Source organism: Diospyros lotus, chromosome 14 (assembly GCF_014633365.1).
Source record: "Diospyros lotus cultivar Yz01 chromosome 14, ASM1463336v1, whole genome shotgun sequence".
NCBI classification, from domain to species: Eukaryota; Viridiplantae; Streptophyta; class Magnoliopsida; order Ericales; family Ebenaceae; genus Diospyros; species Diospyros lotus.
Genome location: NC_068351.1, coordinates 31,161,305 through 31,305,483, shown reverse-complemented (window position 1 = coordinate 31,305,483; position 144,179 = coordinate 31,161,305). Strand labels below are relative to the sequence as shown.

General features: G+C 35.3%; 6 protein-coding genes across 7 annotated transcripts; 1 reads left to right on the top strand and 5 right to left on the bottom strand.

Moving 5' to 3' along the window:
* Window positions 1-15,670: 15,670 nt before the first annotated feature.
* LOC127790186 (uncharacterized) lies at window positions 15,671-23,229 on the bottom strand. Its single transcript, XM_052319486.1, has 3 exons — window positions 22,951-23,229; window positions 22,152-22,362; window positions 15,671-19,943 (listed from the first exon to the last, which is right to left on the bottom strand). The coding sequence occupies exons 1-3, from the start codon at window positions 23,128-23,130 to the stop codon at window positions 15,814-15,816; spliced, it is 4,521 nt and encodes a 1,506-aa protein (XP_052175446.1). The 5' UTR covers window positions 23,131-23,229; the 3' UTR covers window positions 15,671-15,813.
* Window positions 23,230-32,894: 9,665 nt separating this feature from the next.
* Window positions 32,895-39,427, bottom strand: LOC127790189 (uncharacterized). The gene is made up of 4 exons (XM_052319489.1): window positions 39,251-39,427; window positions 38,919-39,129; window positions 37,505-38,040; window positions 32,895-37,420 (listed from the first exon to the last, which is right to left on the bottom strand). Exons 1-4 carry the CDS (start codon window positions 39,416-39,418, stop codon window positions 33,209-33,211), a joined length of 5,127 nt encoding a protein of 1,708 aa, XP_052175449.1. The 5' UTR covers window positions 39,419-39,427; the 3' UTR covers window positions 32,895-33,208.
* A 6,310-nt stretch (window positions 39,428-45,737) lies between these two features.
* LOC127790185 (uncharacterized) lies at window positions 45,738-99,432 on the bottom strand. 2 transcript variants are annotated; one of them, XR_008020735.1, is made up of 4 exons: window positions 98,833-99,432; window positions 98,510-98,720; window positions 83,877-88,743; window positions 45,738-45,937 (listed from the first exon to the last, which is right to left on the bottom strand). XR_008020735.1 is itself a non-coding variant. In XM_052319485.1 (3 exons), exons 1-3 carry the CDS (start codon window positions 98,992-98,994, stop codon window positions 83,987-83,989), a joined length of 5,130 nt encoding a protein of 1,709 aa, XP_052175445.1. In that variant the 5' UTR covers window positions 98,995-99,432; the 3' UTR covers window positions 83,676-83,986. The 2 variants fall into 2 exon arrangements, 1 of the variants encoding a protein (XP_052175445.1); XM_052319485.1 differs by lacking the exon at window positions 45,738-45,937 and having other exon boundaries at window positions 83,676-88,743.
* LOC127791006 (uncharacterized) lies at window positions 46,050-64,957 on the bottom strand. Its single transcript, XM_052320742.1, is given in 9 exon segments — window positions 46,050-46,809; window positions 52,938-53,583; window positions 54,382-55,191; window positions 55,194-55,763; window positions 55,766-56,219; window positions 60,827-61,726; window positions 61,811-62,346; window positions 64,389-64,599; window positions 64,717-64,957. Coding segments are annotated over 9 exon segments (5,061 nt in total). The 5' UTR covers window positions 64,891-64,957.
* Window positions 99,433-117,689: 18,257 nt separating the features above from the next.
* On the top strand, window positions 117,690-128,830 carry LOC127790188 (pyruvate dehydrogenase E1 component subunit beta-1, mitochondrial). The gene is made up of 14 exons (XM_052319488.1): window positions 117,690-117,917; window positions 118,011-118,076; window positions 118,670-118,750; window positions 118,835-118,861; window positions 118,974-119,036; window positions 119,179-119,265; window positions 120,800-120,925; window positions 124,200-124,333; window positions 124,413-124,485; window positions 124,587-124,652; window positions 125,626-125,664; window positions 125,788-125,912; window positions 126,034-126,148; window positions 128,508-128,830. Exons 1-14 carry the CDS (start codon window positions 117,879-117,881, stop codon window positions 128,574-128,576), a joined length of 1,110 nt encoding a protein of 369 aa, XP_052175448.1. The 5' UTR covers window positions 117,690-117,878; the 3' UTR covers window positions 128,577-128,830.
* Window positions 128,831-129,288: 458 nt separating this feature from the next.
* Window positions 129,289-140,472, bottom strand: LOC127790187 (probable serine/threonine-protein kinase At1g54610). The gene is made up of 7 exons (XM_052319487.1): window positions 139,870-140,472; window positions 139,410-139,694; window positions 136,754-137,071; window positions 133,041-133,268; window positions 130,289-130,389; window positions 130,085-130,208; window positions 129,289-129,923 (listed from the first exon to the last, which is right to left on the bottom strand). The coding sequence occupies exons 1-7, from the start codon at window positions 140,164-140,166 to the stop codon at window positions 129,561-129,563; spliced, it is 1,716 nt and encodes a 571-aa protein (XP_052175447.1). The 5' UTR covers window positions 140,167-140,472; the 3' UTR covers window positions 129,289-129,560.
* Between the last annotated feature and the right edge of the window lie 3,707 nt (window positions 140,473-144,179).

Here is a 144,179-nt window from a genome sequence, read left to right as displayed (position 1 = left end):
CACCCTTGCGTTTCCCTATTATCACTGCCTGTCCTGTTTCCCATTCCTTAACACAAAAATCAACATTAGAAAATTCACAATTAACAGGAAATTGTTTAGTTAACTGGCTTACTGACAGTAAATTTTTTTTTAAGTTAGGAACCAATAGAACATCATTGAGAGGTAAGGCAGACGCCTTTTGTTTTATACACGAATCACCAATTGCAAGAATTGGCATGGAAGACCCATCTCCAATTAACACGGAGTCAGCACCTAAGTATTTACGAAGGTTAGTTAGCATACCTGGCTTACCTGTCATATGGTTAGAAGCCCCAGTGTCTGTTGTCCATTCGGTGTCAGCAATGGTGGTGTCCAAAGTGAGTGCTGCAAGTGCTTGTGGGATCTCATTTTGTTGAGCGGGTTTCTTTGGCACCCACCAGCATATCTTAGCAACATGGCCCAATATCCCACAATATTGGCATTGTTGGTCATGGTATTTGTCCCTCTCTGCAGGTGTCATGCGACGCTCACCAGGTGGTGGAGGTCGACGTTGGGAGTTTGCTGAAGAAGAGTCCCTTTGCTGTTGAGCCTGGAATCCACGACCATTGGAGGTGAATTTTTGTGAAGGTGCGTGATAGCCTGAAGATTTTGGTTGTGGGCGTTGCTGCTGCTGTCCATAAAAAGCCATTTGATGAGTGAGGGAAGAAGCTGGGATGTCTGTGTGGTTAGAGAACCAGTTACGCCTTTGATCAAAGTTTTGGAGTTGGGAGACCAACTCAGAGTATGATGGCCTAGGGGGCTTCAACATGGTTGTTGTGAATGTTTCATAATGAGGACCAAGGCTAGTAAGAAGATAGAAGACTTTTTCTTGATCTGGTACGGGCTTTCCAATGGCTGATAAATTATCACAGAGACCTTTGAAGGTGCGAATATGTTCTGTGATTGTTGTGTTGTCTTCCTTTCGAAGATAGGTCACTTGTTGTCGAAGTGTGAACTCACGTTCTTGTGAGTTTTGTGCATATGCATTTTTGAGAGCCTCCCAAACAGTATAAGCTGTGTCGAGACCGACAACGAGTCCGAGAGTTTCCTCAGAGAGTGTTCCAATGATCCACCCTCGAAGGAGACGATCTGACTTTCGCCATGCAATAAAAGCATCTGTTAATTGTAGTGGAGAGGTTTCTGCATTTATGTATTTGGTTGGAGCGGGATCTTCATTTGTGAGATGCTCGACCATTTCTTGACTCTCGGCAAGAGCCAATGCTTGCTCACGCCACAAGGGGTAATTGTTTGGGGTGAGTCGGAGGGTGATGAAGTTGCCAACATTGAGTGACAAGGTAGTCATGGTGAAAGAAAGAACTGAGCAGAAGATAAGATGGAAGTTGAAGAAAACAAAAAATGCAAAAAAAAAATACAAGAGCTGTGATAGGTTGCGCCTAGTGTTCACAATGGCTCTGATACCATAAAGAAAAAAACTGAACCAATTGAGTATTTGTTCTGAAAGAAGAAAATAAAATTCAAAGTTTATTCAATGGCATCATGAACACTTAGGCAATATGAGTACAGTATTTAAATTAAAAATTACAATGATTCAGTTGTAAATCAAATAAAGAGAAATCCCATGAAATCTGGTTCTGGATTGAGTCATTTGACAACCTGTTTATTCGGAATTTGCTGAATTGCCTTGCATTAACCTTCCAGATTTATCTTAATAATTTATCTTGATTGGATTGTCATCTTGGTTTGAACATGTTTCCGTTAGAGCTCCAAGATCACTCAACTTTTCTCCACTAATTAAGGCTAGATTGTGAGAGTCTTCACCATTTTTTCTGCAAGGATCTCGGTTACCCTTATTTCTCCATTGACTCTCACAATTGTTGGTAGTGTCAAGCTGTGACAGGTTGCTAATAGATAAAAGGAATTATTACTCCTTGCTGTAACAATTTTGATAGAGTATTGGGTTTGTTACTCCATGCTCTAACATCCTATTGCTCTCTTAGTATATGAATACTTGGAAAAATAGCTGGTTTGGATTCAAGGAAGTCATTAACTATCTTCCAATTTTTGGCCTAAAATCTTAGGGGTGTAGAGATTATTTCAATGCCAAAATGTCCTTGATTTACCGTTTGATGGTAACTCTAAGTGGATACAAGAAATTCAATGAAATCTTTTAATGGGGTATATCTTTTCCCATTTTTAAAGAATGTTCATCAAGGATGATGGAATTGATAAAACCTCCCTTGAATAATTCTAAGAAGATTTCAGAGCTGATTGATTTGGAGATTAAAATCTGACAATGACTGGTTATGCCATCCCAAATTTGATTGTTTTCAGAAAAACTCTCGGCTAACATTTTTGTCCAAGGTTTGCTATTAATGGAATTAAATAGCTATGACCAACGATTGTACCTCCAAAAGAATAAGAGTATTGTTTTTTCTACAAAAATGTTGTATCTAATCTCAACATTGGGAACAAACAAAGTGAGATCGATCTCTTCATTGTAGATTGTTTCTGAGAGTTCAAGAAAAGATTCTCTCTTAGAAACCAAGTTCTGGGCTTTGATAAGCTTATTGAGTCTATGAAATTCAGATTCAACTTCACGAACAAGGTTAGGTTAACCAATACCTTGTCTAATGTGGTTGAAGACTTTGGTAATGATACCTAGTTGTTCTGTGGTCATGGGACTTTGGGCTGAAGGCTTCCATGGTTTGATCTTTTTAGGGCCAGGGCTTTGGTTTGACTCTTTCTCTCGATCAATAGGTTTTTGTGGGTGTAAGCTCACTAGGTAGGCTTTTTCTATTTTTAGTGAGTGTTGGGCTTGGAACTCATCGATAATAGTAAAAGGCTTGGCCTCAAAAGGTTTGGGTTTTAGGCCTCTATTGGCTTTGTCCTGAGTAGTGGACTTCAGACTGTTGTTAACAAAACCAGTAGGGTTTAGCCAATTTTTACCTCCTTGAGGTTTGGCCATTTTAGCTTTTCCTTTGTTGTTTCCAACTAGTGGAATTAGCTTGCTTGATGTTGCTATTACATCTTTATAACTGTTTGGTAGGAAATAACCACCTAAAGCCTTTGGGCTTTTCTTAGGCTCATTAGGCTTGATTTTAGGCTCACTAGACTTTTTTGGTATAGAGTTGAAATCCATACCTTTACTTCGCTTGGCTTCTAGAATTTGAATTTCTAGCATAACCATTTGCCTTTTCATTTCAAGGAGTCGAATCTCCTCATCAAAGAACTTATTCTTGGATGTTGATGCCATTGGAAATATTAACCTACATCAAGAAACAAACTGTGACTGTCTTGTTGGTTTTCCCAACTTTTGACATTAGATTGTTGTGGCATAATATCCATTTGTGCACATGTGTTTGTGCACTTTTGCTGTGTCTCTGAGAAGGCTAAGTTCTTTGTTAAGAGATTTGTAACACCTAGTAATCCTGGTGTTAAGAGAATGAGAAAAGAAGTGAGAAAGTTTCAAAAATTTCCTTGAGAAGGTGTTAGATCCTTGAGAATATTGGTGCCCTATGAGAGGGGCATTTTGGTAATTTGGATAGGGAAGTCCAATAAAGGGTATTTGGTAAATTTGAAATAATTCCTAGGTGGAATTAAGCAAGGAAGTGAATTAATTTTTCATTTTTGTATTTATGTGGAGATAAATGGGATTAATAATTCACAAAGGGAATTTTAGTAATTCGAAGGGAAATTCCATAAAGGAATTAAATAATGGAAAATAGGAAAAATGATAAATATTCAATTATTTGAGGAAATAATTAATTTTTCCTAAAATAGTGAATTAATATGGTGATGCCACATGGATGGCCTAGATGGAAACTTGGAAGCCAAGGTTATATAGTGTCTAGGGATGACACTTGGCAAAGCCTTGTTCAAGTAAAATGGGGAGATTTAAATAAATGCAAAAGATTTGAAAATTAGTCTTTCAAGCATTTAATGAGAGGCATAATGGTGTTGGATTAAAAGAAAATCCAAAAAGAAATTAAATTAGTCATGCATTAATGGTGGAAAATAGTTTCATTAATTTAAATGGGAAAGAATTGGATAATTCAAGAGATCCAATGGGTGAGATTTATTCTTGAAAAGAGTAGGAATCCAATTGTGGGGATTTAAAGAGAAGAAATGGCATGCATTTCCAAATATTAAAGAAATGAATGGTTGAGATTAAATTTTTTAAAAGCACATGGATTGTGCTTTCCTTGGAAGGTTGAAATCTTCTCTTGGAAAGTAAGTAAAAATCTAATGGATGAGATTAAAACCTCCAAAGCACATGGATTGTGCTTGTAATGGAAGGCTAGGATGCATTCTCCAACTTAAGTAAAATCCTAGGGCTAGGATTTATTCTTGCCATGGAAATAAAATAAATGGATAAAAGGGGAATTTTGGCTATATAAAGGGAGGTGGAGAAAAGGGCTAAGTTTTTTGGCCAAGTGCTTAGAGGAAGAAAGGAAAGAATGGAGAAGAAAAGAAGAAGGAAGTGAAAGAAAAAAAGGTAAGATTTGATTTGTATCTTAGCCATGAAGGCTAGATTTTTCTCTCTTTTTTCTTCTCTTGAAATATGGGTTTATTTGTGTGCAAGGATCTCTTGGGTAGAAGGGATTGAATGAAGCAAAGAAGGCTTAAAAGATTCAAAGAATACTAAGGTAAGGGATAGCCCCAAGGGTGGTGGCTTTGCAAGTTGTAAGTATGCATTTAAACTTTAAATGTGTGCATTGGCATGTTGTTTGTGTTCAAGGACCTATGGCCATGAGGTTGTGTGGGGTAAGGTAGTTTAAAGCCTCAAACCAAGGTGGTTGTGAGGATATGGAAGCCTTAACCATGTTGCATACATGCATTTGGCATCACATATTATGTTTTTGTTCATACTTATGTTCATTGCACCCTTACTGAACTTTGTGGATCATGAGGTTTTATCCTCTCCTTGTAGATTATTCTTATGCCAAGACAAAAAGAAAAAGTTGCAAGGTTGTGGTTGGAAGCTCATGGTATATTATTTTTTTTGTTGTAAATTTATGGCTTATAGAAGCCTTAGCATGTGGTTATTTAAATTTGTGGGTTTATGGTTAGGGAAGCCTATTTGTTGTATGTGCTTCATGTGATGTAATTGAATGTTTGGTAATGGCTTGTAAAGGCCTAAGACCATAGATGTAATTTTATTTTGGAATAAAGCATAGGTGTTAAAGAAAATGATTTTGTTGGAAAAGTGGATATTTTGGTGTATATGTGAGGTGTGAAAAATATGGAAATTTTGGGTTAGGAGGCCCAAGAAAAAAAAAAAAAAGAAAAAACAAAGGAGTGAAGGCAGCAGTAGCAGCAGTCGAGGCCCGCGTGTGGCCCGCATGGGGCCACGGCAGGCTTGCGGAGCACGTGGGCGCGCACAGGCGTGCCGCCAAGCACAGGCACGCGCTAAGGGCGCAGGCGCGTGGGCGTACAACCGTGCAGCTAGCACACCGCAAGGCCCCGGGCATGCCAATAGGCCCCTCTAGCCAATTTTTTTTAAAATATTTGAAAATTTTGGGGGATTTGGGGCATTTCCTAATTAATTTTGGGCCCCGAAAGAAATTTCAAAATAAAGGGATTTTTCCGGCATTTTTTTTAGATAAATGCTGAATTTTTGAAAAATGGAAATTTTGAGTTTTTCCTTTAATTTTGATAAATCAATGGGTTAATTGAAATGGTGAAATTTATGGAGCCCGGTGAAATTCTTGGATGGAAAAAGAATTAAGATAAATAAGAAAATGGCGTTTGGGCATCTTAATGAGATTTTTTTTTAGCTAAGTGCGGTGTGGTTAAAGCCCAATTATGCTAGTGAATCCTAGGGTTGTGGGAAGGGAAGGATGAAGCCTAGTTCCCACCTAGGGCGTTTCATGTTAAAACATAGTCCGCCCTTCACGTCAAGCCGGGTAGGTAGGCAATTCGGGTAATTGTTCACGAGTGGCACCCGTAAGTGGAAACGGGGCGTCACAAGATCTGCAATAAAATTGTTAGTACCTATAATATGCTTTATGAACGTGTAATCTTCCTTTTTGAAGATGTCTAACTTATCTAGATTTGCTTAGCTGATCTTTTCCCGTCTAAGACTTTCTTTGATAGAAAGCCTATTATAGCTGCACTATCTATTTGTAATGTGAATTTTTCAATTAAGAAAATTCTATGCTCTCAACTCTTTGTCAAATGTAGTCCATCTAAGTTTCACTTCTGACCATGTTCTACTTGTGAATCTTGCTACACGAAGTTGCTTTTCATGATTCCCATTTGGAAGTAATTCTTAAAACTGTAGGACTCCTGCCCACACAGTATCGCTTGCATCTGTTGTAACATACAACTTTGCTCATATTTTTGGAAATTCCATTTGAGGTATACCTTGACACAATTTTTTGATAGTTCTTACTATCTGAGTGTCAATGGGTGTCCATTCCCAATCTACATTTTTCCTAAGCTTCTTTTGCAAAGGAAGTTTGATCTGCCTAATTGTTGGCACATAATGGCTAGCTGCATAATTTATAAGACCTAAGATTTTTTTATTTCTAGTCTTTTGCCAATTTGTTCGGGGAATTCCTGAACTTTTGTGAGGACATGTGATTGAAGAATTATTTTCCCTTATTCTATTTCACATCCTAAGAACTCAATTTTTTTTTTATTAAGTTATACTTTCTTTTTACAGATAATTATTCCATTATCTCTAAGCGTAATTGCAATAGATCTAAGGTGATCTAAACGCTCATCTTGTGTTTCACTATAGACTATGATGTCATCAATGTACACTTGGCAGTACTCAAAATGTTTTCCTAATACCATGTCCATCTTTCTTTGAAGGACAGAAAGGCTAATTGATAGTCTGAATGGCATGACTAACCACTCATAACTACCTTGAGGGGTACTAAAGGTTGTGTTGAGAAATCTGTGAACTAAACACACAACCACACGGCCAAGACCAAGAAAAAGTACCAAGATCCACAAGTCGAAACAGAAAATAAAGAACAACCACAACACACACAGAGAACACCGCGTATACGTGTTCGGATTTGAAAGAATCCTACTCGCGGCAGAGGCTCTGCCTCTAGTCAATCCACTAATATATACAATGAGATTACAGAGATTACAAGCAATAAAAATGAAGAAACCACTTACAGTATCTACAATCAGGGAAAAATCAAGTACAAAAGCTTCACAGAAATAAGCTATTCACAGCACTCACTCTCACCATTCTCTCACCATCACAGCACTTTGTTTCAAGATGGAAGAGAAGATACAAAGCTAGGGTTTCTTTCTTCACGATTGCTTTCTCCGTTGCGTTCTGTTTTCTTCTAGCACATTGGAAATTACGGACTGTTCAGCTGCCCTATTTGCCTTATATACACGTACAACTCAATATGGTAGACTTGGGCTTGGGCTCAATTTGCTTATAAGATACCAATGGCCCATGGCCAATATAATATTATATTACATAACCCAAATCCATATTACCATGATATAGAATGCCAAATGCACATGTAGATGAAATGGAACCCCATTGTAAAATACAACAATTATTTAACATCAAAATATAACACCATATGCCACATGACAATTACATGAATTTATTTATTAAACATATAACATATCAATATATTTTGAATCACAAATATTAACAGGTTGTTAATGGAATACTATTTTCTTCCATTTTAACCTGATGAAACCCTGATTTACAGTCAAAATTGTATAGTATTTGTTGTTCCTAAGTCTAAGGAATAGCTCATCTTTGTTAGGGATTATGTAAGCATCCTTAACTATATAGTCCTTAACCTTTTGATAGTTAATAACCATTCTTTCCTTTCCCCTCTTGATCTCATTATGGTTTCTGACCATAAATGTTGGGCTAAACCAAGGGCTATGGCTTGACCTGATAAGTTTTAAGCTTAACAGTTCTTTAAGTTGTTTATCGAATTCTTTGATATTGACTGAAGAAGCTGATATTGGTGTAAGTCTGATTGAGGGATCTAACTTAAGCTCTTTGAGTTGTTCTATAGAAAGAAGTTTTAGCTCACATTTTGGGTGATCTTCTTTATATGGAGCTAGTGGATTATCACTGAATGTTGATTTTAAGATTAGTTCTATTTCTAGAAGTCTTTCTTGAATCTTGTTTTTTGTTTATGGAGAAATATTATCAATTATCTGACTATGTTTACAGTTTGTTGCAACTGCTCGTATATTGATCATTTCCTAGAGATTTTGGAAGGGTTTCCAAGGGATCTCTAAAGATGGAGATGATCTATTTGGAAGCTTGACGTTATTGTCACCTAGAATGATGCTTTCAGGAGTGATTACTAATGGATGAATAGATGTTTGTTATATCTAGAAAATTTTCCCAATGATGATATCATGTTTCATGAGATCATGCATCCAAAAATCATATTGATAGTCTTTGCTACCTAGTTTGAAGTTTACATTTTGTGCAAACTTACTGGTTGTGCTGGTGCTTTCGTCTGCATACCTAAGGGTTTTAGGTGGACCATTTATCCAGTACTTGAGTGGAAATACATTTTCTTTTACTAAGAGTAATGTACATCCTGTGTCATTGAGACAGTGAATACGATTGTTATCCATTGAAGTAAAATGTTGCAGTTATGAATTGAGAACTGTTGGATTATACAATTGAAATTTCTTCTTCAATTTCGTTAGAGTTATCATGAATTGATCCTTGGAAATTTGTTTGATAACTAGATTGATCTGGAGATTGAATAGATTATGTTTCTATTTCTTCTTCAAATCTTTGAGATTCTGATTGCTCTGTTGAGTATATGAGAGTAATGGGTTGATGTTAAGAAAGTATTTATTATATCTTCCTCTTCATCTGTGAATTCTTCATTCTTTTGTTCTAGAGTGGGTTCTAAAACTAATGAAGGTTGGACCAAGGGTTGAACATAAGTTACCCTAGTTTTATTCCTTTTGGTTTTTGCTTTAAGATTTTCCTTTAGCTCTGCTAATTCAATTTTTAATTTTAGAGCTTCCATTTTAGCTTTTAAAACTTCTATTGAATCTGCTTTAACGTCTTTTTTTTAGGCTCAGTATTTATTAGCCTATCCTAAAGTTTTATGTGTCCACAAATCCTTGCATGATTTAACATTTCTTGAGGACTTAAACTCTTAAGCCAAGAAAAGCCAAAGACTTGAGGGTCTTGACATGCTTTGAGATCTGTCAGTTTTTGCAGAACTCTTGGGTCTGTTTCTATTGGGTCATCTCGATATCTAATCCGATGATCCATCAAAAGTGTAACTACTCATACTATCAGTATCACTTTGAGAGTCTTTGCTAGATTCTAGCTCATATAAACTAATTTGAGATTCATTATCAGATATCTCATATTCATCAAAGATTAGAAGATTTAATTCTTAAATTTCTCTAAGTTTGTCCTTAGTAGATTTCTAAGGACATTTTTTGATGTAATGGCCTATTTGTTGACAGCCAAAACACTTAACTTTGGAAGGATTCTTTTTTTTTTTTTGTAAGATTTTTTCCTTTTGGGTTTGAAGAAAAGTGTTTTAGGATTTCTCCTATGTTTTCTTCTATATTTTGATTTTCTAAAAGATTTAAATCTTTTGGATTTTCTTCTTCTAGGAATGTTTTGTGTATTGCATCTTAATTTTAGTGTTGGTATTTCTACCTTACTACACATTGCTCTGGTGTTTTCTTTTGATTGCTTGTGCATCCTGTATTCTAAATAGTGTTGCTCTAGCTTATTCCTAATTGCTTTGATTCTTAATCCTAAAGAATTTGCGCTTGCTTCATTGTATTCTCTTGTCATTACCTCTTCCCATGGTGAATGTAATTTGGCAAAGAATAACCTAAGAAGTTCTCTGTTTTCAAGATCTCCATACATCCAGAATAATCTACTGAATGCAAAAGTGTACCCATCAAAATAGGATAGCTTGCATATTTCAAGCTTTTGAAACATTGTCCAAACTTTTCATTTTCACTCATTTTTCTCTTGATCTTGGTCTATTATACTAGTGATCTCTTTCCTAATGATTGCTCCTATTAAAAGACCTTTTCCTTCTTTTGCATTAAATGTTGCTTGGAAAACTTGATATTTGGTAGTTCGCCTAAATGCATCCCACACAATCTTTGCATTTCCCATTAAGGTGTTCTAAAGACAATTAAGTTTTCTCTCATTATCCCAATCATTGAAATACATGCCTATTGCAATGTCCATTGAAATTCCCCATGCAAAAATTTCTACAGTTGCTGTGGTCAAATTTTTTTTTTTTTTTAAAGAGATATGTATAGATAGAAAAAATGTTTGTACAGAATACAAACCAGAGCATACTCCAATGTACAATATCATAGAAGTGAAACACACACTCATGATCCACATAAGACTAGATCTAAACAACATAATAAAAACAAATGAGCTACATGAAATAGAATATACTAAACAGCTCCAGATTAAGTCAGCTCAAGGGCCATAGGCACTCTAAACCACGTTTCCTAGATCAATGTGAAGACCAGGATCAAGCAACAAACATAAAGGCAGCCACGAACAAAGCCACCAAACTGACAATGTGTATAGAGTGACAAACTAAGACCATAGGAATGAACAAGTGTCACCAAGTAGCCCCAAGACACATACTAGGACAAACAGGGGTTCTGCCTACTCCAAGTTACTAAGTATGTCAACGTACCATTTGACTATGGAGGCGCACAGGGGTTCCAACCACTCCAAGTTACTAAGTAGACGACCACCTAAGCAGGCAAGATCAAGAGGTAGCAAAGCCACTCTACATGACATCATGTACAAAGTAAGATCTAGGATCGAAAGATAGCATTAGCTTTGGTCACCAGAGTATCCCAAATCTAGGGACCTCGCTGACACACCCGAGCTATCCAACATCGTCAAATCATATCCAGCATTAGGGCCATCTATCGTTTGACTGTGGAGACACACAAGGGTTCTGCCTACTCCAAGTTACTAAGTAGAATAGTTTACCTAAGCTAGGAGTGTTGGACGGTAGGAAGTTGCTAGAAATGCCACAATGCACAGCTTTGTAGAGAATGGGGAAAAGAGATGGTGACCAACTATACCCTCACAACACACTATATCTGATGGGCGAGCTAATCCGCAAACCACTCGGTACCTCACACCACAAGAAATAGACCATCGCCTGCAAGACCAATCGGTTAGAAACATGCCAAGGATTTTTACCTTTTCACTGAGTTGCTGCCCACAGAACCCCCATCTCCCATTGATGCAAGGGCCATGCAAACTTCTTTGAATGCTGAAAGAAGGATAGCACCTACCTAGAATAAGAACACTCAAAGAATAAATGATTGTGTCGCTCATAATCTACCCTGCAAAGAAAGCATATATTGGAAAAAGGAAGAAACAGGTTAACACAGTCAAGGGTATATAATCGTTCCCTAACTATTAACCATAGAATAAACAAATGTGCAGGGACTCCATACCCAAACCAAACCAACTGATGCCATGGGACCCGGTCCCGTTGTTCTAACAAACCATGTAAGACCGACCTAACATAGAAGGTACCATCTGGGGTTGGGGTCTAAACCAGCACATCATTACTCCCAACCCTAGGGGGCTCGATATCCGATGTTGGATAAGCTCCAGGGAGGGAGATGCCCAGTCCGATGACCACACCCACCTACCATCAATAATGATGTTAGAGACACGAGTTGTAATCAAGATACCCAGCCACAGGGAAAGCTGATAGGAGAAACGATCAACAAGGATCCCAAGAGGTTGCCACTAATTATCATACCACAAAAATACTCGGTTGTCGTCCCCTACCTTCCACCCAAACTTATCTTTAACCACGCGTCAGATAGATAAGAGCTTCTTCCAGTACCAAGGGCAGGAATGAGATAATGGAGCATCTATTGGCACTTGTTCTTGATTCGAAACATGTGAGCCCACATAGACTCGCTCTCACCTGACAAAAATCTCCAAATTAACTTGGTCAACATTACCTAATTCCACAAATAAAGAGGTTTTAATCCAAGACCTCCATACTCCCTAGGACAGCACACAACATGCTACGCGACCTTAGCCTTATGGGAATCCTTGACTGACCCACTCCAAAGGAAATTCCTGATGATACTCTCTAACTCCTTAATCACTCACTTAGGCAACAAGAAGACATATGCCCAAAACAAGTAAATCGTAGCAAGGACCAAATTAGCCAGCTAAAGCCTACCCCCAATGGGGTTTGGTACAAGTCAAGCGATTTGTATTGAATCCATCATCACGTTGTCGATACACGTGTGGTGAATCAATCCATAACATATAGACCTTGATACTTGTAGAGACTTGTTTAGAGCCTTCTAAAAGATCTAAAGTTTGTTTAATATACACGGTTAACACTTAATCAATGTTTTCATCTGCTGCTGAAAACAAATAATCAAGTATAGTATTGTGTATACTACACCTGTGTAAAGGTTGCTAGACTATAATCCAAGGATTGATTTAGCTTGATCTAGAATTTTTTCATCTCTAACTGTCATTTTGATTGGTATGTCTATACCTACATTTTCTAACCATTTGACTAGGATTTGAATGGCGACGGTGTGGAAATAACCTGAGCTTTTCCTGAATTCATCTGATACATCTTCTTTTGTTATAGCATTAATAACTATTGGACCATTAGATGTATAGTCTTTTGTCTTGGCCAAGCATATTCTCTTAGTCTTGTGACTGTTGATTTTATTGGTTTCATATAAAACCTTTTTTGGTAATTATCTTAAAGAGTAATTACTAGCACTATCAACTTCTTCAAAAGTGATTTTGTCATACAGTTGATATGAGTTATGTTTGTTTCTTTCCTTCATGGTAAGCTTTCCTAAGGCTTGCTTGAGTTTATTACTCATGCTGTTCTTTTAGATTTATCTTTGATTGGCTCATGAAGCCAAGAAAGATGTGTTGGTGCTCTAGTCCATCCAAATTCTGATTGGGACTTCTTAACACCTTCAGGAAGCTGAATGTTCTTGATTTCGCTTTTGATGTCTTTCAATTCCTTTTGAACTGAATTATCTGAAGCTTTCATCTTACTAAACTGTTCAGTCAAAGTATCTATATATCTCTGATGTTTGACTTGTTTCAGTTTTGGACTCGATAGATTTTAAGCGTTTGCTTAAGTCTTCTATCTGTCTGTCTATTTTAGCTATTGATATTGAAACATTTATTAATGTTGCATTCATTTGAACAATCATATATGGATTTGTTCTAATCTCTCTATGGCACTAATTTAGGTATGAGATTGTCTTTCGTCTGCAATAGTAATGCCTTCGGGATATCCTTCGGCCATTCTTTTTGCAGAAGATTTAATAAAGTCCATTTAAGAAAGTCTTTCAATGACTGTTCCAAGGATTTTTAATTTTTGACTGAATTTCTTTGAAAGAAGTCTCACTATGGGAACCCCCCCTATGTGCTCCGCCTAAAAGTTGTAGATCAACTCTATGTGGTGTTTAGCATAGACGCCAAATCTTCATTTCATAACACTTGGCTAGGTCGTGTTAAAATTATAAAGGTCCCTCAATATTGCCTTGATAAATCTTCATTTCATCCCCCACTTGTTTCACGCCAAATCTTCATTTCATGCATTGATAAATCATCAATGCATTAATGATGATTTATCATTAATGCATTAATTTTATATTTTTTCCCCATTATAATACATTTTACCTCTCACTAAATCAATGGTAGACTTACCCCTTAACATTTTTAGATTTGTAAGCTAGCATCGACTTTAGCAGTAAGGATTATGATAGGTGATTCTAATTATATTTACCCTAAACACACTCCGTGTTAGAACACGTTCACCATACTTTATTGAACTTATGTATGAGAAAATTTATATTCTTTTCTTTTGTGGTCTAATTAATTTTGGTAATGTAATTAGATGATGACTTCAGTGAACACTTAAATTCTAAAATGATAGTTATAGTAATTTTTATAATAAACTCGAAATGTTTAAAATAATAAATGGTAAATAGTTCATTATAAGGCTTACTATTCCCTGTTAGCGTCTATGGCTTCCTAGGGAGTAGCGTCGATCGCAGCCTCCGAAATTGGGACATAACACAATATATGATCAGGTGTCGAGATTAAATTTGATATATATATAAACAATATATATATTATTCTATTCTATTTTGTTATTTACACAAACACCCATTTTATTAAAATACTAAAACCCTAAATTTTCAAAACTACCTTTATTTATTAGATTAGATATTATATTAAATTTAAAATTTAAACAAACAACTAATTGCATTTTGAAATTTAAACTACTATGGTAATCACATATTTAGCTTATGTAATATTTCATTAAAATTATAAATTTTATTTTGTTAATAAATTACACAAATAAATAAGTAAAATTTTCAGATTTTGATGATTTTTTAAAAAAATAAGTTTGTATAAGTATGTATAAATGTGATTGTTTCACAATTTTGATGAATTTAAACCACAAGTTATAACGAGTATTGTAAAAACAAGACAAAATAATTTATAGTGATTCGATGATCCATACACCTACTCAATTCTTCTAATGTCTAATCACTTGGGGTTCCACTATATCAAAATACCAAAGTTTTCACCCTAACTCGTCATGAAAACTAGTTACACACCTAGATTTCTTTGAAGATTTAGGCATCCAATCAATTCACACAAATAAGTAAATCAGATACAAGTTTTGTCCACACTTGGACATAAATAAATCAAAACTTTAAAACCAACAATACAAGGCAATAAAATAGAATGTACAAAGGACCTCAATTCAATGGAGAGGCTTGGATTTGTCTTTGAGAAGCTTTCTTCACCATTTACCTTGTAGCTCGTAATGATTTGGCAACGAAACGTTGAGTCTTGGGTTGCTTGAATTGATTTGAGAGTGAGCTTGAGAGAATTTTTTATTGCAAAAGAGTCTTCATATCTTGTCATTTTGTCCTTCTGATATGTATATAGGTAACTTTGAGAGACTTGAAAGGGTTTAAAAATCTAACCATTGGACCAAGACAATCAATTATCCTTACCCATAGTCAATTGTCAGTTGAACTGTAGTTGTCTTTCATCCAAGCAAGAGTCGCCTATTCAAAAGAGTCTCTCGATTAGGTAGATTCTACATAACAAGCTCTTTGCTAGGTTAATTGTGCATTTACTAGAATCGATTGGGACATCAGAAGTCGACTAACCGAAGATCGAAGTCAACTACTCTTGGTCTAAATTTACAAAAAAAAAAAACTTACCTCTTTTATATCCTTGATTTGTTTGAAAATAATTTTTATGAAAAATAACATTTTTGATAACAAGGATAATACGAAAAGATATTATAACTTAAATAAAATAATTAAGAGATTCAATTAATACACTTTTTCAAAATATTATTTTTGTTAATAATCAAAACTTGATTAAGAATCAAATGGAGCAAGTTGGCTTCACATTTTCTCCTTTTTTTATGATGACAAAAATATGTGTTTTGAGAAAAAAATATTTCAATCAATTTAACTCCCCCCCTAACTTTGCACAAAAGGCTATCTCTTTCAAAAATACTTGAGCATAATAGATAAAACAATTTGACAAAATTTGAAGAAAAATTAAAGGACCAAAAACTAATAGCAACACTGTCTTACAACCCTCGATTTTTTCTCTCATATTTCTCTCCTTTTTGTCATGATAAAAAATAACACTATTAGTGAAGAGAATAATACGTATATATACACAATACAAAACATGTGATATCCAAACATAATCGACTAACATAAATCTAAATACATGAGCATCATGTAGAATATATACGCATGAGGCACAAAAAAGAGTACTGAATCACAAAATAAAACCTAGGCATCTGTAGGTGATGATGGTGAGACCCAAGCGGGAGTGTCGTCTGGCTGATCAGGTCTCTGAGGCAGACGGCCATCGATGACCCGGAATAGGTCATGCATCATGCCACGAATACTCCGCACGTGATCCTGCATCTCGACACGAAGTGCTGAGAGGTCTGCTACCACTGAAGCCTGACCGTTCCACTTATACTGCATCCTCTCAACTGTAGCGTCATTAATAGTATGGAAGCGGGTTCCTTCATCAAACTCTTCATCTTCTAAGTTTACAAATGAAGGATAGGATCCAACTCCAAAAGCACTTGAGAAAAAAGGAAGTAACTCCTTTCCATAATGCTTCTCCAACACATTCAATTGCTTATCAAACAGCCCATCCTTGTCCTCCAGGACGCATTCTTGGGGTGCTGCCCATTCACCATCATCACTTCCCCTTGGGATCCAAATTTTCCTTTCATATCCAGTTTCTGGGTTCCAGTTGCAGTCTTGCAAGTAACTATATATTCGAACAATGGTACTGAACTTGGAACAGAAATGCAGGTGATTGGCAAGCAATGGTCCCCCATTTACTACATCAATAGTCACTCCAATTGCGTTGAGCTCTTTGGCATAGGATGTAATGTTGGAGCCATAAAATTCTTCATCAATGAAAGGTCCATCCTCCCGTTGCAATGACTTCCAAACAGAATTATAAAGCAAACACTTACCAGGTGGCCTATAATCAAAAGAGGTTTTCAACCATTTTTGAGATACTTTCGTCAGAAAAGAATCAGGTAAAGGGCCATTGTTCTGTGTCCGTAAAATGCGAATACATTCAAGTAATGAGTAAGCATTTGAAGGAGTTATGCAGCTGGGATCAAATGGTAACTTAAGGCCGGTAGCCACAAACCCGCATCCATCCTTGAAGGCAACTTTAACTCCCATACTTTCCAACTCCTCCTCATATTCATAGATGCCCTTGCCATACCAATTGTCAGCGTCATCAATGAAAGGAAGCAGAGATATGCAAGATATAGATTCCCAATCAGGCCCAAACAAAATGCACTCTCCCGGGACTCTAAAATCACCGAGGCGAGTTCGCAACCATTTAACCTCAAGGATACATCTCATCAAATCATCACAGAATTCAAAAGATGTACCCGTGAACTTTCTGTAACAGGCCAGCAAAGAGAAAGCACGTTCCTTTCCAATAGTGGAGAGCTCTCCTTGCTGCCTGAACTCACGAGCAAACACCTTTTTTGCCTGCTCAAAATCCACTACCACCCCCAGTTTCATTAACTCATTTTTATATGAGAAGATGCTGCTCCCATAAAAATTTTCATCGATTAGAGCAAAGCTGTTGAAAATCTGAAGGAGACAGCCCCATTCGGGACTGATAAGATGAGACCCAACTGGAGCCATGTAGCCCATGTTTGTCTTCAAAAATTTATTACCTTTAAAGACTTTAATTAATTTATCAGGTGATCCTAGATGGCGCATGCAGTTCAAAATGAAAAGACCAGACTCAGCCGTTCGAACATTGATGCCTGTTGCAGGTTTCAGACATTCAGCAACAAGCTGGTAATTCTCACTCCATCCAACTACGACGCCCAGCAACTGAAGTTCGGTTTTAAACTGAAGGATTTCCTCCCCATAGTAATCTTTATCAATAAATGGGATGGCACTCATCTGTGATGCAGTTTCCCATTCCTGATCAAACAAAACAGATCCAAGAGGGGATCTGTCGCCAAGTGAAGTTCGTATCCATTTCCCTTCTCGGATACTTTGGATGAAGTTCTGAGCAGGCAGCAATCTCTCCCTCAGAAACTTCATGAACTTCAATATCGAAAAAACATTCCCTCTTGTTAGAGAGGAGGAGGCAGCCGAAGACATGAGATGCTTACCGATAAATTGGCAAGCCTCTCCATAATCAAACATCACTCCTATTTTTCCAAGCTCCACTTTATATTTGCTTATTTCATAACCATAGAAATTCTGATCAATTATTGGGATATCAACTAGAACATTTTCATTCTGCAGAAGATTGCCCCACGATGAGTTTGGTAGGAATGACTGAGATGGAGGCCGGTAGCCTGGACAACTACCCAAAGAAACCCTCATCCAGCTTCCCTCCTTTATGCATTTCAAGAACTTTTTTGGCATGGTAACCCCTTTCTTCATCAAGTTCCGAATCCAACCCAACAGCAAGAACGTATCATCTTTGGTTAGAGGAGCAGACATTGTCGGAATTACTGCTTTGGGTGGAGACACATCAGGGACATCAGAAGCCCCAATGTGACTTCTGAGAAAAGGAATAAGCCGTTCCTCAGGGGTGAAAACACCTGCATGTATGACAGGTCGCCGATAGTCTTCTGCTAGCTCAAGAAAGCCTTTAGCTCTCCACAGATTAGATCCCATCAGATGAACCCATTTGCTTCCACTAGCAGGAACAAGAACTTGATTCGTTCGTTTGGTTACCTGCCCATAGTTATCCACAAGTGGCATATTGCAACACAATCGCCCAACATCTCTCTCAGACAAGTAGTTCATTGAAAACGAGTGATATAAGAAATGAACAAAAGTAACAGCGCGCTTCCTATCACCCCTAAGCAAATCAACAAGAAGGGCAGCATAGTTGTACACACTTACAGTCTGAACCTTCACCTCATTTGAAAGCCACTCCAACAATATCTGCTTCTTAGACCATTGTTGCTGTTGTATAGCTTCTTGTGCAGATTTAGGAATAAAAAATGGGCCTGCTGAACATCCAAGTTCTCTGTTCCAATCGATCAACCATGGTACAAGATGAGGCTCACAAGCAAGAACCTTCCCCGCAAACCTCTGTGAGACATTTATACTAAACAAAGAGACATCACCATTATAACTCACATACTTCAGAAGCGGAGTGTCCTTGATGTTAGTATTCTGAAAATTTGACCTCCAATTCTTGGCTACAAATATTAGTAGCTCTAAATACACCTTCTCTGAGACTCCTGGTATGAGATTAGAACTGCCGATGCACTTAACATACCATTCATCCTCCATGGGTTTCACTCCCAAGAAGTTCAACACTTGATCATACTTCTCTCTGTCAAATGAAGAACTTAGCAAATATCTCCCATGGGATGAGATATTGTCCAAGCTCACCCCATCCTTCCTTGCCTTGTTCAGTATATTCCAGAAAGCAGGCATTACCACACCCACTTCAATAGGCTTCCGAAATAACTTCTGCTCCATGTATGACTCACAGGGAACTATGTCTTCATTAACCAGTTTGGCTTTAATACTTTCCCTCACAGCATTCAGCGCAGGGTAAGGAGGGATGTTGATGGGTAAGAACTCGAACACATGAGCCAGAGTAGATGCAGGGGATCCTTTCATGGTTTTCACCATGGAAATGAATGCATTGATGAAAGCACTGGGCACATATTCGAGAATACCTTGGTTCCATTTATTATCCAAAAGGATTGTTTCCCTCGAAGATGCTAGTAGAAAATCTGCTTGAATTATGAAAGGAAAATTTGTAACCATCTCAGTTGGGAGAAAGGCATACACCCCAGGAGATTTAGTCCCACTGTTGAGACGCTGTCCATTTGGAAACGCCAATGTGATCACATACTCTTCCACTTCCATCCGTCTTTCTACTCTATATTCCCGCCTGACTGGAAACTTCTGCCTCCACATGTAATAGTTGCATTCTTTCTCCAAATTGTCATCATTTTTATCAGCTGAAAGATGTAGCACATATGTCTCAGCATCAATATTCTTCTTTGCAGTAAAATCAGTCTCACTTGAAATGGATATTGCGCTCACTGTATTGTGGCTAGGATCCTCCTTGCATTCCTTGACTGAAAGCCTCTTTATTTTTGAAAGGAACAACAGAACTTCAGGATGGATTTTCGAGAGTTGCTGCTTTACAGGGCTAACCTTGTCAGGCTTCAGAGGCAAGACAATTGTTGTGGTTGGAAGGTCAGAGTCAGAGCCATATATTTGTTTTATGGTGGAAAGTGTTGGGTTGTCATCAACCCATTCTGGGACAATGTATCCAATTTTGCAATGTGGGCAAGGCTCTTTATTAAACCGTATCTGATAACCATTGCTGAATATGTAAGGCTGTGTTGTGATGAGGAATACACTCTTGAACCCAATTCCTGAAATGTTAGTAGGTAACTTGTCAGCAGCAAAGTGAAGATACCAAAAAGAAAAATAAATAGCCCTAAAAAGAAAGAATAGTCCAGTATAAGGATTCATTTGGTTCACATAAACTCAATGAGATAAAAGTATCCAATTAACCACAATTTGCTGTAAAAAAAGAAATGGAAGACAAATGAATTTATGAGACACTTGAGTGAAAAAAAAGAAAATGCTAAATGTCATTTCTCACTGTGCTTTTTTGGACATACTAATTCAAAAGAAAATGCTAAATGTCAGTTCTCTCTCTTAGAGCAGCATGATTCCTGCATACATTTATAGACATAGGTCTCCTAACCTCATATAAAAGGGGAATTAAAATGCACGAGGCTCTCTGTTTTGCAAGGATCCGGGAATGTCGTTTCTGTATGCAAGCTTATATTTGCTTTGCGAAGCCGTTTCCACTTGAACTCATAACCTTCTAGGCAAACTTACTGTTCCTATCAAGGCTCACCCTCTTTTCCTTACCACGTATAGATTGGCAAATTAGATAACAAAGTACTGGGGCTTTAATCCATGCTGCTCAACGACACATAAATAAATATAGAGAACTCACCTTGCTTAATTAATAACATCCATGGAAAAAATCTAAGAATTGCATGAAAGTTTAACCAGTGGTGAGAGGTGAACCCGGCTTGCTCAAACTGAATATGGAAATAAACAAATTTTTAGGGACTGACCACATAGTTGTCAAAGGGGCAACTAGTTGTCAAAGGCGCAAGGTGCACTAAAACGCAAAGGTGCTTGGGGCCTAGGCACAAGCCTTTGGAATGTGAGGCAAATATTTATTTGTATAAAATTATTTATACATTACAATGTTCATACCAATAGAGAGTTAACCGCAAAGTCAATATTAATAAATAACTAACACTATATTACTATAAAAACACCCAATATTATTTCAACCACCATAATAAGTTGATAACAACTATTAGTATATTAGCATTTCAAGAAAGTAAAAGAAGTCTAAAACATCAAATAAATTAAAACCAAAAGATAGAAGAAAGAAAAACATAAAATTGCTTTCTTGTTACATAAAAAATCATTGAAATCCAATAAAAAAGAAAAAAAAAATCAGTGGGAAAAAAAAAAAGAAAATCAGTGAATCCAGAATGTGAAGAGCGAAAAAGTGAAAAAAATAAATAAAAATAAAAAATAAAGAAAAAATACCAGGCAGAATATAAAGAAAAAATAACAAATAAAGAAGAAGACTGGTGTGCATAAAAGGTGCGCATATGTGCCTCAGGCTGAGGCACGCACCGTAGCTATTGTTATTACTTTAATAATAGAGGAACTCACTAAGCACATCCAAGAAGGGAGACGTTAGTGTAAGTTACATGTAAATGATATTATTTTTATTGGTGAAATTTAAGAAGACATATCAATGGCACCAAGTAGGATTAAGGCTTGTGATTGTTATTGATGTTATGTGGGATATAATACATGAATACTAAGCTTGAGTTTGACAGAAATCATAGAATTCAAAGATTTCAAGCTATGTCGAGTTGAAAATCAAATATATGGAGTATAAAGCTTAGTACAATTTTAAAATCAAATATACAGAATATAAGCTTTGTTAAAACAAAAATGAAATCAAATATTCAAAAGGATGAGATTATTAAAGATGTTAATCACAAATCAAAGTAAGATGACTAAAGTAGAAACATGCTTGCAACATTTTTGCAATCGTTTAGTCCCTTTTTAGACGGGTTCTGCTTGATGGTAATGAAACCAAATAAGTTGTATGGAATGAAATATTAAGCAATTAAGTACTAGTATGTGTGAAGTGTGAATGTAATTGAGTTTGAATGTTATGACAAACAATGCGGTGAAACCAAAACAAGACAGATTAGAATCAAAATTATTTATAATAAGATTACAATGGTCTTTGCATAGGGTTTTTACTTTCGAAATTGTATGATCAGTACTATTTGGCATAGGGTTTTTGCTTTTAAAATTACAGCTATTTGTTCGAGGAATAAATGATTAAATAACAGACAATATGATCAAAATTGTATTTAGCAAGTTGCAGGAAATAAGAAATACAGCGATCGTTCGGCATCACAGAAACCAAACAAAAGCTCACTCTGATATGAACTTCGTTTTCTCATGGATAATTAACGAAAATTAAGAGAATTAATGTCGTTAGGTTAAGCAAATCAAGATACCTTTCTCGCCAATGTAGCCTCGTTTTCGCTGGCCTTTCTTAGTGGAGCATCCAATGCTGCAAATGGACTCTACGTTTTCAGCGGAAAACCCCTTCTCGTTGTTGAAGACCAGCAAGGTCGCCGGAGCTCCGGTCGCCGTAATGTCCTGCGAAGTTATCACGAATTCAAGTGACGGTTTTACCCCCTCCAAGTACTCGTTGTCCTCCGCATTCTGGTACAAATAATACACCAATATCAAATCAAATAGACCCCCCTAATTTGTGTTAATTTCACCTCAGACCCCCAGAAATATCTCATATTCACGCTGGCCCCCATTAATTAACAAAAAAGAATTAAAATATCTACTAAAAATATTTTATAAATACCCATTTCATGACATCTTAAACCCCAAAAAATACTAAATCATTTTATTAAATATTAAATATTCAACAATAAAAATTAAAAATCCCATTGCAATTTGTCAAAAGACAAAATACATATTTTAGTTATTTACTTACACATTTTTTTATTTAAATATTTAAATTTTTTATTATTTTAATTCCTCTCTTAAAATTATGTAATTTTGATTCAATAGTATCTCTAAATTTTATATTATTTTAATTATATTTTAAAATTATTTTTAATAAAATTATAGAGACATGTAATTAATTTAAAATTATATAATTAAAATAATAATAAAAATTAATATTTAAATAAAAAAAGTGCAAATAAGGAGACTAAAATATGCATACCGCCGGCTGCAAATGAACAGTTGTCTGGTTGCATGGTGCATATACAAATATATATATATATATATAACCTGGATGAGCTCCATGAGGAAGTGGACGTCCTTGGTGTAGAGCTCAGCGGCGAGATAGTTGATGGCTTGATGCAGACACAGACCAAGATACAGATTGGCGAGGTCGGGTTCGTCCCCCCCGATCTTGAACGTCTTCCTTCTGATCTCCTCTATGTGCTCTCTGGGACTGGGTGTCGCCATTTCCCGTTCGGGTCGATCCGATCACCCGCTGCAGTTCAGAGTCCGGTCCGATCAGCACAGCACAGCAGCAGGTTCAGGTTCAGGTTCAGGTTGGCTTGCTCTTTCTTGCCTTGCGTTCCAACTTCAAACTGCACTCTGGCTGGCTATTTGTACTCTTGTCCATGCGTACGGAGATGTCCATCTCTATGTAACTTTTGCCTTCAAAAAAAAAAAGTTATATGCAGACACATTTGAGTGACCTTTTTTGACTGTATATAATAGACACATAATTTTAATATTTTGTAATGATATTTTATATATTTATGTTAATATAATACATAATATATAACATCAATACAGAGTGATAGCGATTATCAATGATATAATCGTTGCCAACGACTCACCGATGAGAATTCTTTCTTCTATTAGAAGACATTAATTTTCTTTTTTTGAAGTCACTTTCTCCTTAATTTTTCAAAAAATTCTTCGCAAAGTCAATGAAATTCTTTTCTCTTTGCCCACTAAAATTTTTTATACATGTGAACTTATGTTATGTATATATATATTTTTATGGAATCTTTAAAATATTAAGCAATGATCATAAATAATAATATTTATTTATTTTATTTAATGTATCTGTAACGTGATAATTGTTTTTTGACAGAGTGGGATTAAATTTTTAAAGAAACTAAATTATAATAGGATTAAAAATCTAATAATTATTATAAAATAAAATACAAACACTTGTCTGACCTGCCAAGACTTGAGAGTGGAAAAAGAGAAAGGAAAGAGAGTGGAAAGCAAAAAAGGAAGGCAAAGGTGGGGGGCAAAGACCAAAGAACCGTCGCTCAAGTCCATTTACCCTTTCCAATTCCCTTTACACGTGGCAAAAACTGGTGCGTCCGTACATTGCTGCATCATCCGATTACTTCTTCGCTGGGTTTCATTTGCTCGGAAGTTATAAGTACGGAAGAACAAGATTCAATCCAATAAATAAATCAAATTAAATCGGTCAAAATTATCAATTTCTTTTTTAGTTCAAGTGGCAAGTTAGTTGAGTTTGATTTTTAAATTTGATGATTTTAATTATTTTAATTCAGTTTAATTTTTATATTAAAATAATTAAATTAATTAAAATATTAAGAAAAAGTCGTTTTTGACCCTGCCCTTCAGCTTTTTTTATTTTTTTGGTTCATTTAATTTTTTTTATTTTTTACATTTTTTTGATTTATCAAGCTTGAACATCTATTCTGCCGATAATGTCAAAAATAAAGTTATTTTTTACTCTTTCCTTCAGCTTTTTTTTATTTTTTTGGTTGATTTGATTTTTTTTATTTTTTACTATTTTTTGATTATTGAGTTTGAACATCTATTCATTCAGTCGATAATATCAAAAACGAAATCATTTTTAGTCTTCCCTTTAGTTTTTTTTATTTCTTTGATTTGTTCGATTGATTCGATTTTTTTTATTTTTTATAATTTTTTAATTTATTAAGTTTGAGCATTTATTTTATCGGTTCAATTCGATTTTTGATATAAGTTTGATTTATTTGAATTGAGCAATAACATACTGACGAAATTGCTCATCCCTAAACAGTAAATATAAAATAAGAAATTATGCCCACCCTATAAAGTTTGACTAAAAGACACCAATATTTCCCATTTTATTAAAAATGACATAAGTTTCTCCATAAATTGTGTAAATTAATTATGTGCCTCCTAATTTTCTATTCTCTTTCTCTCCTCTTCCTCTATGTTTTAATTATTATAAAAATTATATCTTTTAATACAAAAATATTACAAAGAACAAAGATGTATATTTTTAAATATAAATATAATCTTAAACTTAAACTAAATATGTGTGTATGTATCTATGTATTTATATTGTAGTGAAAGTTTTAATAAAATAACACAACACAATTATGACATCTATTATTATCCAAAATATATACAACTCACACTTTTGTTTTTTGATTGTTCATATTCTAAGTGCATGCTATCTTTTTTTCGACGTATGAAGAAATTTGGATGGTCTTGGCAACGATGGAAAACAGAAGTCTTATGGGTCGTATGGCTCGATGGAAAGGAAAGAACTCATTGCAAGTTGATAACCGTTTGGTTTTGTAGGTGACGGTTTACTTTCTATGGCGTAAGCGGAACAGTCAATGTTGGCGGGGAACCGAATGATCAATGGATCAACTGGCATACCAAGTACAGTGTGTTGTGTGGGCACAGTTGGTCACCATTCTCTTTCCCCTATCTCTCAAGAGTCGTGCTTTGCAACTTTTCTAGCGGCTTCCAGCTAACCAATCTACTTTGCTTAGGTGAGCTAATCTACTTAGTAACTTGGAGCGAGCAGAGCCCCCTGTGCATCTCCATAGTCAAATAATAGATGACCTTGTTGGTTCTATAGGGTATGGCCACTCAAGATGGGGGTTGAATTGAGTGATTAAAATTTTTAATAATATTAAAAAGAATTCTTTGATTAATGATTTTATTAAAAAATATATTTAACAAATATGTATGAGTAGTATTTGAGATTAATACATTATGTAAGCCACAAGATATATCAACAATAAATAAAATGAGACAATGCATAATTTATAATGGTTCGGTATCTCTACACACACTTAATCCACTCTTTTAAGATTTAACCACCCTTAGGGTTCCACTAAACCAATCTCACCAAAGTTTTCTTACTAACTCACATTGAAAACTAGATACTCTCTTAGTTTACTACGAGTTCTAAGAAACCACTAACACCAAAGTTTTTTCGCTATCTTACATTGAAAACTAGATTCACCTAGATTTTAACGATTCTAAAAAATCTATACAATCCACAACAATAATTTAAATGATTACAAGTAATTGTCCACACTTGGACACAAATAAATAAGGAATTAAAAACAAATTGTACAAGGCAAATGAAATATAAATCAATTAAATAAATTTATAATCTCAAATTGAAAAGTTAGGATTTGTCATAAAAGACTTGAAGAACTTTTATCCTCTTGTCTTATAACTTTTCGATGGATGTGCAATGATACTTTGAGAGTCTCAGATAGCTTAAGTTTTTGCTTGAGAGCATTAGAGAGCTTTTGGGTGCTTTGGATATACAATATGTTCAATGAATTATCTTTAAAATAAGCCCAGGGTATTTATAGGTGTAATACCCCAGGAAATCCTTAAGGGTAAAAATGGTATTTTATGAAGGACATGAATGAAATTTTTGAAAAAATGAGACCATAGGGTACACTAGCACAATCTTAAGCGATTGAATTAGACGAAGGGAGTACCCCGGCTCCTAGAAAGCTAAGAAAAATAGAATAGTACCGACAAGTGGTTCAAGTTATGATTTTAGATGATAAAAAAAAAATGGACCGGGAACACTTTTCGGTACAACTGTCGACTGAGCTGAGAAAACCAAATCGATGTAGGGAGCATCCAAAAATTCAACGGAGTGTCTTAAGGACTTAGATTTTGTATATGAAACAACCCTTGAGTGATTGCAGGTTGAAACAAAAAGATTTAGTGTCAAAACGACCAGCCAGGCCAAAGTGTAATTTTTTAATTTTGCTTGAGAAAGGCCAAAACAATGGATTTTTGGGAATTCAAGGGTGAAATGAGGATTACTAAATTTGTGGGCAGTAGTGGTATAGTTGGATAGTGCAAGGGTGTTATGGAAAGGGCAGAAGTGACAATTGAAGAAGTCATGGGGGGTTGAAGTGCAATTATGGAAAGTTGATGGTGTGAACGCAATGAGGAATTCGGCCGCCACAAATCTGACCGCACGTGGAGTCTATCTCCGACGATGGGACGGCCGAGGTAGGTTTGGGAGAGGTGGTATACGGCGCAAAGAGGCTTGGAGGCCAAGCCATGGCCGCTAATTGGTCGAAATTTGGCTGGATTTTGCTATAAAAGGGGCAAGGGTTCGGTCAAATTTTAGAACACAAATTGGCTGCGATGTTGAATGTTTTTGAGGGATTTGATAAGGGGTTTTGATCCTTGCATTGAGGAGAAGAGTTCTGGAGTTTTGGGGAAGGTTTTCGTTGGGTTTAAAGGCCATTTGAAGCTCGGCAGGAGACGGGTGGCGGACCGCCTAAGGCCATCTGCAACTGCCATTATGGAGGCTTTTTCGATGTCCTTTCGACCTAAAACCGATGCCATTGAGATCGATTCATCAAGGGCTTCAAGGGGGTACAGTTGTTTTGGCCATCAGAGTCGTCGTCAATGGCTGAAAAATTGAGGAAGAATGTGGCGTGTGAGCTACACGCACCACACCCCACGCAAAGCCATGTGCTAGGTGCGTGAAGGCGTGTGAGCAAGGGTATTTCGATAATTTTTTCTCCAGTATTTTTCTTAAATTATTTTATGAATTATCATGTGAAAAAATTGAGAAAAATGTTTGAGGAAATATTTATTTTGGAATTATCGAGGTGAAAATTGAGAGAAAATTATGAAAAATTTGAGGAAAAATAGTTTTTGATGCTCTTTAATTAAATATGGTGTTGAGGGAGTATCGTGACTCAAAGTTGAGTATAATTTGGGTGTTTATGTTTTGGCATGCAATCGAGGCAATGCACGAGGATCGAGGCAATCTGAATTCGTTCGATATGAGTGTTCGCCCACAAAACTTGACTTATTGTGAGTTGTTCACTACTAAAACTTGGTGTTTAATCTATTTAAACGTGTTGTGGTTTCATACAAAATGGTTTTGATGCATGTAAACGGTAACCGATGACGGTTGATTTTAAGAGGGTGGTTCGTGCCTAAACGTTTTGTACTTGTGTATTACATTTTATAAAATGTTGTTTATATGATACTTTGAATTGTGAAATATGGCATTGTCTTGCGTTTTGTGTGTTCGTATGGAATGTCAACCTAAGATATTGTCTGGATAGTGTATCCATAATTCTCCAAGGGCGTGACGAAATAATAGGGGTATCTTGTGCTGGTGTGCATGCTAGGATAGCTACCTTAGTTTCCGTGCTAGGCCGTTTGGTCAGGGAAGTTGCACTAGGATGACTAAGTGGTCCATATTGTGTTGTTCGTATGGAATGTCAACCTAAAATGTTGTCTGGATAGTGTAACCATAATTTTTCAAGAGCATGACTGAATAATAAAGGTATCTTGTGCCAGTGAGTATGATAGGATAGCCGCGTTGGTTTTCGTGCCAGGACATTTGGTCAGGAAAGTTGCACTAGGATGATTAAGTGGTCCATGTGAAATTTTGGAGTTGGGATTGTGTGGTGGTTCCAGGATTCTTAGAGTGGGAACGTAATCTCCGACGTAAATGTGGTGAGTCGGGTTTCTGCATTGATGTGACCCTCTTGGGTCGGGAGTTGATAACGATTGTTCTCAAGATGTTGGAAAGATATGTTGACTTGCCCCTCTTAAGCTAGAATCGCGTCGTGTCGATGTGTCAGTATGGTGGCTTTTAGAGAGATTACTATTTTCCTGTAGTGGGGTTAAGCACTTGGGATTCTCTTAGGTTAAGCCTTACCGGGTGTATTGGTTTATTTCATGTCTTGTAATCATTCATGAAAAATGTGTTTTTGAACTCTCACTTAGATGATTCATCATCTAATATGGACTCTGTCCCTGAAATATTTAAACGTTCCAAGTGAAGGCAACAGTGCGAAGGGAAAGAGAATTGCTGAGGAGTGACGGTGATTAGTGAATGTTTATATTATATCGTTTCAATTGTGTTGTTTATTTTGAGGGCGTCATGTAAACCGTTGGTTTGACTTTAAGTTATAAATAAAGTGGGTTCGGTTATGATTTATTGAGGTTTGATCTAGCTTCTGCAATTGAGATGATGTACCTGTCTTAGTTTATTGATGGTTCATAATTGATATACTGAGAAGGTGTAATGAGATCTTCGGGGAACGGTTTTGTGTTGAGTTTCCGTTGATTGAAAAAAAATATATCCTCGAAATCTTATGTTACGTAACACCTTAGGAAGGCGAGGTGTTACAATAGACATTTTTGGGGGCACTATTCACAACGGGTATAAAAAATACTATAGCAACGGTCAGATACTGTGGCGATAACGCAATTGTTCATTGTAACAGTCGGGTTCACTGTAGCGTCACTATTCACTGTAACATTTTGAAAATATATTTTTATAGAAAAAAAATTATGCATTTTAAAATTACTTGAAAAATAATTTTAATGTAACATAATAGTTTTGATACTACATATATTATGAAAAAAAATATTTTATAAATTAATCAAAAATAATTCGATACTACCATTAATATATTTAAGAAAAATACTATTTTTTTCAATCACCAAAAACACTATAATTTGTATATTGAAAATTCTATTTTTGTTAATCATCAAAACTTAATTAATATGAGCAAGTTGGCTCAGCAGACCCTTGAGTAGGTTATAATTTGACGGAATTGGATCTGCGTGCTTATGTCAATGAGTATCAAGGGGTTGGTTGCACCACAGTGAACTTTGGTGACCAAATTTGGTATATTTATTTGATCCTAGTTATTATTTGTGTACATATTATCGTGAAGAGTGGTTTTTGTTACCATTCTATCTTATCTGGATGGCGTCCTGCCAACCAATTTTTCTTTTCTCAGGTATGCCGTTCTACTTAGTAACTTAGAATAGGTATAACCCCCGGACGTCTTCATAGTCAAACGGTATATGACTCTCTAAGTAAATTATGTATGGAGATGGCCCAAATGTTATATATATAAGTGTATATATTAGTATTATCTAATAATAATATTCTTGTTAGTTTTATGTTTTTTTGAAATGTTTATAATGAAAGTCAACTTTTAGGGAGTGGAAGTCGATTGTTGTAAATACTACAAAAAATGGTTCTTGACTGGGTCGGCTAAAGGCTTGTGAAAGTCGACTTTTGGCACTGAATGTGACTTCTGCTCTTGGAGGTCAACTTTCTGCTGCTAAGAAGTCACCTTTTGATTCTAGAAAATTGACTTTCAATCCGAACATTGGAGTTCCAATGGTAAAACAATGAACCAATGTGTCTTTTAATTCAATGGACATGTTTTTAAATTAGAGGGTTGTGACTTCTCCAATAGATTAGACTATTTCTAAATAGACATGACCTTTCAAATAAATTATGTTCTTTAATTTTTGTGTCTATTGGAAGCACCCATTCATTGTCTATAAATAGTGTGGACATTTGGGGTGCAAATATATACATTAAGCCATCTATTCTTCTTCATTCAATTGCTACTGTCTATCTCTCTATTATTGATTGTATAAGAGATCAAAAAGTACAATTTTGATTTCTTAAAATTAGGCATTGTTTCCTGAGGTTAGGATTTTCATTAAACCATTTGCATCTAGTGAAGAAATTACTATCCTAAAGATAGTTTCCTAAAAACGCCTTGCCTAACAAATACTATATTCTTATTTTATCTTACCTCAATTATTCTATCATTTTTCTTTGAATTACCACAGCACCAAAGTGTTTGTGTCAATGAATATCCTAGGGTTGATTGCACCATAATGAACTTTGAAGATCAAAGTTAGTTCATTCCTCTGGTCTAAACTTTTACTATGTACATATTGTTGTTGTGGTTGATTTGTCATGACATTCAATCCTCTAGTGCTTGATTCTAGAGTTTGTTATACCAGGAGACGATTTGAAGACCTTTTGCTGCTCCTTTGTTTTTTGTTATTTCTCTTGTTTTGAAGAAGTGAGTTAATCATTGCTCATGTTTGAATAGATTTGATTGGAATGCAGTTTTGTTTTTTGTTTACATCCCTCCCGTGTCATTTATTGGGATGTTGAGCTTAGTGTTAGTTTCTAGTTTTCGATGTACACTGGAGTATGTCTTGGTTTTTTTTCTTATAGACGCTTTTGGCGTTGGTTTCTTTTAATATAATTCTTATTTACAAGAAAAAAAAAAGTTAGAAAAAAGGCATTGATTTAGGTAAAAAAGATTGAAATGTTTATTATCTATGTAATAACTTTTGTTTTTTAACTGTTCATATTCTAAGTGTGTTATCTTTTTTTTGGTATACGAAGAAATTTGGATGGCCTTGGCGATAATGGGAAACAAGAGTCTTATGGGTTGCAACTTGATGGAAGGGAAAGAGCCCGTTGCAAGTTGTTAACCACTTGGTTTTGCAGGCGACGGTGTACTTTTTATGGCGTGAGCAGAACAATCGATGTTGGCGGGGAACTGAGTGGTCAATGGATTAGTTGGCATACCAAGTACGGTGTGTCGTGTGGACACTGTTGGTCACTATTCCCTTTCCCCCATCCCTCTAGAGTTGTGCATTGTAACTTTTCTGGCAGCTTCCAACTGACCAGTCTACTTTGTTTAGGTGAGTTGATCTACTTAGTAACTTGAAACGAGCAGAGCCCATGTGCGTCTCCATAGTCAAATGATAGATCGGCTCTGGATATTCACTGTGGTCCAAACACGTCTTCATAGTCTACTTTGTTTGAGTAGGTTATGATTTGAAACGAGTTGGATCTTCGTGTTTGTGTCAGTAAATATCCCGAGGATGGTTGCACCACAGTGAACTTTGGTGACCAAAGTTGGTATCTTCATTTGATCTTAGTTATTATTTCTGTACATGTTATCATGAAGAGTGGTTTTTGTTACCACTTATCTTATCTGGATGGAGTTCTACTAACCAGTTTTTCTTTGCTCAAGTATGTCATTCTTCTTAGTAACTTGGAGTAGCTAAAACTCTTGGACATCTTCATAGTTAAACAGTAGGCGACTCCCTGAGTAAGTTATGTATTGACGAAGATGGCCCAAAGTGTTCGTGCTAATGAGTAATCTAGGGTTGGTTGCACCATAATGAACATTGGAGATCAAAGTTGGTCCATTACTCCGGTCTAAACTTTTACTATGTACATATTTTTGTTGTGGTTGATTTGTCATGGCATTCAATCCTTGAGTGCTTGATTCTAGAGTTTGTTATAACAAGAGACGATTTGAAAATCTTTTGTTGCTACTTTACTCTTTGCTATTTTTCTTGTTTTGAAGAAATGAGTTGATCATTGCTCATGTTTGAATAGGTTTGGTTAGATTTGATTGAAATGCATTTTTGTTTTTTGTTTACATCCTATTTCATTTATTGGGATGTTGAGGTTAAAGTTAGTTTCTAGTTTTCATTGTACATTGGGTATGCCTTCGTTTTTTTCTTGTAGACGCTTCCGAGGTTGGTTTCTTTTAATACAATTCTTATTTACAAAAAAAAAAATATAAAAAAAAGCATTCATTTAGATAAGAAAAAGATTGCGATGTTTAATATCTATGTAATAAGGATTGATTTATCAAAAAAATTAGATTGGGTTATCTACTTAAAAAAGTTTGAAATGTTCACTTATTTAAGCATGGAGAAGACATTTTAGTGCAAGAAGACCTCCACCTTGCAAGAGTTATCTTTCGTCACAATTTGACTTTTATTTTGTAAAAGAAATTATTTTCAGAATTCGAACACATAACCTGAAGTTAATAATTTCATCGTTACTATAAAGGCTCACCTTCTAGTACTAAATTAAATAACCATCGGTAGTTAATTTATCAAATGTACTAAGTGATGACCTCAAGTTTCTACTTTTCGAAACATAAAAACAAAATCCTAAACCTAACAAAACAAATGATGGCCTAAAACATGAAACAGGAAGGAAAAATGTAAAACATGACACAAAACATAACTACTTTATGTCCTTACATAATATGTAACATCAATAAAAGCGACAAGATAATAAAAATTCATGCAACCATCCACCTAGTGAAATAGCAAAATATTGACATGTTCTTGGACATGATTCATTGACATTGATAATGTCCTCATAAGACACAAGAATGAAATGTTATACAGCAACTACATCAAGACAGCAATAACAATAAAGCTATAGTAATGTATTATAATTCATTACATACTTTAGATAAGTAGCCAACCAGTCCCACCCGCTAATTAAAACACTTGGAAACTTCAACCAGTCCCACCCGCTAATTAAAACACCACTAGATCATGTGTTCTTCAATTAAAAAGCACAAAAACAAGAGACAGATACAAAAAGATAGGCCAAATAAAGATGAACTTGAGGCATTCAAAAGAACAGCACCTAAGATTGATATGACTAATCGGAAGGGAAAGCAGAGGATAGGAACCTTTCATCCTCTGCGAATAGCTGAAGATTCTTGGTTTTCATGAGAAACCCAATCGCTTGCTCCTCAAATTCCAAGAGGAAGCCAAATTTGATCAGCTCTGCCAGTTGGTGCATTTGATCTTCATTCTCCCATAGTAATCCAGCAGATATCACCTCAGAAAAAGATGTAGCATATTCAATGATACATCTATGCCCACCCGACCTGTTCATCTTTTGTGCAAAAAGCTCTTTATTCTCCCTCTCCCAACGAATCATTCGTGTCGCCTCAGCTTTCAACTTTTCTCCTGACGAGAGCGATAAACTGTAACAAATTTTGACTGGCTCCGCTGTCTCAAAGACAGTCAGATTAAGTAGACATCGCACAAGTTCATGCCTGTTTTCTGCTTCCATTTTGAGAGCTGGTCCAGCTAGAAAACTTAGGATCAGCATAAGCAGCCCTTTTCCAATTAAAATTTCCCTGGGGCTAACTCGCTGAAGTCCAGCACCATCAGTTATGGACATTTCTTCTTTCTGGACAGATTCAGATAGGTTTCGGACTCCAATTTTGCTGTAAACTTCAAGCAGCTTAAACCGAGGCAAAGATGCAATGCTCGACTGGGGATACCAAGCAAATAGAGGCGGGGAAGACGACTGCACCAAAAGATCCTTCAGAGGAAGGTCATCAGCAATAAAAACATCATGCCTGTCAATCAACAAAATTTCATCTGATGCTGAATACGCAGGCAGTTTCATCAAATGTTCACCAAGCGTTTTCAGTGTCTCCGAACTGCAGCGGCTTACAACAAATTTCCAGAACGCACAACACCTTTCAAGTGTTAAGGGCCGTCCACACAACTCCCATTCCTTCCAGAGCTCACAATAGTCAACAAGTGAAGGACAGGATTTAACTCCAAAAGCACTTGAGAAAAAAGGAAGTAACTCCTTTCCATAATGCTTCTCCAACACATTCAATTGTTTATCAAACAGCCCATCCTTGTCCCGCAGGACGCAATCTTGGGGAGCTGCCCATTCACCATCATCACTTCCACTAGGGATCCAAATTTTCCTTTCATATCCAGTTTCAGGGTTCCAGTTGCAGTCTTGCAAGTAACTATATATTGGAGCAATGGTACTGAACTTGCAAAAGAAATGCAGGTGACTGGCAAGCAATGGTCCCCCATTTCTTACATCAATAGTTACTCCAATTGCGTTGAGCTCTTTGGCATAGGATGTAATATTGGAGCCATAAAATTCTTCATCAATGAAAGGTCCATCCTCCCGTTGCAATGACTTCCAATCAGAATTATAAAGCAAACACTTATCAGGTGGCCTATAATCAAAAGAGGTTTTCAACCATTTTTTAGACACTTTCGCCAGAAAAGAATCAGGTAAAGGGCCATTGTTCTGTGTCCGTAAAATGCGAATACATTCAAGTAATGAGTAAGCATTTGAAGGAGTTATGCAGCTGGGATCAAATGGTAACTTAAGGCCGGTAGCCACAAACCCGCATCCATCCTTGAAGGAAACTTTAACTCCCATACTTTCCAACTCCGTCTCGTATTCATAGATGCCCTTGCCATACCAATTGTCAGCGTCATCAATGAAAGGAAGAAGAGATATGCAAGATATAGATTCCCAATCAGGCCCAAACAAAATGCACTCTCCCGGGACTCTGAAATCACCCAAGCGAGTTCGCAACCATTTAACCTCAAGGATACATCTCATCAAATCATCACGGAATTCAACAGATGTACCCCTGAACTTTCTGTAACAGGCAAGCAAAGAGAAAGCATGTTCCTTTCCAATAGTGGCGAGCTCTCCTTGCTGCCTGAACTCACGAGCAAACACCTTTTTTGCCTGCTCAAAATCAACTACAACCCCCAGTTTCTTTAACTCATTTTTATATGAGAAGATGCTGCTCCCATAAAAATTTTCATCGATTAGAGCAAAGCTGTTGAAAATCTGAAGGAGACAGCCCCATTCAGGACTGATAAGATGAGACTCAACTGGAGCCATGTAGCCCATGCTTGTCTTCAAAAATTTATTATCCTTAAAGACTTGAATTAATTTATCAGGTGATCCTAAATGTCGCATGCAGTTCAAAATGAAAAGACCAGACTCAACCGTTCGAACATTGATGCCCTTTGCAGGTTTCAGATATTCAGCAACAAGCTGGAAATTCTCACTCCATCCAACTACCACGCCCAACAACTGAAGTTCTGTTTTAAACTGAAGTATTTCCTCCCCATAGTAATCTTTATCAATAAATGGGATGGCACTCATCTGCGATGCAGTTTCCCATTCCTGATTAAACAAAACAGATCCAACTGGGGATCTGTCGCCAAGTGAAGTTCGTATCCATTTCCCTTCCCGGATACTTTGGATGAAGTTCTGAGCAGGCAGAATTCCCTCCCTCAGAAACTTTATGAACTTCAATATCGAAAAAACATTCCCTCTCGTTAGAGAGGAGGAGGCTGCCGAAGACATGAGATGCTTCCCGATAAATTGGAAAGCCTCTCCATAATCAAACATCACTCCTATTTCTCCAAGCTCCACTTTATATTTGCTTATTTCAGAACCATAGAAACTCTGATCAATTATTGGGATATCAACTAGCACATTTTCATTCTGCAGAAGATGGCCCCACGATGAGTTTGGTAGGAATGACTGAGATGGAGGCCGGTAGCCTGGACTGCTGCCCAAGGAAACCCTCATCCAGCTTCCCTCCTTTATGCCTTTCAAGAACATTTTTGGCATGATAACCCCTTTCTGCATCAACTTCCGAATCCAACCCAACAGCAAGAACGTATTATCTTTGGTTAGAGGAGCAGACATTGTAGGAATTACTACATTGGGTGGAGACAAATCAGGGATATCAGAAGCCCCAACATGACTTCTGAGAAAAGGAATAAGTTGTTCCTCAGGGGTGATAGCGCCTGCATGTGTGACAGGTCGCCGATAGTCTTCCGCTAGCTCAAGAAAGCCTTCAGCTCTCCACGGATTAGATCCGATCAGACGAACCCATTTGCTTCCATTAGCAGGAACAAGAACTAGATTCCTTCGTGTGCTTCTCCACGGATCAGATCCGATCAGATGAACCCATTTTCTTCCATTAGAAGGAACAAGAACTCGATTCCTTCGTGTGGTTACCTGCCCATAGTTATCCACAAGTGGCATATTGCAACACAATAGCCCAACATCTGTCTCAGACAGGTAGTTCCTTGAAAGCGAGTGATATAAGAAATGAACAAAAGTAACAGCGCGCTTCCTATCACCCTTGAGCAAATCAACAAGAAGGGCTGCATAGTTGTACACACTTACAGTCCGAACCTTCACCTCATTTGAAAGCCACCCCAACAATATCTGCTTCTCAGACCATTGTTGCTGTTGTATGGCTTCTTGTGTAGATTTAGGAATAAAAAATGGGCCTGATGAACTTCCAAATTCTCTGTTCCAATCGATCAACCATGGCACATGATGAGGCTCGCAAGTAAGTACCTTCCCTGCATACCCCAGTGAGACATTTATACTAAACAAAGAGACATCTCCATTATAACTCACATACTTCAGAAGCGGAGTGTCCTTGATGTTAGTATTCTGAAAATTTGACCTCCAGTTCTTGGCTACAAATACTAGTAGCTCTAAATACACCTCCTCTGAGACTCCTAGTATGAGATTAGAACTGCGGATGCACTTAACATACCATTCATCCTCCACTGGTTTCACTCCCAAGAAGTTCAACACTTGATCATACTTCTCTCTGTCAAATGAAGAACTTAGCAAATATCTCCCATGCGATGAGATATTATACAAGCTCACCCCGTCCTTCCTTGCCTTGTTCAGTATATTCCAGAAAGCAGGCATTAACACACCCACTTCAGTAGGCTTCCGAAATAACTTCTGCTCCATGTAAGACTCGCAGGGAACTATGTCTTCATTAACCAGTTTGGCTTTAATACTGTTCCTCACAGCATTCAGCGCAGGGTAAGGAGGGATGTTGATGGGTAGGAACTCGAACATATGAGCCAGAGTAGATACAGGGGCTCCTTCCACGGTTTTCACCAGGGAAATGAATGCATTGATAAAAGCATTGGGCACATATTTGAGAATACCTTGGTTCCATTTATTATCCAAAAGGATTGTTTCCCTCGAAGATGCTAGTAGAAAATCTGCTTGAATTATGAAAGGAAAATTCGTAACCATCTCAGTTGGGAGAAAGGCATATACCCCAGGATATTTATTCCCACTGTTGAGACGCTGTCCATTTGGAAACGCCAATGTGATCACATACTCTTCCACTTCCATCCGTTTTTCTACTTTATACTCCTGCTTGACTGGAAACTTCTGCCTCCACATGTAATAGCTGCATTCTTTCTCCATGTTGTCATCATTTTTATCAGCTGAAAGATGTAGCACATATGTCTCAGCATCAATATTCTTCTTTGCAGTAAAATCAGTCTCACTTGAAATGGATATCCCGCTTACTGTATTGTAACTAGGATCCTCGTGGTCTTCCTTGACTGAAAGCCTCTTTATTTTTGAAAGGAACAACAGAACTTCAGGATGGATTTTCGAGAGTTGCTGCTTTACAGGGCTAACCTTGTCAGGCTTCAGAGGCAAGACAATTGTTGTGGTTGGAAGGTCAGGGTCAGAGCCATATATTTGTTTTATGGTGGAAAGTGTTGGGTTGTCATCAACCCATTCCGGGACAATGTACCCAATTTTGCAATGTGGGCAAGGCTCTTCATTAAACCGTATCTGATAACCATTGCTGAACATGTAAGGCTGTGTTGTGATGAGAAACACACTCTTGAACCCAATTCCTGAAATGTCAGTAGATAAGTTGTCAGCCGCAAAGTGAAGATACCAAAAAGAAAAATAAACAGCCCTAAAAAGAAAGAATAGTCCAGTATAGGGATTCATTTGGCTCACATAAACTCAATGAGATAAAAGTATCCAATTAACCACAATTTGCTGTAACTCATCAAAACAAAAGTAGATAAAAATCTATATTTATGCTTGCATACTACCATATAATGGGAAAAACATAATATTATGTCTTCTAAAAGAAGGTCAAAGAAAAGCTGATTGGAAATACTCTTATATGGCATACGATATAATGGTCTCACGGAGAATGATCATGGATAGAGCTGCAAAATGTCTAGCTTGAGATTCAAACTAGAGATTGTCGGTGGTAGTGTCTTCCAAATTTTGAAGGATATAATAACCTCATAAAAGATATGATCATGAATCTCTAATGGGATTAAGGCTTAATAAGTTGGAATTTTTGTTGGTGGTGGTGATGGTGCCCCCCAAATTTTGAGGACCTGTCAATTAATTTACTTCTTATATTGCTAGTGAAAAAAGTAAATTATATCATTTGTCCACTTACCCTACTGGCAAACTCAAACAGTAAAACTAACCCCATGCTTGGAAACTGATCCGTTTTACAAACTATTTGGCATAGAGTTTTTGCTTTCGAAATAACAGCTATTTGTTAGAGGGAAAAAATGATTAAATCATAGACAATATAATCAAAACTGTATTCAGCAAGTTGCAGGAAGTAAGGAATGGAGCAATCGTTCGGCACCACGGAAACCGAATAAAAGCTCAATCTGGATATGAACTCCGTTTTTCTCAGGGATAATTATTAATTAAGATTAAGGGAATGAATGTCGTTAGTTTAAGCAAATCAAGATACCTTTCTCGCCGATATAGCCTCGTTTTCGCTGGCCTTTCTTAGTAGAGCATCCAATGCCGCAAATGGACTCAACATTTTTAGCGGAAAATCCCTTCTCGTTGTTGAAGACCAGCAAGGTCGCCGGAGCTCCGGTCGCCGTAATGTCCCGCGTAGTTATCACGAATTCAAGTGACGGTTTTACCCCCTCCAAGTACTCGTTGTCCTCCGCATTCTGTTAAAAAAGTAAGTAAATGGGCTAAAATATGTATTTGGCCAGCTGCAAATGAACATTTTTTTTGGTTGCATGGTGCATATACAAATATACGTATATGTGTGTATATATATATAATTACCTGGATGAGCTCCATGAGGAAGTGGACGTCCTTGGTGTAGAGCTCAGCGGCGAGATAGTTGATGGCGTGATGCAGATACAGATTGGTCACGTCGGGTTCGTCCCCCCCGATCTTAAACGTCTTCCTTCTGATATCCTCTATGTGCTCTCTGGGACTGGGTGTCGCCATTTCCCTTTCTGGTCGATCCGATTACCCGCTGCAGTTCAGACTCCGGTCCGATCAGCACAGCCGCAGGTTCAGGTTGGCTTGCTCTTGTTCTTGTGTTGCGTTCTAACTTTCAAACTGCACTCTGGCTGGCTATTTGTACTCTTGTCCATGAGTACGGAGATGCCCCGGGAAGACGATACATAATTACGGTTTTAACCCCCTTCTCTATTTTGACGAAACAATTTATTTTAGTCTTTTGAGCTCCCTAGATGGGTATGTTTTCGAAACGTCTCATTTTGGCGTTTGAAATTCTGTCAATAAAATAATTATTGTAAAATATTTTCTATATATTTTTTTTGCTTAAAAACATAAAGTTTTGATTCAAACACAAGACTTCACAATTAGAATGAATTTAATAACAATATTAATATCACTACGCTAACACTCATCTCTATTTAAATTCTGCCTTAAAAAAGTAAAAAATTAAAATAAAGTCACCAAATACCATCCTGTCGTTTAAAAGGTCCACAACACAAATAGTAGATCACACCGTTAATGTAATATATGAATATTCTCATAATCAATTAACTTATGTGTCAAATTATAAAAAAATATTAATTTAATCTCAAAACACACGTGAAGTAGTTGTATCACAATAAGTTAGAATTTACACCAATATGTCATGGATTCGATTTTTTGTCCTATCAATGAGAAAAAATATTCACTTACGATTTATTTTCTTTGTCGAAATCAAAAACATAAATGACTGGAAATCACGCAAAAACGATAATTTTAAAAAAATATTTATTTAAATAATAATTATCATGTTAATAGATGAAAAGTTAACACACGAAACAAGTAGTATGAAAGTTAAAAAGACATGTAATTCTATATCTCATAATCAATTATTTGTTTAAATATTTATTTAAACAATAACATTTATTAATTTGGTTTGATTTTTTTTTATTGAGTCTTTATTTTTAATTTTTTTTTTAATTTCAAATTTTAAAAAAATAATTTACTATATAATTTATATTCGTGCAGTAAAATAATCATAATTATAATCAAAATTAAAAATAGTCAAAGTGGAAAAAATAATTTTAAAAAGGGCACGGCAACCATTTGAGTGACTTTTGTGTGTCTACGTAGACACTTAAACTTGATATTTTTATTGACATTTTATAATAATATTTTATACATTTATATTGATATGATACACAATATATGACATTAATGTAAAATGTCATAAAAATTATTAAAATTTAGTGTTTAGATATTGATTATCATTAGTATAATCGTTGCCATAGACCCAACGATGAGAATTTTTTTTTTTTTTTCTATTAGAAGTCGTTATTTTTTCTTTTAAGTCGCTTTCCCAATAATTTTTCAAGAAAATTCTCTCCAAAATCAAAAGAAAATCTTTTCTTTTCGCCTACTAGCTTATGTATATATACTTTTATGAAATCTTCAAAATATTAAGCAACAACCACGAATAATAACTGCTTATTTGTTTTATTTTATATATATCTGTAACATGATCATTTTTTCTGATAGGGTCAGACAAAATATTTAAAGAAATTAAATTATAATAAGATTAAAAATTTAATAATTATTATTAAATAAAATAAAATACAAACACTATCTTACCCTGTGCATGAAAACGGCTCAAACGAACCTTTTTTCTCATTTTTGAAACGTTTTTCATTTTCGTTTTAGATTTTATTTATGTCTATTTTTTTAAAAAAATATTTATTTTTATATTTCTATTTTGTATCAAAAAACAATTTCTCTTTTTATTTTCACGTAATCTAAATAATATCTCCCAAGATCAAAGAGTGAAAAAAAGAGAAAGGAAAGAGAGCGAAAAGCAGAAAAGAGGACCAAAGATTGGCGCGTCTATGCATTGCGTCATGATTACTTCTTCGTTGGGTTTCCTTGCTTTTAAGTTAGAAGTAGGGAAGAACAACATTTCATTCGATCAAAATAATTCAAATAAAAAATGTTTGTCATTCTTATATTTGTGATTGTATTAGAGGTCGAAACTTATTTGTTGAATTATTCAAATAAAAAATAATTCAATTGAAGTCCTCAGGGCACAACTCAGTGGTTAAGGTCGGCCTGTTAATTTTTTGCTCATCCTAATGTGCGCGGGTTCAAACCTTGCCCACATAAGGCATATCCTGCAATTAACTCTTGATAAAGGTATAAATACCTCATTTAGTAGGGACTGATCGTGTGTCCGCTTGAAAGTGTATAAACTTGAGATCACATCCGATTTACTAGGAGGTCGAACCAGGGGGAAGATCAGTCTCCTCCAGGACTAGACGAGTGAAGCCCAGACACCTAGGTCATAAAAAAAAATAATAATTCGATTAAAGCCCCCACGGGCATGGCTCAACGATAAAGTATGTGAAATTTCACATGGAATATGAGACATCAAATTCTTGTGGTGACATTTGTCCCATGTGGAGGTGTGAACTAAATGTCCTGCTCTATGTGTGTATAGGTTGTGACCGCATCTGGGTTTACCCGACAGGCAAATCAAGAGGGAAAGGCTGTCCGTCCCCAAGACTATTCAAGTGAAGCTCGAAACCTGTGTTATCAAAAAAAAAAATCCAATTGAAGCCCTCATGGTCATGGTGCAATGGTAAAGTACTAGGAGGATAACAAGAGTATTAGAAGTTTGAATTCTTGTGGAGGCAGGGTCATGGTGTGCCATGTCACCCTTTTGGGGGTCCCATCCGCACAACGTAAATGGGGTCCACGAAGAGGGCAACTGATTCCCGAAAGTCCACTCTGGGTGTGTATAAATTGTGACTATATATGAATTTACTTGGAAAGTGAACCAAGGGAGAAGGCCGCTCTCCTCAGGACTTGTCTGGCGAAGTTTGGAATCTTGGTCATAAAAAAAAAATAATCGAATTGAATCGGTTAAAATTATCGGTTTACTTCAGTTTAAGCAATAGGTTGGTTAGGTTTAGTTTTTAAGTTTGGCAATTTCAATTACTTTTGTTCGGTTTAATTTTTGTATTGAAAAAATTTGAAATAATTGAACCAACCAAAATGTCATTTTTGACCCTTCCCCTTGGATTTTTTTTTTTTTTTCAATTGATTTAGTTTTCGTTTTCGATTTTTTGCAATTTTTTTATGTGTTAGGTTTAAACATCTATTCGATCGGCTCGATTCAATTTTTGAAATAAGTTTGGTCTATTGAATTTGAGCGATATCGAACAGACCGAATTGCTTGCCACAAAACAGAAAATATAAATAAAAAATTACGCCCCACCCTCTAAAGTCAACTAGAAGACACAAATATTCTTCATTTTATTAAAAATGATATAAGTTTCTCCTAAAGTTAATAAATTGTGTAAATGAATGATATGCCTCCTAATTTTCTCTTTTCTTTCTTTTTACCTTTCTCTATGTTTTAATTATTATAAAAATTATATCTTTTAATACAAAAATATTACAAAGAACAAAGATGTATATTTTTAAATATAAATATAATCTTAAACTTAAACTAAATATATGTGTATGTATCTATGTATTTATATTTTAGTGAAAGTAAAATAACACAACACAATTATGACATTTATTATTATCCAAAAAATATACAACTCACACTTTTGCTTTTTAACTATTCTTATTCTAAGTGCATGCTATCTCTTTTTCAACGTACAAACAAATTTGGATGGCATTGGCAATGAAGAAAAAAAAAAAAGAGTATTATGGATTACGGCTCAGTGGAAGGGAAAGAGCTCATAGCAAGTTGCTAACCGTTTGATTTTGCAGGCAATGGAATACTTTCTATAGCATAAGCAGAACAATCGATGATGATGGGGAACTGAGCGGTCAATGGATCAGCTAGCATTCCAAGTACAGTGTGCCGTGTGGGTACAGTTGGTCACCATTCCCTTTCCCCCATCTTTCCAGAGTCGTTCCTTGCAACTTTTTCAATGGCTTCCAGCCGATCAATCTACCTTGTTTAGGTGAGCTAATCTACTTAGGGGGCATTTGTTAAAATGAGCAAGATAAGGTGATATCAAGATAAGATTGGGATACTTTCCGGACCAAGATATGGAATGATTAAGATAAGGCCGGGAAGCATTCCAAGATTTCTATCAGACTGTTTGTTAAATTTTTTAGAATCCATTGGTAACTATATTTTTTCTTTCCACGTGTTTGTTAATACATATGATAAGCACCAAGATAAGGGGTTTTTTTACCAAAATATCCCTATTACCAAATTTATGATTAAAATAGTATTTTATGATTAATATGAATTGTCAAAAAAATTAAGATTAAAATTAAAAATAATATTTTATTTTCTAAATTCAAGTTCAAAAATAAATTTAAAAAGAGTTGAAAAGTATAAATAAGAATTGTTAGGATTACAATAATTCCACCTACATAATTAAAAATAGCCAAAACATATTTTCATAATAGATAATAAAATATAAAATTAAATAAAATAATTTAAAAATTGATGAAATGAATTATATTAGTTAATAAAATATATATAGAGAGAGAGAGAAATTTAAATTTTAAAAATTAATGAAATGAATAATGTCATTTAAATTTTAAAAATTGTCAAAACATATAATAATTTAAAAATATATTAAATAATATTAATTATAAGAGATAAATAAATAAGCTTTTTAATAAATTTAAATCTTTAAAATGCATTAAATGGCATTAACTATCTTACAAGGGATAGATAAGTAATTGAGGCTTATCTTGAAAGAGCCAGATAAATTTATCAGATAAGTGAGGTCGGATAAATTTATCTTAAAAGGGGGAGATAAGAGGTCACATGAGGTCTTTTTCGAAAATGGCCAGATGAGCTTAACAAACACGTTGGAAAAACCAAACATCCGGAATGCTTCCCATATCTAACCTTTTTTCCCTCTTATCTCAGTTAACAAACACCCCCTTAATAACTTGAAGCAGGCAAAGCCTTATGCGTCTCCATAGTCAAATAGTAGATAGCCCCAAAATAGGTTATGATTTGACGGAGTTGGATCTACGTGTTTGTGTCAGTGAGTATCTAGGGTTGGCTACACCACAGTGAACTTTGGTGACCAAAATTAATACATTTATTTGATCCTAGCTATTACTTTTATACATATTGTCGTAAGGAAAGGTTTTTGTTACCATTCCATCTTATCTGGATGGTGTCCTACCAATCAATTTTTCCTTGATCAGGTATGTCATTTTGCTTAGTAATTTGGAGTGGCATAACCTACTCCCTAAGTAAGTTATGTATTAACAGAGATGGGGTGAAGTCTTTGTGCTAGTGAATATCCTAGGGTTGGTTGCACCATAATGAACTTTGGAGATCAAAGCTAGTTCATTCCTCTAGTCTAAACTTTTACTGTGTACATATTATTGTTGTGGTTGATTTGTCATGGCATTCAATTCTTGAGTGCTTGATCCTAGAGTTTGTTATAGTGGGAGACGATTTGAAAACCTTTTGTTGCTCTTTTGCTCTTTGATATTTATCTTGTTTTGAAGACATAAGTTGATTATTGTTCATGTTTAAATAGATTTGGTTGGAATGTACTTTTGTTTTTTGTTTGCATCCCGTTTCATTTATTGAGATGTTGATCTTAGTGTTAATTTGTGCACTAGGATATGTCCAATTTTTTTTTTTTATAGACGCCTTTAGCACTAGTTTCTTTTAAGATAATTCTTATTTACAAAAAAAAAAAAAATGTCAAAAAATGGCATTCATTTAGGTAAAAAATGATTGAAATGTTTATTACCTATACAATAAGAACTGATTTATCCAAAATTTTAGATTGGATTATCTACTTAAAAAAGTTTGAAATGTTCACTTATTTAAGCATGGAGAAGACATTTTAGTGCAAGAAGACCTCCACTTTGTAAGAGTTATCTCTCGTAATAATTTGACTTTTATTATATAAAAGAAATTATTTTCACAAACACACAACCTTATAATAATCTCAAGTTAATGATTTATCGTTACCATAAAGGCCCACCCTTCTAGTACTATATTAAAGAACCATCGTAGTTAATTTATCAAATGTACTCAAGTGATGACCTCAAGTTTCTACTTTTCAAAACATAAAAACAAAATCCTAAACCTAACAAAACAAATGATGGCCTAAAACATGAAACAGGAAGGGAAAATGTAAAACATGAAACAGGAAGGAAAAATGTAAAACATGACACAAAACATAACTACTTTATGTCCTTGCATAATATGTAACATCAATAAAAGTGACAAGATAATAAAAATTCATGCAACCATCCACCTAGTGAAATTAATCTTTGGGATTAAGATATAAAAATCCTAACACATTATCACAACCGACCAAGAAATAACAAAATATTGACATGTTCTTGGACATGATTCATTGACATTGATAATGAAATGTTATACACCAACTACATCAAGACAGCAATAACAATAAAGCTATAATTCATTACATACTTTAGATAAGTAGCCACTGAAATATATTTCAAAAACACTTGGAAACTTCAACCAGTCCCACCCGATAAGTAAAACACCACTAGGTCATGTGTTCTTCACTTAAAAAGCACAAAAACAAGAGACAGATACAAAAAGATAGGCCAAATAAAGATGAACTTGAGGCATTCAAAAGAACAGCACCTAAGATTGATATGACTAATCGGAAGGGAAAGCAGAAGATAGGAACCTTTCATCCTCTGCGAATAGCTGAAGATTCTTGGTTTTCATGAGAAACCCAATCGCTTGCTCCTCAAATTCCAAGAGGAAGCCTAATTTGATCAGCTCTGCCAGTTGGTGCATTTGGTCTTCATTCTCCCACAGTAATCCAGCAGATATCACCTCAGAAAAAGATGTAGCATATTCAATGATACTTCTATGCCCACCCGACCTGTTCATCTTTTGTGCAAAAAGCTCTTTATTCTCCCTCTCCCAACGAATCATTCGTGTCGCCTCAGCTTTCAACTTTTCTCCTGACGAGAGCGATAAACTGTAACAAATTTTGACTGGCTCCGCTGTCTCAAAGACAGTCAGATTAAGTAGACATCGCACAAGTTCATGCCTGTTTTCTGCTTCCATTTTGAGAGCTGGTCCAGCTAGAAAACTTAGGATCAGCATAAGCAGCCCTTTTCCAATTAAAGTTTCCCTGGGGCTAACTTGCTGAAGTCCAGCACCATCAGTTATGGACATTTCTTCTTTCTGGACAGATTCAGATAGGTTTCGGACTCCAATTTTGCTGTAAACTTCAAGCAGCTTAAACCGAGGCAAAGATGCAATGCTCGACTGGGGATACCAAGCAAATAGAGGCTGGGAAGACGACTGCACAAAAAGATCCTTCAGAGGAAGGTCATCAGCAATAAAAACATCATGCCTCTCAATCAACAAAATTTCATCTGATGCTGAATACGCAGGCAGTTTATGTTGGATTGTGTGTGTGGTTTTATTTTTAATTTTATTTTTATTTCTTGCTTGGTCCCCAAGATGTTCTAGAACAACTTGGCCCCCAAGTTCTTCTAGAAATACTTGGTCTCCAAGCACTTCTTGATTGGCTTGGTCTCCAAGTTTGGTGGGTGCCTATATATATTGGTGTGAAGTTTTCCATTCTCACAAGCTCTCACATTGTTATCTCTTCTCAAGTTTTATCTCTCATATCGAGTTCTTTTCTTTGAGTTTTGGAAGAGTTTGGTATTCTCAAGTTTTTCATCACGAGAGTGAGCCCGTCTTGAGTTCTGCTAGCTCCGGTTGTTCGTGGCTGCCGTTCACTGGAGAGGTCGTTTCATCCTGCTGAGACAGTCACCGTAGTCTGCTTGCCGCCGGTGCAGGGCGCTAACTGTCTTCAGGACAGCGCAAAGCGCGACTCGACCTACTTCTGTTCCTGCCTCTTCCACGATCCAGAAGTTTGTTCCTGATTCCTTGTCTTTCCAGTTGGGAGCGGTGCTGTTCAACCATCTTCTCTGATTTGCTGTTTTAGTTTGGTAACCTCTGTTGTTGTTCATTTAATTATAAGCTCTTGTTACCGTAAATATCAGCTGTTATAATAGTGGTCAAGTATATAGTATATGTTTCTTGTACCGCAGCCAGTTAGAACTATTTTTTTTTGTATCAAGCAAGTTATTTCTATATACCATACGTATCTATACTCTCTGTATCCCTAACACTCTGAAGACAGTTAGTAAGAGAGTTTAGAAAATATGGATGCCCCTATTCCTGCTGATGGTTCTGGTGCTGCTGCTGCTGGTGTTGCCTCGGGTTCAAACCCGCCCCTTGTTGTTGGCTCGGGTCTTCGCCCACCCATTGCCGCTGTTTCTGCAACAGCTTCTATGCAAGGGCTCGGTTCAGCCGTGGCCAAGCCAACCCCACATGTTGAGAAGCCACCACCATTTAATGGTGAAGATTTTAAAAGGTGGCAACAGAAGATGTTATTCTATCTGACCACACTGAATCTAGCCCACATCCTCAAAGAGGATTGCCCCGTTGTCTTTGAGGAGAATATGACAACAGAGACTGTGGCTGCGAGGGAGGCATGGATGCACTCAGATTTTCTTTGTAAAAATTATATTCTGAGTAGCTTGGCCGACCCGCTGTACAATGTGTATTGCACAGCATATGCTACTTCCAAGCAATTGTGGGAGACCTTGGAGAAGAAATATAAGCTTGAAGATGCTGGCACCAAGAAATTTCTAGTAGGTAAGTTCCTAGATTACAAGATGGTTGATACCAAATTGGTGGTCAACCAGATGGAGGAACTGCAAATCATCATTAGTGATTTGCATAGCGAGGGATTGGTCATCAATGAGCCATTCCAAGTTGCTGCTGTGATTGAGAAGCTGCCACCTTCATGGAAGGAGTTCAAAAACTATCTCAAGCACAAGCGCAAGGAGCTGTCTATGGAAGATCTGGCTCTTCGTCTTCGTATTGAAGAAGACAATCGCAAAGGAGATAAAGTCTCAGACAGATTTGAAGCTAAGGCTCACTTAGCTAAGGCTCTCAAATCTCAACCTAAGAAGCAGCAAGGCAAAAGAGTAAGCGGATCGCTGGGTCCGAAGAAGTCTACTACCAACAAACGCATTCAAGGCACCTGTTGGGTGTGCGGTAAGACAGGCCATAGGGCTATGGATTGCAGACACAAGAAGGGTCAAAGCTCTGGTAGCAACCAGCGCAAGTCTAAGCCTTCTTATGCCAATATGGTGGAAGATGATGAGCTCGTTGCAATCATCACTGAAGTTTGCATGGTTGATAACGCCAAAGGCTGGTGGATCGATATAGGTGCTTCAAGGCACATTTGCAAGGATAGATCCTTGTTCTCAACTTATGAGAAAATGGATGGCACCAAAAAGGTGTACATGTGAAATGCCGCAGCCTCGACTGTGGAAGGCAAGGGCAAGGTATTGCTAAAGTGGACATCTGGGAAGATCTTGACCCTCACAGATGTATGGCATGTGCCTGAGATTCGCAAGAATCTGGTGTCTGGAACCCTGCTGAACAAAAATGGGTTTAAACTCGTTTTTGAATCTGATAAATTTACTCTTACCAAGGGGGGAATGTATGTGGGTCGAGGATATCTAGATGATGGCATGTTCAAGTTGAATGTACAGGCCCAAGTGCCTAAGAAGATTAATAAGAATGACTCTTCTACTTATATTGTTGAGTCGTGTGATGTTTGGCATTCAAGATTAGGACATGTCAATTATCGTTCCCTCCAAAGAATGGTTAATCTAGGGTTATTACCTAGTTTTAACATTGATAAGGGACACAAATGTGAAGTTTGTGTTGAATCAAAGTTTACAAAAAAGCCGTTTTCATCTGTGGAAAGGAATAGTGAATTACTCGATCTAATTCACAGTGATGTTTGTGACATGAAAAGTACTCCCACTAGAGGTGAAAAGAATTATTTTGTCACATTTATTGACGACTGCAGTAAATATTGCTATGTATATTTACTACGCAGTAAAGATGAGACCTTTGATATTTTTAAAACATTTAAGGCAGAAGTTGAAAATCAACTGGGAAAGAAAATTAAGGTGCTCAGATCAGATAGGGGTGGTGAGTATGAATCATCGGCTCTATCTGAGTTTTGTGAATCTCATGGTATAATCCATCAGACGACAGCACTTTATACACCACAACAAAATGGTGTAGCTGAAAGGAAGAACCGAACTTTGAAGGACATGATAAATTACATGTTAAATAGTTCGGGTTTACCCCATAATTTGTAGGGGGAAGCGTTGATTACTGCAAATTTTATATTAAATAGAATTCCAATAAGAAGTCTGGTAAGTCGCCTTATGAAGTGTGGAATAGTAGACAACCCTCTTACAAAATCCTGAAAGTATGGGGGTGTTTGGCCAAGGTGCAGGTTCCTTTACCTAAGAGAACTAAACTTGGTCCAAAAACTATTGATTGTGTCTTTATAGGCTATGCCTCACATAGTGCTGCCTATAGGTTCTTGGTAACAAAGTCAGAAATTCCTAACATTAATGTTAATACTGTTTTGGAATCTATAGAAGTAGAGTTCTTTGATAACATCTTTCCTTTTAAGGGAGATAAACCCTGTGCAAGTGGTTCCAAGAGAACTCATGAAGCAAGTTCTTCAAAAGGCCAAGATGGGCAGAAAATTGACATCGAGCCTCGAAGAAGCAAAAGGGCAAAGAAGGCCTCTTCCTTTGGCCCAGATTTCCTAACCTTTGTGTTAGAAGATGAGCCGCAAACATATGGTGATGCAATGTCATCTCCTGATGCTCCTTATTGGAAAGAGGCTATTAATAGTGAAATGGATTCCATCTTGCAAAATAATACTTGGGTATTGGTCAATTTGCCACTTGGGTGTAAACTAGTTGGGTGCAGATGGATTTTCAGAAAGAAATTAAAAGCTAATGGTACTATTGATAAGTACAAAGCTCGATTGGTAGCTAAAGGCTATCGTCAAAAAGAAGGACAAGACTTCTCTGACACATATTCTCCAGTGACGAGAATCACATCTATCAGGATGTTGATTGCTATTGTAGCGTTATATAATTTGGAGATACATCAAATGGATGTAAAAACAGCATTCCTGAATGAAGATTTAGAAGAAGAAGTCTACATGGAACAACTTGAAGGGTTTGTCGTAAAGGGACATGAAATGAAAGTTTGTAAACTAGTAAAGTCTTTGTATGGATTGAAACAAGCGCCTAAACAATGGCATGAGAAGTTTGATCACACAATGTTATCAAATGGATTTAAGATAAATGAGTGTGATAAATGTGTTTATGTGAAAAACATAAACCAAGAATGTGTCATTGGGTGCTTGTATGTGGATGACATGTTGATAATGGGCACGAATAGAAGTGTCATACAATCCACAAAGCAAATGTTGAACTCACACTTTGACATGAAAGACCTCGGTCTTGTTAATGTTATTCTTGGAATTCGAATAATAAGGAATTCCGAAGGGTATGCTCTTTCTCAATCGCATTACATAGAGAAAGTGTTGAGAAGATTTGGTCACTTCGAGAGTAAGCCAGCAGTTACTCCGTATGATCCAAATTCAAAGTTGAAGAAAAACCATGATGAAGGTGTATTTTCTCTGGAATATGCCAGAATTATTGGGAGTCTGATGTACATCATGAATTGTACTAGACCTGACATCGCCTACTCCGTAGGCAAGCTAGCTAGATACACGAGCAATCCTGGGCATGACCATTGGGGTGCATTGGTCAGGGTACTTAGGTACTTGAAGCACACCCTGGACTATGGATTGCAATATACAAAATATCCACATGTACTGGAAGGATTTAGTGATGCTAATTGGATCTCTGATAACTTAGAGACTAAATCAACCAGTGGGTATGTGTTCACCCTAGGTGGTGCTGCTGTGTCGTGGAAGTCTTCAAAGAAGACGTGTATAGCACAGTCAACCATGGAGTCAGAGTTTATAGCTCTGGATAAAGCAGGCGAAGAAGCTGAGTGGCTTCGCCATTTCCTCGAAGACGTTCCATTATGGCCAAATCCTGTTAACGCCATTTGCATATACTGTGACAACTTAGCTGCCTCAATGAGGGCTAAGAACAGTGTCTACAATGGAAAGTCAAGACACATTAGGCGCAGGCATAACACTATCAGAGAGTTGCTCACAAATGGAATAATTTCCATTGATTATGTAAAATCGAAAGAAAATCTAGCTGATCCTTTGACGAAAGGAGTGACTCGTGAGCAAGTCAAATTTACATCGAAGGGAATGGGGTTAAAGTCTTTTAAATGACTTTTCTAGTGGTAACCAAACCTAGTTGACTGGAGATCCCAAGATCTAAGTTAAATTGGCCAACTGGCTGGAATAAGTCATGGTTGACACACTATGAAACTTTTAGTTTCTCCCCATGTCTCAGAAATTGAAGAGTGTGTCATGTCGATGTTAAAGGGAAGGTTGATATCTTGATATAAGAGGAGTAGTGATAAGGTACTCTTAGTCAATGCTTCCCTATATGAGAGTAGAAGTGGGGTCGCTTCTATGAGAACTGTTCAATGGCTTGGGTTCTCTAGAGCTCTCATTAAATCCAGGATGTTGTCCAGGACCAAAATGGATACAATCGTATAGAACTCAATGGGTTAAGACATGTTGTGTGTGATGTCTATTGTCTCGATTTACCTTCAAAAGGATAGTTCAAGAGCTAGTCTCACTATTTCTTCGGTAAATTCGATAGACATTCACTAAGGATGGTTCAAGTCCAAAAGACACCTTGTTGATGCATAACTTGTCTATTTGCTCTCAGTGAATCCATGTCGTTTTGTATGATTTTAGTGCACACACACTCATGTGGGGGATTGTTGGATTGTGTGTGTGTGGTTTTATTTTTAATTTTATTTTTATTTCTTGCTTGGTCCTCAAGATGTTCTAGAACAACTTGGCCCCCAAGTTCTTCTAGAAATACTTGGTCTCCAAGCACTTCTTGATTGGCTTGGTCTCCAAGTTTGGTGGGTGCCTATATATATTGGTGTGAAGTTTTCCATTCTGACAAGCTCTCACATTGTTATCTCTTCTCAAGTTTTATCTCTCATATCGAGTTCTTTTCTTTGAGCTTTGGAAGAGTTTGGTATTCTCAAGTTTTTTATCACTGAGAGTGAGCCCGTCTTGAGTTCTGTTAGCTCCGGTTGTTCGTAGCTGCCGTTCACCGGAGAGGTCGTTTCATCCTACTGAGACAGTCGCCGTAGTCTGCTTGCCGCCGGTGCAGGGCGCTAACTGTCTTCAGGACAACGCAAAGCGCGACTCGACCTACTTCTGTTCCTGCCTCTTCCACGATCTAGAAGTTTGTTCCCGATTCCTTGTCTTTCCAGCTGGGAGCGGTGCTGTTCAACCATCTTCTCTGATTTGTTGTTTTAGTCTGGTAACCTCTGTTGTTGTTCATTTAATTATAAGCTCTTGTTATCGTGAATATCAGTTGTTATAATAGTGGTCAAGTATATAGTATATGTTTCTTGTACCGTAGCCAGTTAGAACTATTTTTTTTTGTATCAAGCAAGTTATTTCTATATACCGTACGTATCTATACTCTCTGTATCCCTAACAGTTTAATCAAATGTTCACCAAGCATTTTCAGTGTCTCCGAACTGCAGCGGCTTACAACAAATTTCCAGAACGCACAACACCTTTCAAGTGTTAAGGGCCGTCCACACAACTCCCATTCCTTCCAGAGCTCACAATAGTCAACAAGTGAAGGACAGGATTTAACTCCAAAAGCACTTGAGAAAAAAAGAAGTAACTCCTTTCCATAATGCTTCTCCAACACATTAAAATGTTTATCAAACAGCCCATCCTTGTCCCGTAGGACGCAATCTTGAGGTGCTGCCCATTCACCATCATCACTTCCACTTAGGATCCAAATTTTCCTTTCATATCCAGTTTCAGGGTTCCAGTTGCAGTCTTGCAAGTAACTATATATTTGAGCAATGGTACTGAATTTTGAAAAGAAATGCAGGTGATTGGCAAGCAATGGTCCGCCATTTCTTGCATCAATAGTTACTCCAATTGCGCTAAGCTCTTTGGCATAAGATGTAATGTTGGAGCCATAAAATTCTTCATCAATGAAAGGTCCATCCTCTCGTTGCAATGACTTCCAATCAGAATTATAAAGTAAACACTTACCAAGAGGCCTATAATCAAAAGAGGTTTTCAACCATTTTTGAGACACTTTCGTCAGAAAAGAATCAGGTAAAGGGCCTGTTAATTGTGAAGCTCCAAACGGTGTCGTTACACTTTGCTGACTGGAAGGCCACGTGCAGCAACCGCGTGCTGCCATTTGGCAGCCGCTGGATGGCTGCACGTGGCAACTATCAGCTGGCGCCTGATTATGCTCCCACAGCCATTGCCCGATCATCTCCTGCTCTCCTGCTCCTCTGCCGTTTTCTGTTGGGATTATAATCATGCTTGCACGATTTGATCTGGTCCATTCATCCACACTTTTTTGAGGCGCAATCCCAGCCGCTCTTGATCGCTTTAAATTGATGCCTCGAGATGTGAACTGAGAGAGAGGCAGAAAAGACGAAAGAAAAATCAGAAAGGGGTTTTTTCTATCGGGTTGGTTCTTGCGGGTTGAAGGCTCTCGCCTTTTGGCTAGGGTTCTTTCTGGTTTGTTCCCGAATTCTTTTCTGTACATGTCTGTATAGTTTTTGTGGTTCGATAGGTTTGCCTTTAATCTGTATTAAGTGATTGATCGGCAGTTTTGTGTTCTCGAACCATTGATTGTTCAAGGGTTTTTTGTTTGTGAGGGCTTATGAGCATGTAATCCGATTTTCATCTCATAGTGCAGTGAGCTCTTCTCTCTCGAGCTCAACGTGGATGTAGCCTTAGTTTGAGGTGAACCACGGTAAAAACTCTTGTGTCTCTGTTCTTATTTTTGTTTCTCTGCGTTTATATTTTTGATTCCAGCACTGTGAATGTTTGTTTCCATTGAGATCATCAAATATTTTGTGATTGCTTAAGAAAAACCCTAAGTTTTCTGTCGAGTCTCAACAAGGCCATTGTTCTGTGTCCGTAAAATGCGAATACATTCAAGTAATGAGTAAGCATTTGCAGGAGTTATGCAGCTGGGATCAAATGGTAACTTAAGGCCGGTAGCCACAAACCCGCATCCATCCTTGAAGGCAACTTTAACTCCCATACTTTCCAACTCCTTCTCATATTCATAGATGCCCTTGCCATACCAATTGTCAGCGTCATCAATGAAAGGAAGCAGAGATATGCAAGATATAGATTCCCAATCAGGCCCAAACAAAATGCACTCTCCCGGGACTCTAAAATCACCGAGGCGAGTTCGCAACCATTTAACCTCAAGGATACATCTCATCAAATCATCACAGAATTCAAAAGATGTACCCGTGAACTTTCTGTAACAGGCCAGCAAAGAGAAAGCACGTTCCTTTCCAATAGTGGAGAGCTCTCCTTGCTGCCTGAACTCACGAGCAAACACCTTTTTTGCCTGCTCAAAATCCACTACCACCCCCAGTTTCTTTAACTCATTTTTATATGAGAAGATGCTGCTCCCATAAAAATTTTCATCGATTAAAGCAAAGCTGTTGAAAATCTGAAGGAGACAGCCCCATTCAGGACTGATAAGATGAGACCCAACTGGAGCCATGTAGCCCATGTTTGTCTTCAAAAATTTATTATCTTTAAAGACTTTAATTAATTTATCAGGTGATCCTAAACGGTGCATGCAGTTCAAAATGAAAAGACCAGACTCAACCGTTCGAACATTGATGCCCGTTGCAGGTTTCAGATATTCAGCAACAAGCTGGTAATTCTCACTCCATCCAACTACCACGCCCACAACTGAAGGTCTGTTTTAAACTGAAGTATTTCCTCCCCATAGTAATCTTTATCAATAAATGGGATGGCACTCATCTGCGATGCAGTTTCCCATTCCTGATCAAACAAAACAGATCCAACTGGGGATCTGTCGCCAAGTGAAGTTCGTATCCATTTCCCTTCCCGGATACTTTGGATGAAGTTCTGAGCAGGCAGAATTCCCTCCCTCAGAAACTTTATGAACTTCAATATCGAAAAAACATTCCCTCTCGTTAGAGAGGAGAAGGCTGCCGAAGACATGAGATGCTTCCCGATAAATTGGAAAGCCTCTCCATAATCAAACATCACTCCTATTTCTCCAAGCTCCACTTTATATTTGCTTATTTCATAACCATAGAACTTCTGATCAATTATTGGGATATCAACTAGCACATTTTCATTCTGCAGAAGATGGCCCCACGATGAGTTTGGTAGGAATGACTGAGATGGAGGCCGGTAGCCTGGCCTGCTCCCCAAGGAAACCCTCATCCAGCTTCCCTCCTTTATGCCTTTCAAGAACATTTTTGGCATGCTAACCCCTTTCTGCATCAAGTTCGAATCCAACCCAACAGCAAGAACGTATTATCATTGGTTAGAGGAGCAGACATTGTAGGAATTACTGCATTGGGTGGAGACAAATCAGGGACATCAGAAGCCCCAACATGACTTCTGAGAAAAGGAATAAGCTGTTCCTCAGGGGTGATAACACCTGCATGTATGACAGGTCGCCGATAGTCTTCCGCTAGCTCAAGAAAGCCTTCAGCTCTCCACGGATTAGATCCGATCAGACGAACCCATTTGCTTCCATTAGCAGGAACAAGAACTCGATTCCTTGGTGTGGTTACCTGCCCATAGTTATCTACAAGCGGCATATTGCAACACAATCGCCTAACATCTATCCCAGACAGGTAGTTCCTTGAAAGCGAGTGATATAAGAAATGAACAAAAGTAACAGCGCGCTTCCTATCACCCTTAAGCAAATCAACAAGAAGGGCTGCATAGTGTCAGAACTCGTGAGAGTTTGCCTCAGAAGTTTGAAAAAGTCCATATTTTGACTTAGTCTTTGTTACTGTTTCAGATTCTTGCTCCATATTTTTCTATTTTCAGGTAGCAAAAGTAGGGCCAATAAAATCGGATTCTAGTTGAGATTTTTTAGCACTTTCAGATTGGTTGTAAGCCTTTAAATAGGCATTCTCATTTATGAAATTTGTTGAGCCTTTTCTTCATTTTATTCAAAGTTCTCTCTGCAAGTTCTGTTTTTTAATTTAGTTTATATTCCAACAGTGGTATCAGAGCCCACTTTCTATGGGCTGTGAGGCAAAGTTTTTGGAGTGCAAACACTGGTGAGGTTGAGTGATTTATTGGTGCGAATATGCCTACCTCTAGCAGTACTTCATCTGTAATTCCAATGTTTAATGGTGAATACTATCACCTTTGGGCTGTCAAGATGAAGTTTTACTTAAAGTCTCAAGGTTTGTGGAATGTTGTGATGTCTGAAGCTGATCCACCACCATTGAGAGAAAATCCTACAATTGCTCAGATAAGAGCACATGAGGAGGAAAAGCTCAAGAAAGACAAAGCCATCACCTGCCTACACTCAGCACTTGCAGATCACATCTTCACCAAAATCATGGACTTGGAAACACCTAAACAAGTATGGGACAAGCTCCAAGGTGAATTTGAGGGCAGTGACAGAGTCAAAACTGTCAGGCTCCTCACATTGAAGAGAGAATTTGAGTTGATGAAGATGAAAGACAATGAATCTGTCAAAGATTATTCTGGCAGGTTAATGGATGTCGTAAATCAAATGAGGCTTCTTGGTGAGGCATTTACAGATCAAAAGGTGGTAGAAAAGATCATGGTGTCAGTACCTCAAAAGTTTGAAGCCAAGATATCTGCAATTGAAGAATCTTGTGACTTGCAAAGTCTCACGATTGTAGAGTTAACCAGCAAGCTTCATGCACAAGAGCAAAGGGTCTCAATGAGAGGTGATGAAGCTACCGAAGGTGCTTTTCAAGCAAAGTACAAGGGAAAGAGTTCTGGAAACCTGCAAGGAAAGAAGTTCTTCAAGAACAACAAAGGAAAAGTTGAAGGATCCTCAAGAAAAGGAAATTTTTCGCCTTGCTCTCATTGTAGAAGAACCAATCATGCTGAGAAAGATTGTTGGTACAAAGATAAACCTCTTTTTCACTGTAACTTCTGCAATAAACTTGGCCACAGTGAGAAGTATTGCAGAAACAAGAAAAGACAACTTCAGCAGCAGACACAGCAACATGCAAATATGACTGAAGAAGACAAAAATGATGATGAGCATTTATTTATGGCATCACCAGCACTCGGTTCTTCTGAACTGAATACTTGGCTCATTGACAGTGGCTGCACCAGTCACATGACCAAATATCTATCGTTTTTTACCTCCATTGACAAATTAGTTCAACCAAAGATCAAGCTGGGAAATGGTGAAGTTGTGCAGGCCAAAGGAAAAGGGAGAATTGCAATCAAAACCAAGAGAGGTACGAAACTTGTCACTAACGTTCTTTACATTCCAGAACTAGATCAAAATCTACTTAGTGTTGCACAAATGGTTAGAAATGGATATGCAGTTTCTTTCAAAGAAAATTTTTGTTTTATCTCTGATGAACATGGAACAGAGATAGCAAAAATTAAAATGAATGGAAATAGTTTTTACATGAAGTTGGATTTAGTTGAAGGGCATGTCTTTACTGCCAAGATTGATGAGAGTGTTATTTGGCACAAAAGATTTGGTCATTTCAACTTCAAGTCACTGAAGTTCATGCAGGAAGCTGGTATGGTTGAAGACATGCCAGAAATTATAGTTAATGCTCAAATTTGTGAAAGTTGTGAGCTAGGGAAGCAGCATCGACAGTCATTCTCTAAAAATATGACCAAGAGAACTACTCACAAGCTGGAATTAGTTCACTCAGATATTTGTGGACCAATGAGCACAGCCACATTGAGCAACAATGTGTATTTTTCACTATTTATTGATGATTTCAGTAGAATGACTTGGGTTTATTTTTTAAAAACCAAGTCACAAGTGCTGTCTGTGTTCAAAAGCTTCAAAAAAATGGCTGAAACTCAAACTGGCCAGAAGATTAAGGTGCTCAGAACTGATAATGGAGGTGAGTATACTTCAAAAGAGTTCAATGTTTTTTGCCAAGAAGCTGGAATTGTACACCAGCTGACAGTTCCATATACACCGCAACAAAATGGAGTCTCAGAAAGGAGAAACAGAACTGTGATGGAAATGGCAAGGTGCATGCTATTTGAAAACAAGCTACCAAAGTTTCTATGGGCTGAAGCAGTCAACACCTCGGTTTATTTGCTGAACAGACTACCAACAAAATCTGTTCAAGACAAAACACCAATAGAGGCATGGTCTGGTGTAAAACCTTCTGTGAAGCATCTGAAAGTATTTGGCTCACTGTGCTACTTTCATGTGCCATCTGTCAAGAGAGGCAAGCTTGATGAAAGGGCTGAGAAAGGTGTCTTTGTTGGGTATGCAGCAGAATCAAAAGGTTACAGAATCTTTAGTTTGAGTGGGATGAAAATTGTGATAAGTAGAGATGTACACTTTGATGAAAATGCTTACTGGAATTGGGACATGAAGAAAGTCCACAAATGTGAGCAAACCACTCCATCTATTCTTGAACCAGCAATAGAAAGTACAATTATTGAAGATACACTAGATGTTGAAGCTACCTCAGACACACCAGTGCTTAAGGTGAGGCCTTTATCTGAAGTATACGAGAGGTGTAATCTTATACATGCAGAGCCTACATGTTACACAGAAGCTGCAAGATTTCCAGAATGGATTGAGGCCATGAAAACTGAAATTGATGCTATTGAAAGAAATGGAACCTGGAAGTTGACAGAACTACCTGAAGCTAAGAAGGCAATTGGTGTAAAATGGGTTTTCAAAACTAAATTCAATTCAGATGGCTCAATCTTCAAGCACAAGGCTAGATTGGTTGTGAAGGGCTTTGCTCAAGTTGCTGGAGTGGACTATGGTGACACATTTGCCCCAGTGGCCAGACATGACACTATTAGGCTACTGCTTGCACTTGCTGGTCAAATGGGATGGAAAGTGTATCATTTAGATGTTAAGTCAGCTTTTCTAAATGGTATACTTCTAGAAGAAATTTATGTTCAACAACCAGAAGGCTTTGAGGTTGATGGCCATGAACACAAAGTGTACAAGTTGCACAAGGCTCTTTATGGTTTGAAGCAAGCACCAAGGGCCTGGTATAGTAGGATTGATTCTCATATGATCCAACTTGGTTTCAGGAGGAGTGAAAATGAAGCCACATTGTACTTGAAACAAAATGATGGTGGTTTGCAACTGGCAGTATCACTCTATGTTGATGACATGTTAGTGACTGGAAGCAATGTAAAATTGCTGGATAAGTTCAAAATGGAAATGCAAGATGTATTTGAGATGACTGATCTTGGCATCAGGAATTACTTCCTTGGAATGGAAATTTTCCAGTGCAACTCTGGTATCTTCTTATCACAGAGAAAATATGCTATTAATATTCTCAAGAAATTCAAGCTTGAATCATGCAAAGAAACAGCAACTCCGCTAGCACAAAATGAGAAGATTTCTGAGAATGATGGTGAGAAACTTGAGGAATCCTCTGCATATAGAAGCTTGGTAGGCAGCTTACTATACTTAACAACAACCAGACCTGACTTGATGTTTCCAGCTAGTTTACTTTCAAGGTTCATGAGTTCACCTAGCAATGTTCACATGGGAATTGCAAAAAGGGTGCTGAAGTATGCTAGAGGTACAACAAACCTTGGTATCTGGTACTTAAAGACAGGAGGAGTTAAGCTAGAAGGCTATGCTGACAGTGATTGGGCAGGAAGTGTTGATGACATGAAGAGCACTTCAGGTTATGTATTTTCAATTGGTTCGGGTGCTGTTTGCTGGAATGCAAAAAAGCAAGAAGTAGTAGCTCAATCAACTGCAGAAGCTGAGTATATCTCCCTAGCAGCTGCTGCAAATCAAGTAATATGGTTAAGAAAATTACTTGCTGATCTAGACCAAGAACAAAACTCACCAACTAAGCTTTACTGTGACAACAAGTCAGCCATTGCCATTGCACAAAATCCTGTCCAACATGGCAGAACCAAGCACATCAATGTAAAATTTCATTCCGTAAGAGAAGCTGAAAAGAATTCCCTTATCAAGTTGCATCATTCCTCAACTGATGTGCAACTTGCTGATATAATGACTAAGGCGCTTCCAAAATCAAGGCTGGAATTCCTAAGGATGAAGCTTGGCATGTCCCAGGCAAATCTCAAGGAGGAGTGTCAGAACTCGTGAGAGTTTGCCTCAGAAGTTTGAAAAAGTCCATATTTTGACTTAGTCTTTGTTACTGTTTCAGATTCTTGCTCCATATTTTTCTATTTTCAGGTAGCAAAAGTAGGGCCAATAAAATCGGATTCTAGTTGAGATTTTTTAGCACTTTCAGATTGGTTGTAAGCCTTTAAATAGGCATTCTCATTTATGAAATTTGTTGAGCCTTTTCTTCATTTTATTCAAAGTTCTCTCTGCAAGTTCTGTTTTTTAATTTAGTTTATATTCCAACACATAGTTGTACAAACTTACAGTCCGAACCTTCACCTCATTTGAAAGCCACCCCAACAATATCTGCTTCTCAGACCATTGTTGCTGTTGTATAGCTTCTTGTGTAGATTTAGGAATAAAAAATGGGCCTGATGAACATCCAAATTCACTGTTCCAATCGATCAACCATGGCACATGATGAGGCTCGCAAGCAAGAACCTTCCCTGCATACCCCAGTGAGACATTTATACTAAACAAAGAGACATCATCATTATAACTCACATACTTCAGAAGCGGAGTGTCCTTGATGTTAGTATTCTGAAAATTTGACCTCCAGTTCTTGGCTACAAATACTAGTAGCTCTAAATACACCTCCTCTGAGACTCCTAGTATGAGATGAGAACTGCGGATGCACTTAACATACCATTTATCCTCCACGGGTTTCACTCCCAAGAAGTTCAACACTTGATCATACTTCTCTCTGTCAAATGAAGAACTTAGCAAATATCTCCCATGCGATGAGATATTATACAAGCTCACCCCATCCTTCCTTGCCTTGTTCAGTATATTCCAGAAAGAAGGCATTACCACACCCACTTCAATAGGCTTCCGAAATAACTTCTGTTCCATGTATGACTCACAGGGAACTATGTCTTCATTAACCAGTTTGGCTTTAATACTGTCTCTCACAGCATTCAGCGCAGGGTAAGGAGGGATGTTGATGGGTAGGAACTCGAACATATGAGCCAGAGTAGATACAGGGGCTCCTTCCACGGTTTTCACCAGGGAAATGAATGCATTGATAAAAGCACTGGGCACATATTCGAGAATACCTTGATTCCATTTGTTATCCAAAAGGATTGTTTCCCTCGAAGATGCTAGTAGAAAATCTGCTTGAATTATGAAAGGAAAATTTGTAACCATCTCAGTTGGGAGAAAGGCATATACCCCAGGATATTTAGTCCCACTGTTGAGACGCTGTCCATTTGGAAACGCCAATGTGATCACATACTCGTCCACTTCCATCCGTTTTTCTACTTTATATTCCTGCTTGACTGGAAACTTCTGCCTCCACATGTAATAGCTGCAATCTTTCTCCATATTGTCATCATTTTTATCAGCTGAAAGATGTAGCACATATGTCTCAGCATCAATATTCTTCTTTGCAGTAAAATCAGTCTCACTTGAAATGGATATCCCGCTCACTATATTGTGACTAGGATCCTCGTTGTCTTCCTTGACTGAAAACCTCTTTAGTTTTGAAAGGAACAAAAGAACTTCAGGATGGATTTTCGAGAGTTGCTGCTTTACAGGGCTAACCTTGTCAGGCTTCAGAGGCAAGACAATTGTTGTGGTTGGAAGGTCAGAGTCAGAGCCATATATTTGTTTTATGGTGGAAAGTGCTGGGTTGTCATCAACCCATTCTGGGACAATGTATCCAATTTTGCAATGTGGGCAAGGCTCTTCATTAAACCGTATCTGATAACCATTGCTGAATATGTAAGGCTGTGTTGTGATGAGAAACACACTCTTGAACCCAATTCCTGAAATGTCAGCAGATAAGTTGTCAGCCGCAAAGTGAAGATACCAAAAAGAAAAATAAACTGCCCTAAAAAGAAAGAATAGTCCAGTATTGGGATTCATTTGGCTCACATAAAATCAATGAGATAAAGGTATCCAATTAACCGCAATTTTCTGTAACTAGTCTCTCTCATATGCATTAACCAGTCAAAAGAAACTCATCAAAACAAAAGTAGATAAAAATCAATACTCGATATGCTTTTTTGGACATACTAATTCAAAAGAAAATGCTAAATGTCATGATTCCTGCATACATTTGTAGACATAGGTCTCCTAACCTCATATAAAAGGGTAATTCAAATGCACAAGATTATCTGTTTTGCAAGGATAAGGGAATGCCGTTTCTGTATGCAAGCTTATCTTTGCTTGCGAAGCTGTTTCCACTTGAACTCATAATCTTCTAGGCAAACTTACTGTTGCTATCATGGCTCACCCTCTTCTGCTTACCACGTATAGTTTGGAAAATTGGATAACAAATTACTGGGGGTTTAATCAATGCTGCTCAATGAAACGAATTACATTGTATGGAATGAAATATTAAGCAATTAAGTACTAGTATGTGTGAAGTGTAAATGTAATTGAGTTTGAATCTTATGACAAACATACGGTGAAACCAAAAAAGACATATTAGAATCAAAATTATTTATAATAAGATTAGAGTGATGCTTATTGAAGCCAAGATGTGTAATATACAATTAAGACGATTTACATATGCGAAAAGAATACAATACGCACCTTTAAGAAGAGTTGACCACAATGTAAATTTCTTAGCAAAAGTGACAAAAGAACACTTTTAACCACTTAAAAAAATGATAAATGACTCTCTAGCATAACGTGGGATATAATGACCTTAAAAATAGATACAATCATAGACAAAGATAACTAACAAGTTAGAATTCATGTAGTGGATCTCACCTAGTGGCATTAAAGTTTCCTAGATTGGGGCACTAATTTCACGTGGCCTAATGTTGCCTGTCAATATTTCTAAATATTTTTGTATAGGTTCATAATATGGTCCTAATTTTATTAGGAATTGTAAAATAAGAAAGTTGAACTAACTAAAATATTATAGACCTAATCAAGAGAAAAAGACTTAATATAAGACCCATTGGCATTATTTGGGCCTTAATGTTAGTAAATTAAAAAATTACAATGGAAGCTTGCTAAATATGAAGAGCATCAACTGAAATATTCAAGAAATATATAAAATTTAAAGTACATATGAAAAGACAAATTCATAAATAAAAAAATTATATATGTATTAATCAAAATGATCAACGATATTTATTATTTAAAAAATATATATATTTATGCTTGCATACTACCATATAAAGGGAAAAACATAATTTAGTGTCTCCCAAAAGAAGGCCAAAGAAAAGCTGGTTGAAAACACTCTTATATGGCATATGATATAATGGTCTCACGGAGAATGATAATGGATAGAGCCGCAAAAGGTCTAGTTTGAGATTAAAATTAGAGATTGTCGGTGGTGGTGTCTCCCAAATTTTGAAGGATATAATGACCTAGAAAAGATACGATCATGAAGGCTTAATAAGTTGGAATTTTTGTTGGTGGTGGTGATGGTGCCCCCCAAATTTTGAGGACCTGTCAATTAATTTACTTCTTATATTGCTACTGTAAAAAGTTAATTATATCATTTGTCCACTTACCCCACTACTCAATACACGTGAGGGCAACATGGCAAACTCAAACAGTAAAACTAACCCCATGCTTGGAAACTGATCCGTTTTACAAACTATTTGGCATAGGATTTTTGCTTTCGAAATTACAGCTATTTGTTCGAGAGAAAAAATGATTAAATCACAGACAATATAATCAAAACTGTATTCAGCAAGTTTCAGGAAGTAAGGAATGGAGCAATCGTTCGGCACCACGGAAACCGAATAAAACCTCAATATCTGGATATGAACTCCGTTTTTCTCATGGATAATTATTAATTAAGATTATGAGAATGAATGTCGTTAGTTTAAGCAAATCAGGATACCTTTCTCGCCGATATAGCCTCGTTTTCGCTGGCCTTTCTTAGTGGAGCATCCAATGCCGCAAATGGACTCAACATTTTTAGCGGAAAATCCCTTCTCGTTGTTGAAGACCAGCAAGGTCGCCGGAGCTCCGGTCGCCGTAATGTCCCGCGTAGTTATCACGAATTCAAGTGACGGTTTTACCCCCTCCAAGTACTCGTTGTCCTCCGCATTCTGTTAAAAAAGTAAGTAAATGGGCTAAAATATGTATTTGGGCTGCTGCAAATGCACATTTTTTTTGGTTGCATGGTGCATATAAAAATATACGTATATGTATATATATAACCTAACCTGGTTGAGCTCCATGAGGAAGTGGACGTCCTTGGTGTAGAGCTCAGCGGCGAGATAGTTGATGGCGTGATGCCGATACAGATTGGTGAGGTCGGGTTCGTTCCCCCCGATCTTGAACGTCTTCCTTCTGATCTCCTCTATGTGCTCTCTGGGTCTGGGACTGGGTGTCGCCATTTCCCTTTCTGGTTAATCCGATTACCCGCTGCAGTTCAGACTTCAGAGTCCGGCCCGATCAGTACAGCAGCAGGTACGTTCAGGTTACCTTGCTCTTGCGTTGCGTTCTAACTTCAAACTGCACTCTGGCTATTTGTATTCTTGTCCATGAGTACGGAGACGCCAGGGAATAAGATACATAATTACAGTTTTAACCCCCTTCTCTATTTTGACGATACAATTTTAGTCTCTTGAGCTCCCTAGATGGGTATGTTTTCGAAACGTCACATCTTGGTGTTTGAAATTCTCTCAATAAAATAATTATTGTAAGATATTTTCTATATAATTTTTGCTTAAAAACATAAAATTTCACCTCCTTTTGATTCAAACTCAAGCCATCACAATTAGAATGAATTTAATAACTAGTGCATCACCCTTGCGATGCACAAATATCACAAGAAAAAATATAATCGTTAAAGCAGAAGTTACATAATTCAGTAGTTATAACAAATAAAAATTATAATAAAGAAATAAAAAATAAACAAAATAATCATGTTACGATCGTAAGAAATGAACAAACATACAACAAAATTAGTTATTCAATTATTCCGGAATATGCATGCCCATTTTTGTCTGACCTTTTTTTATTTTTTGACTTTTTTTATGCTTTTATTATGGTCTTTCTACTAACACATATATGTGTATTTAACAAAAGATTATATCTAACATCTATAGTATTCGTGACTCGTTAGAGTGAGGTTAACGTCTACCATTTCTAACATAATATTTTCACTTTGATGCATAAAACACTAAAAATGTGGCGTGTCTTATTCTGAATTCTTAGTAATAAGGTAGTTGATTACTCAGTATAAATGATGATTTCTCGATCTGTTTTATTAATTATTTGATTGAAGATGTTTTTCGTTCATTATTATTTCAATAGTATGCATGTTATTAAACTATAGCTAAATTATGATAAATTCTTGAGCAATACATTGAAAAGAATAATTTGTGCAATGAAAAAAAAAATGCAGGTAAAAATGTACTTAGGAATGTTAGACACCCACTATAAATTAGTGGATTAAAAAAAATATACAAATAAATAGAAGTGAAAGAACATAAAAAATGAGCAAATACATAAGTGTGAACAATAAAAAAAAAATAAATAATAAAAGAAAACAAAAAACATGTAGATCAAACAAATTGCCTAGATATAAATCCAGCAACAACCAAAATATTTAGAAATAAAAAATCAGCAAACCAAGTTTACCTTGCATAAGAAATTATAACAAAAGTCAATAAATAAAATTCAGTAGCAATTAACAAAACAACCTCAAAAGTTTTATAGGAATAGGTTATAATACAAAAAAAAAAAAAAAAAATTGTAATCCGAAACCAATCAAATAAACTTTTTTCAGTTATTTTCCTTCTTGATCATCGATTGAATCTTTTTAGTTGCATTAGTCAACAAATTGCCAAGGAGAGTCTTTTTGGTAAAACACATTTCATAGTTTTTCAATGTATCTATAACTCACAACTCGACTTCAACGACGTAGTAACCTCATCATTAGATGAAGAAATCTATAATATAATATCATTAATTAGTACTTACATCATACATATTAATTAGGAACCTCCAAACTTATTTTACAAATATAAACATTAAATTATGAAAATTGATTAAGCGCATTTTTCTCCTCAATTTTGGTATTTTTAATATTTCAATAAAAATCAGACTCTTACTGGCATAACACGTTAGAACATGTTTTAGCACATAGTCATTCTTAACATCTTGCAAACCTTAAACACTATACTAACCTGACTTGCTTTTAGCATACACGTGCACTTAGAGATCAAATTAGGATTAATTACGTTTGCAAATAAAGTTAAAAAATAAAATTATAACATTTAAGTTATATATAAAATTATAACATTTAAAATTATAAAAAAATAAATTTAAATTAATTAAGCTATATATAAAATAAAGATAATTTAAATAATTAATTAATTATATAAATGATAATAATCAAATTTTCAAAGTTGATTATCCATATACGACTTCACATATTAATTACTCATGTCAATCAATTACCACATTTAAGATTGGTCAAAATTTTAAGAAAGCAACAAAAAAAATAATGTTAAAAAATAAAATTATAACATTTAGTTATATATAAAATTATAACATTTAAAATTATAAAAAAATAAATTTAAATTAATTAAACTATATATAAAATAAAGATATTTTAAATAAATAATTAATTACATAAATGATAATAATCAAATCTCAAAATTGATTATCACATTCAAAACATGTCAAATTTTAAAAAATCAACAAAAAAAAAGTTAAAAAATAAAATTATAACATTTAAGTTATATATAAAATTATTAAAAAAAAATTAATTAAATTATATATATAATAAAGATAATTTAAATAATCAATTAATTATATAAATTATAATAATCAAATTTTCAAAATTGATTATCTATACATGATTTCACATTTTCTTCCTAACAATTAATTACCACATTCAAGATAAGTCAAAAATTTTAAAAAATAATAAAAAAAGATTAAAAAATAACTATTAATTGAAAAACTTAATGTTAGGACGACTTCTAAAAAATTAAGGTGGTGTTCTCTTTGTGTTTTAGTTTTGTGTTTTGAGTTTTGAATTCATTTTGAGTTTTGTGTTTTGAGTGTCTGTTTTGAAATTTTTGAAAATGCATTCTTTTTGTCATTCTGAAAAATTATTTCTCAAAACAGAAAACTAGAAAACGCGTTTGCTTTGAAATTTTAAAAACGATTTTTTTTTGTTATAATGATATTTTATTTAATAAATTTAATATAAAATAAATAATAAATATTTATTAATAAATTATAAATTTGATTCAAATACTTTAAACTATAAAATAAAATTTAAATAAAATAAAATAAAAAAATCAATAACCTTAGAAATATCATTTAAAAAAATTAATACAAACAAAACATCACATATTCAGTTTAATAAATAAATAAAATTAAATAACAAAAAAAATCAAATCAGGAGCCGCAACCATCTTCTTCATCTAGGGTTTTCTCACTCTGTGTGTGGGGGGGGAGGGGCGTTATTCGCGATGGTTGTGGCTGTGGGGGCGTTGGTCGCGGTGGCGGAGGAGGGTGGGGGCGCGGTCGCGATGGCGGAGGGGGGTGCTAGTTGCGGTCGCGATGGCGGAGGGGGTGCTGGTCGCGGTCGCGATGGTGGAGAGAGGTGCTGGTCGTGGTGGCTGTGGGGGGCTAGGTCGATGATGGTGGTTACGGTATTGGTCGCGGTGGTATTAGGAGGCGTTGGTCGCTGTGGCGGTGGAGTCGAAGGTCGACGGCGGTGGCGATGGCTGTCGATGGCCAGAAGATGAGAGGAGAATGGAGAGAAGAAAGGGGGGGAAAGAGAGAGAATGGGGCAGTGGGTCTGTCCGTGTGAGCGCGGGGAGGGTGCGGGGGGGCTGTTTCCGTGTTTTCCATTTGTTTTGTGTTTTCAGTGTATTTTCACTGAAAACGCCCAAAACAACAAAATGTTGTTTTGGGTTTTCTTAACAAAATTTTTAGTTATTTTCGAAAACGCGTTTTGAAAAATAACAAAGAGAACGCATTTTCTGTGTTTTCAAAAACTGAAAATAGAAAATGGCCCGAAAACAGGAAAAAGAACAGCCCCTAAGCTGTTAGACAAAATTTGTTCACATTGACATGACTTTACATATTGATTATCTGTAATGGCCCGCCTCCCGGAGCTCCTACCGCGGATAGAGGATCTGTGATAGGATCATTATAAAAATGATATCGAACAATGACGCACCTACAACACACACATAACCCTTTTTGAAATCATAATTTTTCTTTATTATAACATCTCGTCATAATCTTTACAAACCATTCATCACTTGGGCCCCACCTGGGCTTACATAACATGCGACAAACTCTGAAAACATAAACATTAACCTTATTAAGACACGATGACACCCAGGATCTAGTTTTGGGAAAACTCTGCACTTGCTATCACGACTCGACGGTCTGGACCCAAACCCCGATGAACGCACCTGCGATCTCAAGATATGCTGACCTGGAATGATGTAAAACAAACATGAGTCGCGAGACTCAGCAAGCTCTAGAAAGAAAGGCTGAGGGTTTAGGATATGACTCATCCCATAACACCCCATGCAATTCATGTCAATGCAATCACGTCATGTCATGAGCTATACGTACCTTACTTCTACATGCATAACATAAAATTAACTGCACATAAGGAACCAGGGGCCCACATAAGTCACACATTAGCGCCCAGGTTCCGCATACAAACCTGCTGCAGCCTAACATAGGCTACCATTTCATCATTCTCTTAGACCAGCCTTTTCCTGACATGGTCGGCTTTTCCTGACATTCAACATTTGTCTTTTCCTGATACTTGTTACATACTTTTCCTGATTCTTATCATATTCTCATGTGTTCATCATGTCAAACATCACATGATCATATACTTCCGCGATCTTGGTCTTCCCTCGGGCCAACCCCGAGCTAATATCTAAGCCGAGCCGAAACTCACATGAGTCGGTACTCCCGACACCTGGCACGGTACTCCCGTCCAGAATAACAGTAACATTAGAACCATGCAATGCAACACATAAGAAATACAAGGGCTTCTGTAACATAAACGTGATGACAAGGCCCCCATAAACCAAGCATCAGGCTCTGCTACGCCCACACATAAGAATTCACACATGCGACATGCTCTAAATGCATATGCTCATCTAGGATACCCAAATTGGCTCTTGGACCAACCAGGTCATGCAAATGCTCATACATCCCATCACACACAATGCATGTCCCCACATGAATGCAACCCAACCCCTTGTAGCACACACATCATGAAATGCACAAACCAAGGCAAGAATCTGGAGTACCAGCTCTTCTAGCCGTCTAGCGCTTATCGTAACAATCGATGACTGACGCCCATACATTCAGCCATCAACTGCCACGACCCACAGTCAACAGTCAGTGGGTTTGTACCCATACCCTTAGACACACTTACTGACATTATTGACTTTATATCTTCCCAACTTAACTTTACATAACATTTCTCCATAACTCATAACTCTTCATGTACATAACATCGTAATACCATTCTCATTACTTTTCATTCACATAAAACCATCTCAATATACATAATAGACTCTTTAACACATTCTCCTAATTCTAACCATAACCAATTTCTCTAAGTACTTAATCCCAACGGGTTCGGCATCATTCCCAAGGAAAACGGAGCGATACGAAGCTCCGTGACGGTCGAAATAAAAGACGCCATGACATTCTTACTTAGCTTATCACATTAACAATAAACTCATTAATAAAATAAAAGTCATAAAATGGTTACTACGTGGATTATTATTATTTGTGCGTAAAACCGAGTCATGGTGAGGGAGGGTTTAGAGTACAAGAAACCTCAAAAACTTTCACGAAAAATAAATAACGTGAGAAGAGGGTTACGAGCTTGCATGTAAATAGCCGATCCTAGTTTCTCTCACACTCCCGCTGCGAAGTAAAACGTTCTATATGAAACAATAACATAGTAGCTCAATTTAATTAAATCTAATCGCATAAAATTCATAATTTAACCATATAAAAGCTGTAATTTGAACATATAATACTAATATTAATTTTACCCACTTACCTAAAAATTTTAAACACCAAATAACTTCAAAAACCCTTTAATTCCCTCACTTTCCTTCCATTTTCTCGCTGCCGAGCATCTCCTTTCTTCCTCCTCATAGCATCTTCCAATTAAGCCTTTAATGGCCGCTGCTTGCTGCCCAAGACAACCAATTTATAACCCAATTAAGTGGCATTAAGGCCACAAAAAAAGTTGGGCCGAGAAGCGGCCACGTTGCAGCCAAGGCTGCCATCTCTCTTGCGTGAAACAGCGCCCCAAGTGGCGCCTCCTTGCTGGAAAATTCCAGCAGCCTGTTGTTATATATATATATATATATATATATACACACACGCACATTTGCAATTCGGCAACTTTTCATTTTAATTTTGTTCCCTTTTAACTTCTACTTGCTAATATACTCATTTATATGGACCACATATACTATTAATATATTCTCATGCATGCTTATCCTCGGCTACCACCTCCAATTTCCCAATTGCTATGTTATTATTTTATTTAGTTTTAACATATAATACATACTTCACATAGTAAAGTTTAATAATTATTAATTATTTTATTATAAAATAATTAATTACCCTTAATTTCTTATTTCCTCGAACAATAATAATAATAATAATATTATTATTATTATTATTTTAAATCTCCAAATACCCCATAATCATTTATCTCCAAAATTCAGAATATTACATTATCTATACATGCTGGCAATCAATTATCACATTCAAGACAAGTCAAATTTTTAAGAAATTAACCAAAAAAAAAAGTTAAAAAATAAAATTATAATATTTAAGCTATATATAAAATTATAACATTTAAAATTATAGAAAAAAAATAATTTTAAATTAATTAAACTATATAAATAAAAAATAAAGATAATTTAAATAATCAATTAATTATATAAATGATAATAATTAAATTTTTAAAATTAATTATCCATATATGACTTCGCATATTTCTCCTGCAAATAATAAAAATATAAAACATAATAAAATTTTTAAAAGAAATATGAGAACATATGATAAATATAAGTAGCCTATACAAAATATTAATTTTGTCAAAATAACTTAAACGACTTATTTAAAAAAATAAATTTAAATTAATTAAATGATATATATAAAGTAAAAATAATTTAAATAGGTAATTAATTATATAAATTATAATAATCAAATTTTCAAAATTGATTATCTATACATGATTTCACATCTTCTCCCTCACAATTAATTAGTACATTTAAGATAGGTCAAAAAATTTTGAAAGTAACAAAAAAATAAAGTTAAAAAATTACTATTAACTGAAAAACTTAATGCTATGATGATTTTCAAAAAATTAAGTTTTTACACAAAATCTGTTCACAACAAACCAGAAATACGATTAAAATTAATTGATTGAAAACCAAAAGCACGATTAAACTAATTAAATAAATGATAATAATCAATTAAGTTATATATAAAATTATAACATTTAAAATTTAAAAAAAATAAATTAAATTAATTAAACTATATATAAAATAAAGATAATTTAAATAATTAATTAATTATATAAATTATAATAATCAAATTTTTGAAATTGATTATCCATACATGACTTCACAAATTTCTCCTACCAATCAATTACCACATTTAAGACAGTCAAATTTTTAAGGAAGTAATAAAAAAATAAAGTTAAAAAAATAAAATTATAACATTTAAAATTTTAAAAAATAAATTTAAATTAATTAAACTATATATAAAATAAAAATAATTTAAATAATTAATTAATTGTATAAATGACAATAATAAATTTTTGAAATTGATTATCCACACATACTTTACATATTCCTCTTGACAATCAATTACCACATTCAAGACATGTCAAATTTTTAAGAAAGCAATAAAAAAATAAAGTTAAAAAATAAAATTATAATATTTAAGTTATAGATAAAATTTAAAATTTAAAATTATAAAAAAAATAATAATTAAACTATATGTAAAAAATAAAAATAATTTAAATAATCAATTAATTATATAAATGATAATAATCAAAATTTCAAAATTAATTATCCATATATAACTTCACATATTTTTGTTGTCAATAATAAAAATATAAAACATAATAAATTTTTTAAAAGAAATATGACAAATATAAATAGCCTATAAAAAATATTAATTTTGTTAAAATAACTTAAATTACTTATTTAAAATAATTAAATTTTTCCTAAATAACTAATTTAACATAACCTACTAACTAATTATTTTTTAAAATTAAGTAATAACATAAACATATATAAGATTTGTACTTTTTTTACATGATTTTGAAACTAATTAAAGGTTTTAGAATAAGTAGTGGTGGTTTTATTGAGAGAGAATGAGAGATAAATTATAAAAAATTAAATTTATTTTTAAAAAAAATTTACTTGACAGTCGGTATTCGATGATTATACTTGATATCTCAAAATTTCTCTCGATTTAAAACAGTTTTATTTTTCTCTAATTTATTTTAATTAAAATTTTATATTAATATTTAAGAATTAATAATATAGATTATATCTTGTCCCATCATATACCATGCTTACACATTCTCCAAGTATTTTTTAGCTAAAAAATATTATCTACAGATTCCAAGAACTACATATTTTTCATAAATCTATACTTAATTAATGATTTACAAAAATTCTATTTCAAGTAAGAAAAAAAATAAACAAAATATAATAAAATATCAAAATAGAAATTGAAAATAGGCGGAAAAATGATTTGGCGGCTGTTTTATTATAATATATATATAGATGCGCCAACACTATCTCTATTTAAATTTTGCCTTAAAAAAGTAAAGAATTAAATTAAAGTTATTTTGCCCGACAAAGTTACTGAGGGACTTATCGAGAGGTATCAAAAAGATCAAAATACCCTCACCCCAATTACAAATTTTCAAAAACTGACACTTCTTGCCCATTGATCTCTCTTTTCAAAAGTAGTTGGTGAGGCGAAATGGTAAGACGATGACAACAAGACTAGGCGATGACAGCGAGACAACGATAATAAGGCGACAAGGCAAAGGTAACGATGATCGATAGTTACATCAACGACCATAAAAAAAGAGAGAGTAGTAGACAAATAATGACAACTTTTAAAAATTTATAATTGGGACAAGAATATTTTAGTCTTTTTGACACTCCTCTGTGAGCCCCTCAATAGCTTTGTCATGCAAAATAAATTAATCCATTACTTGAATAATATCCACAACACAAACAAATCGTAGGTAACATCGTTAATGTAATCTATGAATACTCTCGTAATCAAATAACTTATGGTTAAATGATTAATTTGTCACATCATTGAAGCCAGTTTTTACATATTAAAAAATATTTATTTAAACAATAATTATTATGTTAATAGAAGAAAAGCTTAGACACGAAGCAAATAGTATGAGAGCCAAAATACATATGTAATTCCATATCTTGTAATCAATTATATATTTAAACATTTATTTAAACAGTAACATTTATTAATTTGGTTTGGTTTTTTTCGATTGAGTCTTTATTTTTAATTTTTTTTTAATTTCAAAGTTTAAAAAAATAATTTACTATATAATTTATACTTGTGCAATAAAATAATCATAAACTTAATCAAAATCAAATAATAAATAGTGTACATCATATCACGATCTAATTATAATACTACGATAAGACGATGTCATCATATCACAATCTAATAATAATTCATATGGTTTTTAATATCTTTATCTTTATATATATATAAGTAGGATAGTCTAGAAAAAAAAATTCATCCAAAACTTGCATTAATAATTTACATTTAGTACTTATTGCATTAATAATTTACATTAATAATTTAAAATTTTCAATTGCTTTGAAATAATAAATACTAATTATTGTAAAATTAATAATAAATTTTAAATACATGAGTTTTTCAATGCTAATCGTGAGTTTTTCAATACATTATTATATAAATATTAAATATTTAATTAATTCGTCAATCAATCAAAAATAAATATTATTTATGAGAATTATGAATAGACATTTAAAGTATTAACTAAGTCACTGAAAATTGTTCATTAAATAAAATCTTATCTTTATATAATATAATAATATATAATATCTTTATACATATAAAAGTAGGATAGTCTGAAAAAAAAATTCACCTCAAAACTTACATTAATAATTTTCATTTAGTACTAATTGCATTAATAATTTAAAATTTTCAATTACTTTGAAATAATAAGTACTAATTACTGTAAAATTGATAATGAATTTTAACTATATGAGTTTTTCAATGCTAATCATAAGTTTTTCAATACATTATTATGTGAATATTAAATATTTAATTAATCCATCAATCAAAAATAAATAATATTTATGAAGAATATAAATAGACACTTAAAATATTAATTAAGTCGAAGAAAATTGTCTATTAAATAAAATTTTATCTTTATATTATATAATAATATATAATATCTTTATATATATATAAAAGTAAGATAGTTTGGAAAAAAAAATCTCCCAAAACTTGCATTAATAATTTAAATTTTCTAATTACATTGAAATAATAAGTACTAATTACTGTAAAATTAATAATAGATTTTAAATACAAGAGTTTTTTAATGCTAATCATGGATTTTCCAATACATTATTATGTGAATATTAAATATTTAATTAATTCAACAATCAATCAAAAATAAATGTTATTTATGAGAAATATGAATAGACACTTAAAGTATTAATTAATTCACAAAAAATTGTTTATTAAATAAAATTTTATCTTTATATAATATAATAATATATAATATCTTTATATATATAAAAGTATGATAGTTTGCAAAAGAATTTTTCCCCCAAAATTTGCATTAATTACTAAAAGTAGCAGTAATTAAATGTTTGTGTTTTTCAATAAATTAAAATTAGTAATTAAATTAAAAAATTAAGCGTGAGTTTCGAATACTATTTATAATATTTATTTATAACTTAATTTTAAACTCAATTAATTCCTCAATTAATTAAAAATAAGTATTTTCTATCAATATTATTAATTAAAAATATTTATAATATTATTTTTGATTAATTTCTCAATTAATCCTTCAATCAATCAAAAATAAATATTATTTCTGAAGAATATAAATAAACAGCTTAAGCTATTAATTAAGTCATAAGAAATTGTTCATTTGTATAAAATAAAAATAATTTTCATTTAGTACTTATTATTCCAAAGCAATTAAAGATCGCCTATAAAATACTTTGAAACTTTTCATTATCAATTAAACAAATATTATTATTAGGAAATTTGAATAGACAATTTAAATTATTAATTAAATCATGTATAGATATATAATTTCTTAATAAGTTAAAAGTAAATATTTTTTTTAAATATTACTAATCAAAAATATTTATAATATTATTTTTGATTAATTCCTCAATTATTAAAAAATAAATATTAATGTATGGGTTTTTCAATGTTAATTAAGATTTAACATATCACATTTACAAGACTATGCAAGAAAATTAATACATAGTGAAAGAAAAATAAGTCACAATTTATATTTTCAAAGATTTGTTATCACTGCAAAAATTAAATTTTAATACCAAAAATTAAAAATTTCAAATGAATTTTTAATTAACATTGAAAAATCCATATTTCCTCACATTTAAAATTTTTAATTTATATTTATATTTATATTTATATTTATATTTATATTTATATTTATATTTATATTTATAATTTATAATTTATAAATAAATATATAATATAATAAATAATTTTATTTTAATAATTAATCAATCACTACCTTTAATTTAATGCAAGACCAATGCATGAGTTTTTCAATACTAATTAAAATTTAAGATATTGTATTTTCAAGACTAATATATAAATTTTTTAATATTAATTAAAATTTAATTTTTAAATTTATTGTGATTACACATCTCGTGCATTGCACGAGTGAACACTAGTTAGATATAAAATAGTCAAAATGAAAAAAATAATTTTTAAAAAGGGCACGACAACCATTTGAGTGACCCACATTTATATTGATAAGATACATAATATATGATATCAATATAGAGTGTCATAAAAAATATCAAACTTTAGTGTTTAGGTAGTGATTATCACTAGTATAACCGTTGCCATAGACCCAACGATGAGAATTCTTTCTTCTTCTATTAGATGATGTTAGCTTTTCTTTTTAAGTCCTTTTCTTCTTAATTTTTCAAAAAAAAAAATCACTTTAAAATCAAAGAATTTTCACTCTAAAATTTTATTGTAAATTTCTTATATATGTGAACTTATGTATATATATACTTTAATGGAATCTTCAAAATATTAGGCGACGACCACAAATAATAATTACTTATCTATTTTATTTTATATATCTGTAACATGATATTTTTTTATGACAAGGTCGAACAAAATTTTTAAAGAAACTAAATTATAGTAGGATTAAAAATATAATAATTATTATAAAAAAATAAAATACAAATACTATCTTACCTCTAGGGGTGTGCAATAGGTTATAATCGAACCAAATTGACTGAAAATTACTAACCAAATCGAACCGAACAATGGCATATAAAACTGACCGATTCATCTAAACTAACCGAAACCGAACTAACCGAATTTTGAACCGTTGTAATTGTAACGACCCATTAGGGGGTCTAGGCATTTTCGAGTATTTTATTTTGGGCTCAAGAATTTTTGTTTTAATTAATTGAGGGTTGAAAATATCTTTCTTTGCTTATGGAATGTAGAGTAAGTGGAAATGAGAATTTGGTAGCCCACCTAAATAGAATCTAGAATTTGTGGGGAAAGTCCAAGTGAATTGGGCCATTGAGATGTGTTTAGAATTTTAATTATATTAAGAATTGGCTTAGATGTGGAGAATTATTTGGATCAGTGAGTTGAGCCATGGAATGGGTCACGGCATGGGCTGAGCCCAATTGAGAAATGAGATTTGAAATTTTTAAAAGAAAATCATAATAAAAATTAAATTGGCCAACAAATGTCGATTGTACCCTTGGTCTTCTGTTGTCCGTTGTTGGAAGAAAATGGCAGTCAGGTATTCCTACCAATTTACAGTTGCAGATTGTGCATCTTCCTTCTTCATGCTTCATCTGCAACTGAACCCTCCTATACTCTTGTTACGTTTGATCCTCTCATTCTTCAACTTTCTTCCATATATTTTTCTTTCCCTCAAACTTCGTGCCCTGGTGTCTTCGTCTTGGCTTATAGGAGTTCAGAAGGAGAGACGATTATTTTACATCACTAAGTCATCAGGCAAGTTCTTCTTGCACTCCTACTTTACTTTCAGTGTGAGTTCTCTTATACATTCTGTTTTTCAATGCAAGTTCTACTTGCATTCCCACTTTATTTCCAGTGCGAGCTCTCTTATACATTCTGTATTTCAATGCAAGTTCCCTTGCACCATCTTTTATTTTTGTGCAAGCTATTTTATATTTTCTGTCTATTGATGCAAGTCCGTTGTCGTTCTTATCATGTTGGCTTGCTGTGTTTAACTTTGATAGTGTTGTTTATGACTTTCTTTAGTTGAGTCTTTCTGCGAAGTGTTTAGCATCTCTTTGGGATCTTGTTGTGGTCTTAAATGGGGTTTGTTTCCACCCCAAGTTCCATTCAGTGAATGGCAATTTATTTATCTAGATATAGATACAAGGCCCTGCTTCCTTCCGTATCTTCTTGAGCTTAATAGTGTATATATGGCCAAATGCAACTCGTAGAAGCATAAGTGACGCATTCGAATAACATTTGCAAGTATATATAAGTCTCATTCGAATGCCCCTTGAATCATCCGGATGATACTCACATAATATTATAGCCATCTAATTGCCTCTTGCCTCATCTGAATGTCACTTTGAATATTTGTTTGGCACCATATCCATATATATTGTAATAGCAGAAACCTCGAACCCTTTGCCGTGAGCTCCTTCCTTAAGCTTTTCCGTGAACCCTTGCCTCAAGCCTTTCATGAGCTCTTGTTGCAGTCCATTGTTGTGAGCTCATGCCTATATACCTTCTTACCGCAAGCCTCATTGCTGCGAGCTCTTGCGCGAGCTTTTACCTCAAGCCCTTTTTGCTAACTAATTACTATGAGCTCTTTCCTGCAAGCTCTTGCCCTCGATCATTTACTGCGAGCTCTTTCTCCGAGCTCCGTTTCAAGCCTTTCCGCTAGCTCTCCTACAAGCTCTGGCTTCAGACCTTTCAGCGAGTTCTTTCTGCGAACTCTTACCCCGAACCCTTTACCGCGAGCTCTTGCCTCGAACTCCTTCCACGAGCTTTTGCCATTATCCCTTTTTCACAAGCTCTTCCATATATGCCCTCATGTCATAAGACTCATAGTCGTGAAATCCTGCCACAGGCCCTTGTCGCAAGCCTCCACCTCGGTTATCTTTTGGAAATCAAATTGCCTTGAACAATACTATTTTTTAACAAATCAAAGTCGATTCTAATAGTAAATAAGAATACACAAGCATGACTATTGTAAATGTATTGAATGCATGATTTATCTATTTTAAATGATCTCAAATATGTCTAAATTATGAGAGGCCTCAGTGAAATTCCTTCTAAATATTCCTCAAAATATGGTCATTAAATTAAACACCCACTATTTATGTAAAAGATCAATACTAGCTTGTCAATGAACACACCCGTGTGGTGTGGTAATTCTAATTGCGTGGGGACTAATTATGAATTTGACTTATAAGCACAAATGCAAGTAAATGTATATTGTCACTGGTTAAATGAATTTGCAACAATCATATGATGGGAAAAATAGTTATTAAATCTATAATACTCCTCAGCTAGTGAATCAAGATTTAATTTTAAATAGCACCTCTCAAAAATTATTCTTGTGTTATAAACTACATCAATCATTTCCGAGTCATAAGTTACATCTTGAATGTGATAAACGTTGAAATAAGATATGTTGAATCTATCTGATGATGGTAAATACCTGGTATAGGTAAGTGGTGTTGAAAGTATAAATATTGAGGAAACAAGAATTTAAACGCATGTGGTTGGTAAATGCATACATATACATGTTATATATATATATATATTGAGCTCCTATTATTTTGCACGGGGGGAGAAATGGTACCCTAGAGCACCTGGCACGGGACAAGGTGGTCATAATCTGACAAGTTGGCTCCATATTTATTTGTGAAATTTTATTGAAATTATACACTTTTGCATGCATCGATTTATTGCTTGAGAGCCGAGGAGATTGATATTGATAATGAAATGATACACTCTTGCATGTATTGATTTATGGCTTGCAAGCCTGTGAGAATTGATAATGACATTGAAATTTTATGCATATTTGCATAGTGATACATGGTGACATGATATATTAAGTTGAATTGATAAATTCATAAATTATGAATCTTGTATATAATTGTAAAGTCCTTGATTACTCTTCTTGGTGTCATCATGTTCTTGGATCTTGTATATTGTTCATTATTTCTCGAACTTGTTGAGACTTGTGGCTCACTTGATCTTCTTTGTCATTTCAGGTAAAGTAAAGACTGTTATTGGGGGGCCAAGTCCAATAGGACTACAGGCTACAGCCCAGTGATAGTGGTGTACGGAGATACGTCCTAATTTTAAATATCCTAGTTAGTGATTTAGTGAAGTTTATAGTGATGAGGATTTGTTATGCTTATTGGCATTTGAGCCTCTTATTATTTTGTATGGCCATCGAACCTAAAGTCATGAGATATTGAAAATATAATTAAATCTTATTTAAATTTTTGCTGCTAGAAATGAAACCAGTTGTTATTTGAGTTCAGTTTTGTTCTATATTATCTCTGTAATGACCTTCTTTTGAGTATCCTATGCTAAGCGGGAATATTCGGAAGTTGTCCTTACAATAATCGAACCAAAATTCTTACAAAAAAAATTGAATCGAACCTAATAACCAAACAATGATAAGACGATATCATCATATCATGATCTAATAATAATTCATTATAATTTTTAATATTAGATATAAAATAGTTAAAGTGGAAAAAATAATTTTTAAAAAGGGCATGGAAACCATTGGAGTGACCCTTTTGTGAGTGTACGTAGATACTTAAATCTGATATTTTTATTAATATTTTGTAATAATAAAACATATGGAGTTTCACAGGGAGTATCAGGAATCAAATTCTTATGGTGGCATTTGTCCCATATGCAGGTCTGAACTGAATGTTTTGCTCTGTGTGTGTATAAGTTGTAATTGCATTCTGATTTACCCGATAGACAAATCAGGGGGAAAGGCTGTATATCCCTGTGACTATTCGGACAAAGCTCGGAACCAGGGTTATCAAAAAAAAAAAAATCTAATTGAAGCTAGGGTCATGATGTGCCATGTCGCCCCTCCAAGGGTCTCATCCGCACGACATAAAAAAGGGTCCACAAGGAGGACAGTTACTTCCTGAAAGTTCACTCTAAGTGTGTATAGGTTAGGACCATATCTGGATTTACCTGGAGGGTAAACCAAGGGAGAAAATCGCTCTCCCCGAGACTAGTTGAGCGAAGGTAGGAACACATCTGGATTTACCTGGAGGGTAAACCAAGGGAGAAAACCGCTCTCCCCGAGACTAGTTGAGCGAAGCTAGGAACCTAGGTCATCAAAAAAAATAATAATCGAATTGAATCGGTTAAAATTATCAATTTAGTTCTGTTTAAGCAATAGGTCGGTTAGGTTCGATTTTCAAGTTTGGCAACTTCAATTACTTTGGTTCGATTTGGTTTTCATATTGAAAAAAATTAAAATAATTGAACCGACCGAAATATTGTTTTTGACCCTTCCCTTTCAATTTTTTTTTCTTTTTTTGATTTTTTCAATTGATTCGATTTTCTTTTTCGATTTTTTTGTAATTTTTTTATGTGTTGGGTTTAAATATCTACTTGGTCAGCTCGATTTGATTTTTTATATAAGTTTCGTCTATTCAATTTGAGCAATACGAAACTAATCGAATTACTCACCTCAAAATAGTAACTACAAAATAAAAAATTATGCTCACCCTCTAAAGTCAACTAGAAGACACAGATATTCTTCATTTTATTAAAAATGACATAAATTTCTTCCAAAATTAATAAATTGTGTAAATTAATTATGTGCCTCCTAATTTTCTCTTTTCTTTCTTTCCCCTTCCTCTATGTTTTAAATATCATAAAAATTATATCTTTTAATGCAAAAATATTACAAAGAACAAAGATGTATATTTTTAAATATAAATATAATCTTAAACTTAAACTAAATATGTGTGTATGTATCTATGTATTTATATTTTAGTGAAAGTTCTAATAAAATAACACAACACAATAAAATAACACAACACAATTATGACATTTATTATTATTCAAAAAATATACAACTCACACTGTTTTTTGACTATTCTTATTCTAATTGCGTGCTATCTTTTTTTCAGCGTATGAAAAAATTTGGATGGCATTAAAAACAATGAGAAACAAGAGTCTTATGGGTTACAGCTTAGTGGAAGGGAAATAGCCCATGGCAAGTTGCTAACTGTTTGATTTTGCGAGCGACGGGGTACTTTCTATGGTGTAAGTGGAACAATCGGTGATGACGGAGAACCGAGCGATTAGTGGATCAGCTAGCATACCAAGCATAGTGTGTCGTGTGGGCACAGTTGGTCACCATTCCCTTTCCCCCATCTCTCCAGAGTCATGCCTTGCAACTTTTCTGACAACTTCCAGTTGACCAATCTACCTTATTTATGTGAATTGATCTACTTAGTAACTTGAAACAGGCTGAACCCTGAGCGTCTCTATAGTCAAATAGTAGATGACCCCTAAATAGGTTATGACTTGACAAAGTTGGATCTACATGTTTGTGTTAGTGAGTATTCCAGAGTTTGTTGCACCAAAATGAACTTTGGTGATCAAAGCTGATACATTCATTTGATCCTAACTATTACTTCTATACATATTGTCATAATGAGTGATTTTTGTTTCCATTCTATCTTATTTGGATGGCGTCCTACCAACCAGTTTTTCCTTGATCAGGTATGTCATTACGCTTAGTAATTTGGAGTGGCAGAACCCCTGGATGTCTTCATAGTCAAACGATAGGCAACTCCCTAAGTAAGTTACGTATTGACGAAGATGGTCCGAAGTGTTTGTGCCAGTGAGTATCCTAGGGTTGGTTGCACCACAATAAACTTTGGAAATCAATGCTAATTCATTCCTCGGGTCTAAACTTTTATTGTGTACATATTGTTGTTGTGGTTGATTTGACATGACATTCAATTCTCGAGTGCTAAACTTTTATTGTGTACATATTATTGTTGTGGTTGATTTGTCATAGCATTCAATTTTGAGCGCTTGATTATGGAGTTTGTTATAGTGAGACGATCCGAAGACCTTTTGCTGCTCCTTTACTCTTTGATATTTATTTTGTTTTGAAGATGTGAGTTGATCATTGCTCATGTTTGAATATGTTAGATTAGATTTGGTTGGAAAGTATTTTTGTTTTTTGTTTGCATGCCATTTCATTTATTGGGATGTTGATCTTAGTGTTAATTTCTAGTTTTCGTTGTGCACGGGAATATGCCCAGATTTTTTTCTTATAGATGCTTTTGGCGCTGATTTTTTTTAATACAATTCTTATTTACAAAAAAAAATCAAAAAAAGGCATTCATTTAGGTAAAAAATGATTGAAATGTTTATTATTTATGTAATAAGAACTGATTTATCAAAAAATTTAGATTGGATTATCTACTTAAAAAAGTTTGAAATGTTCACTTATTTAAGCATGGAGAAGACATTTTAGTGCAAGAATACCTCCAAGAGGTATTTTGGTTACAATTTGACTTTTATCATGTAAAAGAAATTATTTTCACAATTCGAACAAATAACCTCATAATAACCTTAAGTTAACAATTTCATCGTCACTATAAAGACTCACCCTTCTAGTACTTTATTAACGAACCATCGATAGTTAACTTATCAAATGTACTCAAGTGATGACCTCAAGTTTCTACTTTTAAAAACATAAAAACAAAATCCTAAACCTAACAAAACAAATGATGGCCTAAAACATGAAACAGGGAGGAAAATTGACAACCGACCAAGAAATAACAAAATATTGACATGTTCTTGGACATGATTCATTGACATTGATAATGTCCTCATAAGACACAAGAATGAAATGTTATACAGCAACTACATCAAGACAGCAATAACAATAAAGCTATAGTAATGTATTATAATTCATTACATACTTTAGATAAGTAGCCACTGAAATATATTTCAAAAACACTTGGAAACTTCAACCAGTCCCACCCGATAAGTAAAACACCACTAGATCATGTGTTCTTCACTTAAAAAGCACAAAAACAAGAGACAGATACAAAAAGATAGGCCAAATAAAGATGAACTTGAGGCATTCAAAAGAACAGCACCTAAGATTCATGACTAATCGGAAGGGAAAGCAGAAGATAGGAACCTTTCATCCTCTGCGAATAGCTGAAGATTCTTGGTTTTCATGAGAAACCCAATCGCTTGCTCCTCAAATTCCAAGAGGAAGCCTAATTTGATCAGCTCTGCCAGTTGATGCATTTGGTCTTCATTTTCCCATAGTAATCCAGCAGATATCACTTCAGAAAAAGATGTAGCATATTCAATGATACTTCTATGCCCGCCCCACCTGTTCACCTTTTGTGCAAAAAGCTCTTTATTCTCCCTCTCCCAACGAATCATTGGTGTCGCCTCAGCTTTCAACTTCTCCGCTGATGAGAGCGATAAACTGTAACAAATTTTGACTGGCTCCGCTGTCTCAAAGACAGTCAGATTAAGTAGACATCTCACAACTTCATGCCTTTTCTCTGCTTCCATTTTGAGAGCAGGTCCAGCTAGAAAACCTAGGATCAGCATAAGCATCCCTTTTCCAATTAAAATTTCCCTGGGACTAACTTCCTGAAGTCCAACACCTTCAGTTACGGATATTTCCTTTTTCTGGACAGATTCAGATATGTTTTGGACTCCAATTTTGCAATAAACTTCAAGCAGCTTAGACCGAGGCAAAGATTCATTGCTCAACTGGGGATACCAAACAAATAGAGGCTGGGAGCTCGACGGCTCAAAAAGATCCTTCAGACGAAGGTCATCAGCAATAAAAACATCATGCCTGTCAATCAACAAAATTTCATCTGATACTGAATATGCAGGCAGTTTCATCAAACGTTCACCAAGCCTTTTCACTGTTTTTGTATTCCAATGGCTTACAACAAATTTCCAGAACGCACAACACCTTTCGAGTGTTATGGGCAGTCCACATAACTCCCATTCCTTCCAGAGCTCACAATAGTCAACAAGGGAAGGATAGGATTTCACTCCAAGAGCACTTGAGAAAAAAAGAAGTAACTCCTTTCCATAATGCTTCTCCAACACATTCAATTTCTTATCAAACAGCCCATCCTTGTCCTGCAGGACGCATTCTTGGGGTGCTGCCCATTCACCATCATCACTTCCACTAGGGATCCAAATTTTCTTTTCATATCCTTTTTCAGGGTTCCAATTGCAGTCTTGCAAGTAACTATATATTCGAACAATGGTACTTAACTTGGAACAGAAATGCAGGTGATTGGCAAGCAAGGGTCCCCAATTTCCTACATCAATAGTTACTCCAATTGCGTTGAGCTCTTTGGCATAGGATGTAATGTTGGAGCCATAAAATTCTTCATCAATGAAAGGTCCATCCTCCCGTTGCAATGACTTCCAATCAGATTTATAAAGCAAACACTTACCAGGTGGCCTATAATCAAAAGTGGTTTTCAACCATTTTTTAGACACTTTCTCCCGAAAAGAATCAGGTAAAGTGTCATTGTTCTGTGTCCGTAAAATGCGAATACATTCAAGTAATGAGTAAGCATTTGCAGGAGTTATGCAGCTGGGATCAAATGGTAACTTAAGTCCGGTAGCCACAAACCCGCATCCATCCTTGAAGGCAACTTTAACTCCCATCCTTTCCAACTCCTTCTCATATTCATAGATGCCCTTGCCATACCAATTGTCAGCGTCATCAATGAAAGGAAGCAGAGATATGCAAGATATAGATTCCCAATCAGGTCCAAACAAAATGCACTCTCTCGGGACTCTGAAATCACCCAGGCGAGTTCGCAACCATTTAACCTCAAAGATACATCTCATCAAATCATCACAGAATTCAAAAGATGTACCCGTGAACTTTCTGTAACAGGCCAGCAAAGAGAAAGCATGTTCCTTTCCAATAGTAGAGAGCTCTCCTTGCTGCCTGAACACATGAGCAAATACCTTTTTTGCCTGCTTAAAATCCACTACCACCCCCAGTTTCTTTAATTCATTTTTATATGAGAAGATGCTGCTCCCATAAAAATTTTCATCGATTAGAGCAAAGCTGTCAAAAATTTGAAGGAGACAGCCCCATTCAGGACTGATAAGATGAGACCCAACTGGAGCCATGTAGCCCATGTTTGTCTTCAAAAATTTAATGTCTTTAAAGACTTTAATTAATTTATCAGGTGATCCTAAATGGCGCATGCAGCTCAAAATGAAAAGACCAGACCCAGCCGTTCGAACATTGATGCCCGTTGCAGGTTTCAGATATTCAGCAACAAGGTGGTAATTCTCACTCCATCCAACTACCACGCCCAACAACTGAAGTTCGGGTTTAAACTGAAGGATTTCCTCCCCATAGTATTCTTTATCAATAAATGGGATGGCACTCATCTGCGATGCAGTTTCCCATTCCTGATCAAACAAAACAGATCCAACTGGGGATCTGTCGCCAAGTGAAGTTCGTATCCATTTCCCTTCCCGGATACTTTGGATGAAGTTCTGAGCAGGCAGAATTCCCTCCCTCAGAAACTTTATGAACTTCAATATCGAAAAAACATTCCCTCTCGTTAGAGAGGAGGAGGCTGCCGAAGACATGAGATGCTTCCCGATAAATTGGCAAGCCTCTCCATAATCAAACATCACTCCTATTTCTCCAAGCTCCACTTTATATTTGATTATTTCAGAACCATAGAAATTCTTATCAATTATTGGGATATCAACTAGCACATTTTCATTCTGCAGAACATGGCTCCACGATGAGTTTGGTAGGAATGACTGAGATGGAGGCCAGTAGCCTGGACTGCTGCCCAAAGAAACCCTCATCCAGCTTCCCTCCTTTATGCATTTCAAGAATATTTTTGGCAGGCTAACCCCTTTCTGCATCAAGTTCCGAATCCATTCCAACAGCAAGAACGTATTATCTTTTGTTAGAGGAGCAGACAATGTAGGAATTACTGCATTGGGTGGAGACACATCAGGGACATCAGAAGCCCCAATATGACTTATGAGAAAGGGAATAAGCTCTTTCCCAGGGGTTAAAACACCTGCATATTTGACTGGTCGCAGATAGTCTTCTGCTAGTTCAAGAAAGCCTTCAGCTCTCCACGGATTTGATCCGATCAGACGAACCCATTTGCTTCCATTAGCAGGAACAAGAACTTGATTCCTTCGTGTGGTTACCTGCCCATAGTTATCCACAAGTGGCATATTGCAACACAATCGCCCAACATCGCTCTCAGACAAGTGGTTCCTTGAAAGCGAGTGATATAAGAAATGAACAAAAGTAACAGCTCGCTTCCTCTCACCCTTCAGCAAATCAACAAGAAGGGCTGCATAGTTGTACACACTTACAGTCTGAACCTTCACCTCATTTGAAAGCCACTCCAATAATATCTGCTTCTCAGACCATTGTTGCTGTTGTATAGCTTCTTGTGTAGATTTAGGAATAAAAAATGGGCCTGCAGAACTTCCAAATTCTCTGTTCCAATTGATCAACCATCGTAGATAATGAGGCTTGCAAGCTAGTACCTTCCCTGCGTACCACTGTGAGACACACTTTATACTAAATAAAGAGACATCACCATTATAACTCACATACTTCAGAAGCAAAGTGTCCTTGATGCTAGTATTCTGAAAATTTGGCCTCCAGTTCTTGGCTACAAATAATAGTAGCTCTAAATACACCTCCTCTGAGACTCCTAGTATGAGATTAGAACTGCGGATGCACTTAACATACCATTCATCCTCCACGGGTTTAACCCCCAAGAAGTCCAACACTTGATCATACTTCTCTCTGTCAAATGAAGAACTTAGCACATATCTCCCATGGGATGAGATATTATCCAAGCTCACCCCATCCTTCCTTGCCTTGTTCAGTATATTCCAGAAAGCAGGCATTACCACACTCACTTCAATAGGCTTCCGAAATAACTTCTGCTCCATGTAAGACTCGCAGGGAACTATGTCTTCATTAACCAGTTTGGCTTTAATACTGTCCCTCACAGCATTCAGCGCAGGGTAAGGAGGGATGTTGATGGGTACGAACTCGAACATATGAGCCAGAGTAGATACAGGGGCTCCCTCCACAGTTTTCACCAGGGAAATGAATGCATTGATAAAAGCACTGGGCACATATTCGAGAATACCTTGGTTCCATTTATTATCCAAAAGAATTGTTTCCCTTGAAGATGCTAGTAGAAAATCTGCTTGAATTATGAAAGGAAAATTTGTAACCATCTCAGTTGGGAGAAAGGCATATACCCCAGGATATTTAGTCCCACTGTTTAGACGCTGTCCATTTGGAAACGCCAATGTGATCAGATACTCTTCCACTTCCATCCGTCTTTCTACTTTATATTCCCGCCTGACTGGAAACTTCTGCCTCCACATGTAATAGTTGCATTCTTTCTCCAAATTGTCATCATTTTTATCAGCTGAAAGATGTAGCACATATGTCTCAGCATCAATATTCTTCTTTGCAGTACAATCAGTCTCACTTGAAATGGATATTGCGCTCACTGTATTGTGACTAGGATCCTCGTTGTCTTCCTTGACTGAAAGCCTCTTTATTTTTGAAAGGAACAACAGAACTTCAGGATGGATTTTCGAGAGTTGCACCTTTACAGGGCTAACCTTGTCAGGCTTCAGAGGCAAGACAATTGTTGTGGTTGGAAGGTCAGAGTCAGAGCCATATATTTGTTTTATGGTGGAAAGTGTTGGGTTGTCATCAACCCATTCCGGGACAATGTATCCAATTTTGCAATGTGGGCAAGGCTCTTCATTAAACCGTATCTGATAACCATTGCTGAATATATAAGGCTGTGTTGTGATGAGGAATACACTCTTGAACCCAATTCCTGAAATGTCAGTAGATAAGTTGTCAGCCACCAAGTGAAGATACCAAAAAGAAAAATAAAAGTGTCCAATTAACCACAATTTGCTGTAACTTGTCTCTCTCATGTGCATTAACCAGTCAAAAGAAAAAAATGGAACTCATCAAAACAAAAGTAGATAAAAATCTGTACTCACTGCTTTTTTGGACATACTAATTCAAAAGAAAATGCTAAATGTCATTTCTCTCTCTTAGAGAAGTATGATCCCTGCATACATTTATAGACATGGGTCTCCTAACCTCACATAAAAGAGGAATTCAAATGCACGAGACTCTCTGTTTTGCAAGGATCAGGAGATGTCGTTTCTGTATGCAAGCTTATCTTTGCTTTGCGAAGCTGTTTCCACTTGAACTCATAACCTTCTAGGCAAACTTACTGTTGCTATCATGACTCACCCTCTTCTCCTTACCACGTATAGATTGGCAAATTAGATAACAAAGCACTGGGGCTTTAATCCATGCTGCTCAATGACACATAAATAAATATAGAGAACTTCCCTTGCTTAATTAGTTACATCCATGGAAAAAATCTAATACTTGCATGAAAATTTGACTGGTGGTGAGAGGTGGACCCTGCTTGCTCAAACTGAATATGGGAATAAACAAATTTTTAGGGACTGGCCATATAGTTGTCGAAGGCACAAGGTACACTGAAACGCAAACGTGCTTGGGGCCTAGGCACAAGCCTTTTGAATGTGAGGCATATATTTATTCAAAAATTGTGTAAAATTATTTATACATCACTATGTTCATACCAAAAGAGAGAGCTAAATGAAAACTCGTTAAATCATAAATAACAAATAACTAACACTATATTACTATAAAAACACCTAATATTATTTCAAGCACTATAATAAGTTGATAACAACTATTAGTATATTAGCATTTCAAGAAAGTACTAGAAGTCTAAAACATCAAATAAATTAAAACAAAAGGATAGAAGGAAGGAAAACATAAAATTGCTTTATTGTTACATAAAAAATCATTGAAATCCAATGAAAAATAAAAAAACAAAAAACCAGTGGAAAAAAAAAATCAGTGAATCCAGCATGTGAAGAGTGAAAAAGTCAAAAAATAATGAAAATAATAAATAAAGAAAAAAAAGTGTCTAAAAATTCTCATGCTGATGGAAATTGCTGAAACCACAAGAACATAATCACAGGGATCCAGATCAGTATAAAAATATTTATATATTGATGGAACTTGCTGAAACTTAAAAGGTGGCTCTTTTGATATTGGGGTTGGAAGTTTTAATTGAAATTAAATAAATGGATATCACAAACTTAATTTCAAAGGAAAAAGAAATAAATTTCATCAAGTTCAATCAATATACCAGGCTGAATAGGCTGAATATAAAGGAAAAATAACAAATAAAGAAGAAGACAGGCGTGTAAACAGTGAAGAACCCAAAAAATCAATAAAATATAAAGGAAAATAAAAAATGAAAGAAGCATTGCCGGAGGTAGTTCACCTGCCTCCGGTGACACTGCCAGTGGAACTCAGGTCACTGGAGGTAGGCCCATGCGTCAGCAGCTTGTCAGCTCATGGACCATCTTCTGGCTTGTCCGTCATGGTTCTATGTGATTATGCTTCCATATTGACCAAAAATACAAAAGATTCTTCAATGACAAATAAAGCTTAAAACCTCTTGGAGATCAAAGCAAAAAAAATGACTTAGGCACAAAAGGTGTGCATATGTGCCTCGGGCTGAGGTTAGCATCTTAATGCCTATGTGGGAGCCTCATGGAGGACACCTCACCTCAGTTGTGCCTTACACCTAGACACGCCTTTGACAACTAGGACACTGTAATTCAATATCCACTTGAGAAGTTCAAAACGGTAGTTTGTTTGTTGCAAATTTCTTTTGGAAGCAGTTAGAGTTACCTTGACAACAACACCATCCTATTAAGTACCTTCTAATTTTTAAGTATTTTATCTATCAATGAAATAATATTCAACTTACTTAGCAAAAAAATAATATTCAAATTAAAAAGTGCTAGATTCTAGGAAGAGGAGAAAACAATAAGAATCCAAAGGCTACACACATAACATACATATATACAAAATAAAAAATTATAATAGACCACTATATACAATTACTCTATAAATAAAAGAATGTATAAATTATTCTTATTACTGTACAATGAAGGGCCACAGGGCCAAGACTCGGGGACATGTATCAAACCATTGCCACTTTACTTTAATAATAGTGGTGTGGAAAAAACTGCACACCTCATTCATTTATTTGATAGCCACATATATAGATTAGCTTCTTAAATATGGAAGTGAATCTCTCCTAATTGAAAGATATTTCCTAATTGAGTATTCTTCTATTTACAGAAATATAGACCTCATTTACCGTCTTAACTTTACAGAATATTACTATCAATCTTCTTGATGTATCCTGCCTTGATTTATGGCAAATCTTCTTGATTTTTCTGCCTTGATTCATGACACTCCAAACTAGTGAATAGACATTGTTCATTCCTAGTTTGGCTAGAATCTTATGGAAGACAGGACTAGGGAGTCCCTTGATCAGAACATCAGTTAGCTAGGATTCACTTGGTATATAGAGAGTACAAATAAGCCCGCTGTCCTATTTCTCTTTAATAAAATGTTGGTCAACCTCAATCTATTTTGTTCGGTCATGCTGTACAGGATTGTATACAATGTTGATAGCAAACTTATTGTCACAATAGAGTCTCATAGGGCTGTCCCACTTGAGTCTCAAGTCTTCAACAATAATTTTCAACCATGGCAACTCACATATACCCTATGCCATTACCCAAAATTCTGATTCTGTACTTGACCTATCCACAACAGTCTGTTTTTTACTCCTCCAAATAACTAGATTTCCTCCCAAGAAAATGCAATACCCTGTGGTAGACTTCTTATCAACCATTAAACTTGCATAATTTGCATCAGTATAGGCCTCTAGGGTAAGTTTAGCCCCCTTTTTGAACAAAATTCCCTATCTTAGGGAACCTTTGAGGCAGTGCAGAAACGTTTACTATGCTCACTGCATAGGCTATGCCCGGCCTTGTGTGAGATAGATAAATCAACCTACCAACAATCTTTAATAGGCTTCTTTGTCGGTATCTTTGTCTCCCTTTGCTTCACCCAATTTGTGATTAGGATCAATTGGGATGCTAGCTAGTTCGCAAGCCATTTTCCCTGTGTCCCTCAAAAGGTCAAGAACATACTTGTGTTGATATATGAATATCCCATGCCTAGATCATGCTACTTCAATACCTAAGAAATATTTTAAATTCCCTAGTTCCTTGATTTCAAATTCCATAGCCAAACATCTCCCCAAGTTTTGTCTCTCCCTTTCATCATTCCCTATCACTATAATATCATCAACATAGACAATAAGGGCTGTAACTAAGCTTGAATCTGAGTGTTTTATGAACAAGGTGTGGTCCCCTTGGCTTGGTTTATATCCCATGGTTTGCATCACCTTGGAAAATCTCCCAAATCAAGCTCTAGGTGTCTGTTTCAGGCCATATAGTGCCTTCTTGAGTTTGCAGCCAGGTCTGTTTTCACTGAATCCTAGAGATATATCCATGTAGATCTCCTCCTTAAAGTCTCCGTGTAAGAAAGCATTCTTCATATCGAATTGTTGTAAAAGACAATCAAAATTAGCTATTAGGGACAAAAGAATTTTTACCGTGTTCATTTTGGCTACCGGAGCAAAAAAAATTTGGTAGTCAATTCTATATATTTGGGTGCATCCCTTAGCTACCAACCGAGATTTGTACCTTTCAAGTGACCCATCTACTTTATATTTTGACTATGAAAACCCATTTGCAGCCCACCGATTTCTTTTCTTTTTGGAAAATCCACAATGTCCCAAGTATTGTTCTTCTCCAGGACCTGCATTTCAATACTCATAGCATTCTTCCACTTTTTACATTTTAAAGCCTCTAATAATGTGGTAGGAATGGATATTGTATGAATGTTTGCAAGAAAGCTTTTATGAGATGGGGACCACCTTTGAAAGGATAAAAAATGAGATAATGGATATAAGGGATATTTTGTACACTCTCAAGTTCTTTTTCTTAGGGCTATGGGCAGATCTATTTCTGTCCCAGAATCAGTCTTAGAAGGTGAACTGAGAGACCTTACCTCATTTTCAAAATCTGGTTCTGATGATAGGTGCAACCTTGGTTCAGGTTATAGATTAGTCCTTGTGTAAATATGTGAGAAACAGTTGTTGGTAATGGTCTGTCCCTTTCCAAGGTCATGGGTTCATGGAGGCTTGATATATGAGATTCTAGCTCAGGATAGGCAAGTTGGGGCTAGGTTTGTGGTGCAGGGGTAAGGGCAGGTTCTGTAATCGTATGTTCAGGAGCAAGGTCTTCAGGATTTGCAGACTTGGGTAAAGGTTCTGGCATGGGATTGGGTGCAGTTTCAGGTTTTTGCGCTTCAAGTGGAAAGGAGGTAAGGAGAGGCTCATCCTTATCTTCCATACTTAAAGTCTCCCTCTAAAGATAAGGTTGAGAAAAATAGAATTCAGTCTCAACAAAGGTAACATTGACAGTGATTAGAAACCTTTTAGTGGGAGAGTGATAGCATTTGTATCCTTTTTGGTTAGAAGGATAGCCCACAAAGACGCATTTAGCTACTCGATGATCCAATTTTCCTCTATTATGGCTGTGAACATGAACAAAAGAAATACACCCAAAGACTCTAGGGCTAAGGGGAGATGTGGAAGAAAGACCCAGATAGAAGTGAGATAACATGGCCATGGGAGTTTGAAAATTCAACACGCAGGATGGCAGGCGATTGATAGTGTAAGTTGTTATAAGGACTGCTTCCCCCCCAAAAGTGTTTAGGCACATTATGCTGAAACAATAAGGCCCAAGCAGTATCTAGAAGGTGACCGTTCTTTCTTTCTGCAAAGCCATTTTGTTGTGGGGTAGAAACATAAGAGAACTCGTGAATAATACCCCTTTGGTGGAAATAGGTGAAAAGAGTTTGGTTAAAATAAACTCAAGCATTATCAAACCTAAATCATTTGATTTGAACCCTAAATTGAGTTTGGATCATAGAGAAAAAAATTGAAAGGATGTCACTCACATCAGATTTAGATTTAAGAAGAAAGACCCATGTAACCCATGTACAATCATCAATGAATGTGATAGACCAATGTGCATCAAAAATATTTGGAATAGTTGATGAACCCCAAATATCACTATGAATTAAATCAAAAGGAAAAGGGCTTTTGTTATTACTAGGAAAAAAACAACACGTCTATGCTTGGCAAGCTCACAAATGTCACAATGAAATTTGCTAATATCTAGATTTGTAAACAAAGAAGGGAACATAATCTTGAGCGTGGAGAAAGCAGGATGTCCTATCCTGTAATGATGCAACCAACTAGTGTCCTTGTGGAGCTGATACTGTTCAGAGAGGTAGGTTAGGGGATGGTTCCATATGGGAGCTGTTTGTTTCTCAAATTTGTTAAAGTAGGATAATCCATACCGTTCCTTAACACGCCCAATCATCAGTCCCGAGACCTGATCTTAAAATAAGCAACAAGAAAGTAGAAAAATGACTTTGCAGTTGACATCAGAGGACAATTTAGATACTGAAAGGAGATTGATGGACAATTTAGGCACATGAAGGACATTTTTAAGAGTGAGTAGGGTTGATTGTAATTTCTCCTATGCCAGCTATTGTGATTAATGAACCATTAGCAATAGCTATTTTCCTATGGCTAGAACAGGGAACGTATGAGTGAAAGAATTGAGAGAAAGGTGTCATATGATTAGCGGTGCCAGAATCTATGATCCAAGAATCTGGAGAATAAATATCAAAGGCATTTAAAGCATAAGAAATATGAGGTTTACCTAAATATATCAAGAAGCAGTTATCTAAGATAGATGGTTTGTCCAGGGTACTTAGGAATTGCCTCAACCTTTAAATCTCCTCCTGGTTGAATTATTTATGTTCTTTTGGTTTATGAATCTGTTCTTCCCCGTGTAAAGTGGCCATATTGGCTTGCCCTTGACTCTAATGCAATTGTCCACCCTTACTTCCCCATTCTTTACTTGATGGCTTTCCATTTAACTTCCAACACATCTCCCTAGTATGCCTAGGTTTCTTGTAGAAAGTACACCAACGGTTGTCACTCCCTGTGTGTTTAGGAACTATCTTACCATTGTCTCCATTTAGTTGATCTTTCTTGAATCCATGGCCTCCTCCATTCACCACGAATGCTGAAGCCTCGGCTGGTTTAGGGTGCAGCATTACACCCCTTTTGCTTTCTTCAGCCAGTATAATTGAAAAAACTTCATTAAGTGAAGATAAATCAACTTTACCAGGGATTTGAATTCTTACCTGGTCATACTCCCCATTAAGTCTTGGTAGAAAATTATAAATTTTGTCTTTCTATATGAAGGTTTTCAATGTGGCTGCATCATCACTGTGTTTCATCTCAATAACACGATAGTGATCTATTTCTTGCCAAAGTCCTTTTAGGAGATTAGCATATTTTGTGACAGACTTGTTCCCTTGTTTTGCAACAGTGATTTTGGTCTTCAATTCATAAATTCAGGCTGCATCGTTAACTTTTGAATAGATTTGTGGAATAGACTCCCAAACTTCCTTGGCTATGGGACATACAGGTGTCACTTATTTCGAGTGACATGGAACTCCACAGCCATGCAATGAGCATGGAATCCTCTTTATCCCATGTTGCATAGCGCATAGGTTGGATCTTCCTTCGTTGGTCCGATCCCCACGATGTGACTTATCTTTCCTTTTCTTTTCAAAATGGTTCGAATCAGTCGAGACCATTTGAGGTAATTTCTCCCGTCCAACCTGTAGGCTGCATGAATCTACTGCAATTCTCCAAAAAGTAGGATCCCTGGAAGTGTAGTTGTTTCTCTTGTATCACAAGAGCTAATCTCACCAATATGAGAAAACATCTTGATTGAATAGAGAAACAAGGCTAAGGAAAGAATAAGAAAGAGCTACGGATTAGTAGGTGCAGTCGCATCAATGAATGCTACTGGAAATCGGTCAACAATGAAGACTGGAAAAAATGGTTGCTTTACGAAAGGTTTCCTAAAGCTCAATACCATGTGGAAAAAACTACACACCTCATTCATTTACTTGGTAGCCATATATACAGATTAACTTCCTAAATATGGAAGTGAATCTCTCCTAATTGAGAGATATTTCCTAATTGAGTATTCTTCTATTTGCAGAAATATAGACCTAATTTATAGTTTTTAACTTTACATAATATTACTATCAATCTTCTTGATGTCTTGATTTATGGCAAATCTTCTTGATTTTTCTGCCTTGATTTACAACAAGAGGAACTTACTAAGCACATCCAAGAAAGGAGACATTTGTGTATGTTACTTGTAAATGACATTATTTCTGTTGGGGAAATTTAAGAAGACATATTAACAGCACCAAGTAGGATTAAGGCTTGTGATTGTTATTGATGTTGTGTGGGATATAAGACATAAATACTAAGCTTGAGTTTGATGGAAACAAGAGAATCCAAAGGTTTCAAGGTATGCCAAGTTTAAAATCAAATATATGGAATATAACCTTAGTGACCAACTTTATTTCCTTAAACCCTGGCAGCGAAGAACCTCCACGACGAGCCCCCAAAAGAATTCTGGGTTCCAGGGACCCAACAATCTCCCCCCCACCCCCCCAAAAAAAAAATTGCTTCTATGGCAGCTCAAACCCGCAACCTCTCTCTAATACCAGTCGAACCCAGAATCAAGCGCTTACCACCATGCCAAAAGCTATAGCTTGCCAGAGAGGGCCACACCCCACTTCACAAGAATCACTCAGAGTCAATCGCTAGCATCTCAGTTCGCAATCCCATCCCTAGGATTCAAACCTAAGACCTACGTCTCTCCTGAGCCTTGTCCTTCATAGTTGCGCCATTTCTACCAACAAGCTATAGTTGTTAGCAGAGGCACAACTTTATTTCCTTAAACAATGGCAGCGCAAAACCTCCACGACGAGCCCCTAGAAGAATTATGGGTTCCAGGGACCCAACAAATTTTAAAATCAAATATACAGAATATAAGTTTTGTAAAAACAAAAATGAAATCAATTATTCAAAAGGATGAGATTATTAAAGATGTTAATAACAAATCAAAGTAAGATGATTAAAGTGGAAACATGCTTGCAACATTTTTGCAATCATTTAGTCCCTTTTTAGACGGGTTCTACTTGATGGAACAAAATATTAAGCAATTAAGTACTAGCATGTGTGAAGTGTGAATGTAAATAGAGTTTGAATGTTATGACAAGCATGCGATGAAACCATAAAAGACATATTAGAATCAAATTTATTTAAAATAAGTTTAGAGTGGTGCCTATTGAAGATAAGATGTATAATATACAATTAAGACAATTAACACATGTGAAAAGAAGACAACAGACACACGTTTAAGAAGAGTTGACCAAAATGTAAAGTTCTTAGCAAAAGAGACAAAAGAGCACTTTTAACCACTTAAAAAAATGATAAATGACTCTACCATAACCTGGGATATAATGACCTTCAAAAATATCCAACCATAGATAAAGATAACCGGAAAGTTAGAATTCATGTAGTCAACCTTGCTTAGTGGCATTAAAGTTACCTAGATTGGGGCGCTAATGTCACCTATCCTAATGTTGCTTGTCAAAATTTCTAAATATTTTTGTATAGGCTCATATAGTCCTAATTTTATTAGGAATTATAAAATAAGAAAGTTGAACTAAATAAAATATTATATACCTAATCAAGACAAAAAGACTTAATATAAGACCTATTGGCATTATTTGGGCCTTAAAGTGAGTAAATTAAAAAATTACAATGGAAGCTTGCTAAATATGAAGAGCATCAACTAATATATTCAAGAAATATATAAAATTTAAGTACACATGAAAAGACAAATTCATAAATAAAAAAAAATCACATATGTACAAATCAAAATCATTAACGACATTTATCATTTAAAAGAAAAAAAAATATTTATGCTTGCATACGGTATATAAAGGGAAAAACATAATTTGGTATCTCCCAAAAGAAGGTCAAAGAAAACTTGGTAGGAAACAGTCTTATATGGCATACAATATAATGGTCTCACAAAGAATGATCATGGACAGAGCCGCAAAAGGTCTAGAAGCCATATAGCCAACCCCACCTAATGAGATTCAAACGAGAGATTGCCGATGGTGGTGTCTGCCAAATTTTGAAGGATATAATGACCTTAGAGAAGATATGATCATGAATCTCTAATGGGATTAAGGCTTAACAAGTTGGAATTTTTGTTGGTGGCGATGGTGATGGTGCCCCCCAAATTTTGAGGACCTGTCAATTAATTTACTTCTTATATTGCCACTGTAAAAAGTTAATTATATCATTTGTCCACATACCCTACCACTCAATACAAGTAAGGGCAAAATGGCTAACTCAAAGAGTTAAACTAACCCCATGCTTGGAAACTGATCCGTTTTCTAAACTATTTGGCATACGTTTTTGCTTTCGAAATTACAGCTATTTGTTCGAGGGAAAAAATGATTAAATCACAGACAATATAATCAAAACTGTATTCAGCAAGTTGCAGGAAGTAACAAATGCAGCAATCGTTCGGCATCACGGAAACCAAATAAAAGCTCAATCTGGATATGAACTTCGTTTTTCTCATGGATAATTAATTAAGATTAAGAGAATGAATGACGTTAGGTTAAGCAAATCAAGATACCTTTCTCGCCGATGTAGCCTCGTTTTCGCTGGCCTTTCTTAGTGGAGAATCCAATGCCGCAAATGGACTCAACGTTTTTAGCGGAAAAGCCCTTCTCGTTGTTGAAGACCAGCAAGGTCGCCGGAGCTCCGGTCGCCGTAATGTCCCGCGAAGTTATCACGAATTCAAGTGACGGTTTTACCCCCTCCAAGTACTCGTTGTCCTCCGCATTCTGTTAAAAAAAGTACATGTAAATGGGCTAAAATATGTATTTGGCCAGCTGCAAATGCACATTTTTTTTGGTTGCATGGTGCATATGCAAATTTACGTATATATATAATTACCTGGATGAGCTCCATGAGGAAGTGGACGTCCTTGGTGTAGAGCTCAGCGGCCAGATAGTTGATGGCGTGATGCAGATACAGATTGGTCACGTCGGGTTCGTCCCCCCCGATCTTGAACGTCTTCCTTCTGATCTTCTCTATGTGCTCTCTGGGTGTCGCCATTTCCCTTGCTGGTCGATCCGATTACCCGCTGGAGTTCAGAGTCCGGTCCGATCAGCACAGCAGGTTGAGGTTGCCTTGCTCTTGCGTTCTACCTTCAAACTGCACTCTGGCCATTTGTACTCTGGTCCATGAGTACGGAGATGTCAGGGAAGACGAAAGTGGGGGGTCAAGAAGTCCGCTTTCCCTTTCCAATTTTCCTGCCCAAAAAAGGACCAGTGGTCTCTCGAAACGTGGCAAAGACTGGCGCGAATCCAACCCGACAGCAAGAACGTAATATCTTTGGTTAGAGGAAAAAACATGGTTGGAATTACTGCATTTGGTTAGAGGAGACACATGGGGGACATCAGAAGCCCCAATATGCCTTCTGAGAAAGGGAATAAGCTGTTTCTTCTTTGTCTCACTTGAAATTGATATGCCACTCACTGCATTGAGTCTAGGATCCTCCTTGTCTTCTTCCTTGACTGGAAGCCTCTTTTTCTATGATATGCTGCCTCAATTTTTAAGAAATGTATGAAAGTTTATTGGTGGTGGTGGACCCTCTTTCCACAGACATAATTTGGGAAGGACTATTTTTGCTGGTTATGGTGTACTAATTAGCTAGAAGAGTTCCATACTGATTGCTGGTAGAAATTGTTTGGTGTGGTTCATCCAAGTTGGCGATACTTCGATATTGCAACTACATTGGGACTGTTGCACAAGTCAATAAATTTAGGTCTCAACAGAAATGCAAAGACTTGGCACAATGTTTTGATATTATTTTGGAGATAATAGTACGTGAGACGTCTATAAATGCAAAGAGTTGCATCAAATGAGAACTTTGCGAATCTACTACCTAAAATTATAATACAATGAAGTTAAATCATCATCTTGAGAATATGAGTATGAAATACCAAGCACCAATACACTAGAGTGTCGTGTAAATTAGCATTAATGCAAATGAGAGTTTGTTGGTGTTAACACCCCAATGCTAGATTGACGTCTAATATGAGTAATGGGTCTAATGATATAATCTTGCATGATTGTCATTCATAATTTTCTATTTATATATGAATTAGTCCCTAAATTTTCCTATAAAGGCCCCATTCTTAAAGAGTTAAGATTGTATGGCATAGATCTCTAGTTCAATTTTTTTTAAAGGTATTATCGATCCTTAAATTTGTCAGGAGATAAATATGATTTATTGATTAATGGATCGGCACATAGACTACTACCATTGTTTAGCATAGGATGCTAATGGAAATGGGGTGATGAGTTACACGCCACATTGCATGAGATGCATATAATAAACATATGTGTAGGTATTAGTAAAACATCCATTGAATGTGACACGTGCGACATATCACATGGCTTTATGGATTAATGATCTATTATTAGTTCTCAATTGTGTATCTAGTCTTTAGACTGAAAGCGACATAGTTGTCTTGTGCACTAGTGTCAGGAATTTGTCGTTGTGCGGAACTATCCGATGTAAGAGATGGAGATATTTTTTGTGGTCCATGTGCAGTGATGTATGAAGGTTGATGTTCATTAATAAGATCCACTATCCTTTATTGGATGGGAGCAAGCATTCTATACAATCTTGATCAATCAATGATTGTTATAATTTTTAGCCAAGGCACGTACGATTGAAAAAGATTTTTTAATGTTGGAAGAGTTTTGATAAGTCATCTCAATCACCATATATTGGATCTAGCATAATTGTTGAGTCATATGAGTTTAATCAGTCAATAACTCTCACTTGATTGTAATGTTACTTAGTGGAATGACTGTAGTGCACAATAATCGAGAGCTCTAATAAGTTTATAATAAATTTTAATTTTATTATAATTAGAATCGTCCTCAATCCTAATTAGAGGATACTCATGATATTTCAAAATATTTTGAAGGGACAAATAAATCCTCTTAATAGGTTGAGGGATAGAGCTAATATCAATAAATTAACATGTTCTAATTATTATATGGTTATGAATTTAAAAAGTCACACCTAACTAAATATCGAGTTGAATTAGTAAATTTGAACTAAGTAACTATTTTTTTATAATTAAGAGTTAATGATATTTTTAAGAAGTATTTATTATAAAATTAATTTTAATGTATAATTAATTTTTATATATAATTGCTATATATTTATTATATTATACTTGAAAAATTAATTGATGATCAAAAGTAAAAGGGGAGTGAAATTCAAATTGGAGAAAGTGGTTCTCGGCGGAGGCGCACTTGGAAATTGGGAAGGCAATTTAAAATGAAAAAGATAGATTGAAGCGACAATTGAGGGAGCTGCCATCATTTTCCCTCGATAAATGAAATTTGAAAACGGGCAGACATCCCTTGGCCGCCGGATTACTTTTTGCAAATATATTAATATTAATACATATTTTATTGGTAGGAAAAAGGCAGCAGCCGTGGGCAACGCGCTGGGCTACCGAAACAATTTAAAAATATTTTTATATTATTTTTTTTGATTTTTGCGAGGCCAAGAAATGTACCCGCCCGTCCACCCAAAGCCATCTTCACTCTCCTTGCTACCCGCCCAAGCCCAAACCATCTCCTCCAATTTCTTCATCATTCAGTCTCTCTCTCTCTCTCTAACTCATTTTCACTCTATCTCTCTCAAACCCACCACTCTCTCTCTCAAATCGTAGCCCCACGACCGCTGCGAGTATCGCCATCCCCCCTAGGTCGCTAGCAACGCTTGTTGTCTGTCGCCCCCCGCCGAGAGCACTGCCTCGCCCGTTCACCCCTACCACCGGCCACAGACGGCCGTTGCCCGCCCCCACTGCCATCGCCCCTCCTTTCAATCTGTTGCGGCGCCTCACCCCCACCCGCCATCGCCCCCCACCGTCGTAGCCCCCAGCAGGTCACCCCCACCCATAATATTTAGGCTTTAAATTAATAAATTATTCAGCTGTTTCAATAAGTTGTTTTTTTCTTCCCTTATTAGCTTATGCTAGAGATGGAACTTGGAAATGCAGTTGTTATGCTAATATTAGGGATCGGCTGATAGTATAATGGCAGTCTGACACTTGGTTGCCTGTATATAGGTGAACTAGTGCTTGTTTGACGATTTGCATTTCAGAAAAGGTTAAGCCAATCTATTTTTTCAAGCCGTTGACAATGAATCAAAGAGATGCTGGCCAGGTTTGTTGCAGCTTAATTAAAGAAATTATAGCTTATAGCTTCTTAGATTATAACTTCTAAAACTTAGAATAAGTTGTGAACTTGTTTGCTGCAGCTTCTTAGAAGTTGTAGTTAAGTAATTGTGATGCTTGATACCATAAGCTGTAAAATAACTTATTTTTGTATAATTATCCATAATACCCTTAGTAGTAATAGAATAATAATTTAAAAATTAATTAGTGTATATGTATAAGTTTCAAGTGTTATAAAAAATTAATTAAAGTATAGAGAGAGAGGAAGATGACGAGAGAGAGGAAGAGATTTGAAAATGAAAATGGCGGTGGAAAAGAAAAACCCATGATTGCGTAGACAAGAGAGTAATTCTTTGCTAAAAATAAGGGCAAAATTGTCATAAAAATGTAATTATTTAAGCAGAAGTTGTAAAAGTTGGGGTACCCCAGTTTTGAAAAAACCAGCTTCTACCCCTTCTAAAAGCTAGTAAAAGTTATAAGTTAGAATTCTATAAGCTAAAACAAACACTATATCCCAACTTTTTTGAAACTAGAAGCTAAAAGTTACAACTTTTAAACTATAACAAATAGGGCTGCTAACTAGTTGCAGATGAATAGGTATGTGACTGCAGAAGTTGGATTTGAATTAGATTAAGAGAAGAAAAATAATTTATTAATTATTCAGTTGTTTTTCAAATTACGTTTTGATTTTTTAGTTATTTGTATTTTTTTGTTTTAAATTGAATAAACCAATTTGACAGAAATATATAATTATTTTATAAAATAGTTTTGTTACCCTAACAAGCTATGAAATAAATATACGACATTGATTTTTCTAAATTTTGATTACGTGACTTCAGTTTAATTTCACAATAAAATAATTTAATTTATGGTTAGAATTTTCACGTTGATCACTATTCAATTTGTCCAATAGTCATGCCTTTGATTGGCCTGGCTTCTCTCACTTTCGAGGCTAAGAATATCTCCAAAAAAGGGAGTGTCATCTTTGGAGTGTTAAATTATCTATTTATAATTTTAAATAGTGTTATAGTACTTTTAAAAAATAAATCTACTCTAAAGATAAATGTTAAAATAGAGGTATTATTTAATATTTTAATATTTTTTATCAAATTTTAAATTCAAATAATCAATATTTTATAATAAAAGTTGAAATAAATCAGTTAAAAATGACAGTTAGATTTTGTATCTTTTCTTTTTTCTCTCTCCAAAGGTTGCAAAAATAGTATCCCAATAGGGTTGTTGTCATTTTACAACCCTATATCCTACCCCATCGGAGTGGTTGATTTTTAATTTCGGTGCCATTTTGATGGTTATGGAAATGGCATCACAAATGTCACTCTCCATTAGAGATGCTCTAAGTTCTCAATGTAGAGTATTGTTTTGGAACTTACTCTACTTGTAAAAAAGAAGGCAAACTCGATCTCCTAATTGATTCTCAAACAATCAAATCAATTATTAAATTTGAAATTGAATGATTAATGAAGTACTTAAATCTCAAAATTTAATGTCTTTATAAAGACGTAACTGTAAAATTGGTAAAGGACTAAGATTATGTATATGGATGGCCAGATATTTTTCCTTGGATAATTTTGGCCAATTGATAATATATATATATATATATATATTTTATAAACAAAATCTAAATTTCAATCTTGTCGCATAAAATAATATTTATACATTTTTGTTTTCTTTAACATCGTCCTCAATTTTTTTCCAACTACATTTGATAAATTTCATTCCCTAACCACATCATATAAACTCGATGTTCCATAAATTTAAACCCCAAACTCTTCACATAATTAAATAAAAAAGTAAATTATATTTTTTTATAACTCAAAATAAATTATATTTTCTTATAACTCAAAAAACTACAGAAGCAAAATTTTGAGATGGGTGGCCGTCCAAGCGACCGTGTGGTGGGTGCGAGTGGTTGCTCGTGGCGGAGAGAGGGGCAAGAACAAATGGGGGCGAGGCACTGCGACCGACTGGCAGTGGGGGCGATGGCCGTTCAAGAGCTGGTGGGGGGGCAACGGTCATCTGTGGCCGCTGGTTGGGTTGATCGGGCGAGGCTGTGCTCGAGGCATGGGGGCTACAAACAGCAAGCGTTGCTCGCAATTGGGGGGGCGACGGCGGTGCTCGCAGCGATCGTGGGGCGAGGAAGGGCGACAGTTTGAGAAAGAAAGTGGTGGGTTTGAGAAAGAGAAAGACTCTGAATGAATGAGGAAGAAGATGAAGAATATGGCTTTGGGCGAGTAACAAGGAGAGAGAATATGGCTTTGGGTGGGTGGGCAAGTATATTTCTTGGGCCTTGCAAAATTTAAAAAATAATATAAAATTATTTTTAAATTATTTTGTAGCCGAGGGCATAGCCCACGGCATACCCATAGCATTACTTTTTTTTTTTTCTAGTACGGTATGCGTCCTCCTCTTTCCAATTTCTAGAGCCCTCTATTCCGTCTTCTTCTTCCTTGGTTCTCTACGTCAGAAATCCACCGCAATATATATGTATATGCGATATATATTTTTGCAGCAGCAGATGCATCAGGCTCCTTCTCTCTCTCGCCTTAATATATATTGGATATATATTTGAAGGAGGAAGCAATTAGTGCACCAGTGGCAGTGAACCGATGTCTGGTCTTCTGCTTGGTAGATTGAATCTTCTGTTGTGGAGAAGAAAACTAATTACAAGGAGTTACAGTCGTCGAACGCAATAAGCAATGACAAAAGTGTTGGTCTCGTGTGTGTGAGTATAATTGTATTTGTTGGATTTATTATTTGTTGTTTCTAGAAATTTGAATAGCCACACTTAATTTCTTGAATTAAATTTGAGGCTTTTCATTTGTGCCAAGAGTCACAACTTTTAATGAGTTTTATGATTTTTATTAATTGTTGTATTGATTTTGTGGCTCTTGGGAGCCCCTGGTGCAACTATAAAAGGCTACCCAAATTTCGTTCTTCATTATCCAAGCATTCCAACATTCTCTAGTTCCATCTTGTATTTGCATTCACCTCAGAGAGTAAGTTTCTTTATTGAGTTCTGCTAGCTCCAACCGTTGGAGGCCGCCGTTCTATTGGAGAGACTGTTTTATCCTGCTGAAGCTTTCGCCATAGCCTGTCGGCTGCCAGTTGTAAGGCGATCTTGCTTTCAGGACAGCGCTAAGACGTGACTCGGTCTATTGTGTCCCTCCGATTCGGCTGTTTCAGTTGCCATCAACCTCGTCTAGTCACCGGTTTGCAGTCCCTTGATCTTAAAGTTGTTACTAATATTTGTTTATTATATTGAGGGAGTGCTTGTGCAGTTTTAATAATTGTATTAAATATTATTGCAATTTAGGAGTTGGTGAGTTATTGCTTTATTTGCAATAAATATATTCTATAATTGTGACATACCTAGCCATAAATTCAACAAAAAGCTCGTGACTGAAATTATTAATAGCTAGAAAAATGGACAACAATGTGCGAATCTAGCGAAGGTGTGGCTGTTGCGAGAGACTAACGTGGGTAGCCAAATACAACATCTTCGGTGTAGCAAGAGTTGTCAGTACTCATGAGTGGGTAGTTGCGGGAAACTCGTGGCGGTCGTGATTCATTCTTTGACGATACCAATAGCTATGACGACAAGAGCTATCATCGGTACAACAGTTGGAGCTTCCGACGGTACTAGTAATTATGATGGCAAGAGTTGTTGTCAATACAATAATTGGGGTTTTTGACAAGTTTTTAGTGACCATCCGACAAGAGTTATCGGTGATAGATTTACAACTGTAACCCTTTTGTGATATCTCGTGTTAAGTCCATGAAATATGTTATTCAAAAAACGTACTCAAAAGATGGTGATTTGAGTTTTTTAAAAATTAATAATTTTAATATTTTTTGAAAACTCTTGAATTTGTGATCTTGATATATGGTGATTGTAATATGAATAAGTACAATCAAATTAAATAATCACAAAAAATAGGAGAATATTTATAAGGTTTCAACTCTAAAAAGTTTGCTCATCTTTCTTAAAACTTAACTTGAGATTCTTAAAGTTTACCTTGAGATTTCACTATGGATAATCAACATTAGTTTTTAATTGAAGGTAGAACTAACATATAATACATTTTTTAAACAAGAATTATTACCACACTGGTAACAAATATAATCTCTTTACACAACAAGTGAGTAAAAATAACAAACTTACAATTAGAGACAATTATAAACAAGTCATAAACAATTGAGAATTCTACAAGCCAACACATTTCTAGTACTTTGAACATTCTCACTCTTATTTGAATGGTTTATCAAGTTTGTTATGCTATTGGAGCTTCTATACTTATCCTCTCTCTATATATCTTCCACAAAATTAGCAGTTAAAGAAAATGTCAATATGAAATTTGAAATTCAAAAAAAATTTAGACTTTTTTTTCAGATAATAAGGAACAAAATAAATTTATCAAGATATGAAAATTTATTTTTAAACATGTCTAAAAGAAACTCACATTTAATTCAAAATAAATTTATTTTTTAAGTAAAAAATACATTTATCAAGATATAAAAATTCAAACATAAGTTTTTGAGATATAAATAATCAAAATAAGAAAACATGTTTAAAAACAACCCACCTTTAATTTAAAATAAATTTATTTTTTGTATGAGTAAGAAATACATTTATCAAAATATGAAAATTCAAATATAAGCTTTTGATATATAAAGAATCAAAATAAGGAAACATATCTAAAAATAACTCACCTTTAATTTAAAATAAATTTACTTTTGCATTCACATTTCATTCAAAATAAATTTATTTTTTGCACTCGTATTTAATTCAAAATAAATTTATTTTTTGTATAAGTAAAAAATATATTTATATTATAAAAATATTTTTGTTATCATTAAAATTTTATTTACTTATCATCGAGCTTAACATGATAGATTGCTCTTTAGGAAGAATAATCTTGGCTCTCATTCATCTTCATTGAGATGTCCTAACATTTGTCCAATGGACGATTCTAAGGTGGCCTACGGATGAACTGATTTGGTCCCCTATATTTGTGGGGATGGCTTGATCAGCTAAGGATAAGTGTCGGAGTGTACAAAGAGCTGGATCGATAAACAAGTTGATGAGCTGATACACAATGGGATCATGGGAGTTCAACCGAGAGACCAAAGAGTTGGGATCAAACACATAACAAAAGCAATTGACATGCTCTTTGAGCTTGAGGTATCATTTATCGTTTTATACAATTTCATATTATATGGTTTTATTTTATATGTATATAGCTGCTATCACTATTTTATATAAGAAGCAATTCATTTTTGCTATTCATTTGTATGGTCTTTGAACAAAAAAAATTAAAAATCAATTTATCTTCTTGCATTTGCCATTAAGCGTTTACACGTGCTTTTGGTGACATTTTTCGTCATATAAACGTTGATATATTTTAAACTTATTTGTTAATTTTGAAATTAAACATACACAAGGAATTCATAAGGCACTTCCTTAGATACTTTCTATGTATTGGTTTTTAATTTTTTGAAAATAAAAATAAAACATTTTATTTATTTACTTTTTTATTTAAAAATTTGTAGGTTCTGCTTAATTTGAGAAAATATTTTTTAATTTTTAACTAGAATTTTATAATTAAATGTATTATAATATTTTACATTTCAAAAAGTCGTAACTTATATTTTCAAAAAATGTAAAACACATCAAAATGGTTGTCTTATAATTTGTAATTGTTGTTATTTGGGATATAACAATTAAAATTTATATCATAAGAGAAGCTACAGAAGTTGGGAGAGCAAGGCTTGCATGGGGAAAAGTTGTTAGAAGAGGTAAAGTGGACTCTGAAGGAGCTCTGCAAGGTAAAAAGTAAGTTAGAAGACATACGGGAATTTTTTATGCGTGAATCCTGTAATACTTAAATTAGAAAAGGTCACGATGAAATCCGAATGTAGATAAAATTATGCAAAAGTGTAGAATGAAATATAGTTGAAAGATGCTCCTATGGGAGAACTTGTGTTGTCCCCTTTGCTCTTTTCCTGAATAATAGCTTAATTAGATGCATTCTCATATGCAATATAGTCCTTTCAGGACAACTTTTCTAGGAGAACATATTTTGCCTTCTCTAAGAGAACTCCACCAGGAAGACAGATGCTACAATATTAATAATTTTTTTTATTTTTTAATAAGGGTTTCAATTATTTAAAAGAAAATTAAGTTCTCGGACTTTGGAAAAAAAATCCTGATTTTTGAATTAGAAGAATTAGGTTATCTAATGTTTAAATTATAAACAATAACAATAATCTTTATCTTGACTTGAATTCCTTAAATATTGTGAAATAAAAATAATATCTACCATCTCCAATATATGATACAACACTCAATACAATTTCGACAACTTAATTTGTGATGCCCCGACCTCACTATCGGGTGCCACCACAACCCACATTACAACCCCGACCTGGTATGAATGACGGTTATGTCCCTGCCAATATAAAGTTTTAAAATAATATGTGCGCCCTGGGTGGGGTTCAGGTTTCGCCACCTTCGACTAGTCGGGAACTCGGGAGTAAAATGTATAGACAGCAAAAACTCACCCAAGTCCCATACCTGTTTAGGTCCTTGGAGAAAATTTCATTTCAATTTCAAATAAGCAAATACCAACATGCACAATAAATTATCCCAACCACCAAACATACTTAAACATATCTCAGATTTTGGTCGTAACCGACCGGTACAAATTCCCTACACCTACTGGTTTTACTCATAATTAACACACAATAGATATATTACATTATTAACATTTGAGATTAACCCACATCCTAATGGTTAACGGTCATTACCAACTGGCGGCTCATCTATCAGCACCGTCTTTCCCTTCTTGGATCCCGAGCCATTTGCTGGGTTAGTAGAAAAATATAGGGGCGAGTCCGGAGACTCAGTAAGGACAATATGAGTTGCAGTAAATTAAAATGCATGACAATTATTAAATAATGTGAAGTGCATCATGCATGTAGGCCTATTCACCTCACCCTGATCTGGATTTTGGTGGCCCCACTAATTTCATTTAGGACCCCATCTCGAGACTCACACGGCCCAAATCTACAGCGTCATGCCTAGACACTTCTCTCATAGTCTAATACAAGTCATGCCAAAGTAAATTTACACACAAAGCATATTAAACCTTTACAGCGCGTTAATTACTTGCTTCGCGTCGGTTTCATGTCTCAATTTCCTATATAATTGTAAAATAAAAATAATTTAATTAAACACGCAGTTAATTTTAATTATCACCGTTATATTGCTAATTAATTTAGCTAAACATGTCATTAATCTATAACTAGTATTATTAAATAAATTTAAAATATTTTTATACCTCACATATACACACGACAGAGTTTCGGCGTAGTGAGAAGACTGCTATTTATAAGCAGAGGGGGAGAGAAATTGGGTGAAGTGTTGGGGCCTAAGAAGGCCCCAGAAGCTACCACGTGGCAGCAGTGGAGAGGGGGTGGATGGCCGCACCACGCTGCGCGCATGGCCGCGTGCGCGCCTGCGTGCATGGGCGCCGCCTGGCGCCCCAAAACGGTGCTGTTTGGCGCCAAGCTGGTTGGAAAAAAATTTCCAACCAACTTCTCCCAACCCCTGCGCGGATTCGATCCCGCACCCCCTCAGAGGCCACCCCCTCACACAACCGCCCATCCGCTCAGCTTCAACAAATATACCTCCCCAATTAGTTTTAAGGTGAGCCGCAATGCATTTTCCAAAATTACACCAACGCCCAAAACTTCCAAAACTTCACACATACACCCCAGATTACTAATTTCACTTACACCCGACTTCACCAAATATTTTTTCTAATAAATCACAAATAATTCATCTTAACCTCGCGATTAATCGATAATCACACACAAATCACCATAAACCCAATGATTAATTATTTTTTAAAGTTTAGGGTGTTACATAATTCAAAAGGATCAAACGAACCCTAAACCCTAAATCCCTAATGACAATAAATTCTTATATAGAATGCAAGAGAGACTATGACAGTCATATTAGTCCAATTATATTTGTTCAATACCTATTTGTCCCCCCTACCCCCCCAAATTAAGGTTCTCCGTGGGCAATTTGTCCCATGTTGCCTTACTTGCAATTGTTTACGAATTTTCCATCATTAGAGAATATTCGATTTAAGTCATAGCTAGTATTGAAAAGACAAAATTGTCACCCTAATCTCACTAACATGCATGGTAGTTATGGGCTTCTTGTGCAATACTACAATTAAAATTTACTTTTTACAAGCAGATTTTGTGTTTAAGATTTAATTGTCTCACTTAGAAAAGTTAAGGTGACCTTTCAATCTATTAAGCTGCCCTTTGTAATTTTTTTGTTTTTTAAATAAAAGTACTCATTTAGTTGATTCCTTTCCCTGTTCTACTAATTTCTTCAATGATCCTTAAAAAGAGAAAATCTCATGAATATATAAGGTCTTTAGGGTGCCCTACATGTTCACTTACACAAAAAGTTTAGGTTAAATATCCAACTATCCAATTCATGAATAAAATCTTTTGTTAGTATTTTTTTTATAGTATCAAAGGCCTTACCTCATTGAATCTATAGATTGTATGGTGGAGATACCACCTCTGAACATTAGGTCTAATGGGTAAACCAAATAAATGGATATTTTGCTTTTGAATTATTTTTTTGCTTTTCTTTTCTCTTATCTAAGCAATGTGTTCAACGAGCACTTAATTTATAACCAACCAAATGTTCCAATTATAGTAAAGTTGTATTTGAATAAGATTATTAGATCTATCATTTATCATTTGAAATTTAAAATTTATTGTTTAGATGTATAATTGCTAGAAGCATGCCATTTAGACCTAGGAAATAATGACACAATTTAAAATACAATATTTTTAAATGTCATAATTTGAAATGTTTACACAATTCAAGTGTTAATGCTCAATAATGAGTTCACGTATGATGGAATGGGGCAAAACACATTGGATAAGCCCACTATAAAATCAATTGAAATGAGCTGAATGGCTAAGGAAAAGAGTTAGCCAAGTGAGGGTTCAGCACTCGAGTGGCCGAAAGACCATATTGCCAAAAGATTAAGGCCATGCTGGAGACTACACGACCTGGTGAGATGGTCGAGAGACTATACAAGTTGCTAGTCGAGTTAAGATGCTCGAGTAAACGCCAAGGTATGGTCGAGTGACCCTTTTGGAAGCCTCTCTCGAGACATCATTGAGAGACCCTTCTAAAGTACCTCACGAGTTACTCACCCTCCAAAAAATATATGGGAGACTTTCATGGGCCATCCAAGCCAGGTAGCCTTTCTCTAAGACATGTGAGAGACTCTCTCAAGAGACTACAAACCCTGAGATACCTGATCTCCAGACATGAGGACATGACGAACCGATCAAATTTACCATAAATATGATTGCCGATAAATCTAAATGAATGTTTGAGATGCCCGATGAAAAACGCAGCATTTCTGTCATCATCTTCTATATAAATAGAAGAGTCACCATATTTGTTTAAGTATGTTCAAAACTTTAGGCTGTGTTCTCTTTATTTTTCAATTTTTATTTTTGAGTTTTGAATTCATTTTCAGTTTTCTGCCTTGGTAATATATTTTTAAAAAATTGAAAACGCGTTCTCTTTGTCATTTTTGAAAAATTATTTCTCAAAACATAAAATTAGAAAACGTGTTCTCTTTGAAATTTTGAAAATAATTTTTTAATGATATTTTATTCAATAAATTTGATTATTCAGTAAATTAAAAATATTTAATGTTAATATATTATTAAAAAAATATATACATTTTAAGGTTAATGAATTTTGTAATATTTTTTCCCATTACAATAATAAAATATAAATAAATAAATAAATGTGTTTTGAGTTTAAAGTTTATTTTGGATGATCTTTACATTTTTTTTTATTTTCAAAAATATATTTTTTAAAATAGCAAAGAGAACGCGTTTTTATTATTTTAAAAAATCGAAAACTAAAAATGACTTAAAAATAACAAAGAGAACGCAAGCTTAATATTACTACAGTTATACTTGCTCTTTGTTTTCTATCTACTTATTTGGAGATTGTCTTAAATATCGGAGAATTTGCGTAGGGCACTCACTTGCGCCCCTAACTAGTTTCTTTCTTACAGGCCAGTCATGCGAAGGCAAGTCACTTGCATTCAAATCAGTCGTGAAGGGGGTCACTTGCTAATTCATCAAGACACTCTCCCAGACTATAAATTTATTGTTGTATTTTGACAACACCATCAAGAATTGTTGAAAAATGTTTATTCAATTCACATTAAGATTCTCACTAAACAAAAAATAAAAACTTATTTTTTGAAATACCCAATTACAGTATTTGTTGACACTAGAATTGCAATCACCTATTTCTTGATTCAAATCTATTATCTTTAAGTTTTAATTCAAATCTATTAGCTTTAAGTTTTAATATAACACGAACAATCTTAGCATTGAATCAATACTTGTTCATTTAAAATTTATCTGAAAAAAGAAAAAATAAATTGCAATCGCCTAGTATCCTCTATTAACCATAAGCCTTTACTTCAATTATTCCATCTTTATTTTCACGAGCATTGACACAAACTATCCCTCCAATGTTTGTTATTGTGTTATCATTTGTCTTTCCACTTAATTGTACAAAAAAAAAAAAATAATAATACATGATAACAATGAAAAGGAATGTAACATCCCACAATAAGAAAGATGAGAACAATTTACCTTGACGAGACTACACAAACTTTTCAGGGGTCACCCATCATTGAGCTTCTCCAACTCAAATACGCTTAACTCATGAGTTCTTTACCTACATTCAGTTCAAAAGATATACAGCTGGTGTTATTTCATTTCTTACTTATTTTCGATATATACTATTATTTTCTAGGCTTTTGGGGGTATTATAAGGAATAATAACTAACTTGCGATACTATTTGCATTGGTGAGGTTGAGATCACATCTATGAGTCTTGTAAACCCTAAAACAAAGTCATCAAAGTCTAATAAAAAGAACTATTAGTGTCATGGATGGTATTCGAGTATAAATTAATTAAATAATATTTTTCATTAATGTAAAAAAATCTGTTGAGCCTCACCTCATTATTGAAATAATAGTTGACTCTTGTCTAGATTGTGTACAAAGATTTCTTTAAGGGATTATCAATTATAGATAGTTTTAGATTTAAATCGTTTCACTTTTTTTTTTTTTAAATTTATGATTCGTTTTGACCTTATCTAAGTGTATGGACACGTTTATCAAGAGCAAAAACCTAAGATCTTATCCATATAATAGACATAGATAATTACACAATCTTACATGAAAGCTGTAACGCTCCGTTTTCCCAGAACGCGCGTTACCTCGAGATTTCAGGAATATTATTATTATTATTATTATTTTTTTCAACATCAAACACACTACACATACCTTCATCATAATCATTTTCCGACAATCTCGATCGTACCTTCTTAGCATATCAAAATTAAAAATTAATAAACTAAGACATGTATTATCAATCACATCAGCGGAAACAAGATCGAAACCTTAATGATATATAACCGACAATTTCTTTTACAATAACCAATTCGATGTTTTACATGAAAATATCAAAATATTACACAACCTCTGAACATCGTAATCATAAACAAAAATCTACGAAAACTAAATGTAGCAGCTACATCTCGATGACATTCTTTCCCTTGGCGCCACTGCTTTCACCTGGAACGTTTGAATATTCTATGAACATAGTCCAAGTTAGATGTTGAATCATCTAAGTGAGAGTTCAAAAACATTTTCATGTAGATATGCAAAATCATGTATAAAACCGATAAATCCCGACATGCCCCAGGCTGAAAGAATCCCACATAGCACTTAGCCCTAACCGGGGAAAATGCAATCTCTCTAAAGGCGACACGACCACATCGACCCATTAGCAAACACAATCCTGCTTAAAAAGGACAATCTCGACATATGAACTCGGGAACTACCCCATTGTCATTGTTAGGCATTACGCTCCTATTCAAAAGCATTCCAAAACCCAACGCAACCCTAGTCCCAAGAATGTTACATCAGCACTATCCCCGAAATCCACGACACCTCGGCCTTAATGCTATTGCTCAAAGAAACCTGGGGCGATGTCCACTCTCAGCCCCGCCACTTGAGCCAACAATCGGGGTGGTGTCCACTCTCAGCCCTGCCACTTGAGTACCGTAGGGTGAAGTCCATCTCAGCCCCGTCCCAAGTGGGTCACATAGCATTAACCCTTGGCACGCATTCCGAGTGCTGACACTCGAGAGCTACGTCACAGGTTAACAACCCACGTCTCACATGGACAACACAACATGCCAATGCTGAAAAATTATAACTTGCATAAAATCAACATCTCAATGTATGCAATTTATCGTACGAAATATAATACAGGTGTAAATAATCATTTGTAAAACCATCAATAAACCTAGCCATGAGGATGAACACTCACAGTAAACCATTCATATGCCACAAATGAGTTTTTCGATAGAACCACTCACCTTTAAAAGCTACTCAATTTCTTTGAAATGCGCGATCCGCCTCAATTTGAGTGCCCGACCTTGATTCTCGTGCCAGGCGTTCTATAGTTTAACCTCGAGCTTCAACAATACCCTAAACATCATGTTTGTTCAAAATCATATCAATATCTATTTTCTCCAATTTTCGTAATTTTCTTCCTATTTCTCCTCAAAAATTCTAATAAATGCCTACTCAAGGTTTTTCCTTGATTTTTCTTCACAACAATTCATAAATAAATATTTCCTTACTTCTAGAAATTTCTGAAAATTTTCCTATACTTCATTCTATTTTTCATAAGCCTTATTTCCCTTGAAAACTACAAAATGACCATTTCTTCCAACATTTTTCAAAATTTCTTTCCACCATAATTTTTAATTTATTTTTATTAAAATAATAAAAAAAATTCAAAAATACTTTATTCTCCATGCGCCCTCACGCGCGAGCGAGTGGTGCTGCGTGTGGCAGCCGCGCCTGCACTGCACGCGCCCTTTCTTCTCCGACAACCAGAATTGGACCCCGACCACACCTCCTGGAAGCCCACCTTCAATCGATCGCGTTGCCACCGCTCTCAGGCCGAAAGGACACCGGCGGGGCCCCACATCGGGCAGTTTCAAGCGCGGTGCAGCAGTACGCCCAATTTTCCGACCAGTATTCGAAACACCTTCAAAACACCTCTAAAATTCACGAAACTTACCAGAATTTCTCTTCTTGCCTCAATGATCAAAAGCCCCTTATTGGCTTCCCTTGATTTGCCCTCAAAATCGAGCAATTTGTTGCTTCATTTTCGGCAGAAACCCTTGGCTATTTATAGGCCAAAACCGACCCCCACGTGGCAAATTTCTGGCCAAAACTCCTCCCACACGCCTCCTAGACCGTCCTTGGCCATGCCCTGACGAGATTTGCTACCAAAATCTCCGGATTTTTAGGCCAAAATCTCGGCCAAATCTACCATGTGCATGAAGTTTTTTTGAAAATTGTAATTTGGCCCACTTGAAATTTTCTTTTGCATTTTGGTCCTTATCCTCAAGCCCCCGATCTTTCCAGCACCATCACTAAGACCCTCAAGATTAGTACTTTTCATTTCTCCCTTGAAACTTTCGAAAAATTATCGTTTTGACCTCCCTCAAGCAAATTCAAAAAATTACACTTAGGCCCGACTAATCGTTTTGACCTTAAATCCACTCGATTCGACCCAAAATCACTTAAGGGTTGTTCTATGCATAAAATGCTAGTCCTTGACATGCTCCGTTGACTTTTTGGACGTCATCTATAGCAATTCGATAATACGACCTGATTGGCAGCTGTATTTTTGCTGTACCGAAAACTGTTCTCGATCCAATTTCTTTCATTATCAAAAATCTTAATTTAAATCACTCGTCGATACTATACCATTTTCCTTAACTATCTAGGGTCCGGGGTAGTTCCTCTGACTAATTCGGTCGTCCAAAGATGCGTTAGTGTACCCTATAATCTCATTTTTCCACAAATTCCATTTATGCCCTTCATTAAATACCGTTTATATCCTCAAACCATTTCTGGGTATTACAAAAGCTGAATTGAACCTATGACCTCGTAGTATCTCAAATTTCCAAATGCTCAGGACAAACCTCTATGTTACCTCTAAAGGTTTATTAATTACCAACATGTGATTGGAGACATTGGAATTTTAATTATTCAAAAATTTAATTAATATGTTACAAATTTGTACCAATTGAATAAACTTACCTATACATGAAATACTATATAAATTACATATATTAATTTTTTTGAGTAAATTATTATAGAATATCATACTTTAATTGTTTTGAGGAGCAAACGATAATTCATTATTGAAACTGAAAAATAGGTTCGTCATTATATTAAATAAATTAAAAAGTTGGTCTGAAATTAAAGTTCTAAATAAAAAAAAAACATGAATAAAGTTCGATATTATACTATTATTCTAATAACAATTTAAAAATCTGTGTGTGAGCTTATCTAAAAAGATTGTGGATTTGCAATTTGACAAAAATATCAAATATGCTATCATATTAGTTTTAACAATTATTTTATTACGGAATGCAAACTTCATAGACTTATATATTGTAATTTATCCAAGGAAAATTCTTGAGAACTAGACAGATTTACAGAATAGGGGTTAAAAGACTAAAATACCCTTATCCATATTGCATTGCACTTTTTTTAATATAATATAAGTGGGAGCATTTTAGTTTTTTTAACTCCCATTTTGTAAGTCTGTTTGGTCCCGTAGAAGAATTCTTTGTCCAACTACATGGGTGATTTGTTATTTGCATCAAGCATGCAAGGGATGGGTGGGCCCATGCCTCCCTTTGAGTTTGTTTGTCGAGCAAATATTATCTTGTTCGACGTGAATAACATAATATTTCACAATCTAATTATTAATTATTGAACACTCCAAAATAATATTTGGTGTTATATTCTTATATTAATTAGACACATAATATAATATATTAATATAAAAAATTATAAGGAATGCGACTTTAAAATATTTAAATAATATTTTTGATAAAAAGTTAATGGTCAAATAAATATTTTAATCTCTGTATTTACATGTCTTTCTTATTTAGATAATTAATTTTTTTGTTATTTTAATTATACATCTCAATTATGTAATTTTAAGTTAATTATATTTTTAAATTATGTAATTTTAAGTCAGTTGTATATCTTGATAAATTTGTTAAGAATAATAAATTTAAGAATATAATTGAAATAATAAAAAAATTTGAGTATGAAAAAAAAATATAAATATATGAATTAAAATATATTTTTTTGTCAAAATTAATACATAATTATTATTTAATTAAATTTGGAATTGGGCACGCTTTAACAAATTAGTTAGCCGTAGTAACGTTAACAGCCACCCACCCAGACCCAGCTATTAAGCTGCATATTTTTGACCTTGAGGGGTCACGTGCACACGCCACAGGTACAAATACATTAGAGTATTATATCTGTCTCAACTCAAATCAGCCTCCTTCTCCTTCTCCTTCTCTCTATCTCTAGGTTTTGACTTTCACCAAACTCCTCGATCTGCTCTCTTCTCTCCCATATATTCTGACTCGGAGCTCTTCATTGAATTTGTGGCGACGATTCCGGGGGGCCGAGGAACGATTGTTCGTTAAGGTTCATTGAGCAGGGAACATGTTGGGGATTGCTAGGCAAAGAATCGCCGGTGCTTCGGTGAGAGCTGGAATTTTTCCTGTTGATTCTTAATCTAGTTTCGATTTGTTGATTTGTATCTTTGCACCGTCTGATTGATTGTGTGTGGAGCAGTGCTTGCAGAGGATTCGGATTCAGTCGCTCTATGCGTCGAAGAATTTCTCGTCCACGTCAAAAGAGGTGAATCTCTTTAGTGCGTCTAATTTAGAGGAAATGAAGAATTTCGTTTTCGTTTTCCATGAGAAAGGCACGGTAGAGAAGGGCGTTTTCATCATGAATGTGTAAGATGGGCGTCTGTTGTAGCATGGATCACTTTCCCATGAGAAGGGTGTTTGATTCTTAATTACCTCTTTTATATCCGTTAACACGCTTTTTTGTTTTTGTTTTTTTTTCCTTTCGCGTCATTTTTGCGCGAAGAGTGAGCGAGCGAGCATGGGTTTGCTAGTTTTTGCAAATTGAAATAACCGACAGGTTCTTCTACGCTGACGTTTATAACATTCACTATTAAAGTTGTACACCATCATCAAGTCAGGCCTCTTTGTCCACTGCATTTTTTGTTCTTTTCTTTTTTTGTGTTGTTTCTGCTCTCTCTCTCTCTCTCTCTTCACACACACACACACAGCTGTCCATAATCCCGTGTTTTTCAACCAGTGAAGTGAATACCGTGGGTGGAATGGAGCAGTTGTTGTAATGAGCAGGAACTGGCTATTTTGATCTTTCTTTTACTGATTTTCATTAGTCTAATGTTGTTGGCAACTGACAATCTCATGCAGATGACAGTGCGAGATGCTTTGAATTCTGCCCTTGATGAAGAAATGTCGGCAGATCCTAAAGTCTTTTTGATGGGTGAAGAGGTATATTATAAGCTTGATTAGAATCGTATATAGTGGCTTGTTGACGTGTTTCTTGTATTGATGCCTAATTGTTCAAAAATGCAGGTTGGTGAATATCAGGGTGCATACAAGGTTAGAGTTTAATGCAACTTGAAAATAATTTATTGCACTTTTGAAGTTCTGCGGGTGTCTGCATTTTGAGTTCATGCTTTAACAATTTCTCTTCAATTCAAATTTGTATCAGATTTCGAAAGGGCTCTTGGAGAAGTATGGTCCTGAGAGGGTTATTGATACTCCAATTACAGAGGTTTGCTCCTTACGTTCAATTAGTAGTTTCTTTTTTTCAATTAAAACTGTTTCTTGTTCCATGTTTCTTTTACTTTCTTAGTGACAGATAGCTAGGCTGAAATTATATACCTCATTTAAACTTGTGCATTCTACTTTTGAAGGCTGGCTTTACGGGGATCGGAGTTGGTGCAGCTTATTATGGTCTGAAGCCTGTTGTAGAATTTATGACATTCAATTTCTCCATGCAGGTCAGATATTATCTTCAAGCATTTCCTCTCAGTATACATAAATAGTTAAATACATATGGATAAAACTATCAACAGAATGCCAATTTTGAATTTATTGTAGATTTAGTCATCCATGGGAGTATTTGGGACTGTTACCAAGGTCTGTAGCAACGAATCTTGGTGCAACAATCATTGTTTGATATACATGTTGAAAGTAACATTTATATTTCATACATAGAAAGTCTATGAGCTATAGAAGTGTGAGAATGCCTAACTGTTTCTTTGTATGTAGATGGGCAGTGTCATTTGAGAATAATGTTTAACCAGCTGTTCTATCTTTCCTTTTGGTTTACTAGATTTGCTAGTTTAGCATAAATGAAGTTAGTTGCATGTGAAGCCACTAGTATTGTTTGAGGCCCATTGGTTTATTTGAGTACCATTTAGGCATGGTCTTGTAAGGCATGCCTTGGGTCCATACAAATTGGAGGCTGTTTAAACTACTTCTATAGATTTAAGGAAGGTAGTGATTTGGTTTTGCTATATCTTGATTGTGGGGCTAGGTTGGGTGATGGAAATTCCCTTTTTGCTTCCAATTGGTGCATAAAATCGGATCACATATTGGTTGAAGTTGAAATGAATGCCATTCGGACCTTGAGGTTTCTAAACAAGGAGTAAGGGTTTAACCTTTTAGAAGTATTGCCTATGTCACTAATCTTGTTCTGTAAGAAGTATGAATGTGCTACCATGTACTCTAAATTGTGGTATGATTATATCATACTATTTTAATTCATTTAGGCTCTATTGAATGTGGAAGTAATTTTTTTGGTTAATAATATGAGATTCAATTAAACTTTTTTCTTTGATAAGTAATTAGACATTGAATCTAATATAGTCTATGTTATTCTAGATGTCATTGTTATAGGAGCATTAGGACTTGATTTATTACATTTTGTCCTACCAACACTTCTTATATTTTTGGATTTTGATTTGATATTTGATTCCTTTCCTTTTAAGGAAGATGTTAAGGAAATAAACACGACAAATTTTGATTGGCTTTGCATCATAAATTATTGTTTCACAAATGTAAATTGCTTTGCTTGGAGCAGTAGTAAAAGTTTTCTCTATTATTACCTGGCCATGGGTTCAAATCACATAAATAGCCTCGCTGCTTGTGGGTAACCTCCTGGGTAAGAGTCATTTTGTTATTGAAAAGGGGTTGTGGTTGTCTTAGGTGGGGAATCAATTGTTTCCTATAGTTGTTTGAGTGAAAGTTAATCCTCATTCCTTTTCTTACCTCTTTTCGCCCAAGGAAGTTGAGTTTCTTGTCAAAACAGAGGACATAAGAGTTGGCTTGGCCTTGTTTTCATTTGTTGCAACAGGTCCAATATAACCCCGTATGAATTAGTTATTAGGGTTTCATTTCAATTAGGTCACTATCTGTGTGCATGTGTGTGTGTGCATGCGTGTTCTCCCACTAATCTGTGTATGGACAATCTTGTATCTGTATCAGCAGTAGTTTTTGTGTGTATGGTCTCAACCCTTGATTTTATTGCAGGCAATTGACCACATCATTAATTCTGCTGCAAAGTCAAACTACATGTCTGCTGGTCGGATATCTGTTCCTATTGTTTTTAGAGGACCAAATGGTGCTGCTGCTGGAGTTGGTGCCCAACATTCCCAGGTACAGTTTTTTGCTCTTGTACATAGGCAGTTTGTCATCCTGTTTATCTCTGAAGTTATGACATTTATCTGCTTCATTACAGCAATTGATCGCTTGAATAATTTCCATTGTACCAAAATAAGATGAAATGCTAGTGATTTAGTCTGCATGTTCTGGGAAGGGAAGAGAATTGTTTCCTTTCTGAAAATCGTAACTGTGAAATACTTATAATTTCTTAACAAGGTTTTGTACATATTGTAACTCTTTACAACATTAATACCTTTTGTTTTATTGAGATATTTTGGCAATCTTAAATGGTTTTATAACCATAGAACCACTTCTTACTGCAACTAAAGCAATGTGGACGGCCTTTTTATGACATCAATCTCCTAGATGTCGTAAAACACTAGTAGCTTCCTAGTAATGCTGCTTATTGACCAGTTATGGTGGGAAAGATTTATGAGAAGTTTATGGCTTTTAGGACTTCAAGAGAGAGAAGAAGGGTGGATCAGTATATTTGAATAGTCCAGACTTCAGAATTGGTTCAATTTCTGCAGTGACATTTTGCCACATTTCTAGATTCAAGTAGCTTGGGGTTTCTGGACTGCAGCAGTTTTAGTTCTTAGGTTAAAAAGGGGATGATTATGGTCTTTTCATATTTGAGTTTTGGGGCCTGAAGTAGGACTAGCTGGGGATGTTAGTAATAACCCAATAGAAATGAACTAAGCCCACACACCCCTTTTGTGGGGTTGCACTGCTGTAATGGATGGTGTCTATTAGCATATTTTTACTTGTCAAGCCCTTGGATTGTGGGCTGGACAATTGAAGGAATTTGGATGGAATTCCAAAAAAAGAAATGAATGTAGGAAGAACAGATAGAATGAGGAAGGGAGAAAGAACAGATAGAATGAGAGAGAGGGAGAAAGATAGAACGAGAGAGAATGAGAGAAAGAACAGAGAGAGTGAGAAGTACTTCTTATTATTCTCAATGTTCCTGTCTTACTGCCGTAGGTCTCTTATATAGAGCCTCTAGCAACCATAATAGCCTTCTAACAATGTAACAGCCAACTAACTAATCATAACAGCTTCTGTTGCACAGTTAACCTAACCATTTAACCCCCCCAACTGATTAACCACTAACGTTAACTACAGTTGTTCTACAGGTACATTTACTGACTCACCCCTGGGGTTGTGACATTACTGTGGGCCTTTAACAAGTCTTTTATAGGCAGAGGATTGTGCTTAATATCTAGGATTAGTAAGGTTTACAGACTAAACATCTGGTTGGTAGTTCAACAGGTGTAAGATTTCAAGGGGCTGAGGAGACGCAGACTCTTGGACTATTTCCTAGGTTCCTTGATTTCAACTTCCATTTTTCAAAATTTCTAAGCTGGATTAAAAGTTGCATAGATGCATAACCACAATGTTTCATCCTTTATTGGACTGAGAAATCAAACTAGGAATTTTGGCTTCTTGGACACCAAGATTATCCTAGGCCACCTGTAAAAACTGTAGAAACAACTTCAACCCCAAATGCCATCCATTGACCACTGATACCTTCCATGCCCTATAAATCTTAAAATTAGTAATATTTACTTCTAGGTATGATAAGTCACATTGACGTTGTGCTTTTATCTACGTAATCATAGATCTGGCACATTCTGAAGTTGCTTGATTAGTAAAAACTGCTATTTTTGGACAAACGGCTGGCAGGATTTAATTATTAAGTTTTAATTGACAATTATTGTAATTTTCCACGGGACTTGGATATTCTTATTATACAATCCTCAAACTTAGATGTCTCTCTCTCTCTCTCTCTATATATATATATATATCTTCTTCAAAGCAAAGACCATAACTTGATTGCATTAGAAGTCTTTGTTGGGTTTGGGTTTTGCATTGAGAAATCTGTGTAGAAGGTTTAAAAGAACAAAAGATCCCTCTTGTGAATGGAAGCGGCTGGATATTCTAAGTTAGGAAGAGGCTAGCTTAGGTGTTATTATAAGGGATATTTTAGTCTTTGTGTAGGCAAAATATAAAGCCAAGCCTTGTAATTACCGCCTCCAACCCTCTATAAATAGAACGCTTAGGGCAAGGCAGTCGGACACTCAAATTGATTCATTCATTCACTGTAAACGAGTGCTGAAAAAGGAGAGGAAAGTCTAGATTAGATAGCCTTTGTAATCTTGTGATTGAAATGATCGTGTGAGAGGGAGTTCTTGTACTGATTCTTTCATTGGATTTCTAGTGGATTGCTCTCGAACCAAGGCTGGATGTAGGATTGTTCACTGCAATCTGAACCAGGATAAACATCTTGTCTGTTGTGTGGTTTGGTTGTCTCTTTCCTTAAACCCTTTACTGTTTTCAATTTCAGTTTTCATATTTCTGTTGTTAGTTTGATTTCGGGTGAGGAGTGTGAGTGAATTGACAATAAGAATCATTGATTGAGTTATCTAAAGCGCTCCTAATCTTAACAGTCTAAAAGTGTGGTCACAATCTTGGTAACTAGAATAAACGTTTGAATCTTTCTCAATATATTGTTTGCTTTCCAATGGCACCACAATGGTCTATTTATTATGAAGATTTATTTGAAGTGTAATTGAGAATAATTATGACTTGAATGATTCTTGCAGATGCATCAGTGCATTATCTAGTGAGGCTCTATTATTACTTTTTAATTTGTTGAACCAATGGAAGTGCCAAGATCCTTGCCTGGAGTGCACATTTAGATTTGAAGTGTCTTGAACTAAATGTGTGCCACCTTGTTTTGTCTATACTCTTGAGCAAAGAGCACGGGCTTCTTGTATGAGTAGCATTGTTACCAGTTGCATTTCTCGGTAAACGTAACAAGCCTGATACTTCTGGATGCATCAGTGGCATGATTAGTGAGGCTCTTTTATTACATGTTAATTTGTTGAATCAATGGAAGTGGTTAGGTCCTTACCTGGAGTTCACATTCAGAATTTGAATGCCTTGTTTTGTCTATAATCTTGTACTAGTGGCATTGGCATCTTGTACAAGTAGGATCACTTGTTACCAGTTGCATTCTGGGTAAAGGTGATGGAGCTGTATTACTGATAGGAAATTTTATGGAACTGTATAACTGATTGGAAATTGGCATCTGCAAACTTATACTTTCATTTTAAAAAGATGAAATGCTTCTTCTTTAAGTGAACACTGTTTGTTTATTTTGTATTCATATATTACTAATCAGTTTGCTTGTTTTTCTTCCTTTCCAATTTTTGTTCTAAATGGATGCACCTGCAAAAAAATTTATGATTGTGGTTTTCTGCAGTGTTATGCAGCATGGTATGGATCCTGCCCAGGATTAAAGGTGCTGGCTCCATACTCTTCAGAAGATGCCCGTGGCCTGCTAAAGGCTGCTATAAGAGACCCAGACCCAGTTGTTTTCCTTGAAAATGAGTTGCTGTAAGTAGTTTAGGTGCATTATGAATTTAATGTGTTGTTTGTATGCACTCACTGTTGTTGATGTGATTCTCTCCTGTAGATATGGCGACTCGTTCCCTGTTTCAGAAGAAGTTCTTGATTCTAGTTTCTGTCTTCCAATAGGGAAAGCTAAGGTCCTATTTCTCAGATGTTTTTAATAACCCCTTTCTCAAATATTTTGCATTTTTCTTTTCATTATAATTGGCATTCTTACTTACTTCCCAGTTCTTGACAGATAGAACGTGAAGGAAAAGATGTGACAATTACTGCTTTCTCTAAAATGGTCGGCTATGCTCTCAAGGTTTGTCATTCTTTCTTCAAGTGCTATGAGGTCCTATGTGTGATTGAGTTAACTAACCTTGAACTTTCTCTTTGAATAAAAAGCTTATGATAATTTAACTCACCTTGAATTTTCTATTTGAATAAAAAGCTGCTTATGATGATTCATTTTGTAGAGTGGATGCTGTTACATATCTATAAATGTAGGAAATTGCTAATTTCTCAGCATTCTCCCCTGTACAAAGCTCTCCTCTTAATTATGGTAACATGTTTGAAAATTGCTTCTATGATACATATAGACTCTGGATAAACATTTCCATGATAATTTTATTAGTGACTGTTCTATGATCTGCCTCATATAGAGTGCGAAATTCACTCTTATGCCAAATTCGTTCTTATGATTCTAATAAGATATTACCAAATATGTTGAAGGTGGGAAACCCATTGTATTGCCCATATTCTACCCCAACTTGGGAGCTGTCTTTGCTTTCACTTTATTTGTATGGAAGCAGACATCCTTGGTTCTTTTCGATAGATGCTTCTTTTGCTTGAATTTCTAGGAAGGCCATTTTTGTAAGAGTGTGTCAGATTGTTGATTGAGGACTAGCCTTGGTAGCAATGATAAGGTTGCTTCTTTTGTGGCAGGAAGGTCATGGGTTTGAATTGTAGAAACAGCCTCTTTGCAAAGCAAGGGTAAGGCTGCATATAAAATGATTCTGGCAAAACAGGGAGTCTTATGCACTGGGATTACCCTTTTTTCCTAATTTTTTCAGATTGGTTGTTAAATTGTTGATTGTATGACTTTTTGGTGATTGCCATAAATATGTTCTCTTTATTTCATAGATATACCATGAATCAAATTTGTTTGCTTTCCTTGTATTCCTCCCAGATTTTTGGGATACAGAATTCTCTCTCCTATTCTCTCTCTTATAAGAGTTTTATCTTTTCTCTTTCTCCAATTAAAAAAAAAAAAACCTAACATGTACCATATTCAGGCAGCTGAAATTCTTGCGAAGGAGGGAATTAGTGCTGAGGTAATCTACAGATACCAATCTGCCTTCTTTGTTTTGCAATATGAGAGGTTAACAGTATTCCACTTTTCTTTTTCTGAAAAAATATATTGGCTATCAGATTAATTGGCTCTCCATTTGGCACAGGTTATAAATCTGCGTTCTATTCGTCCACTCGATAAATCCACTATTAATACTTCAATCAGGAAAACCAACCGACTTGTAACTGTTGAAGAAGGATTCCCTCAACATGGAGTTGGTGCTGAGATCTGGTTGCTTTCTCTCTCCAATTGCATAAATTCTCAATTAGTGCTCTCTTTCTCTCACTTCCTCTCTCTCTGTCTCTCTAACACACATACACCTATAGTTACATATTTTTGTTGCTTCTGACAGTGCGTCTGTTGTTGAGGAGAGTTTTGGGTATCTTGATGCACCTGTAGAGAGGATTGCAGGAGCAGATGTTCCCATGCCTTATGCTGCAAATCTTGAGAGGATGGCTGTCCCACAGGTATGCACTTGGAAAATTTCTTGTGTTTTCCTGTCAGGTTCATAATGCATGCATTTGGTGGTTGTAGATGTTCTTTCATTTTTTCTAATTGAAAACGGGAGAGAGGTTTGCAGTACAGTTTCTTTTCCCCTTCTTCCTTTTGCTACTGAATGCAGTCACTTATAGTTTTGCTAGAAACATACTCATAGAATCCTATCTACGCCCGTTAAATGAAAACTTTTGATGGGTAATTTAGGACCCTAGTGGAATGCTATGTTTGAACTGTGGTAAACCTAGAACTCCTCCAAAATTGTTAACATTTTCCTCTCCAACTAAAAATGTCTATTGGGATTTTCTTTTATTATCAAGGTCCTCCTTTAGGTTCTAAGTTTTTTGGGTTAGCCTTCAAAATGCAAGCTATTCCAAAAGGATCTGTATGTAGTGAAATATTATGGATTCACACTCAAATGCCCTATTACAATCCAACATACTTGAAAATAGTTTACACCTGTGTACATTGCTTATATGGGAATACGTTGAAAATTTGAGGAAAATAACTCAGTAGCCAATAACTAAAATTAAAATATTGTAGATTGACAACCATCAATTCTAGTTCCTACGCAATTTTTAACTTTAGGAGTTCTTTTTTGCTGAGTGAAAAATCATTTTTTAGGATATTTTAAGTTCTTTAACTTTCAACTTGTAACAAATAGAGATGTTTTAAATATATATTGGTACTTCTATACCTTCCCATGCATGACATGAATTATCTATGTGCATATGTATAAAGCTTGAGAAATGGAGAAACAGTTTAGAATCAAGAGATTTGAAGTTGAGCAAATTGAAAACCAAATGTATGGAATTAAGTTAAGTAAAACTATAACTGCTGATGATTTTATGGTAAAACTTGAAGATCAAGTTATCCCAAAAAGAGCAATTTAAATATCATGGTTCAATCGTCCAAAAAAAGATGGGAAAATTATGAAGATATTACCCATGGAATTAAGGCAGGATAGTTAAAATAGAAAGTGCATACAACATTTTATGTTGATAGGAAGATTATGTCAAGTTAAAAAATTTTATAAGACTTATAAAAGTAGCTTTGTTGTTTAATATAAAATGTTAGACAATGAGTAAAACACCAATATGTGTAAAATATGTGCAAAATATGTGCGGAACAAAGAAGAGGATGTTATGATGTGCAACCATCCAAGAATAGGTAGAATTATATTAAAAATAAGATATATGAAACATGATTAAGATGATTTGGCTATGTGAGAAGATCAATAAAGAATCCTGTAAGGAGAATGAATGGAATAGAATAAATTCTTAGCAAAAGATGTAAAATAAGACCAAAAAAATTTAGTAGGAGACTCTTAGGTATGGTTTGAGTTAAAAGGTTTTACAAAGGATAAGATAAGGATAAAAATGATTGGCAAGGTGGAATCCACGTAGCCTACCCCATGGTGAAATTAAGGCTTGATATATTGATGTTTGGTTAAACAATTGAGTGATTATAGATCTCATCTATCCATAGAAATGTTTGTTTTCTGGTGTCCTGTCCTAAATATTCAAAAATTGTGTCAGCTTTTCGTATGTGTTGTATCTGTGTTCAATAACCTTTATACATCCTTCTTAGTCAATGCAAGTAAAAGGCCTTATCTTTCATAACTTGTCTGTAATCTAGTGGAACAAAAGAATTTGGACAGGAGGGGGGGTGTTGCGGGGAAGATCTTAAAGACGTAGTTAAGTAGTATACCAATGTGGAGGTGGTGGGGTTTTTAACTCCTCTTGACAGTTTCTTCGATTTATTTATTACCATATAAATCAATATAAATGTGATATTAGTTTCGATAGTTGAGTCAATGAATTACATGAATTGATACTCTCACTGACTAAGCACCACGGGTGTAAATTACTGGACACATGGGCATGGATATGGTGACTCGAGAATACGGTAAAATAATTAGTTTATATACATTCATTAGTTATGGTTATGAGATAAACATACACAAACTATCAACTTTGGTCAAACTCCAAACAAATCATCGCTGTGAAAAACATCACGTGGTATACTGGACTTATGCTCAAACTATCGATTGCTGGAAACGCCATGGTGTGTCTGACAAGTATTTTGTATTTAATGAGTATGCCATTGAATATGGATATGATGCCTGTTTTCAATTATTCATGCTTCACAGCTTCATGTTTGTTAACCGCTGGACTGTGTTTCTTTTTTCTTTTTTTTGTTCTTAACATAATGAAGGCCGTGAACTTTGAATAGAATAAATAAAAGAGTAGGGGGACATAATATCGACATTTTGAGTAAATATTGACAATGCGAGCATCTTCTGGTTGGATATTTGCATTTTTTGAGCAGGTTGAGGATATCGTACGTGCAGCGAAGAGAACTTGCTACCGATCGGTTCCGATGGCTGCCGCTGCTTAGTGTTTTGCGTCAATTTCTTGGTGGTTCAGCTCATTCTTTATGCGCTTTTTTATTTTTTGTTGCCCACAAAAGGAAGATTCTCGGAGTTCATGGGATGGGAATTCCATAAAAGAAAAATAAATGTTTACCTAGTAAATTGTAACATTTGGTGGCCGCCACTTTGTAAGCACAGAGACGTCATTTATTTTGCTATGGATACAAGAAGCGAAAGATATGTAGTTGATCGGATTTCCATACCCATTTTAAGGATTTAATCTCGCCGTGTTCTTTTGTTTGATTTGAGAATCAATAGAGATCCATGTAAAGAGAGTAGAGAGTAGATGCAACAGAAGAAGTTTGTAAGAACTAAATGAAGAAAAAATCAAGGTCTTGCTTGATAGAAAACTCTTGGACATAACACAAAATATAATGATTTTTCTCAAGTACCATAAACTAGAAATTATATAGTCGATCTCACCGACGAGATCAAAACCCCTCACGTTAGGTGATCTTGTTTGTCTCATAGGGAACGGCCGGGACCGGTCAGATTGATGCCACATATTGGCTTAGGATGACGCCAAAAATGTGGCAGAAAGCTCTTGGAACTATCTATACTCTTGAGAAAGCCCGGGCCAAATTCATCACAACCAAAACCCCAACTGGCAAGTCTTCTAGAAAGGAGAAAAAACAAAAAAAAGAATCCCAACGTGGGAAAGATGTGAAACCTTAAACATGGTAAACCCGGCAAAAGGAAATTTTCAATAGAATGGTAACTAGGGCTAACTTCCAACTTTCAAGAGCTGTACAACAGAGTGGATTTGGTTTTGTGATTATACACTAATAAAGAGTCCTGTCAAGTTTTGTCCTCCTTATGGAGATTATGCACCCAATGTTTGCTTTATATAAAGCTCAATAAATGGGGGCAATAATGGGCAAAAAAATCCATTTGGAAAACAAGGGAAGATGAGATCACCTATTCCAAAATTTCAACCTCCAACACTTTCTCTACCTTCTGCTGTGGAAAGCTTCCGAAACTGGTCCTTTACCTGTTAGTCGAAAACCCATTGATAGTCCAACCGAGGATGGGAGGAAGGCGCGGATAAATCTTTGAGATGGAGCCTTCTGCAGCCCCTCATTTTTGGTGGTCCTCTTCTTCCTGGGAGGCCCGCCTGTGGCCGCAGTATTACCGACGGAATCCGATGACTTCGACTCAAAAATTGATGAGGTAAAAGATATGTCTGATGGGCCAAATGACACAGGGCCATTATGCGGTTTGTCCATAGGGTGTCCAACTAGTCCATCCTGATGGGGAGGGGGGAATTTTTCGCTCTTGCTCTTAGCATTTGCTTCTGTCAGAACTCTCCATCGCTGGAAATCGACAACCAAGCCAGAACAGGACAAAATAAACATTTAGTAAAAGAACAAAGAGTGCAGCTATATATATGAATTTCAAATGAGCCTGGAAATTTGGTAGATGTAAGCTAGATGACAGTGCGGCACAAAATGGAAGGAAGAAATGTCTAGCATACCTCCAAGTTTGGCTGGAGTTCGGCATTGGCTTCTGGAGCCGGAATTGCCCGGCCACCCCGGTCTCGTGTTCTCACTCTTTTATTACTGTCGACTACATTAGCTTTCCTGCTCAAACCTCTTTGCCTGCAGAGAAGGGAAATAATCTGTCATCGCAAGGTCAAACCTAGTCACAATATGAAAAGGTGAAGGTAGAGAGACAAAACCTTCTTGCTTCTTCATCTCTCAGTTTTACATCCATTTCTTTACTGGGAGGATATTTTGGTAAATTTGTTGGCTCACAAGCATAAGGTTCAGTTGCAAAGAACTGTATGAACAGTGAGAGTGAGGTTCCATTAAATCATTTTGCCCCATAGATGATATTCCCGGGCTATCAAATTAAAATATGTTTTCTTGAAAGAATGAAAATTTGCTAAAGCGATGAAAGAGCATTTAGATCATACCAACTATAGGTAGCAGATACCAAAGCACTTCATATTTTGTAAGGGTTGAATTCAGATGCAACCCCCATATAATTCTGCAGGATCTCATAATCAATTATTAATATGGTTATGGGTGGTATACATTGTCTGGCAAGCAATATCATACCTCAACTAAATCTATCCTCAACTACTTTAAGTTCCACTGCATGAATCCTCTCTCCATTCCATTCATCTGACAGCCAAATGGTTAAACTGCATCTTCATCATATATTATCTCAGTCGTTGATTTTGGTTTTTATTGTCACCTCGAATTACCCTCAATACCATCTTCCTTGGAGATGTCTAAACCATCTCTATCAATTTTCTACCATCCACAATTGATGCCACCTACTACATCATCTTGCATATTTATTCATTCCAAACCTTTATTTTCTACTGTTACCTCACACCCCCATAATGTTATCATCTAATATACACTTGTTTCCTACCACTAGTTTGTCTTATGGTTGTCCTTTATACACATGTTACTTGAATCTTGATCGGTTTCAATATATTTATTTCTAATGCTTTCTCTTCCCCCCCGCCCTGAAAACTCACCATATGAAATATCTAGGCGCCCTACCTCACTGGTTATTTGAGTTCATAAAAGTTACACTGGCATCTGCCTTCTTTATTTATACTTTCATTAGTCTCGTAAATAGATAGTGCTTTTATTGACTTCCAAAGCCTGATAGCTTGTGCAAGTTACATTTTATAACCCTCTTAGATAGTGTAATAGTACAATTCATGAGCCTAATACCCCTTTAGGTAAGTACTGGAATAATTTTCCTTCATTGATCCTACAATCTCTCAGACACTTTAAATTTATTAAAGATTTATGCAGCCAATCCCACCTAGTGGGATTAAGGCTTGTGACTGTTGTATATTTATTAGTCATAACACGTCTATATCTCCAAAGTACTTCCAAACCTACATAGGAATTTTTTTGGTCCTAAAGTTCATTTATTTAATGTGAACTTCATTTTAAATACTCAGGTGTTGGGTGGACAAAATTAATTGCAATCTCCTTACTGCTACCACTTTCTTCTAAATTGAAGCTCCTTATATGATCTACGTTCAGCAATGACTCAAAGTAACTTCTCCCCCTCTTCAATATCATTGTCTCGATCCAATTATCCATAAAAATCACCAATATCTTTTATCTTAGCATCTCTTAACTACTTTGTTGACTCATCATTTTCACAATTATATCTATCAAGATTTCATTTTTTGTATTATTTGACCATGTTTTATTATGAGTTTGTTTATTTTCACTACATTTTAAACATTTCTCATTCCACCATCAAGCATGTTTATATAATAGACCACTCCTTGCCTTTTCACAAATGTTCTTTGCTATTGAGGACTGTTGAGTGTTGGGGCGGGCCCCCACCCCAGGGGGGGTGTTGGCTTACAGAATTGAATTGGAATTGAGTTCTATGAAGATCGATGGGGCACAGATTGGGCTTTTACCAACAGATTCCATGTCATTTATACAATTTCTCCACAAAAATGAGCACATTTTGATTAGAACATAACTGTTGTCAGTCCTCAATAGTTACATCCTTTTATCTTAAGAGCTGAATTCACAACTGGCATATACAGCTGAAAAAATAGCAATGTTTAGATTGAAGAAAAACACTCAGTTTACCAATCAACCTATTGAATTTTTGTTCCTTGAATTAGAAGCATCAACATTTTAAACAATTTTGTGTTTTTGATCTAGTTCCTTTAAATAATCTGATAAATAAAATACAAGAAGTTAGTCTAAATTGGCCTTAAATTTTCCTTGGGGGTCATTTTCATAGTAGGACGACTAATACTTGCATCCACCAATCTCTAATTCTAGAGTTGATGAAGAAGCAAAGTTGGTTCCTAGGCAACGATTTCATTTCAAAACCTCTTAAACACTTTTCAAGAAGTGACTACTAATAAAGCACAATGTTCATGATGCAATTAGACTCATAAACAGATCGTTAAATGCGAGGACACTTTCATTCTTATGTCAGGCTTCTAGATTTTATATAGTCCAAAGTGCCGCACAATAGAGCACATATTATCAAAGACAAGGGCAGCAATGAAGAAGCTTCAACTCAAAAATGCCTTCAAGTGCAGGCTCATGAAATGTACATAAAGAACAGAACTAATTCACTCATAATTACCAAGAGTCCAAGACAAGACAAAAGTTTAGCTGCTACGAATAAACCTATTAGAAAAGTAAGTTTTTTATTAAGCAGGGCAGTCTTACACATTTCACATAGCACTAAATCACAGAAAAGAACCCAGTCACAATTAAAGACTCCACAATCATTGCCACTATGGCAATTCTTTTTTTGCTGAAAATCAGATAAGAAGAAGATCATAGTCATTAAATGGCATTGATGATGGCAATAATGTTTAAAGAATGAAAATAGGGAATCTCAAAGTCAAAAGTGTGAAGTTATTAGCAGAAAGAAGAAAATCCTTTCTTTTGGAAAAAGCAGAGAGAGAGACTCACTTCACTATTTAGTGCTGCAGTGGCAGAGCCTCGTTTGTCTGGGTCAATTGCAAGAAGGGTTTCAATAAGAGGAAGAGATGGAGGAGGAAAATTTTTGAAGGTTTCCAAAATGCAACGCTTGTATGGCTGCTGCGGCTTGAAAAGTGTTGCATTTGGCAACTTCGATTTCTTCCAATACTCCTCAGATGGTGAGCCACATAACTTAAATATTTTGTGCAGCTGCTCAACCTAAGTATACAAAGAATGTAAAATAAATAAACTTAGAATGAATGGTTTTAAGTTTTTAACAAGAGAAAAGAAAGAAAAATTGTCAAACAGATTAATGGATTCCCTAGATCATTTGTAAGCCCCATGAACTCCAAAAGAAGAAAAGCAGATTCAATTACCCAAATAAGGTAGGAGGACTCAAAATGAGAGACCCAAACAGTCAAATTGGAAGAAAGCTCCAAATAACATTACACTATCTGTCCTTTGGGTATTCATTTGATCTCGAAGACTCCATGTTATTAAAGGCATGCCTAGGCGCACCTTTGGCACCTGGAATGCTCCCAGGCGGGCGCAGACCAGATAATCAAACTCATGCAAAGACAATTTGATGAATTTGCTTGGTTAACCAAAATCTTGATAGATCTTCCTGAATGGATAAATATTGCAGAAAGGTAAAGTCTCCAAGTAACTTCCATTACCTGGCGCTCTCATTATAGTAGGATAGAGGAGGTCAATTCCATTACCAATAAAGATAGATGGAAGATGTGAGGTACTTAATTAGCATTTTTGTCTGTCTTTGACATAATAAAGTTATAACCAATACTTTAACTGGTGCATATGCAGCAAAAGAAATTTCTCGTATCTTCAATGTTTATGAAAGAAACAAAAAGAAAAGTTGAAGGACAATATTAAGGAGAATGTGCATCATGGCATAAACTGAAAACTAAGAGTTTCTTCGGTTGTGGAAAGCAACCCTTACTTTCTGGAAAACAATTTCACATAAAATGGAAAATAGGAAATTATATTCAAATCAGAAAAGTTTCCCCAAAAAAATGGAAAAGTCTATTTTTTAGTTTTACAAATTTGTATTGACAGTTGAAAACTATTTTTGGGATGGTCTCTATTCTTTACTTTAAAAAACATGGGTAGTTCTACCTGTGTTTTCCACTTGAGTTTCTTTTTTCTGAAAGCTTCACTTGAGTTTTTTATCCAACCAAAATCAATATTACTTATGTTAATATCAATATAGATGTTAAAATATTAATTTTAAAATGAATAAAAATAATGGCCTTATGATTCTCTTATTTTGTGGTCAATAGTGTTGTATCATATTTTTTGATATGAGAAAATGTGTTTGATGAAAAAATCAATCTTAGAATGAAAAATTTTTATGAGAATCTCATATTTCGAAATAAGTTTTTTCATATTTCGAAACAAGCATGATTAGTGTTTTGACGCAAATGTTCAAATGTTTGAAAAACACAAAATTCATGCATCATGTTTCAAAATTAACTTTCCATGTTTCGAAACATCATTCTGCCATGTTTCTATACATGTTTCGAAATGCATTTTGATAAGCTTTCAATGTTTTCTAAGTTTATATGCTATATTTTGAAACCTGTTTGAAAAATAAGCATATGTTTCGAAACTTATATAGTATGTTTCGAAACATTCATAGCATGTTTCGAAACATCTGACTCTGTCAGTAGAATATTTGAATAACTGGCATGCCTTTGCACTTTAATTCAAAAGCTATTTAAAAGTCACATTTTGACTTAATCTCCATACCCTGATGTTTTAATTTCAAATACTTTGTAAGTGGAGAATAAAACAAAATCATTTTGTTTTAAAAGCAATTGTCTCTTACTCATTTTGTCTCTTAGTGCATAACCAGTTGTAAAGGCTGGATATTTCAAAACATGTGATGTATGTTTCGAAACCTCTATGTAAAAGTGTGTTGTTTCGAAATCTAAAAAGTATGTTTCGAAACCTACTTTAATATCGTGTCTCTAACAGTTATAATTAGCTAAAATTCTATTTATTAGTATATATATCAGTTCTTTGAAGACAAGAAGCACCTCTTACAAGCATACACAAGTATACTCACCTACAAGAGAAATTGTTACATACACAAGCACAAGTGAACGAAACTCTTTCAACAAGCTCTCAAAGAAGATCCCCTCAATTAATCCTTCATGTGCATTGTGGTGTGAAAAGGAGAAACAAACTGAAACCGACGCTTTCATCCTTTTAAGCTCTCCTCACTCCATACCAATAGGTTTGTAACAACTATTTGGTAAGATATTTCATTACATTCAAACTGTTGGGTTGTAAAAGATAAGTTTTATTTAATTTGTTGTAAGGTTTGAGTTGAACCCGTAAAAACTCATTGTGTAAGGTTTTAGGGGGAACTATGGTAAAACCCTTGGTGTGGTTGATCACTAGTGAAAATGATTGTGTTTGAAAATCCTTCAAGTGGGTAAGCTTAAAGGTAGTGGAGTAAGCGGGTGTCGAATCACTATAAATCTTGTGTGCAAATTGTTTTACTATTTTACTTGCTTAATCTCATTATTCATGCTTTCAAAAGCTAAAAGTTTCAAAACAAGCAAAACAGAGAGAAAAGTTTCAAAACATACTCTCTTAGGTTTCGAAACATACTTAACAGAAAGGTTGATTTCGAAACAAACTCCTTGATATTTCGAAACATTGTGTTCTATTATTAATAGGTCTTTAATCTATCGAAAAATTTACCCTAATCCCAATTCACCCCCCCCCCCCCTCTTGGGATATATTTGCCATCATTTGGAACTAACAAATAGTATTTTTAATCATGCCTTTATGTAGTATATAATAAAAAAATATTAGTTAGGAAATATTAATAAATTATTTTAATATGGTAATAATATTAATATTAAATTAGAGTAATCTTCTAGCAATACAAATACTATCACTAATGTTATAATATTAGTGACATTAATAATATATTGATATATAAAGTTTGACAAAATATTCATGTTATTGCTAATATTCTAATATTGTTAACATTTTAATATTATATAAATAAAATTGATATTATTAAGTTAACAATTTTAATATCAAGTTATAATATTCTTCTAGTGAACATTACAATATCAATAACAACAAAATTGGTATTAAATTTCTAAAGTTATAGAAAAAAATAAAATCTTATTATCAATATCCATAAATGATTATCATTAATATTGTAATATTAGCAATATTATGAATAGCATATTGGTAATATTAGCTGATAATAAATCTAAATTGGAACATAACCAAATAATGATAGACAATAGAAAACATGATGTTTTTTAACATGCCTTCTAGTTTTCTAAATTTTGTGCATGTTAGCAAATCAACCATTTTGAGCACAGTTTTGTAGTTTTCAAAATCAGAATAGTTTTTTGTTTACCATTTGACATATTTTTTTGAAAAAAAAAAACTGGAAATAAAGATGAAAATTAGAGATGAGAAAGGAAAAATGTTTTCTACAACTAAAAAAAAAACAAAATTTTTGTTTCTCAAACACAACATAAGTATTATTTTATTATATTTTAGGAAAGTAGCAACGTTAAGTTTTAATTCAATAAGTTCAGTTTTAATTCAATAACATTAATCTAAAACAAACATATTAAAACCAATCATCAAAAGAGTTATTCAACAGGTCCATAGACTGCAGACTGAATAAAGCAAGCAAACACATGTACCTCTGTTCGTCCAGGCATTATTGGTTTTCCAGCTAGTAACTCTGCCAAGATGCAGCCAGCACTCCACAAATCAACACCAACACCATAATAAGTGGCTCCAAGAAGTAATTCTGGGGGACGGTACCAAAGGGTGACTACACGACTAGTCATTGGTTGCTTACTCTCAGGATCATAGAAAGATGCTAATCCAAAATCAGCTATTTTTAGGATCCCTTCATTATCAATAAGCAAATTGGAACCTTTGATATCACGGTGTAATACACCATTTTTGTGGCAATGCTCAAGCCCAGACAACAATTGCTTCATATAACATTTAACCTGCCACAAGGAAAAAAAAAAAAAAAAAATCAGCCTCACAAAAGCCATTCTTACCTTTCTTCAACTTGGGACACAGACAAATAGGAATTTTAGAAAGGGCAGCACCCAGAAAGTATTAAATGGAAAATTGAAGTCTTAATTAGTATGAATTAAATTGTGGGCCTTACCCAGCAAAAAAAAAAAAATTGTGTGCCTTACCCATCTCTGTACAAATCCAACCCAAGCAATTATTATTCATGCAGGGATGGGTTAACAATTAATCTGCAGATCATCATACTGATATAGTGACAAGTATACCAATCATTATAAACAAAATCCATTTCTGCACAGATCCCTCTCTGTGTTCAAATAAGCATAAAAATTGAGAAATCAAAGGTGATGTTTACTTCTAGCAGTTAACCAGCCCCACAAGCACAGGTGATAACGTATTACTAAGTGCAACCGTTCAGTTTCATCAATGGTGCACATTAGCATTTCAAGAACAGGCATTGACTTCATAAAGATCAGAAGGAACCCAGTAGCAGACATCAAGTGCAGAAAATCAGAGTTTTATATTTGTACCAATGGAGATATTGGTACATTCTGATATCCGTATGTATTTTTGTGTGGCTATTACCCTTGTTCAAGAAAACAGGAAAACTTTAATAGATGCTTTTATTTCCTGCAGTTCCTTCCATTCTAAAATCTCTTAACAATCATGTAATGATCTCAAATTGTCCTCAGCAGTTCTAAATTAACCCATGTCCAGGAAATGAAGAGTAACATCTGAACTGTAGAAAGTGGACAGCAATAGTACATGGCCATGTGAGGAACTCATTATATTCTGTTCCATAACAATAAATTTTTTTGCTGACAAAAAGGAAAGCCAGTCAATCAATCAATCTGTAACTGGCAAAGTGATGATGGCACCATAAACATAACTCAAGCACAAGAAAAAATCCCATCTGAAATATCTCAAGCAGTGTCGAAGTTATCAAAAAATCATCCCCCCCAATCCCTCAGAGAGAGAGAGAGAAAGAGATTGGCTCAGCATTACTATTTTGGTAATGAGTTGTGAATTCAGGTGATTGTGCCCCTTCACAGCTACAAACTTCTACTACAATTAGCAATGAAACAGCTTATCTTCAGAGAAAAGGGCTGTACCTACACTGTCAGTTTATATCGTCAAAAAAGAAAAGAAATAAATCTGCTACTGTAGCTTCCCAGTCCTGAAAGGTCTTTCTTTTTCTTTTTCTTTTTTTTAAGAGGTAAAAGAAAAATATGCTAGACTGATCCTAACTAGCAACAACTATGGTACATTGAAAACAAACCTAATACTAGAAAATAATGGGCAATTAGATAGCAGGCCTACAAGTTGTGGAGATCTCTGCATTATCTGGTTCCTTGAAAACAGTAACCAAATAACTCAAACAACCACCTGATTCAAAAGATACAGGCAGTTCACTTGTTTTAAATCACGACAAATCACGACAGGACCAAGTGACATGTACCGGGCAATCTTTTGGGCATGGTTGTTGAAGAATCCAATTTTCCATGCTTATTTGTCATCCTTGCAGTTCCTTCATGCTTGGAAGTCAAATTTTCTCCAGGGCAAAGCCCAACTGAAGCAAAGTGCTTGGATGATCAACGCAGTAGACATCATTCTAGGGTATACTAGTAATTAAGGTAATGAATTACGTAAAAAATGCGATGAAGTTGCATCAAGCAGGCATCTCTAGCCGGTAACAAAGAGATCACATCACAAGAATAATGGCACAAAACTGTGACAAGGGGATTAAAATTCCATTCCGTACAGTTCCATGTTTCCAAACAAAACTCTTCAGCTACAATAATGGCACAAGAGAAGATATTTTAGAGAAAGAATAAAGAGGACGACTCTATTTAGCATCATTCTGTGAAGTGTACAAACAGATATTATGGCTATAAGATCATGGCATTGGATCCCTAAGCACTAGGTCCCAGCACCATAGAAAAGTCCACTCAGAACATTGAAGCACAAACAAATGGTACTAAAAGACAATGCAACTACAAATGCTCACGAAACTAACAAGGAAAAGGGGGGATAAAGGGAGTAAATCTCTTTCTATACCATCTGGTAGCATTTTGAAAGTAATTTTTTGGAAGCAAAAAATAATCCTCCTTTTGCTTCCAAACTAAAGTATGGACTCACAAATTGGCAGCAACCAACCTGTCCTTCCAAAAAGCACACCCAAAAACTTTATATAAATTGCTCAAACTCAGCCAACAGTTAAGCTCCAGCACAATCTACATTCTGGACTCAAATTAAATCAGTCTATCATACAGAGTTGGATTACTGAGAAATGGGTTTCGGAATCACCTGTGGCTCCGTGAACTTCACCCCTTGGACGGCGGCGAGGCCGGAGAGATCATGCTCCATGTACTCAAATACGAGGTAAAGACTTGAGGACATTCTTGAAGTAACCAAGCCTTCAAGCTTTATTACATTAGGATGATCAAGCTTTCTCAGAACAAGTATCTCCCTTGCCATGAACTTCACACTCTCTGGCTCTAAATTATCAAACCGAACCTTCTTCAGAGCCACAATCTTCCCCGTAATCAAATCCTTAGCTTTATATACATTGCTATATGTCCCTTGCCCAATCTAATCCAAAACAAAATCCACTACAAAACATTAGAAAAGAATCATCAAATTGCCGCACAAATTTGCATATCCATAGATTACATACACAAAACCCCAAGGGTTGAGCCGGTGGGACCGCACAGATTTTTGTATTATGCTTATTTGATGCGTGTGCTTTGTGAGCAATTGCACGTACCTTAGCCAATTTCTCGAAGGTATTGGCGCGGCGCGGCGTCCAGTCCTTGATGGCGTCGCCGACGACGTCGCAGAGCCACGACGGCCAGCCTTGGCCGGTGGTGATCCTGAAGCCGTAGTCCAGCCTCGGCTGAAGCCGGTCCGGAGCCGGAACATCGCCGGCGTGGCGATTCCTCGCGCCGTCCTTCCGAGACCTAACAGCCTCTCTCTCGGCGAAGGAAATCCCGTCGACGTTCCGGCTAGTGCGAGTAGCTCCGGACGTACCGCTGCCAGACCTCGTCCCCAGAACGCAGCCCATGGCTCAGCTGTTGTAACGCCGCATGAAATTGGGCTGAAAACAAATTCTTTTGAAAGAAAAACCGGCGGTAATCCGGGAAGAAAACCAGGTAGCTGGAAACCGCCTCTGGATTGGTGAGGGCGTTAAAAACCTTGCTTGGAAAATGGAAAACCGCCCGCTGCGGAAAACAATGATGGTTTTCAGGGCGGTGTGGAAGTGAGTGTAGGAGCAGGAATCTGGGATTTAGAAAGAGAAGAGAAGAGAAGGGAGATCAAATATGTATAACATGTATATATTATATATATATATAAATAAATCATAGAGATAGAGAGGCCATAGATAGATACAAATTATAGATATAGAAAAGAGGTGGTTGGATTTGTAGCAGAGATAGTAAAAAGGAGTCAGTTAAGGTCTCGGCTTTATTTACACAATTGCCACTGCAGTAGTATTCCACACTCTACCTGATGACGTCAGTTTTGAAAGTCAATGCCCAGTAGATATCTCGTTTAGAAAAAAAAAAACAAAACATAAAATGGTGAGGCCACAGATAATTAATTATATTTTAATTTAGGGTTAATTTTATTATCATTAACCATCATGGTTAATGTATTTTTAATACCATTTAATAATATTTTAATTCTATAAATAATATTAACTCTTATCTCTAATTAAAATAATCTCATATAATTACAAACATGACGTTAAAGTAAAATTATTTATTTAATTATCTTTGAAATATAAGGTAATGTAATTAATTTTTTATTTATTTTGAAAATATGGATGTCTATATTTTAAAGAAAAAATTAAAAGTAGATGAAGTGAAGCAACCAACCTCGCCGAACCCATTAAAAGTTGGTGTTTCTCATTTATTACAAATAAAGGCCACCCTCTACTTTGAAAAAAATAAATAAATTCTCAATATAAATTCAAATTGGGAGACTGAAATATATGTAATAGTAACAAATATATTTTCTTTTAAAATAATGTGTCTTTATTATAATTTATTTTTAATATTTAATAATTATATTAATTTATTAAATAGTTCATAGCACAATATAAGGTTTCTAATACTTTTACATCCGTTTTTAACCTAACATTATACAACTATCAATCCTTGGGTGCACAAAGGTGAAATTCCTCACCTTAAGCGCCTCTTACACATTGTTTCACGCATGTGGGAGAGGTTAATCATGGTACACGATAACGCACCAGGTAAGAGGCACGGTGCTCACAAGGAGCCACCCTCACATGAGGGTGAAACTCTCACACTACGACTGTCATGACTCGAACATACATCATTTGGTATAATCTGCTACTTGAGAACTGACCGTACTACACCCGTGGAAGCAACTATCAATCCTTCGAAGTAGTACAGATGGTCTGCGCACACGTTCAAGAAATTGGGCGAGATTTTGTAATAGCATGTCTCTATCCAAAGGGCTAAATCTCATATTTTGGTTCGCATCTGACTCGTTTGTTATCCAAACTGGAGTACGAATCATAGGTTTTAAAGATAATGGAATAATCTAGAGTGAAGAGTGTTTGTGTATTAGAGAACTCCCGAATTTCTCATGTTATCAAAAAAAATCTACAACTATCCTCACCATTTTTTTGCATACACTTAATGATCTAATAGTACAAACTCATTTTTTTTCCAATATTTTATTTTTAAATCTTAAAACCCAACAACATTATGAAATACAATTTTTCCTTTGTTTTTAGCAGTGTCATGCTCAATACATGTGAGAATCATTTCTACCAATCTCCCCTTGTATAAAGTGACTTTGAACATATAACTCAATGATGGGTGGGGTGCATGGTTTCAAATCTAGGTGAGGAAATGCGCGTGGGTCCCACTCCATGGACACCAATAGAATTGAAGGTTTGAAACCATTGATGAGAGGATGAAGCCAAGAGAAAATCATGACTCCATATATGTTGTTAATTCTTCTGCCATCATTCATGGCCATTGAAAGGGAAATCACCAGCCTTTCATCTTATAATAACAAGATTAGCCAAGGTTTTTTTTTTTTTTTTTAAATCATGCTATTTATACATTATTTATATAATCTTAAATTACATAATGCATACAAATAACAAAAATACCCTTCGCACCTCACTGCACCTCTGTGCCTCATCATATTTAGTGAGGGATATTTTAGACATTTTAATATCATTGTGTAGCCTAAAGTGTATACAATGATGTACTAGTAGCATTTTTTTTTTTTTTTTTTATGACCTAAGTATCTAAACTTCATTTGAATAATTTTGGAAAGAACGATTTTTTCTCTTGATTTATCCTTCGGGTAAATTCGAATGTGGTCACAGTCTATACACACTCAGAGTGAAATTTCAAAAAACGACTATCTTTCTTGTGAACCCCATATTTACGTCGTGCGAACAAGACCCCTGAACCCTACCTTTACGTGAACAACTTGCTTTTTAACCTTATAGTCCTTCAGCTAATGATGTATTCTAAAATGCTACAAGAATTTGAATTTCTAATGCTCCTGTTATTCTTTTCATACTTCGTCGCTACATCATGCTCTTGGGCTCTTTTGACTTTTCTTATTTTAGCACCCCCATCAAGTGCTAGAATAAACTTCATTAGCATATGGCCCTAACTGGAAGTTCATTGTGCACGTCAATTCAATTGCACTGATTGCTTTGGTTATATTTTTGGTCTATTGTGCTTGATTGGTGGCTATTAGCATGGTGCCACTGCTTGTTACACCAAATGTTTTTTTTTTTTTTTTTTGTATTATATAATGTGTTTTATGTTTATACAATTCATAGATTTAAGAAGAGAAATTAAGTATGGTATGAAGTGGGGTCATTCACATAATATTTTATTGAAAACCCTATAATACATATGAGTCAAAACTCATGTTTTAATTAAAAAGATATAGCCAATTACTTGTTGATGATGGAGATTGCTCCTACAAGCTTGAGCATCTCTTTTGAATCTCTAGAAATCTACCCCTTTGTCAACCTCTATAAGTGGTAGCCTTTGTACATCTCTTTTGAATGAGTAGGAATCTATCTTGTTGTCAAGCTTTGGGAGGGTGGGCCTAGTAATGACTTTTGTAAACAATTTTGTTTTATCATTTAATGTTTAATAAGTCGTTCGATATCTTAAAATAAGATATAAAGAGACGAGTTATAATTGAATCCTAATAAGATGTATTATTAGTTTTTGAGATAGGATTTAGGCGTAGCAAAAGTAACAATTTATTGATTGCAAATAATTATCGATACCTAATCTTATAGGCGAGACAAGATTTGAGTTAGATCATTTTGAACCTAAGTATCCCTCAATTTCCAAACAAGGCATTTGACCCAAAAAACCAAAACCTACTCATTCAACCTAAGCTCAAGTGAATTAAAGTATGCAACTATTTAAATATCAATTGAATATGGAAACATTATTTTTACACGCATTTGATATTTTATTAATAAATTATTAACCGGCATATCCAAATTATTAAAAAATAAAATCACTAATTAAGATAAATCAATGTTGCACGGAAACGAATATCATACGAAACGAAAATGAGAAAATGATATTTTTTTTAAAATAATAAAAAATAGAAACGCGGGAGAAATGTGTAAATAAAAAATATAGAAGTCTTTTTTATAAAGATAATTTTTAATATAAAATTTATAAAAACATTTATTCAATCTAAAAAAAACATAAATTCTATAATTCATTCAAACAAATTCTAAAGAAAATTAAAAATTTTGACCTAAAAAACAAAACCTACTCATTCAACCTAAGCTCAAGTGAATTAAAGTCATGTAACTATTTAAATATCAATTGAATATGGAGATATTATTTTTACAAGCATTTGATATTTTATTAATAAATCATTAACTAACAGATCCAAATTATTAAAAAAATCAATAACTAAGAAAAACTAAAGTTGTATGGAAACGGATATGATACGAAATAAAAAAAAAAGTGAGAAATAACATTTTTTTTTAAAAAAAATAGAAACACAGGAAATGTATAAATAAAAAAATAGAGATTT

What these genes read in the sequence shown, in the direction of transcription:
- LOC127790186 (XM_052319486.1), bottom strand. Translation starts at nt 23,130, where the DNA reads ATGGCGACACCCAGTCCCAGAGAGCACATAGAGGAGATCAGAAGGAAG. An exon ending in TCCTCATGGAGCTCATCCAG is followed by an intron (nt 22,363 to 22,950) that starts GTTATATATATA and finishes TATTTGTACCAG; the next exon opens with AATGCGGAGGACAACGAGTA. An exon ending in AGGCTACATTGGCGAGAAAG is followed by an intron (nt 19,944 to 22,151) that starts GTATCTTGATTT and finishes CTAACATTTCAG; the next exon opens with GAATTGGGTTCAAGAGTGTA.
- LOC127790189 (XM_052319489.1), bottom strand. Translation starts at nt 39,418, where the DNA reads ATGGCGACACCCAGTCCCAGAGAGCACATAGAGGATATCAGAAGGAAG. An exon ending in TCCTCATGGAGCTCATCCAG is followed by an intron (nt 39,130 to 39,250) that starts GTAATTATATAT and finishes CTTTTTTAACAG; the next exon opens with AATGCGGAGGACAACGAGTA. An exon ending in GGATGGAAGTGGAAGAGTAT is followed by an intron (nt 37,421 to 37,504) that starts GTGATCACATTG and finishes CTCCCAACTGAG; the next exon opens with ATGGTTACGAATTTTCCTTT.
- LOC127790185 (XM_052319485.1), bottom strand. Translation starts at nt 98,994, where the DNA reads ATGGCGACACCCAGAGAGCACATAGAGAAGATCAGAAGGAAGACGTTC. An exon ending in TCCTCATGGAGCTCATCCAG is followed by an intron (nt 98,721 to 98,832) that starts GTAATTATATAT and finishes TTTTTTTAACAG; the next exon opens with AATGCGGAGGACAACGAGTA. An exon ending in AGGCTACATCGGCGAGAAAG is followed by an intron (nt 88,744 to 98,509) that starts GTATCTTGATTT and finishes CTGACATTTCAG; the next exon opens with GAATTGGGTTCAAGAGTGTA.
- LOC127790188 (XM_052319488.1), top strand. Translation starts at nt 117,879, where the DNA reads ATGTTGGGGATTGCTAGGCAAAGAATCGCCGGTGCTTCG. An exon ending in TTGATACTCCAATTACAGAG is followed by an intron (nt 119,037 to 119,178) that starts GTTTGCTCCTTA and finishes CTACTTTTGAAG; the next exon opens with GCTGGCTTTACGGGGATCGG. An exon ending in CATTCAATTTCTCCATGCAG is followed by an intron (nt 119,266 to 120,799) that starts GTCAGATATTAT and finishes ATTTTATTGCAG; the next exon opens with GCAATTGACCACATCATTAA.
- LOC127790187 (XM_052319487.1), bottom strand. Translation starts at nt 140,166, where the DNA reads ATGGGCTGCGTTCTGGGGACGAGGTCTGGCAGCGGTACGTCCGGAGCT. An exon ending in TGAAGTTCACGGAGCCACAG is followed by an intron (nt 137,072 to 139,409) that starts GTGATTCCGAAA and finishes TCCTTGTGGCAG; the next exon opens with GTTAAATGTTATATGAAGCA. An exon ending in CTGCAGCACTAAATAGTGAA is followed by an intron (nt 130,390 to 133,040) that starts GTGAGTCTCTCT and finishes CTGTTCATACAG; the next exon opens with TTCTTTGCAACTGAACCTTA.